This window comes from Mytilus edulis, chromosome 12 (genome assembly GCF_963676685.1).
Source record: "Mytilus edulis chromosome 12, xbMytEdul2.2, whole genome shotgun sequence".
NCBI lineage: Eukaryota > Metazoa > Mollusca > Bivalvia > Mytilida > Mytilidae > Mytilus > Mytilus edulis.
The window spans coordinates 75531115-75675293 of NC_092355.1; the positions used below are offsets into that span (position 1 = coordinate 75531115).

The following is a 144179-nucleotide window of genomic DNA, read 5'->3' on the forward strand; positions in this document are numbered from 1 at the left end:
AATTTCATGCGTTTGAAGCACTTTTCTAGATTAAACTTCATCAGGAATGCTCAAAGCAAAATATTTGAAATAATTCTTTAAATTTTGTAACTTATTTTCTACTTGAATCATTCTAAGGTGTCACTAGTAACCCGAATTTAACTTGATCGGACAAAAACGCATTAACGCTGTTTAAATGAGATTAATCGTCATTTGATAAAGATTGACAAAAATTAAAAATTATTTTTAATTTATTTCAATGCATATCAAATCATTTTAATGCCAGTCAAATAGATTCGCTTGCAGTCGTTCAATTTAATTCAAGTTGGCGGTAAGTTACGTCAAACAAATAGGCCACGCCCCCGTTAAACTATTTCAAACTGGTATTAATTCGTTTTTAACCGTGTTGAGACCCGAGCTTTTGACAGGTAAATCACTGAAGCAAAACAACATCGATGTATCTTTCGTTTATTTGTTTCAAACTTTATCGACTTATATATATATATATATATAAATGCGTGTATTCTTATTAAAGTCATATACTTATCACAATTTAAACAAACGCATGATCAATACACGTAACATATAAGGAATTTAAATAAAAAAATAAAATATTGATGCACGGTTTAAAAAATTTAAAACTTGTGAATCTGTTAAAAATAAAATAGTTAGATGTTTAACATTTTTTTAATTTGCCCAAATGCAGTAGATCTTTATCTCACATATTCGTTTCAAAACTTGCTGAGTGCTATGAAAACTTGTGACATGTCAGTAATGTATGGTCCATTGCAATGACTTACGAAACTTTAGGTATTCCTGTATATTTCCGTTTCTCTTTTTCTGTCTTACTATAGTGTACTCGTAAATTAAATATAGACACGGAAATTAAAGTTACTTACAAAAATTATTTATTTTTCACATAGTTTAAATCGATGTATCTTATATTTTCGGTCAACAACAAATATTCCCTAGCTGTATATTGATATATGAAATAGCTTGTAATAAAAGCAATGTTGTGTTAAATAATAAAATTAATGAAGATAATGTTGACATTTGTTGAATTTAATAAACAGTTAAGTCTTGCACAACTTTGTAAATGAAAGAACAGCTCAATAAATTTTTAAAACTGTGTTTCAAATTGTAATATCGGTCACTGACGCGAAACGGGCGTTCATTGTGGAAAAGCAGCACAATACGAAAATTGTGAATTGTGGTTCCGATTCTGTAAAGGGATTATTGTGCTGTCATGCACCGTGACGTACAAAATGTCTTGCTATAAATGAACATATATTCTGTTTATATGAGATAAATTTTAGTCTGCGATAACGATGGGTTGGTTGATTTAAGTTTTACGACCTTGACTTGCTCTAAGTCGACATTATCTTACGTCTAATGCATTTAAAAAAAACCGTATACTTACGTTTATGGCATTTAATATAAGTCTACCTACCAAATTAAAATCAACATAAACATTATAAAAATAAACAAGAATGAAAAAGAAACAATTATGCATTTGTCACAGTGTAATTTTGCTTAAAAATTCTTATTTGAATTTTTATTAAGAAAAGCCTTATTTTAATATTTGAATTTTATATTGCAATAATTTTATTTTTAATGAAAAACATTTTGAAGTTTTGTTACAAATAGACGCTTCATTCATTCTTTGTTAAATTTAGCTTAACTTTATTTATTCTTTGTCGCATTTAGAAATTCTTAAGGACATAAGAAACAGGTGTTTAATTAAGTATTAACTTTTCTCTTTGTCAAATCTTAAGTGACAGATTTTATTATATAAGATCCTCTTACACTCTTTTGTTCAAAAAGATGTAAATTCTTTGTCTACATTAGTTTCAATTAAGCTCTTACGTAAAGCTTCTCCGAGCGATATAGGGGATAATCCTAACACGTGGTAACTTTAATTTTTGTGTTACCATGGATTAATATGTAGAAACGAATTCTGATTGGTTGAACCTGCAAAATTGTCCAAATCTGTGAATTGTCTTTATTCACTCAATAGCGTCACTTTTCAAATTGAACGCATTGAATAAAGACCAATTCTCAGAAAACAGATTTGACTATTTTCAGGTAAGTGAAAACTAAGTTTTATTTTTATTTTAAAAATCTATTTCTTTTATAGATTCAAAGTATTTATTTCATTTTTACAATGTATATTTAAAAGTTCTAAAAGCTCATTCTAATGAGTTAAGCCAATTTAGCATTTTTAAGAGAAATTATCATTTTCAATAGTTAGAGAAAGACGCCAAACCAGTTGGTCAATTTTCAATATGTATATATCTTTTTCAAGTTAATATTTTGAAAGTTTTTATTAATTTCAAACATATTAATATAAGTATTTTTGTAAATAAACACTAGTTGCCAAAACTAGACTAAAATGAACACGCTTCATCAGAAGTAATTTTTATATGGGAGACAACTCCAGTTTTACCGCGACAATTTCATGAGCAAGTAATATGTCTCAATTTACAGTTTACCCATTATTTGTAAACAATGGTAGGTGTAAGAACATAATTATTCAAAGCTTTTTGCATTAGTTCTCATGGTCGTTAGGTAACAGAAAGCTCTTAGAAGCTAGTAAACTGATGTTCTCTATTTTTCCCATTGCAAAGCCCAATGTTGCATTTGTTTTCTTATTTCATAAGATTCCCAGTTTGTTACATAGTTTTCTGGTTCAAAGTAAATGCGTTTATTGAACTTCATTTATTGTGTTATATGCTATATGTATAAAGTCCCCCATGTTATTATTTTTAGTATGTGAGCTAGTCCCAGTTCCAAGTTTTAACTTTCAGTTATCTCCCCCTTTTAATATGCAAATTTGTTTACAACTGTTTGCTTGTCTGTAAATAATAGCCTTCAGCTATGTCATACTGTAAATACATATTTTTAATAGTAAAAGTTTCTGAGAATAAGTCGAAATTATTATTATAGAGATATTTGGTTGTTAAAATAGTACAAATGTCAGAGAAGTTTATAATTTGTTTAATTGTTTACTGCAAATCCCATGCATGTCAGGCTGCACAATTAAGAAACCAGTCAAACACTCTAGAGTTCACACCGTTCAAGGTGAAATAGTAAGAAACTTCACAGTTCCATCTTCAGTATTGATATTCATGATTTGTTATTGTATTGCATATACTGACCGCATTAATATTGTTATACTTTATATTTTATTATGTAATACTGTTATTATATATACATTTTTCAAATTGAACGCATTGAATAAAGACCAATTCTCAGAAAACAGATTTGACTATTTTCAGGCCTGTCAAAAGACTCCCGTCATCAAGATCATTATATCTTGTCACAGCTGAAAATCATACAGTCATATCACCCTGCATCTGCCTGTCACACTTGCTTCAAAAAGCTCTACCACAAAGAAAGAACAAACACACCCAAAAACTAAGTTTGACAATTGGTGGAGGACCCGGGCAAATTGATGAAGGCTCCATTTTTCTTCATGAAATCAACACCAAGAATGAGAGAATGATGAAGTTGATCAAGTACATGAACAGTTTGAGTAAACTGTTTATTGCCTACATGAAGGGTAATTGAAAGCTTGCCTAGAACTTGTACATGATTGCCATTGGCTGCAATAACTTGTTTCATTGCCCCAGGTTGCAGTGGAACTTTAGCATAAGAGGTCCTATCTAAAAGATTTCTATTTATGACAGAAATATTTGCACCTGTATCTATCAAAGCTTTGGTTCTGGTTGTACCTATGGTGACGTAAGTTGTGCATTTGTCTGAGTCTAAAGAAATAATAGTGCAAACCTCATTGTTTGTACCAGTTTTGTCATTTTTATGACAATGATTTGTATCATCCTTGTGCCTACCCCTAGACTGCTGCCTAAAGGAAGGCTCGAATCCCTATGCCCTATTACCTTGTGACACATGTTGGTTTCCCTTGCTTAAACAAACATAGCTGAAATGACCTTGTTTGCCACACTTATGACATGACTTTTTGTAAGCGGGGCAGATTGACCTTGATTTACATGACTTACCACAGCCAATACAGGATCCAGAAGGACCGTTACTCATTACTGGTCTTTGTCTTTGAACTGGCATCATTGGCTGGCGGTCATTGTAAGTAGGCACCTGAAAAGATTGTGAATTTTCATAATTATTAGCATGATTATTCCTATAAGGCACATAATCAGAATGTTGTTTGTTGGAATTTGAGCTTATCGCTGCTATAGAGTCTAATCTTTGTGAAATTTTGTCCATAATTTTGTCTTCAATAGATGAAACAGCTTTTATAATAGAATTTTCAACACTCGATTGTTGAGGTTGTACCATATTTACGGTCATTTCAGCTGTAATCGACTTGCTGAGTAAGTCGGACATTGATACAGGATTTTGAGGTACCACTATTTGTTGAATTTGTGGTTTCAAACCTCTATAAGCAAGTTTTACTAAAAATTGTTCTGAAACACTGTTCGTTTTATTGTAATTTAAGGCTCTGTGTAGATATTGATCAACCGGTTCATTTTCTTGTTGGCGGAGATAAGTAAGACCAATGTCTTCTTGTTTGTGTTGTTTAAAACGGTTGAGAAAGGATAGTTTTATGTTAGCCAACGAGGCTTTTGTGGTTGAATCAATCATTTCAAACCATTGTTCGGCAATGCCACATAAATAACAGGGTAGTACAAGAATTGCCTCCCATTCTGCCATTCGCTGAAGGGTAATGTAGGCAAGAAAACTTGCCCACCATTGAACCGCATCAGTGTCACCATTGTAATGCTTTAAGTTTACCATGATCTTTGAGTTTGAAAAACCTGGGGGCGCGGGTCTATTGCTACCCTGCCCTGAAGCTGAGGCCTGAACTGGTGGTGGCTGCACTGGAACCAGTGGTGGTTGGTCCTGCAATACTAGTGGCTGAATCTCAACAGGTGGAGGTGGTGGTGGCTGATTTTCAACAGGTGGAGGTGGTTGGTTCTCTGGCTGAACATGTACTTCTTCGATGATGGGTTGGTTCATTATAACTGCATTTTGAGGTTGCATGTTAGCAGATCTTAACCAGCAGCTCATCAACTGTTTGTCCTGAAGTTGCGGTCTGCTGTCTTTTCTTGCTGGGAACTTTGGGTCCGCCGCCAATTGTCAAACTTAGTTTTTGGGTGTGTTTGTTCTTTCTTTGTGGTAGAGCTTTTTGAAGCAAGTGTGACAGGCAGATGCAGGGTGATATGACTGTATGATTTTCAGCTGTGACAAGATATAATGATCTTGATGACGGGAGTCTTTTGACAGGCCTGAAAATAGTCAAATCTGTTTTCTGAGAATTGGTCTTTATTCAATGCGTTCAATTTGAAAAGTGACGCTATTGAGTGAATAAAGACAATTCACAGATTTGGACAATTTTGCAGGTTCAACCAATCAGAATTCGTTTCTACATATTAATCCATGGTAACACAAAAATTAAAGTTACCACGTGTTAGGATTATCCCCTATATCGCTCGGAGAAGCTTTACGTAAGAGCTTAATTGAAACTAATGTAGACAAAGAATTTACATCTTTTTGAACAAAAGAGTGTAAGAGGATCTTATATAATAAAATCTGTCACTTAAGATTTGACAAAGAGAAAAGTTAATACTTAATTAAACACCTGTTTCTTATGTCCTTAAGAATTTCTAAATGCGACAAAGAATAAATAAAGTTAAGCTAAATTTAACAAAGAATGAATGAAGCGTCTATTTGTAACAAAACTTCAAAATGTTTTTCATTAAAAATAAAATTATTGCAATATAAAAATTCAAATATTAAAATAAGGCTTTTCTTAATAAAAATTCAAATAAGAATTTTTAAGCAAAATTACACTGTGACACATTGTTGCTCTGATATAATTTTTGTTAACTATATTTGAGCGGTAATGTCTTAATAAAAACTGATTGTCGTATACATAAAATATTTCATCTAGGTGCTTTCGTTGAAGTTCGCGTTACATTTCAAAATGAATTTCATTGGTTGAAACGTTTGCAAACTTTCAATCCAGGTGTTCTCATCGAGGTCCGCGTTCATGTTTCAATTCAATACACAATAGTTCATCTAGGTGCTTTCGTTGAAGTTCGCGTTACATAGTAAAATGAATTTCATTGGTCGAAATATTTGCAAACTTTCAATCCAGGTGTTCTCATCGAGGTCCGCGTTCGTGTTTCAATTCAATGCACAATATGAAGTCCAATATGGTAAAAAAAAAGAATTTTAAACTCTACGATGTCCGAGTAAATAAATATAATTTAGAAAATAAAACACTTTTACGATTCTTCCAACACAATAAACTTCCAACACAACAAATATACTATCCTTTTCGCCGATGAATAATTATTACTATAATATAAGAACTAGGATTTGTATACTATTCAATCTGGGAACAGTATACCTAACAATATATATGTTCCTGATTTGATTTATTCCTCGAGAAGATAAATTTCATTTATTCACTTAAATCAATAATTGATCAACTTGAACTTTGAAAAAGTTACATTAATATATATATTAAAAAGATATCGCATCCTTTAATTTAAGGTAATTAAATCCGAAAAACTAAATAAAATTAATTGTATTATTCAATTTAGATTCTTTATTTCTTATAAAACCAAGTGAACGGTAAAAAGAAAGATATTTTTACATATAATATTAACATACAGATTTTGCGTATGACCAGTTTGCACAGAGCGAGCAACAAGAATGAGCGATTGGTGATCAGCCTGGAGAACATACTTTTATGTATATATAATTCAAATTAATTGACACAAATTTTTCAAAACACAATATTTTTTTAAATAAATAAAGTGCCCAATTTCGAAACATTTACTCGGCTTACATAGTTAGGTTTAAGGAAAGGTCTCCTACTTTCTGTTAGAGTTGTGCAGTTTAGAATATAGTGAAATACATCAACCCATCTCTTGAGAGTTACAAAGTACACAGTACCTTTCCTGTCTCATAATTCTACGCCATCTACCGGTTGCTATAGGTAACCGATGATTTCCAGTTCTAAACATATACAACGTTATCTTATCTTTATAACGTAATAAGTCTAAATATTCTGTAAATTCAAAGATTTCTTTAAACAGTTTTTAACATAATACTTTTGGAGAATATTCCATTTCTGATTTCCAAGTCTGCTGAAATTGGTAAAAAAAATCTCTGTTTAATGCTCAACTTTAACCCTTTTGGATTAAAACTATAGTTACTTTGATTTAACCAAATATTTTAAAATACATATTTATTCAAGATATTTTTTATACAAATCAACCAATCGAAAGTAAATCCACCATCTACGTTGAGTTTATAAATATATCTATATAATTTACTATCGGAACTGTTTACAATGTTAGACCAAAAAGATACCATACGGTATTCCACATATACTGACATAGGATAAGCGTCTAGCTCTCCATAAACCATAAAGCTTGGGGTTGATTTTTTTCAAGTTGAAGAAAAGTTTACAAAACTTGAAATGCACTTTCTATTGCATCAATAAAACTAAATCTCCAAATTTCACAGCCATATAGCTATATAGGCCTTACAATCTTATCAAAAAAATCGTACTGACATTTAATTACTAGTAGATTAACTAAAATAATTGACTCGATATGTTTATTAATCAATTGATAAATTGAAGAACTGAATGGAATAAAAACATAAATAAAGAAAATATTTGTTTAACGTCATTATCTTTGACTATCCTACAGGTATACTAGCCAGGAGACTGTACAGTGGCGGATGCGGGTTTTGTTCCGTAGATAAGACCTCCCGTTTGTTTGACGAAATTATTTTTCAATTGGGACATATGGTTTGAAAACCCTCTTTTCTGTGACCAGTGGTTGTCGTTGTTGTTTATATTTTTCTATAAGTGTTGTACATCAATCAGGCCGATAGTTTTCTTGTTTGAATTATTTTAATTCATATTTGTAATTTTGGGAAATTTTATAAATGTTTAAGCGGTTAGGTTTTCGCTCGTTGTTGAAGGATGTACGGTGATCTAATTCATTGGCAAGTACACCACATCTTCTTACATTTCTTCGTTAAATCATGCAGATCTTCATTAAGTCTAAATAAATAAATGATTTTGAAAATGTACTTATTGATAACTATACAACTTTTAATTCCAAATGATTATGTTTATCTAACATAGAATTATTATCAGCGGAGACATATACACACAAAGTCTAAACTGGTTTAAAAAATTATTGTCACATGTATATGTAATAGTGTGTTTTTATGTAAAAAAAAATCTGTGAATATCTATCACTACTGTTACCGGCTTAAGAGATCAGCGTTTCCCGCGAGCTTTGAATAAACAAATCCAAACCAAAACAAGTACATAAAATGCATATTTTTAATCACAATATAGAAACACTTAAATTGTAAAACATATTTTTATGAATAATTCAATTTTATTAAATCTTTGTCAATCAGGCATGTACAGCAGCATCAAGGGATTGTAAATATACAATTCCTTATTTACAATTCCTTGGCAGCATGTATTCTTCTATATTGTGACCTTATTTGAACTAAAAGAAAAAGAAGAAGAAGAAGAAGAAGAAGAAGAAGAAGAAGAAGAAGAAGAAGAAGAAGAAGAAGAAGAAGAAGAAGAAGAAGAAGTCTGGAATTATCGCTATCTGTTCGACGGTCTAAAGATTACAGTGTGTTATCGATCTAGGTGTTCTCGCTGAGGTCCGCGTTCTAAATCTTAAGCATTTCATTGGTCAGTAGATTTGAAATCTTTCAATCCAAGGTGTTCTCAATGGAGTCCGCGTTCATGTTTCAATAGGATAAACTATATTGTTAGTTTTCTATCCAAGTTAACAAAGTAGATTTTTTTTATCCGAAAAGACGGATTTTTCTAAATGTTCTACAATACATTTGTACAACGATTGAATATTGTTTAATGCATAAATGTCCAGGTCTAGATCGAACTTGCTTTGCTTCGACGAAAGTACGAATATAGAAAAATCACAGATTTATATTAAAACTAAAACGTTCAAGAACAGTTAAAGAAATCATCACAATTTTTTTATTGTTAGTTATTTTGTACAAATATAACTATAATGCGAACCCGAGGTTGTGAAATAGCACGTGAAATCGCAACTGAGCGTGAATTTTTTGGAAAAGCGACGGTTCTATGAATACCTATTGTCAATTTCAAGTTCTGTTTCGACATCATTGTAATATATGTCACTGGACGTTAAAACTCAATCCTTAATTTCTTCTTCGTCAAATAGTGCTGTTGGTTTCTTTTTATTGTTATTACATACTAGTATACATGAATACACCACAAGTTATTCCTATGTAATGTCATTTACTAGATATTTAGTGCAAAGTAAATTTTAAAGATGAAAGTCGTATTAGTTCGAAAATGCTTCAAACTAAATATAAAATGAGAATACATGTATAACTGCCATATTCCGAATCCCCGACATTCATTTGTGTAAATGAAGAAAAGATAACAATGATCGGTATCTGTGTGAATCTACGTCTCAATCAAGTTCTCATACAGATGTTACAGAATATTCAAGATTCTTTTCTTGAATAGGATTGCCAATGGAATAAACCATGCAGGAGATTTCAAACTAGCCCAATTAATTTGTGTGTGAACTATAACAACTGAAATCGTAATTCTGTTGTAGTGTATATTGGTCGTTTCTGTAACATGAAGGCGTATGGCAACCATACTACCATACTTAGTTCAAAAGTACACCACAACCCTTTTCTTTGTGCATAATACGCTCAGGAACATACATCTTACTATTTTGCATGGATTGGTAGTAAATGTAGCTTTTTAACTATAGTCCATTTGACATCAAAGTATCATATGGAGGCTAGGATTTATAATTCGGCTAGTCTGGATGACTTCGTACAATACCCCCGCTCCGCATTCATTATAGTTTAAACATACATAATTTAAAGTTTAGATCCTTTAGTTTGCATATATATGGATATGACATTTAAATTTCGTATTGCTTAGTTCAACCTGCAACACATTTTATTTGATGTCACCAATGGTAAACATGTAAAATGAAACAATAACTTACTATAATACCAATATAAACTTTTGATGTATGATTATACAAACCGAAATCACTACTAGACTAGGTGTTGACACGCTCAAATTAACAAAATTGTGTTTCAAAGAACCAATGCACCAAATTGATTTCATAGGATTTAGTTTAACATTTAAACCAGTTCAAGGAATGTATTACTTGACAAGAACAATTAAAATGTAGGACAAATTCGGCTTTCAACACGAACTTTGTTCAAAGAAAAGTACCAAACATGTGATAAAAAGACGGGTATGTAACAGAGGTATCGCAATCACTGATGGATTGGTGGATAGTTACTGTTTGTTCAACGTTCAGTGACAAGTATCTCATGTGCATATTGCAATACCAAATTAAACTACTTTTGAGCAGACGACAAAAGCGAAATTGTGACAAATTTTATTTCCTAGTGTTATTTAGAAAGTCAAATATGTATATGGAAAGTAAATTTTACTATTATTTATTGAACAAGATAAGAGGATCAGTCACTATTATTTATTGAACAAAACAAGACTGAGTTCAAAACCGCTAAAAGAAGTTAAACCCGGTGAATGACACTCCTTATTGCTGAATTTGGGTTTGGCTGACCATAATTTCTATTACGTTTTAAAACAATTATTCAAATTAAATATACAATCATTTTACTGGTTTTTTTTAGGGGGGGGGGGGGAGTCATTTACCCTAAAAAAAAACAATACAGGCCTATAGTATTTTGAAGTATTCAAATATTATGACTTATATTTTTTACAAATACAAGGAACAAGCAAGTCTGTCCAAAAATGATTGATATTTCAGAAAATTGTATAGTGTGTTCATTGTTACGTAAACCAGAATGCATATAGTTGTTTCTACTTATAACAGTCACAAATCATTTCTAGAAATAAAAATCAGCGATTTACCATTCATGCAATAATATTTTGTCGAAAGTGATCGAGATAACCTTATCAGGTAATTCAAGTTATCCGACACTTAATTTTTTCCAGAACATGTTATAATAGTTAATATCCGAGCCATAAAATACATGTATTATATCTGGCATAGTCCCAGATTATATTCTTTGTTAATATGCATCCTTCATTTAAAGTCTTGTTTTTCTTATAACACTTTACATCGTATATCAGGGGCACTGCCGAAAATAATCTTTCAAAAAGCAAATCTAAGATGTAACCTTTAGAACTTGTATGTCTGATAATTCGCTCACATGACAAGAAATTTTACAATAAACATTGGTCACGCACGAATTATTCTGATGTATGACACGTACCGTTACAATAGCCAGTTTACACGCATCAGCGCACACATGTTTGTCGAATAGGCCAGTTGATTGGAGGAAAGTTACCGAAAACCACGCCTACCTTTAACTAATACCCAATCAAACGCCTTTGACATAAACATAAATAATACATGGGTAAGATTACAGAGATTTTGTTGCGTATTCAATATTTGAAAAAGTTTAAGACTCTTGATTCAAACTTAAAATTATAGAATATGCTCGTAATGCATTTTCGCAATTTCGTTAAATTTAATTTTATACATAATTTCACCTACCTGGTGAGGATAAAATACAAAGGAGTAGGTTCAGTAAGACCCCTTTTTTGCCCCAAAATATAGCAGTTTAACAAAGTTGTGATAATGTAATCGTTAAGCTATTTATTGGAAAGTAGAATGATTCTGCTACATAAATATGGGCTGTTTTTGACAATACAATGCACATATATCGGGTACTAGCATCATAAAGTCATGCTAAATTACTGAAATCTTCACAATTTTAGCATTTTAGTTAAATTTTAGATGGTTTCTGTCTAAAATGAAAGTGGCCGCATTCGTGTTCATTCATAATATTGAAACGTAAGTTGTATTTGATGATAATACATAATATATTTAAAGGTTGAGGATGAACACGGATGCGGCCACTTTCATTTTTGACAAAAACCATCTGAAAAGTGACGATTTTTGGCAAATTTGATAGATTTTTCATATTCAAGCTTGAATCGGAGCGTTTTTAATGACTAAATCAGTTAAAATCTTTCACAAAAACTAATTGAATCAATTGAAATAGACACTTAAGTGTTTTAAAAGTGTCTAAAATATTTCGTCAGATGAACTTGAAAATTGAGGCCAAAATCGGCCCTTACTGGACCTACTCCTTTAAAAAAATTGCAAATTACAACTATTTCGAATTAAATGGTTGTGATAAATGGGTATCAAAATGTATTAAACAAAAAAAAAAACCAAAGACCAGTTTCAACAAGAATGCTTTGTTTTTATTGCAGAATCGCATAAAAAAATTCATGTTATCGTATTTAAACAATTAACAATTTGAAAACTGCTTTTCATTTTTACCTTACTAAATTCATATATTACGCAAATACGCATATGTGGTAGTCGCCACTTGCCGCTCAGTGAGTCTAGAAGGTGGTAGGATTTACAGAGAAGACAGAATATGTCGTCTCTGTGATACAAACAACATTGATGACGAGTTCCATTTCATTATGAATTGTAGAACATTTAAACTATAGAAAGAAGGAAATGTTTACGGAACTACTGTTAGTCAAACCCTAATATATCTTTAAAGTTGATCAACATTTTAACTCTTCAAATATTGTAATATAAGAAAAACTATGTAAAAAATATAAATGTGAAAGTCAGCTCTCCATGTTAATTTAATTGTATCGTTTACACATGCATGTAATAATTTTACCTTATAGTTATGTTTATGTATGTTCTTGATAACTAGTAATTGAAGTTTTATGAGAAATAAAGTATTCGTATTCCTTTAAACCATAAATTACAGTACACGAAGACAGCCTAAGGGTAAAGTACAAGTGAATATATCATAAAGATTATATTTAATCCTCATCCGTACGCGTCCTTGTAAATGCAAAACTCTGGATTTTACTTGGTTCAATGTTCAGTGGTATGCGCAGGTCCTGAGACAGAAAATCGAATTATTCATTCACTTATGGTCTTCAAAAATAACGATTGCGGGATGATGGACAGGAAGACTTCAAGCGTAAGAGTGTGAACTAGCTGTCAGTAACTTAAGTACTCTCAGATCTTTTCTTGCTAGTGTCTTTTTGTTGTTCTGGTACACAAGTGAATCTTTCATTGTTGAAGACCCTTTAACGACTATAAAAGATGAACAGGAATAAAAACGCTGACCATTGATAATTTGTATTTTTGTTAAGCAGTGACTTTGTGTGCGATTAGTGTCCCGTGTATGTTTACTCCATATTCCTTTATTTTCTATAAAAGCGTTTGTCTTGACAGTAAGTTGACACGACTTATGACGTTACGCCACGAGTTATCGTTCCTGACGTTATCGAATAACGTTCACACAAACAAGTCAACGCAGCCGGTTCTGCAATCACAAAGTGATTAAATAAAAAAAAATATTTTTGGAAACTAATTGACATTTTTTCTAGATGCAGAGTGTCGAAAGTTTGTATGCAATACGTAACGGTAAACGTTTTGACATAGGTTGCTTTATCGTGTTCCAGCAATTCTTCTGCTCATTTCTAACCTTTAAAATTTTCATTAATTACTATATACTTTTAATTTATATTCTCCTTTTTTTAATATTTAAGCATCTGCACGATTTATCTATATGTTCTTATAAAAAATAGACTGAGTTTTATCACTTTATTTCATTCTTAGTTTATTTTGCAATAAATACTTTTCATGATTCACGCTGTATCCTCATGAAATTTTGTTTTGAAAATAAAAATCTTACATGTATCTTTAGAAACTTAGGATGATGTGTAAAAAAACGGGAATTCGTACAACTATCAAATCGTCTTAAAATGGTCGTCAAAATCACCGCTCGGACAAAATGGAAAAAGGAAATTGATTTGGATGAGAATACGGATAGAATAAGTCGAAAAAGTACAATACAAGCAGACTTTGAAACTCAAACAGAAAATAGTTTGTTAGTATGGAAATTCAATGTAAAAAAAAGTGGTTTAACTTGGTTATTTTGCCGAATAACATTCTATGTGTTCCAAATGTAAACAGTCTCATAAAACCGTTATAGTTTCGGAAACATTTCAAAAATAAAGTGCTAGCTAGACCAAGTTTACACAGGACATACAGTAACATCGGAATCAGGCCTGAGAAGGTTACCGTAGGCTGAGAAATATATGTAGAAACTTGATTCGGAAAAAAAAAAATAAAAAAAAATCAGGTCCCGTTAGAGTCTAATTAAAACCAGTCCATAGTATCCACTTGCGTCTATAAACGCAAGCTAATAGTTGGGACTGGCTTTAGTTACTAAGTAAGACTGGTTTCGATATAAAAAAAATTCTCGAAATTTACAAGCAAACGACTGACTTATTAGTATTCAAATAGCAGAAAGAGACTGAAATAGCTAGATCTTGAAATCATTTAGATTTTCTATTCGTGTTAATTTCCGCTTGCATGGGTACTCGCTGGTAGTGTAGTTTTTTTGGGTGTGATTTGAGTTGGAAAAGATGTACATGTATAAGTTCGGAGACAAAACGACTAAAAGAGAATTAACATAGTTGCCTTGTTAGGCCATGGGGGGCAAATTGCTCATAATATACCCTCATTGTTCAGTGTCAGTCCAAATTGTTCTCAAACATTTTCCCGGATCGGCTCTATTACAAAACCTACCTAGTATTGTATTCAAGTTAGTGTTAACTTGTTCTCGTCCTGAACATGCATGAAATATTTGCCACTGGACGTTAAGCAACCAACAATCAATCCTACAATTTACACCCGTTACTTGAAACTTCAGTTGTTAAAATTTAAATCATTGCCTATAATTTTTTCAAAGAAATCGACAAAATTTACAAACATTTAGGCAAAAAGAAATATATACGTTACGCTTGATAATTATGGAAGTGGGGTAACATGAGACTTTATTTATAAAAAGTACAAGTACAAATAAAATAAAAAAATATATATGTAACATATTGTTTGTACACCAGTTTGCTGTTAGAACGATTAATAGAGATATGGGATATGCAATTTATAAGATAGCTACAGTTGGACATTTAACTACATCAAAACCAAATACACCAAGCAAATTAATTGTGACTAATGCCAATTGGACGAGTATCTTTTTATTTCTTATTTGTAGTCAGTTGACTAAACGACGGTTCCCTAAATAGGAAAGTTTTGATAAGTATGATTATCACAGTAACATTTCATTCTCCTAGTACATATTTGTTTAAGTCCTAAAACTTTTGTTCTTCTGGAGAAAATTCCAACCATAATGAAATAAGGAGGTGCGGTAAAATTGTCAATTAATCAACTTTCTACCAAATACAAAATGACGGAAATGTTAGCTTGCTTACCTGTCCTCACGGTCATAAAACTTTCGAGCATGATTTGTGTACTCAGACTCGAAAATCAACCAATAAAATTACTGGATTTCATGTTTCGAACGTGATTTTTGTGCTCCGAGCACTGAGCAAAGTTTTATGCCTTCAAGGCCTGGTGTTAACAAAAATGTACTCATATTAAAGGTGCGCATTTCGTCTTGGTTTCCTTTATTTTTTTTCATGACAGGTTGCTGGATTAGACGTTTTGATAAAATATAAAAGGCACGCAGACTCCGGCTAACATCTCCTACATGTGGAATTTCAAGCTGAACCTTTTATATTTCGCATTTGCAGTTTGTTTTACTTAAAGAATGCATGTATGATCTCAAGATTTGTTTCGTAAATAATTTTCCACAAATGACACTGTTAAACTTTGTGAAATTTTGCATACAATTTGCACTGTTTGTCCGACTTACCGAGCTTGTATCGTATTGTCCCGAACATGCATGAACTATTTGCCACTGAACGTAAAACAACCATCAAAAACCGAGCAATTATAAAACTGTTTACTGAATCATATTTTTAAAGTACTATATTTCTGCATGGATGAAGCAACGACACCACCATTGCCTTAAATGATGGAGTAAAAAAACTCAGTAATTCAAATGAATCACACTTGAAATTTTTCATGTTATTTTCACGTGAACTTTGCAAAAATATGAAGGTATTTTTCATGATTTTAATTAAATTTTAGAAAAAAAGATATTATTTTAATAATGTTATTTTTAAAAATAACGTGCATTTAACGTGTACCAAATTCCGGTGATTTATGCACGAACCATTATCATGAGTTTCACGTGTAACCAACCAGTATAAGCAAGTTTCAAGTATTTCAAATGAAAATTTACACTTAGACTATAGCAACAAAGTAGGACAGTAAATGAACAAAAGACAAGTAAATCAGAAACATGCATGGATCACGCAAAAACATGCAGGAGCGACACCGGAGTAATGGGAGTTTGCCTCTTGCAAGACATTCGCCGTGAAAACAATTTGATATTAAGACAAGCCTTTGTTTCAACTTTGTTTTAAAATTTCCAACATAAGGCTGTTACGGCCCAGGTCAATATTCTTAAGCATCACATATTTTTCTTTCATTTTGTTGTTAGTTTTCTTAAATAAATATTCACATATTATAGACTATATTTTTTATAATTTCTTTTTTGTTCAATTTCAGTTAAACACTATTTCTGATTTCTTTTTTATAAATTTTAAATGTCTTTTTCTTTTTCTTCATCTTTTTGAAACCCTGGTTTTGTATTACCACTGACCAGTTCAGTAAAGAAACAGCTGCTTCATGTTTGCATACATGTGTTTGTAACCAATCTAGAGCTAACATGCTATTATTTCCATATTTTTTTATTCCGTGTCTATAGATAGTCTCGATCGGGGAGACAAGATTTATTTTGTCTGTAGGTTGCTTGGCTAGCGTAAACTAATCGATTTACCTCATACTTTGAAGTTAGATGGGGATTGTTTTTAAATAAATGCTTTAATTTTAGTACTCTCTGATGTATTTATGATGGCTTGGTTTGAAGCTAGAACAGACGAAATATGCGGACTAGTCCTTAAATTAAAGGATGCGAAAAGATATATTAATGTAACTTTTTCAAAGTTCAAGTTGATCAATTATTGATTTAAGTGAATAAATCAAATTTATTTTCTCGAAGAATAAATCAAATCAGGAACATATATATTGTTAGGTATACTGTTCCCAAATTGAATAGTATACAAATCCTAGTTCTTATATTATAGTAATAATTATTCATCGGCGAAAGGGATATTATCTTTATTGTGTTGGAACAATCGTAAAAGTGTTTTATTTTCTAAATTCTATTTATTTACTCGGACATCGTAGAGTTTAAAATTCTTTTTTTTTACCATTTTGGACTTCATATTGTGTATTGAATTGAAACACGAACGCGGACCTCGATGAGAACACATTGATTGAAAGTTTGCAAACGTTCCAACCAATGAAATTCATTTTGATATGTAACGCGAACTTCAACGAAAGCATCTAGATGAAATATTTTATGTATACGACAATTAGTTTTTATTAAGACATTACCGCTCAAATATAGTTAATAAAAATTATATCAGAGCAACAATGCATAATTGTTTCTTTTCCATTCTTGTTTATTTTAATAATGTTTATGTTGATTTTAATTTGGTAGGTATGCCCTAATGTAAATATACGTTTTTTTTTTTAAATGCATTAGACGTAAGATAATGTCGACTTAGAGCAAGTCAAGGTTGTAAAACTTAAATCAACCAACCCATCGTTATCGCAGACTAAAATTTATCTCATATAAACATAATATATGTTCATAGCAAGACTTTGTGTACGTCACGGTACATGACAGCACACTAATCCCTGTACAAAATCGGAACCACAATTCACAATTTCGTATTGTGCTACTTTTCCACAATTTACGCCCGTTTCGCGTCAGTGACCGATATTACAATTTGACACAGTTTTAAAAGTTTATTGAGCTGTTCCTTCATTTACAATGGTGTGCAAGACTTAACTGTTTATTAAATTCAACAAATGTCAGCAGTATCTTCATTAATTTTATTATTTAACACAACATTGTTTTTATTACAAGCTATTTCATATATCAATATCACGGCCGACACTCGGCTAACCGAGAGATAGGTCGGTTAATCTATATTGAGTATGCGGCTATATCGGCAGTGGGTCTGTTAATCGGGTTGGCTAAAGTCTGTTAAGAGTAAAACGCACAATTTAAATGTTAAATTCTATTAAATATACAGATTTTTGGTATATTACAAGAACCAAATCACAAACGAAAAGTGTCTGACAAAATGATATATATCATAGAACATTTACCACTTGTAAAAACATTTCATAGTCTGCGCAGTTTTCAGTAAAACCAAAAGGCGTCGCGCAAGTATGTAGTATTTATGCTTATACGCATAGCATTTTTTGTAATAAAAGGTGAAACAAACAATTTTAGATATCATTTAAAGGACACAAATCTTTCTTTGGTTCTAAAATATAAATTGACAATGGTAAATATTTTATAATTGTAATATAACGTGAGAAATGCCACGTTTTAGTGAAAATTATAGGAATAAAGTCTGTTAATGGGTTGGACAATTGGAATTGTGTCAGTTAAGAGTTATTTAGCCACGACAATAGTTTTGCTACCTTTATATTTTCCCATTGAAAAAGTTAAGTATGAGATATTCTTGAGTAAAAAAAAAATACAATACGCTGCAACAGTATCCTTCTAGTAAGTGCATTTTTATTTTGACTTTCTTTGCATTTTATTAAAGGGTGTGTCACTTCAATATAGCGTGATATGGATTGCTTGCTGAAATATGCATGGATTTATTGTTAACGTTTTCAATCAGCCTTAATTTTTATGTCTGTTCAAAATAGCACATTCTCAAATCCGACCGAAAGTGTCTTTCTAATACAACACAGAATACCTATAAGGTGTTGTCGTTCACATATGCACATGATATTTGTCACTGGACGTTCAACTCCATGTCGTCAGCATCATCAACTTGGTTCTTTTCTTCTATTACTTAATCATCTGTTGTTTTCAGATCATTATAAAGAAGTAAATAGAAAGGAGCGAATGTAGTTACATTTGGTTATATAAGGCTTTTATTCATTTTATTCCGTTTAGTTCCTTTCTACATAAGTGCAGAGGGGAACTGCAGTCGTCCCCATTTAAACTTCTAGCATTTGTCACCAATATGAGTACATAACAATCCGTAACTGTTTCAACCCCATGGGTGTTTCATGTCTTTATTCTTAAACAATTATTATTTTTTTCTATCTTTTTAGCAATGCATCACTCTCTACTGTCCTCATCTATAATTCTATATTCTATGTCTACATCCAGATTCTCGTGTATACCATGAGGGTCCAGATTTGGGGTGTTGTTTATGTCTATATTCTTCAAATTGTTATGTTATTTTTCTCTACATCTTATTGATCTTAAGCTGGGGTCACACATTCACGATTTTTACTGCCGTCCTTGACAGGACCATTCCCGATTAAAATTTATCAAAAGTCTGATCAAGATCCTATGAATCGTGGATGTAAATTCAAACTTTAAAAATTTAATCACGACAACAATCAGATATTGTTCAGGAAGCGTCGATATTCAACCGTTTCCAAGCGAATTTATCCCGATAATCCCGTTCTAAATCCGCTTCTAATCCGATTTTTATCTTTCGCCAGGTAAAATTCGACCGAGTCTGTCACGACTGCGTCCCGATTCTACCGAATGTAATCCGACAGAGATCAGATAGTGACAAGACAGTGAACCGACGCTGACGGAAGTTATCCGTTCGAACAAATTTCTCCAGATCATTCCAGTTCCACAGGACACCGTCCCGAATACACAAAACATTGTTAGGAATTCGATCCGATACAGCAGAATCTGTCACGACATAGGCACGATTGTAATACGACTAGACAAAATCGGCTGAGTTTCCCCTAATGTTACGGGACGCACCTAACTGTCGGTGTGCTTTGCCGAACTATTCGGACCCTTCCCGACCAGTAGGAATCTGTTACGAACTAAAATGACTGCGTTCAGACAATAATAGGACATTCCAGATAATTGAGGATACTAATCCGACTTTTTCACTTTTCGTGTCGTATCGCTGTCTGATCTCAAACGGGAGTAATAATCGGCAATGTGTGAACCCCGCATTACTCATTATTCTTTATTTTTAGCATCCCAATATATTTTACTTACTGATGTTTAGTTACATTACGACGTTTATTCTTGATTTATAAACTGGTTACCAATGTAGATGACAAATTGGTGTCATTCGTGACATTAAACAGAATCCACATGATGTAAGCGACCATTCTTGAATGAAATAAATATGTATAGCTTATAACATGCCCTTTTCCATAGTGGTCCTAATGTCATCCCGAAACTCCTATATCGGCCACGAGGCTTTAGCCGAGGGCCGATATGGGCCGAGGGATGATACCAGAGCAAAAATGGAAAAGATGTGTTATAAAATGGAGAAAGGAAATTGAGAATGTGTCAAAACGACAACAACCCGACCATAGAGCAGCATGAGCCGAAGGCCACCAATGGGTCTTCAATGTAACGAGAAACTCCCGCACCCGGAGGCGTCCTTCAGCTAAATAATTAAACAAATATATAAACAAATAAGTATTATTACCTGTATTTTACGTGAGTTTCCCTGAGTTTACCTGTCAAAAATATGCGTGCAAATGTAATCAAAAGCTGCGCGCAAATGTAATGCACCGCTTCAGCTGTCCCCTTAAAAAATATGCATACTAGTACAGTGATAATTGACATCATACTTAACTCCGAATTATACTCAATAAACTAAAATTAGAAAATCGCATAAGACTAACAAAGGCCAGAGGTTCCTGTCTTAGGGCAGACGCAACATTGCGGCGGGGTAAAACATGTTTTTGAGATCTCAACCCTCCCCTTATATCTATAGGGGTAGATTCAGTAAATAAATATACGTCATCACGGACCGCCCATTTGGAGGAGAGCTTTCTGTCTAAAAGTGAAGTCGTGTGCTCTTCTGATTGGTAGATATTTTTTGTAATAAATATTTTTTGGTAGATGGATCAAAACTAGAGTTGAAAAAAAAAATGCTGAATTTAATAATTTTTTTCCCTACAGGGTTGAAAAGTAATGGGGTCAGTATAGGAATTCAGTGCGAATCTACATTGTTTGTAAACAAGGCCATGTGAATGCCCAAAAATGCCGCATGACCCTATGCTTTTATTGTTGCAAAGAATAGGGCTACATTTGTACTTTCATGAATGATATATGAAAGTTTTTAATTTCTAAAGGTAAATCAGGTATAAATTTATTTCCACACATAGATTAGCATTAAAGTCAATGGGAGATTTTTTACTGAATTTACCCCTCTAGCCAATGTAGAAAAGTAAACGCATAACAATACGCACATTACAATTCAGTTCAAGAGAAGTCCGAGTCCGATGTCAGAAGATGTGACAAAAGAAAATAAATAAAATGACAATAATACATAAATAACAACAGACTACTAGCAGCTAGCCGACATGCCAACTCCAGACCTCAATTGAACTGATTGAAAGATTATCATTTACTGCACAGAAATGTATTGACACATTTCCACTTATTTCGGAATATGGCATTTGCTAAAAAAAGTATGCCCTATCGCCTTCCTCCACTGTGATGAAACGAACACCGTCATTGTTCGCCATTGACGTTAAGGACACAATGACGTCACGTCATTACGAATAAGGGCACAATATACTCTTTTTTGCCCCGGGCAATTTTGAGGTTATTGCAAAACCCAAAGTATTCGTAACAAATATTTGATAATACTATAATATTACACTTTTTTTTTATCAATTTTCAATATTCATTGCCTAAATTGTTCATTGTTCATGTCAGTGTTTCCGTATAAATCAGGGGAGGTACAGTCATTTTAAAAAGGAGGTCCCAACCCAGGACAAATGGGGGGGGGGGGGTTCCAACTATATCTCCCCATTCAAATGCATTGATCGGCCAAAAAAAGGGGTTTCAACCCCCTGAAACACCCCCCCCCCCCCTTGGATCAGCCACTGTATATTATGTTTCATTGTTTATGTGTTGTTTCCGTATTTTTTAGCCACTCGTCTTGAGCTTACCCATTTGATCCGATTACACCCCATATAGCAATAAAGTTATACTTTTATTGCCATTCATAACTCTTAACATACCAATTAACAGACCGGGTTTTATACATCCGACCCATTAACAGACCAGGTTTTAAATAAAAATTGATTTATTTCACGAAAATACAGATTTTTGTGTAGATTTTTCACACATAGATATCAATTTGGTTAAAAAACATAATGCCTGTCTTTTTTCGATGTTCAAAATATTGCATGCAAGTAAAATCAACCAACGTGTCATTTTGTGTACATTTTGTGTGTGTAAAATGTGTATAAATTTATTGACGAGTAAAACGCCTTTTCATTTTATAGATCGTACATCGAAGCCAGAAAAATAATAATTACACCACTGGATCCAGTACATTGAATTGTTTTGTTAGACATGAATATTTTTTAGGATAAACATATATTTAAAAAGTTATACAATGAAACATGCTGAATTTTCAATGATTTTCTCGATAACACCTGATTAACAGACTTTAGCCAACCCGATTTACAGACCCACCGCCGATATATACACATACTCAATATAGATTAACCGACCAATCTCTCGGTTAGCCGAGTGTCGGCCGTGAATATACAGCTAGGGAATATTTGTTGTTGACCGAAAATATAAGATACATCGATTTAAACTATGTGAAAAATAAATAATTTTTGTAGGTTACTTTAATTTCCGTGTCTATATTTAATTTACGAGTACAATATAGTAAGACAGAAAAAGAGAAACGGAAATATACAGGAATACCTAAAGTTTCGTAAGTCATTGCAATGGACCATACAATACTTACATGTCACAAGTTTTCATAGCACTCAGCAAGTTTTGAAACGAATATGTGAGATAAACATCTACTGCATTTGGGCAAATTAAAAATATGATAAACATCTAACTATTTTATTTTTAACAGATTCACAAGTTTTGAATTTTTTAAACCGTGCATCAATATTTTATTGTTTTTATTTAAATTCCTTATATGTTACGTGTATTGATCATTTATTTGTTTAAATTGTGAAGTATATGACTTTAATAAGAATACACGCATTTATATATATAAGTCGATAAAGTTTGAAACAAATAAACGAAAGATACATCGATGTTGTTTTGCTTGAGTGATTTACCTGTTAAAAGCTCGGGTCTCAACACGGTTTAAAACGAATTAATACCAGTTTGAAATAGTTTAACGGGGGCGTGGCCTATTTGTTTGACGTAACTTACCGCCAACTTGAATTAAATTGAACGACTGCAAGCGAATCTATTTGACTGGCATTAAAATGATTTGATATGCATTGAAATAAATTAAAAATGATTTTTAATTTTTGTCAATCTTTATCAAATGACGATTAATCTCATTCAAACAGCGTTAATGCGTTTTTGTCCGATCAAGTTAAATTTTGGTTACTAGTGTGTAAACATGTGTACTTCAACACCATATCTATCACTATATATGTACCTTTAAGTATTCCATCACTTCTTTATACTGCCTCAATTTCCTTTTTGCTGCTAGATCGTATGGAGTTTCACCCTGAAATACAGATACATATATATATATTCCCTTCATCTGACAGAGAAGGCTTCTGTAACGTATATCTTACAATAAGTGAGACCAGTAGCAGTGTTTTATTTTATTTTTACAGATGCTAACCGTTTTATTTTCATTCTTACCATTCAGATTATTTTAAATGAGGACTTTAAATGGGCTCTTTACTTTTCTTTATAAAGCATATGAATAAAAATTCCATCTGTCACCATTTGGTCTTCGTAATTTTCTTTACAGTTTGAAGACTGGCAAATGCATCGTTTATAATGTCTACATGAGGGGTGTTGGATTCTGGGGGTCTTCATTTTTAATTATAAATCTGTATATCCAATCAACACCCACCTATATCTGTATACCCAATCCATACCCTCCTAAATCTGTATACCCCAGTCACACCCTCCTATACCTGTATACCCCATCAACATCCTTCTATATCTGTATACCTTATTCCCACCCTTCTAGATTTGTTCACCTCATCCACTCTCCTACAAATGTATACTTCATCCAAACCCTCCTATATCTGCATAACCAATCCATACCCTCCTATATATGCATAACTTATTCACACCCTCCTATATCTGTATACCCCCTCCACACCCTGACAAATTTCAGGTTTTAGCAGTTGGGAAAAAGACATATAACAAAAATCCATGTATATGTATACAAAGTGCTGATCTTTCGTGTGAGTCAACTGTCAAACTACTCGGCATTGAAAGAGATTAGCAGCCAAAATTTGATAATCATATTGGTAAAATATGCAGGAAGGCATCTCAGCAACTAAATATTTTGAAACGTTTGGGAACTTATTTGAACAAGCTAAGTAAGCTTACTATTTTCCATACATTTATTTTGTCAAATTTCAATTTCTGCCCTTTTCTGTTGTACCGAGAAAACTTTCAAAAAATTTAAGAAAGTACAAGAAAGAGCACTAGAGTTTGTGTATGAAGATCATTCAAGCTCATATCAACAGTTGCTTAAAAAGGCTAAGATGCCTTCACTGCATATTAAAAGACAAAGATAAATGTCAATTAAAACTTTTAATATAGTTAATAAATTAGCACCTGTCTGTTTACATGATCTATTTGATGTAAAAGATTGTAAATATTCTTTCAGATATATACTGGATATTCCACATGTAAAACTACACAGTTTGGTAAGAAAAGATTTAAATTTGCAGCTGTAACTCTGTGGAACAACCTAACTGATCATTTCAGGACTGAACATAGTTTCTCTCAATTTAAAAGACTTATACAGTCCTGGAATGGTTCAAAATGCTGTTGTTCTGGATGTAGGTAAGCTTTTTCATACTTTAGTAATTGCTCTAAATGTTTGCATTATGCTTTAAATTTTGCATGTGTGCTATATTTTTATTTGTGCTTAATTTTAGTTGTGCTTGATTTTTAGTTGTGCTTGAATTTTAGTTGTGCTTCAATTTTCAATTATGCTTCAGTTCTGGCATGTTTAGATGAGTTGTTTAGTACAATGTAATGCTTTGCATGTATTTTAATATGCCTGTGCTTTCTCTATGCATTTGAAATAATATAAAACTGTATAACCCATCCACAGCCTACTATATCTTTATACCCTCTCCACACCCTCCTATATCTATATACCCCGTACACAACTTCCTATATCTGTATCCCCCATCTATACACTCCTATATCTGTATACCCCTCCACAAACTCCTTTACTGTGTAACCAATCCACAACCTCCGATATCTCTATGACCCCTCAACACCCTCTTATATCTGTAAACCTCATCCTTACCCTCCTAAATCTGTATACCCCATCTACACCCTCCTATATCTGTATACCCCATCTACACCCTCCTATATCTGTATACCCCATCCACAACCTCCTGTATCTGTATACCCCATCCACACCCTCCTATATCTGTTTACCCCATCCACACCCTCCTATATCTGTATACCCCATCCATACTCTCCTGTATCTGTATACCCCATCCACACCCTCCTGTATCTGTATACCCCATCCACACCCTCCTGTATTTGTATACCCCACCCAGAGCCACCTTTATCTGTATACCAAATCCACACCCTCTTATATCTGGGACAATATCCCTAATGCGCCTCTGATTGAGGAACACAAAAGTTGTTTGTAAACAAAAAATCTCTGTGAAGTGATATTGGACATGTTTCAATTTTTAACAAGTGACTGAGCTTAACCATTTGTGTTGATCTGGAAAGAATATGACCTTAGAATAAATGTGTAAAAACTATGGAGTTATTATATGTATTCAAAGTATAAAATTTTCAAAGAAATTATTGTGTGAAAAAAGGGATTTTTTACCATGAGGAGCCGCATCACGAAAGGATTTTCGGGGTATGCTAATTTACCGAAAAATGAATCACACTTTGTACCTCGAAAATTTAACCACAGATGTGAAAATGTCTCAGCTTCGAAACAAGCCATCATACATATACAAGTTTATGATATGGGCTGAGCAACAGAAGAAAACGTTACCATTACGGCCTATGGAAAAACAATTGCACATATTTCCCCATTTTGAGAGATGGATCTGAGAAGTTGTCAGACTGATGTATCCATAATTTCATCTTGTATACCAGAGAAAATTGTGAAAATGGAAGGTAAATTGTCTTTTATAATCTGCAAATTATCACTGCTGCTTCTAGATTAAGATTATTTATAAAGATCTGCATCAATTTTTGCTTTTGAAATGTATTACTGGCACGGGGCTGATGCATTTCTTTTAGGGAGTCTCACTAATTAGCGACAACAAGAATTTTAGCGACACGAAGCGTCAAAAAACGTGAGCTGTAAAACATTTAAAAAAAACTTTTTTTAAATAGATTTATGTAAAAGGACAAGTTTTGAAAATTTGCACTTCATTGCACTTTAATTATATGATGAATATGACATTCACAACAGTTTAAGGGGTTTCTATAGTTGAAAATGCCTGATTTCTACTGTTAAAAAAAATCAGTATTTTAGTGAGAGTATACCCTCTCCACAACCTCCTATATCTGTATACCCAATCCCTGCACGCCTACATCTGTATACCCCCTCCACAACCTCCTATATCTATTTAACCAATCAACATCCTACATATGTACACCCCCTCCACAACCTCCTATATCTATTTAACCAATCAACACCCTCCTATATCTGTATAACCAATCCACATATTGCCCCATCTGTATAACCAATCCACCCCCTCCTATACCTTTATACCCCTCCACAACTTCCTATATCTGGATACCCCCTCAACAACATCCTATATCTGATAATCTGCATACCCCCTCCACAACATCCTATATCTGCATACCCCCTCCACATACTCCTATATCGGTATACCCCCCACACCCTCTTATATCTGTTTAACCCCTCCACACCATCCTATATTTGTATACCCCCTCTACAACCTCCTATGTCTGTATACCCCTTCACACCCTCCTATATCTGTATAACCAATCCACCCCCTCTACAACCACCTATATCTGTTTAACAAATCATAACCCTCCTATATCTGTATACCCCATCCACAACCTTCCTATATCTGTATATTCCCTCCAAACCCTCCCATATCTGTAAACCCACTCCCCAACCATCCTATATCTGTTTAACCCCTCCACACCCTCCTATATCTGTTTAACCCCTCCACAACCTCCTAAATCTGTATAGTCCCTCCACAACCTCCTATATCTGTATATCTCATCCAAACCCTCCTAGATCTGTATAATCCCTCCAAAACATCCTATATCTGTATAACCAATCCCCCCTTCAATATCTGTATACCCCCTCAACAACCTCCTATATCTGTTTTACCCCTCCTCATCCTCCTATATCTGTATACCCCCTCCACAACCTCCTATATCTGTATAAGCAATCCACCCCCTCCTATATCTGTATACCCTCTCCATAACCTCCTATTTCTGTATACCCCTCCACAACCTCCTATATATGTATACCCCATCCACATCCTTCTATATCTGCATATCCCATCAACAACCTCCTATACCTATTTAAGAATCAACACCCTCTTACAACTGTATACCCTCTCCACAACATCCTATATCTGTATACCCAATCCCTGCACGCCTATATCTGTATACCCCCTCCACAACCTCCTACATGTATATCTTTTTAACCAATCCACACCCTCCTATATCTGTATACCCCCTCCACAATCTCCTATATCTCTATACCCCCTCCACACCCTACTATATATGTGTACCCCATCCACAACCTCCTATATTTGTATGCATAATTTCTACCCTCCTATATCTTTATATTGTTATTTTACAGCATTTTATAGTTTTTAGTGTTATCACTGATATTGTTAAAATTAAAGAACCTTAGTGAGCACGCTCACATACCCCACGTCCCCACATTGTCATTGGAGAAATTAAATAAGTGTAAGGAAAAAAATTGTACAAGAAAAAATATTGAATAATAATTTCCTGTCAATATGCACATCTACATGCATAGTATGTCCTTATTATCTACAAAATTTCATGAAATTCTGTTGTGTGGTTTCAGAGGAGTTGAGATGACAAACTGTTGCAGTAGTACATTGAAGCAAATAAGTTCAAAGTGGGCGTAACTCCTAGAAAAAAAATTGAATCGCAATTTCCCGTCGATATGCACAACTACATAGTATTTCCTTATTATCTGAAAAGGTTTCGTGAAATTCTGTTGTGTGGTTTGAGAGGAGTTGCGATGACAAACTGTTGCAGTAGTACATTAAAGTAAATAAGTTCAAAGGGGCGTAACTCCTAGAAAAAAATTTGAATCGCAATTTCCCGTCGATTTGCACAACTACATAGTATGTCCTTATTATCTGAAAAGGTTTTGTGAAATTCTGTTGTGTGGTTTGAGAGGAGTTGCAATGACAAACTGTTGCAGTAGTACATTAAAGTAAATAAGTTCAAAGGGCGTAACTCCATATCCAACTAAGTTAGACACCGCGTGACTTTTGTGACGTATAATAGCCGCCATTTTGTATTATATTTCCCCATATAAAATGCATATATGCTGCAATAAATTTTAATTTTCTCATAAACCTGATCCGTTTTCTTACTTTTGCAAATCAATCCTTGATATTCAAACATATTTCTATCAAACAATGTTGGTCCTAACAGTTTAGTTTTTGATTAAATTCGGTCAAATCGACATCGTAAAACATGCACTTTTTCTCGTCATTTCTCCGTTGCCTCAATGCTTAATTACCGATACCCATGTCTACTTTTACAACAAGTAAAGGAATTCTGTAAATAAAACACAAACTTTGCAAATCGATCAAGTATATTCAAACATATAGCTGGCGAAAAATACTACTTAAAAGAGGGACGAAAGACACCAAAGGGACAGTCAAACTCGTAAATCTAAAACAAACTGACAACGCCATGGCTAAAAATGAAAAAGACAAACAGAAAAACAATAGTACACATGACACAACATAGAAAACTAAAGAATAAACAACACGAACCCCACCAAAAACTAGGGGTGATCTCAGGTGCTCCGGAAGGGTAAGCAGATCCTGCTCCACATGCGGCACCCGTCGTGTTGCTTATGTGATTACAAATCCGGTAAATAGTCTAATTCGGTAGGTCAAATTCATGAAAGGGAAGGGGATTGTAGTTACGACGTAAGGAACATATCCGATATCATTTGTGAAACGGTTATTCCATAACGGTCAACCAACTCGTGATGGCGTCCGTAAAATTTACGAAGGGATGATTTCAACTTCACCATTTGGAACTCTTGGTTTAATAGCTTCCTTGTGAGCAGTAACCCTCTATCAAGAAAATCATGATAGGAAATGCAAGCACGGGAATATCGTATCAATTGGGAGATATATACCCCGTATGCAGGTGTTGCTGGAATGTTGCTACTTAGAAATGGAAAGTTCACAATTGGAAAGCTGAAATCATCTCTTTTGTCGTAAAGTTTTGTCTTCAACCGACCCTCATTGTCAATTTCTAGATGTAAGTCAAGATATGAAGCCGACTTAACTGTATCTGTAGTATCCTTTATCTCCAATTCGATGGGATAGATGCGATCCACATAGTCACCAAATTTTGAATTGTTTAGTGAAAGAACGTCATCTATATAGCGGAAAGTAGAGTTAAAGGATATTGCTAACTTCTTATCTTTCTTCCTAAAACAGTTTAATTTCAGGGCAAATTCGGTCAAACATCGATTTAAAAAATGGAGTTTTCCGAGATTTTTCAAAATGGCGGCTGATGTATCATATGGAAATGTTGCATCAAATCAATGATTTCTATAGTAAGACTTTCCTATTATATCTATTTTTTTTCATAAAGAATCTCTGATGTTTCTGTTATTTTCCTTTAGTGATATTTCGATATCATTGATTTCAAAATTTCTCAATATTTTTTTTTATTTTAAGTGTGACACAGGAACATTCATTTTGACAGATATTCATCCAGGAGATACTATTACCAGAAAATAGTTTACAATATCTATAATAAAAAAAGATCTCTTCTTTTTTTTTAAATGTTTTTTAAGTTTTCTGTATATTTTCTTTTTCTTTAGAAATATATTATACATTCCTTTTAGAACAAACAAAAACTATTTTCATCCTAAGAGAAAGAAAAAAACGATGTCCAATTATAAAAGATAAATATTCTATACCTTTACATTCCTTGACCGAACAGGTGAAATCTGACTGGGGTTAAATGTTACATCATAATATATTGTCAGGTAGACGTGCAAACCAAGAGAAACCAGGTGACATTCAACATCCTGTCAGTGTGTATACATGTATTACCAGAGTTTAAATTTTGTGATATACAAAAGTTTTCATAAATGTACAAATAAATATCTTCTCCTTCCCTTGTCAAATCAGAAGAAGTATGGTTCAATATAAACTTTAAGAGAATATTAATATTATGAAAATTTCTTTAAAAAAATATTTTTTGCTTGAAAGGCATTTAAATATTTATATGTTTCTATAATCATTTCAAAGAAATATTCTGATTCAAATTTTAATTTAAATGAATTTCGATCATTGAATATGGTTTTATTGTTTTTTGTTTTTTAATTCAATATTTAAAGCTAAATCCAGGCAAAGAATCGATATAAAGTCTAAATTGTGTAAAAAAAAAGAAGAGTTATTGTAAACATTCTAGCAGAGACGTATGATACGATTGATCTGGTTTTAACAATATTGTATACCCTATAATATCTATCGACAGAGTTATCGGTCTTGAATAGGACTGATATAGTTGGGTATGCTAGAAAAAAATTGAATCGCAATTTCCCGTCGAAATGCACAACTACATAGTATGTCCTTATTATCTGAAAAGGTTTCATGAAATTCTATTGAGTGGTTTGAGAGGAGTTGCGATGACAAACTGTTGCAGTAGTACATTAAAGTAAATAAGTTCAAAGGGGCGCAACTCCTAGAAAAAAAATTGAATCACAATTTCCCGTCGATATGCACAACTACATAGTATGTCCTTATTATCTGAAAAGGTTTCGTGAAATTCTGTTGTGTGGTTTGAGAGGAGTTGGGATGACAAACTGTTGCAGTAGTACATTAAAGTAAATAAGTTCAAAGGGGCGCAACTCCTAGAAAAAAAATTGAATCGCAATTTCCCGTCGATATGCACAACTACATAGTATGTCCTTATTATCTGAAAAGGTTTCGTGAAATTCTGTTGTGTGGTTTGAGAGGAGTTGCGATGACAAACTGTTGCAGTAGTACATTAAAGTAAATAAGTTCAAAGGGGCGTAACTCCTAGAAAAAAATTGAATCGCAATTTCCCGTCGATATGCACAACTACAAAGTATGTCCTTATTATCTGAAAAGGTTTCGTGAAATTCTGTTGTGTGTTTTGAGAGGAGTTGCGATGACAAACTCTTGCAGTAGTACATTAAAGTAAATAAGTTCAAAGGGGCGTAACTCCTAGAAAAAAAATTGAATCGCAATTTCCCGTCGATATGCACAACTACATAGTATTTCCTAATGATCTGAAAAGGTTTCGTGAAATTCTGTTGTGTGGTTTGAAAGGAGTTGCGATGACAAGAAACGGGACTGACAGAATGACGGACGGACAGACGGACGGACGGGTCAAAAACATTATACCCTCCGCAACTCGTTGCGTGGGGTATAATTATATATAAATATACTAAATAAATAAATGATTTGGAAAAGACATTGAAGGTATGAAATATATTTTATAACATTAAACATTTTAGCATCGACGGTAAAGGAAGCTATAAGGTATTTATCTTGTCATTTTAATTATTTTGATAAGGAAACTAGATAAAAATAAAGCATCGTATAGATTTTTAAAACAAACCGAAGTATACAGTAGGCTACAGCAGGAACATATATATGTTAGATATACTGTTCCCAGGCTACATCGAACATCCTTTTATTTAAATCAGTCGTTTTGTTTTCTTTTTTTTTCCTTTACTCATCCCTTATTTATGTAAATATGTCTAGACAGTGGCGGATCAAGAACTTTTCCTAAGGGGGGCCCGCTCCAGTCATGCTTCAATGATTCCCTATATAATCAACTAAATTTTCCCAACGAAAGGGGGGAGGGGGGAGGGGGGGGCTCTAGATCCGCCTATGCTAGAAGTTTTAAAACCACCCAATTAGGACATGTTGTTTATATGGCTAACGATATGTGCATCTAGCCACTTGACCAGTTGACGACTTGCATACATATTTGATTGCACATTTATTATCAAGTTCGATTGAATTTTATTTAATGGCTTTTTAATAATGTCAGATTTGAAAGAAATACATGTGAAGTATATGTAACAAATCTTTTTGTTCAAAACAGAATTTTAAAAGACATATAAAGGAAAGTGATGATCAATAAGTTGGTAAGCTTTATTTAGTTGGAAAAAAAGTTATAAAATATAATAAAATGTTTAATTATGTACATTAAATTTGTCAAATTTGATACTCATTCAGTCATTGTGAAGGGCATGCATATAATCATTCTGCAAAAAATAAAGAAATCAAATTTAAGATGGAATATTTTTATACTAAAATTATGTGAACATGTGTTAATGACAGTGCTAGTGGGATGTGTATCACCAGCACAATAGTCTGAACTTCTGTGTTGGCGCCATGATTTAGGGGCATAAAGGGTTACACTAGTCCGTCTGTCCCGAACGTCCCATAAAAACGGGTTTAGCTCTCCTAACTTTAGTTTGCCGCAACCAAATACTACAAATCTTATACACAATATATAAAAGAAGCTGGTGCATTAGTGCCAATGAGAACTCTCCACAAGAGACTAACTGACACAGAAATTAATAATTATACAATGTAGCCTTGGTCACCACACGGTCTTCGTCAATGAGCAAGGTTCATACCGCAAAGTCAGCCAATAAAGGCACCGACATGACAATGTAAAACTATTCAAACGATAAAACAAACGGTCTAATTTATGTACAAAAAGTAAACGAAAAACAAGATAGGTACGTGCATATAAAATAAGGAGGGGTTAAACATGTTAGCGGGATCCCAACCCTCCCCCTTATGTGGCATGAGTGCCAATGAGAACTCTCCACAAAAGACCAGATGACACAAACACTAACAACTATAGGTCATATACAGCTTTCAACAATGAGCAAAGTCAATACCGCATATAGTCAGCAATAAAAGGCACTGAAATGACATTGTTAAACAATATTCAAACGAGAAAATAAACGAACAAATTTATGTACAAACAAGAATGTGTCCATAGTACACGGATGCCCCACTCGCACTATCATTTTCTATGTTCAGTGGACAGTGAAATTGGGTAAAAACTTTAATTTGGAATAAAAATTAGAAATATCATATCATAGGGAACATGTGTACTAAGTTTCAAGTTGATGTAACTTTAACCTCATCAAAAACTACCTTGACCAAAAACTTTAACCTGAATTTCGCACTATCATTTTCTATGTTCAGTGGACCATGAAATTGGGGTCAAAACTATAATTTGGCATTAAAATTAGAAAGATCATATCATGGGGAACATGTGTACTAAGTTTGAAGTTGATTGGACTTCAACTTCATCAAAAACTACCTTGACCAAAAACTTTAACCTGAAGCGAACAGACGCACAGACGGAAGCACAGACGGACGAACGAACGAACGGATGCACAGACCAGAAAACATAATGCCCTCTACTATCGTAGGTGGGCCATAAAAATGAACGAAAAACAAGTATGTAACACATAAAAAATGACATTCATTGAACACAGGCTCCTGACTTACCACAGGCACATACATACCGAATAAGGCGGGGTTGAACATGTAAGCGGGATCCCCACCTCAACACAAAATCAAATTTGAAATTTTTAAGTGTCACTTTTACTGTTCAAGAGTTATGTCCCTTTAAAAAGAAGTGCTGACTCTTTCGTTTCCTTTCTCTTAAATAAGTCTGAATCAATCAAATGTTAGCAACCTTATACGCGATTCACATTACCCCATAACACAGATCTATTAAGTTCGATATTGGGTCCCAATGGCGTCACTGTTCATGAGTTTTTAGATGTAAAAAGTTGTGATAAGAGTACCAATGATACAAATGTCAACCCGGAGCCTTGAGATAGGAAAACTGCTAAATCTATTGTTTACGTTCTTTAACTTACATTTGCCTCAACCAAATGTTTTTAAACTTATTCACAATGCTTATGGTCACAAAATGGTCAAAATTACGCGAATCCTGCATCTATATGTGGAAGTTTACTCATTTTTTTCACAAGCAGGGGCATCTGTGGTTAATAGACATATTCTACATTTATTTCAGTAATCAGCTTATTTACTTCCATTGAATTCTGCTTTAAAAAGACTTAACTTGCACATTTTTTTTCAGGATCTCGGTGCAGTTTGGTAACAGACAGTGATATTTCAAGTTAAATGTGACCAACTTAACAAAGTGTTTCACTAGATTGAGCTCTCTGTCTAAGTGTACTTTAAAGGTTCTTAGCATTGAGTTCAGTTTATTGATATGCGTATAACTTCTGTGTGAATTTTTATGAAGTAAAAGCAGACTATCCATACCTACATGTCTATGAAATGAAATCTAAGGTAAAATGATTGAAACTGAAGCAGTAAATTTTCTTACTTGATATTCACGGAAATTAAAGGATTTAGTTTCATCTGAACCAAACATTCTTAAAAATTGAGAATGGAAATGTGGAATGTGTAAAAGAGACCGTAACCATGTCAAAAGAGCAGAAAGCAGTCAAAGGCCACTAATGGGTCTTCATAGCTGACTATGCGGTATGGGCTTTACTCATTGTTGAAGGCCGTACGGTGACCTATAGTTGTTAATGTCTGTGTCATTTTGGTCTTTTGTGGATAGTTGTCTCATTGGCAATCATACCACATCTTCTTTTTTATATCTTCAACAAAGCGAGAAAATCCCTCACCCAGAGGCGGGCTTCAGATGGCCCTTAACAAAATGTGTACCAGTTCAAACTCCAAATCATAAAATAAACTTACAATTAAAAACATACAAGACTAACAAAAACCAGAGACTCCTGACTTGACGTCAAGGTAATCATACCAAGAGACACACCCAACGTGCAAAGGTCAAGAGTCAAAAAGTCATAGTCTGGTCAAGAGTTCCATGTCAAAAATACACAGCAGTCCTGCACGAAAGTTCATCATGTTATGGTACACGTAACAATGTATTATGTCATGATGCACTACACATGCCAAATACAGAAAACCTAGGTCAGAGACAGAAACACAAGACATATAACTAAACTCAAATGAACGGTATTTGTATTGCAGGTCACTACAATTGCCTTCAACAGAGAACATAAAACTCTCGCAACACTGCAAAGTTAAAACCGTCTTTCACAAAAGTTTGAGCAGTATTCTTTGCAACGGTTATCTTACTACAGTATAATTGTTAATTGAGAATCGAGTCCTGCAGTTATGTCAATAAATTAAAATGGTAAGATTAGACATTAAAACACTTAACACTAGGGTTTACCATTAATTTCTAACCTAAGCATGTGAGAGTACTATGGTAAACTGTTAGAAACACATGATACAGTCATGAAATTGAATATTTGCAATAGTACGACCAGAACAATACAAGACAGAGTTGTAAACAAATGAAAGTAATGATACATACAAATTTTTAATCGCAATGCACAAATAAGGAACCGTAGTTTTCATTCAATTTATTCATCTAAAATGTACGCTTGCGTTAAACATTGGAAATTAACACTGTATATTTATATAAACGATCAATCTTGTAAGGAAATAAATAAACGATGACAAAGATGATAGGTATCTCTGCCACTACACAATTTAAATACAGGAATTTGAAAAAAATTATAGTCTTTATAGGATCATCTCTTTCAAATTATTTTCAAAGTGCCAACTCAATATAAAATTATCAAACAATTTTTATTTCCTCCGTATTGAACATACAAATATTGTCTAGTAATTAGTCTTTGTTATAACTGTCATGACAACGGATTGGTGTAAGTTTTGTTTGACAATTTGTTTGTTTACACTGACTTTAATTACAGCCAGTATGATAGTCTATTTGTTTTATAGAAAAATTTAGCCATTCAAGGCTATATAACTTTTTCATATTTTAAGTCCAATTTAAATAATCATATGACTTTTAACTATCGCCTTTAAATAGAATCCAACCATATCTTATACATCATTTTAGTGATTCATTACTTAATAGTTGAACACAGGGCAAATACTATAAAATATAACCTGATGTGTTGTAACCAAGAGACTGGCGCCTCCTTGTTCTACCAGACATCTTGTGATCTGTAGATGTCCCTCCTCAGCAGCATAATGTAAAGCTGTTCTTCCATCTATCTATAATATAACCAATTAACATGTAAATATTAAGGACAATACTTTGTTATCAATAATATACAACATATCCTACAACTGACATTAAAACTTGTCTGATAAACTGGACAATGTTGTGTAATATAAATATCAACAAAATATATATCACATGAACCAGTGGTCAAAACTGAATAAAATGACCAGTCACACTTGTATTCATATTGTATATAAACAATAAATAAACATGTTTGTTGTGAAATGTCAAAACTTCAATTAAACCTGATATCTTAAAAAAGTATTTTTTTCAAGAAAAGTGTGAAATAATTATATTAATGGATTCAGTAGAACAAAACAAACAAAATGAGACCCCACTTTATATGATTCTTACAAATATTTGTCCAATTAACAACATTATTTAGTGTAGATTAATAGTAATGTGATCAGACTAAGTAGATAACATACATTTGTGTTGTCGATCTTACATCCTGTATCAATGAGGAGTCTACAGATCTTCAGGCGTTCAAACCTGGCAGCCTCCATTAATGCTGTCTGTCCTAACTCCTGGAATAATACAACTGACATCAAAACTTGTCTGATAAACTGGACAATGTTGTGTAATAAATATAAACAAAATATATATCACATGAATTAGTGGTCAAAACTGAATAAAATGACCAGTCACACTTGTATTTACATTGTATATAAACAATAAATAAACATGTTCTGTTGTGAAATGTCAAAACTTCCATTAAACCTGATATCTTAAAAAAAATATTTTTTCAAGAAATGTGTAAAATAATTATATCAATGGATTCAGTAGAACAAAACAAACAAAATGAGACCCCACTTTATATGATTCTTTAACATATTTGTTTATTAAACCTGTCTAATTAACAACTGGAATTAGTGTAGATTCAGTATAATCATTCATTTTAATAATATTTTTTTTTTTTAAGAAACATGAAAAGGAGTAATATTTTCTAATTAAGAACAATAATAGAGTAAAATGAGACCCCACTTGATATAATTATTACAGATATTTGTTCATTAAACCTGTCTAATTGACAACAGAATTTAGTGTAGATTAATAGTAATGTGATCAGACTAAGTAGATAACATACTGGATCTGTGATGTCGATCTTACATCCTCTATCAATGAGGAGTCTACAGACCTCCAGGTGTCCTCCCCTGACAGCCGACATTAATGCTGTCCGTCCATCCTCCTGGAATAATACAACTGACATCAAAACTTGTCTGATAAACTGGACAATGTTGTGTAATAAATATAAACTAAATACATATCACATGAATCAGTGGTCAAAACTGAATAAAATGACCAGTCACACTTGTATTTATATTGTATATAAACAAATAAATAAACATGTTTTGTTGAGAAATGTCAAAACTTCCATTAAACCTGATATCTTAAAAAAATATTTTTTTCAAGAAATGTGTAAAATAATTATATCAATGGATTCAGTAGAACAAAACAAGTAAAATGAGACCCCACTTTATATGATTCTTACAAATATTTGTTCATTAAAACTGTCTAATTAACAACATGATTTAGTGTAGATTCAGTATAATTATTCATTTTATTAAAACAAAAATTTTAAGAAACATGAAAAGGAGTAATATTTTCTGATTCAGAACAATAATACAGTAAAATTAGACCCCACTTTATATAATTATTACAAATATTTGTTCATTAAACCTGTCGAATTAACAACATGATTTAGTGTAGATTAATAGTAATGTGATCAGACTAAGTAGATAACATACTGCTGTGATGTCGATCTTACATCCTCTATCAATGAGGAGTCTACAGATCTCCATGTGTCCCCACACGACAGCCCTCATTAATGCTGTCTCTCCACCATACTTCTGGAATAATACAACTGACATCAAAACTTGTCTGATAAACTGGACAATGTTGTGTAATAAATATAAACTAAATATATATCACATGAATCAGTGGTCAAAACTGAATAAAATGACCAGTCACACTTGTATTTATATTGTACATAAGCAACAAATAAACGTGTTTTGTTGTGAAATGTCAGAACTTCCTTTAAACCTGATATCTTAAAAAAATATTTTTTTCAAGAAATGTGTAAAATAATTATATCAATGGATTCAGTAGAACAAAACAAGTAAAATGAGACCCAACTTTATATGATTCTTACACATATTTGTTCATTAAACTTGTCTAATTAACAACATGATTTAGTGTAGATTAATAGTAATGTGATCAGACTAAGTAGATAACATACTGATGTGATGTCGATCTTACATCCTCTATCAATGAGATGTCTACAGACCTCCAGGTCTCCATCCTGGGCAGCCCACATTAATGCTGTAGCTCCACTATCCTGGAATAATACAACTGACATCAAAACTTGTCTGATAAACTGGACAATGTTGTGTAATAAATATGAACTAAATATATATCACATGAATCAGTGGTCAAAACTGAATACAATGACCAGTCACACTTGTAGTTATATTGTACATAAACAATAAATAAACAACAAGTTTTTTTGTGAGATGTCAAAACTTCCATCAGAACTGTCATGTTAATTTTTTTTTTTTTTTTTTAAGAAATGAACAAAATATTTATATCAATGGATTCATTACAATTCTCTGAGTAAAATGACATCTCACTTTATATAATCCTATTAAGTATTTGTTGATATAATGATTAAATCTGTCTGATTAACATGATTCAGAATAATGATCAATTTTTTAAAAAGTAACTTTTTCAAAGAAATATGAAAAATAGTTACATTTCCTGATTTAGCACGAGGAGACAAACAAAATGAGATCCCACTTTATATGATTCTTACAAATATTTGTTGTCCATTCAACCTGTCTAATTAACAACATAATTTTGTAAATATTAAGGAATGTGGTCAAAGTGAAGCAATAACATACATGTGTGATATTTGTTTTACACCCGCTGTAAAACCTTGGTGTAAAAAAAGTTCTTGTATAAATATTCAAAGTAAGAACTTTATCAACTATAATTCAAAACAAACAAAAACAATTAATGAGAGAAAAAAAATACCTTCACATACTTTTTTTCCCTCATTTAAACTGTTAAATTAAAAACAGATTTTGATTTAATATCGAATTCATTCTAATGATATAAATATCAGTTTCCATAAAGATATATTATTATATTATGTTCTGAGGTAACTTGTAGTTATGTGTTTCATACTGCTACTGTACAATCTGTTATGTTCTGAGGTAACTTGTAGTTGTATATTTTATACTGCTTGTGTACAATCTGTTATGTTCTGAGGTAACTTGTATTTGTATGTTTATACTGCTTGTGTACAATCTGTTATGTTCTGAAGTAACTTGTAGTTATGTGTTTTATACTGCTAATGTACAATCTGTTATGTTTTGAGGTAACTTGTAGTTATGTGTTTTATACTGCTAATGTACAATATGTTATGTTCTGAGGTAACTTGTAGTTGTATATTTTATACTGCTTGTGTACAATCTGTTATGTTCTGAGGTAACTTGTAGTTGTATATTTTATACTGCTTGTGTACAATCTGGTGTGTTCTGAAGTAATTTGTTGTTGTGTGTTTTATATTTCTTATGAACAATTTGTTCTGTTCTGAAGTAACTTGTAGTTGTGTGTTTTATACTGCTGGTGTACAATCTGTTGTGTTCTGAAGTAATTTGTTGTTGTGTGTTTTATATTTCTTATGAACAATTTGTTCTGTTCTGAAGTAACTTGTAGTTTTGTGTTTTATACTGCTGGTGTACAATCTGTTATGTTCTGAAATAATTTGTTGTTGTGTGTTTTATATTTCTTAAGTACAATTTGTTCTGTTCTGAAGTAACTTGTAGTTGTGTGTTTTATACTGCTGGTGTATAATCTGTTATGTTCTGAAGTAATTTGTTGTTGTGTGTTTTATATTTCTTATGTACAATTTGTTCTGTTCTGAAGTAACTTGTAGTTGTGTGTTTTTTTACTGCTTATGTACAATTTATTCTGTTCTGAAGTAACTTGTAGTTGTGTGTTTTATACTGCTGGTGTACAATTTGTTATGTTCTGAAGTAATTTGTTGTTGTGTGCTTTATATTTCTTAATATGTACAATTTGTTCTGTTCTGAAGTAACTTGTAGTTGTATATTTTATACTGCTTGTGTACAATCTGTTATGTTCTGAAGTAATTTGTTGTTGTGTGCTTTATATTTCTTAATATGTAAAATTTGTTCTGTTCTGAAGTAACTTGTAGTTATGTGTTTTATACTGCTTGTGTACAATCTGTTATGTTCTGAAGTAATTTGTAGTTGTGTGTTTTATACTGCTAGTGTAAAATCTGTTATGTTCTGAAGTAACTTGCAGTTGTGTTTTATACTGCAGGTGTGCAACCTGTTATGTTCTGAAGGAATTTGTTGTTGTGTGTTTTATATTTCTTATGTACAATTTGTTATGTTCTGAAGTAATTTGTAGTTGTGTGTTTTATATTTCTTATGTACAATTTGTTCTGTTCTGAAGTAACTTGTGTGTTTTATACTGCAGGTGTTCAATCTGTTATGTTCTGAAGTAATTTGTAGTTGTGTGTTTTATATTTCTTATGTACAATTTGTTCTGTTCTGAAGTAACTTGTAGTTGTGTGTTTTTTTACTGCTTATGTACAATTTGTTCTGTTCTGAAGTAACTTGTAGTTGTGTGTTTTTTTACTGCTTATGTACAATTTGTTCTGTTCTGAAGTTATTTGTAGAACTTTGTTTGTTTAATACTGCTTATGTACAATCTGTTATGTTCTGAAGCAACTTGTTTTTTATTTTTTATACTTCTGTTATTATAGTTCTAAAGTAAATTGTTGTCGTGTGTTTATGTACAATATTTAACATTTTGAAGTTACTTGTAGTTTTCACTGTTTCAATGTGCTTTAATCTTAAGTAACATGTAGTTTTGTGTCTTTTTTTGTTCATGTACCATAAAAGGCTGTATCTTCAAATGATTTTTCTATGAATTATTAAAATAAGGTAGTTTTGAATGTGACTATTTTACTTACATCTTGATAATCAATGTCTGCACCATTCTGTAGGCTTAATTTTAAGGCTTCTGTATCTCCCTTCCAAGCAGCTGTAGTAAGTTTCTGTAAGTATAACATAGAAATTACATTTAATCTTGATAATCAATGTCTGCACCATTCTGTAGACATAATTTTAAGGCTTCTATATCTCTATCCCCAGCAGCTGTAGTAAGTTTCTGTAAGTAAACCGTAATAAAAATATATTGTAATGAATGTCCTTACTGTTAAATTAGGTAATAATTATGTTTTCTTCTGTTTAGCAATGACTACATAAATCAGTAGTATCCTTCCTTCAAATAACAGACAGAGAGGAATTTTTTTAATAGCATAAAATTGTAGGGATTTATGCATTTTATATTATCAAGAAAAACACCAAGAGTGCACACACTGAAATGTCTCGCCTTCTTTACTAATCATTGATATTATGTTGATAGTCCTAAATAAAAAGCTTTATCACAACTGTCACATAAACTTAACATTAACCAAGAAAACTAAACATTGACCAATGAACCATGAAAATGAGATCAAGGCATGTACAGCTAACAATTCTTCCAAACAACAGATATAGTTGACCTATTGGTTATAGTCTATGAAAACCAGACCAAAACACAAAAACTTAACACTGAGCAATGAACTGTGAAAATGAGGTCAAGGTCAAATAAAACCTGTGCGATTGACATATACATCATGAAATATTTCCATACAACAAATATAGTTGACATATTGCATAAAGTATTAAATAAAAAGACCAAAACTCAAAAACTGAACTTTGACCACTGAAGCATGAAAATGCGGTCATGTAAAAAAAAAATCCCCCTTTTTTTACAAGATACTCAATAACTCAAAAATGAAATTTTGAATTATCACCAAAAAGTGTACAGATCTTTAGATTAATATAACAAAGACATATGTAAAGTTTTAAGCAATAATCATAAATCGTTTTTGAGATATGGTGCGACATGTAAAAAACCCTCCCACTTTTTTACAAAATACTCAATAACTCAAAAATAAAATTTTGAATCATCACCAAAAGGTATACAGATATTAAGATTAATATAACTAAGAAGTGTTTAAAGTTTTAAGCCATAATCAAGAATCGTTTTTGAGATACGGTGCGACATGTGAAAAAAACACACCCCTGTTTTAGTTACAAAGTGCCGTAACTCAAAAAGTTTTCATCTTATTTTCAACAAAAAGTATACAGATCATTTGACCATCATAAGAAACAACTATATTAAGTTTCATGAAATTTGGATAAGTCGTTCTCAAGTTACAGTGCGACAGGTTTACGCCGGACAGACAGACAGACGGACAGACAGACGGACGGACGAACGGACAGACGGACGGACAGACGGATGGACACCGGACATTTGTATACCATAATACGTCCCGTCAAAATTTTGACGGGCGTATAAAAACAGACCAAAACACAAAAACCTTACTGTAACCACTGAACCATGAAAATGAGTTCAAGGTCAGATGACACCTGCCAGTTGGACATATACACTTTACAGTCCTTCCATACACTGAATATACTAGATCTATTGCTTATAGTATCTGAGATATGGACCTGACCACCAAAACTTAACCTTGTTCACTGATTCATGAAATGAGGTCGAGGTCAAGTGAAAACTGTCTAACGGGCATGAAGACCTTGCAAGGTACACACATACCAAATATAGTAATCCTATTACTTATAATAAGAGAGAATTTAACATTACAAAAAATATTTTTTTCAAGTAGTCACTGAACCATGGAAATGAGGTCAAGGACATTGGACATGTGACTGACGGAAACTTCATAACATGAGGCATCTGTAGCAAAGTATGAAGCATCCAGATCTTCAACCTTCTAAAATATGAAGCTTTTAAGACGTTAGCCGCCATCGGATCACTATCCCTATGTCGAGCTAGGCTCGACAAAATTGTTAACCTTCAAAAAAAATTTTTTTTTATAAAAATCATGGACTAGATTTGGCATATCCTTGAATTTTCTTTCTTGTAGTATTTTCTGGACTTTGACCTTTGTCCTTTTAAAGACATGTTATACACTTAGTCCTTTAGTTGTCCCTACTTTTGTCCCTTTTAAGACATGTAGTTGTGTTTTTCATTCACTAAGTCCTTTAATTGCCTTTTGAAGACATGTAGTTGTGTTTCATTCACTTAGTCCTTTAATTGCCCCTAGGTACTTTCTCATCCTTTTTCATATTAGCTAGTAGAAAGCTCTCTATTAACTTACTTAAAGAGATACATATATAAATGTATGTAGACTAAATAAATGTAGATGTGGGATATAATAAAGCAATGAGAATGTAACCTAACAAGAAAAAAGTGTGTTGTATCAGTCGGCTCTTTATACCATCAAATAGATTGGTCTTATTCAACTCACATGAACTTAACCATGGCAAGGGGAGATAACTTCTGTAATTTTTTTTTATGTAGAAAAATTGTCCCAATATTTTATTTCAAATAACTCTACAGACCTACTTAGAGTTACAAATAAACAAGAATTCTGAAGGTGCTACATAAATAATACACTATCTCCCACCAACTTAGTTTTAGAAAAAAAAATTTCACCTTGCACCTTGCTTTGTCCCAGTTTTGTATTTTTTTGTTTTTGGAATAAGAAGTTTGGTAGTTCACTTAGAATTCTACTAGTTTTTATCTCAAGTTATCACATACTTGTATCTAATTGTACATTAATGGAGAACAAAACTACAAATGACAAGAAGACTATTAAGTAAATCTTACCTCATTCCAACTTTCCATTATAGCCTAAAAATAGAAAAGAAAAGTTATATTTAATATATACTGTTGAGTTTTAATTGAGGTATTTGTGTTATTGCCAATTAAAAAAAACATGATCACTATGGGTGGTAAAATACTGACCTAATATTTTCATCTTCTTATTTCATTCAAATAATATATAATAGCATTGAAACAGTAATTTATCTCAACTTTTCTGCACTATTTAAAGTTTAATAATGAACTGAACTCAAAACCTTAAAAATCTAATCACATACCAAAATGAGGTACAAATGTATTCTACAAGCAGGGTGTGACTGAATGAGGTACAAATGTATTCTACAAGCAGGGTGTGACTTTTTCCATCGAACACCAGAACATCTATTGCACTTTCCCAGACCTAAGAATTTTAAAAGTTCTATTTACCAGCATTAAGACACACATAAAGAACAATATTAAATATCATATTGCAGCTTCTCCAAACACTGTCCATAACCAACTAGAACAGTCACATTATATTCAATCATTTTTTATTCTGTATGTGCCTGTCGAAAGACAGGACCTATAACGTAGTGGATGAAGTTAGAAGCTGTGTACCATCCTTGTTTTTCCTTCATTGTTGTATTTGGCTGTTGATTTTTTTCTTTTAAATTGTTTAACATTATATCATACCAAGGCTATTTATAGATGACTATATGGAATGGGTTTTGCTTATTGTTGAAGGTTATTGGACGACCTGTAATTGTCTAACTGTGTCCTATGGTCTAGGAATAATAATATCATTGTTAATCATACCACACCTCCTTAAGGTAACTTTGAACTAGACAAATAGACTTGTGTCGCTGCATGAAATTGATAGGACATTTCTGGAATCATGTTTTTCACCAGAAAATATCATCAATTTCGCACGCCTTTGTGACGTCATTTACCAGATAAAAGGCGCGCCTATATCCCTGCTTTATTAAAGTTTTAAGCACTTTCAGAATCGTCATTCTGCAGGGTAGTTTAGAAATAATTTATGTTCCGTTAGTACGTAATCTTAATTCCAATACCACTTAAGGGAGGGTCACCAACTTAATAAATTTAAATTTTCCAAATATTTTGTGCAATATACGATCAAACTTTTTCACCCGTTCACTCAACATGTGTTGGAAGTGACGATGCCTACATTTTAGTTATGTGGTGATGGAAGTCATATGACAGATTCAACTAACTACCGTGTCCCGGAACTGGCCTATTGAAGTAACATATTCACTGAGGTAGAAATGATCATTCCCTAAAATCATTAAAGCCAAGAAAATTTTCATGAAAATTTTCTTTGTACAATGCACATCAGAAACTACAAGAAGGTGTCCATAGTACATGGATGCCCCACTAGCACTATCATTTTCTATTTACAGTGGACCGTGAAATTAGGGTCAAAACTCTTAAAATTAGAAAGATCATATCATAGGGAACATGTGTACAAAGTTTCAAGTTGATTGGACTTCAACTTCATCAACCAGATGCTCGGCAGGGCGTAGCTTTATACGACCGCAGAGGTTGAACCCTGAACGGTTCGGGCAAGTATGGACACAACATTCAAGCTGGATTCAGCTCTAAATTTGGATTGTGATTAAATAGTTGACACAGCATAGGTTTCTGACACAGAATGAATGTGTTCTAATGAACTTAAAGTTTTTGTTTACTCTTAGAGCAATTCACTATGCTGTTGAATATTAATCCTCTCAAAAAAATGTTTGAAGAAATTTTCTTTTTATTTATGAAATTTCAAATGAGAAAAATTCAACCCAATTTTTTAATCACATTCCCCTTTCCCTTATTCCAAAACTAATCTCAATTAAAATATTCTAATGGAGTTTGCAACAATAACTACTCATTTAAATACATCATAAAATATTAAGATGTAAAAAAACTGCTTGTTATCACTGAATGGTAAAGATCATTTAAAATTATCAGTTGGTAGTAAAAAGTGAATATACATTGTATATTGTATATAACAAAGATTTAAGTTGATTCTGGACAAAGAAAGATAACTCCAGTTAAAAAAAAATCTTGCAATAAGATATTTCTTGCTTACTATTCTGGACAAAGAAAGATAACTCTAATTTAAAAAAAAATTTGCTATTTCACAATATTGTGAAATTAGATATTTCTTGCCATTGCACAATACTGTGCAATTGAAAAGACTTGCTATTGCACAATACTTAATATAATAATTTTAGATCCTGATTTGGACCAACTTGAAAACTGGGCCCATAATCAAAAATTTAAGTACATGTTTAGATTCAGCATATCAAAGAGGCCCAAGAATTTAATTTTTGTTAAAATCAAACTTAGTTTAATTATGGACCCTTTGGACCTTAATGTAGGCCAATTTGAAAACGGGACCAAAAATGAAGAATCTACATACACAGTTAGATTTGGCATATCAACGAACCCCATTTATTCAATTTTTGATGAAATCAAATAAAGTTTAATTTTGGACCCAGATTTGGACCAACTTGAAAACTGGGCCAATAATCAAGAATCTAAGTACATTTTTAGATTCAACATATCAAAGAACCCAACCGATTCATTTTTTGTCAATCAAACTAAGTTTAATTTTGGACCCTTTGGACCTTAATGTAGACCAATGTGAAAACATGACTAAAAGTTAAGAATCTACATACACAGTTAGATTCGGCATATCAAAGAACCCCCAATTATTCAATTTTGATGAAATCAAACAAAGTTTAATTTTGGACCCTTTGGGCCCCTTTTTACTTAAATGTTGGGACCAAAACTCCCAAAATCAATACCAACCTTCCTTTTATGGTCATTAACCTTGTGTTTAAATTTCATAGATTTCTATTTACTTATACTAACGTTATGGTGCGAAAACCAAGAAAAATGCTTATTTGGGTCCCTTTTTGGCCCCTAATTCCTAAACTGTTGGGACCTAAACTCTCAAAATCAATACCAACCTTCCTTTTGTGGTCATAAACCTTGTGTCAAAATTTCATAGATTTCAATTAACTTAAACTAAAGTTATAGTGCGAAAACCAAGAAAATGCTTATTTGGGCTCTTTTTGGCCCCTAATTCCTAAAATGTTGGGACCAAAACTCCCAAAATCAATACCAACCTTCCTTTTATGGTCATATACCTTGTGTTAAAATTTCATAGATTTCTATTCACTTTTACTAAAGTTAGAGTGCGAAAACTAAAAGTATTCGGACGCCGACGACGACGACGACGACAACGACAACGACGACGACGACGACGACGACGACGCAGACGACGACGACGATGACGCAGACGACGACGCCAACGTGATAGCAATATACGATGAAATTTTTTTCAAAATTTGCGGTCGTATAAAAACTATCTTGACCAAAAGCTTTAACCTAAAGTGGGACAACCGCATTTTCTATGTTCAGTGGACCGTGAAATTGGGGTCAAAACTCTTAAAATTAGAAAGATCATATCATAGGGAACATGTGTACTAAGTTGCAAGTTGATTTGACTTCAACTTCATCAATTTGACAAAAACTACCTTGACCAAAAACTTTAACCTGAAGTGGGACAGACACATTTTCTATGTTCAGCGCAGTGGCAGATCCAGAACTTTTCCTATGGGGGGGGCCCGCTGACTGACCTAAAGGGGGGGCAGCGGACCGTGAAATTGAGGTAAAAACTCTAATTTGGCATTAAAATTAGAAAGATCATATCATAGGGAACATGTAAACTAAGTGTCAAGTTGATTGGACGTCAACAAAAAAAAAAACTACCTTGACCAAAAACTTCAACCGGAAGTGGGACAGACGGACATCGAACGAACGGACGCACAGACCGAAAAATGGTAATACCCCTAGGTTGGGCATAAAAACTGCTAACAAACTACAAATCAACATTATCAAGCTGTTCATCAAATATAAAATCATTCCCTGCCATAGAAGTCAAAAAAAGGAATTTTCATTGTACAATAAATGTTGTATAATTTCAAACTATTGGTAAACAGGAAGTGGATGTACGGCAGAGGAAAACTGCTTACAGTCTGTATTGTTTAAACCCACCATCTCCCACACTAAAGGTGAACACAATACCACAACACCCTGAAAGATTAACGAGGCGGTTTTAATGAATTGATTTTTTTTTGTAATCTTATAAAAAAACATATATTATACGATACATACTAATTAGATAAATACTGCTGAATGTACCTCTGAGGTCAGCCTATTTTATAAGTAAGGTTGTGTCGTCATCTAAAGTATCTGTGAAAAATAACTATAAATCATATTTACTTGTTCAAGCCTGATATATGTAAAATATATATATCATTTAAAAATACTTCATTGGTACTTCTTTTTATAATTAACTATTATGAATGTTCCTTATAAACATATCAATGTTTGTGTGTTATCTCCCTGATTGTTATAAACATATCAATGTTTGTGTGTTATCTCCCTGTATAAACATATTGTTTGTGGGTTATCTCCCTGTATAAACATATCAATGTTTGTGGGTTATCTCCCTGTATAAACATATCAATGTTTGTGGGTTATCTCCCTGTTTCTTAAAAACATATCAATGTTTGTGGGTTATCTCCCTGTTTCTTATAAACATATCAATGTTTGAGTGTTATCTCCTGTTTCTTATAAACATATCAATGTTTGTGGGTTATCTCCCTGTATAAACATATCAATGTTTGTGTGTTATCTCCCTGTTTAACCATATCAATGTTTGTGTGTTATCTCCCTGTATAAACATATCAACGTTTGTGTGTTATCTCCCTGTATAAACATATTGTTTGTGGGCTATCTCCCTGTTTCCTATAAACATATCAATGTTTCTTCCTGTTTCAATTAAATAAACTTACAAGAAAGGTACAGATAGTGGACAAAAGTGAGTTCCCAATAAAAACACGTCCTATCATTTCATCTAAAATCGATATTTGTCAAAAAAAAAATTACTTTATGAGCGATTTTTATAAAATAAATACCTTAAGATGTGGGAATAGTCTGAATTTTTTTGTTTATCTGACCATGATTTTCGTTAGGGTCGTTTTCATTTTCTGATAGGTGAAACACAAATGCAAATTTTTATGATTTTCATTTGGTTAGAATACATAGCAAAGTTTTCCACAAATATTTTTTTTGTGTTCACCTCATCAGAAAATTAAAATGAGCTTGAATAATATCAAATTTCAAAAGTAAATGATCCTATATAGTTCACATATAATGTACACTTACCTATAATAACTTGACTGGACAAGGATTACATTGAATGGACAATGATCACATTGACTGGACAATGATCACATTAACTGGACAAGGATCACATTGACTGGACATGCTGGACAAGGATCTACAAAATATAAATAGATGTTTCAAACTAAAGACAATGCTAAAAAGAAAACACCAACAAACAACAGTACACAAAACACAAAATAAACAAGCATTCTGACATTATTGCATGGCAATGCATAGTCCCCTACCTTTTAAAAAATCATTGTACTGGAACAAACTTGATCTATAACTTGTCATGGTGAAAACTATATAACAAAAATCAAGTCAATATCTTCAAGCATGAAGACAAAAAGTGTGGAAAACTGATTATTTAAGTAAATTTTCAAAGTCAAAGGACCATAACTCAAAATCATCAGACCGGAACAAGATTTGAGTTTGATCTGTAACTTGTCATGATAAAACTATATACCAATTATCAAATCAATATCTTTAAGCATGACGAAAGAAAGTGAGGAAAACTGATTATTTGAGTGAATTTTCAAAGTCCAAGGACCATAACTCTGCACAAAATCATCAGACCGAAACAAAATTCGAACTTGATCTGTAACTTGTCATGATAAAACTATATACCAATTATCAAATACAAATCTTAAAGCATGACGAAAGAAAGTGAGGAAAACTGATTATTTGAGTGAATTTTCAAAGTCCAAGGACCACAACTCTGTACAAAATCATCAGACTGGAACAAAATTCGAACTTGATCTGTAACTTGTCATTATGAAGCAATACACCAAATATTAAATCAATATCTTCAAGCACAAAGAAAACAAGCATTCTGTGGCAATACATAGTCCCCTACCGGTTAAAAATTCATTGTAATGGAAAGAAATTCTAACTTGATCTATAACTTGTCAAGGTGTAAACTACATAAAATGACCAGATGCTCCGCAGGGCGCAGCTTTATACGACCGCAGAGGTTGAACCCTGAATGGTTGGGGCAAGTATGGACCATACCTGTCAACTGACCCGGATTCTGCGGGTGTGACCCGAGATTTTCACAATTCTGAGTGATCACCCGGATCACCCGCTGGGTCATTGAAATAACCCGGAAATTACGAAAATGACCCGATTTCACCCGTATTTCTTAGCCTTGAGACTGACATAAGCAATTATCCTTTGAAATACCGGCAAATTCGTAATTCTTCCATGAACATGCAGTTCATCTAGCTATGTAAACTGTCAAATTAAGTGACCCATTAAGTGCATGGCTTCACTTGACAGCTTTGGTGTCAAACACACTGTTGATTAACACCAATTACCTTAGGTTTAGGTCGTAAATAAATTGCCCTGTTGTTTTACAAAGATATTTTAACTAAGAGTTACTTCCCCTTATTTGTCACCATTCAAAATTATTCCTTATATTTACGTTTAATGGGTGAAAAAGATTAAATCATTATAATATAAAATTCAAATACATATTGAAAAATAACTTTTCATTATTTTTATACCTTTATACAATTTTTAAAAAAAAGTTGAAAATTATTTTTTACATTTATACTTCCTTTAACTGTATCATTGTGTGTATTACTATATTTTATCATAGTCTAATTTCCTTTTCATTTGAGAAACGAATGTTCATTCATGTAATACCTCTACATGGTATGTTTAAAGGCTAGTAGACTCATTTTAAAAATACATTTGAAAATAAATTTTAGATGATGACAAAAATAAAGGACATAAGACTGTGATACACAAGTTAATAAACATCTTTAAAAGTGTAATGAAATAATAATAAATAAGATTTAAAATGACTTATATATAATAACCAAGTGAACATGCATTGATGTTTTGGTATCTTTGATATACATTATAAGAAAATGTACCATAAATACTGAAATTCAGCTCGAAAAAGTTCGTACGCGTTATGACCTGAGATTTGATTCTTCAATGCAGGTCATGACCTGCATTTTCATCGTCACAGGTTGACAGGTATGGTATGGACACAACATTCAAGCTGGATTCAGCTCTAAATTTGGATTGTGATTAAATAGTTGACACAGCATAGGTTTCTGACACAGAATGAATGTGGTCTAATGAACTTAAAATATTTTGTTTGCCTTTGAGCAATTCACTATGCTGTTGAATATAAATCCTCTCAAAAAAATGTTTGAAGAAATTTTCTTTTTATTTATGAAATCTGAAATGAGAAAAATTTAATCCCCCCCCCCCCCATTTTTTTTTCACATCCCCCTTTCCCTTTTTCCAAAACTGATCTCAATTCAAATTTCTAATGGAGTTTGCAACAATAACTACTCATTTAAATACATCATAAGATATTAAAATGTAACAAAAGGTGCTTGTTATCACTGAATGGTAAAGATTGTTTTAATTTATAAGTTGGTAGTAAAAGTGAATATACATTGTTTATTGTATAAAACAATGATTTACGTTGATTCAACTACTATTCTGGACAAAGAAAGATAACTTCAATCAATTGAAAATTTCTTGCTATTGCACAATATTGTGCAATTAGATATTTCTTGCTATTGCGCCATACTGTGCAATTGAAAATATTTGCTATTGCACAATACTGTGCAATTGAAGATTTCTTGCTATTGCACAATACTGTGCAATTGAAAATTTCTTGCTATTGCACAATACTGTGCAATTGAAGATTTCTTGCTATTACTGAATACTGTGCAATTGAAAATTTCTTGCTATTGCACAATACTTAATATAATAATTTTGGATCCTGATTTGAACCAACTTGAAAACTGGCCCCCATAATTAAAAATCTAAGTACATGTTAAGATTCAGCATATCAACATGATCAAAAAAGCCCAAGAATTCAATTTTTTGTTAAAATCAAACTTAGTTTAATTTTGGACCCTTTGGACTTTAATGTAGACCAATTTGAAAACAGGACTAAAAATTAAGAATCTACATACAAAGTTAGATTTGGTATATATCAAAGAACCCCAATTATTCAATTTTTGATGAAATCAAACAAAGTTTAATTTTGAACCCCGATTTGGACCAACTTGAAAACTGGGCCAATAATAAAAAATCTAAGTAATTTTTTAGATTCAGCATATCAAAGAACCCCAAGGATTCAATTTTTGTTAAAATCAAACTAAGTTTAATTTTGGACCCTTTGGACCTTAATGTAGACCATTTGAAAACGGGACCAAAATTTAAGCATCTACATACACAGTTAGATTCGGCATATCAAAGAACCCCAATTATTCAATTTTTGATGAAATCAAACAAAGTTCAATTTTGGACCCTTTTGACCCCTTATTCCTAAACTGTTGGGACCAAAACTCCCAAAATCAAACCCAACCTTCCTTTGGTGATCATAAACCTTGTGTTTAAATTTCATAGATTTCTATTTACTTATACTAAAGTTATGGTGCGAAAACCAAGAATAATGCTTACTTGGGCCCCTTTTTGGCCCTTAATTCCTAAACTGTTCAGACCTCAACTCCAAAATCAATCCCAACCTTCCTTTTTTGGTCATAAACCTTGCGTTTAAATTTCATTGATTTCTATTTACTTATACTAAAGTTATTGTGCGAAAACCAAAGAATAATGCTTATTTGGGCCCTTTTTTGGCCCCTAATTCCTAAACTGTTTAAACTAAAACTCCCAAAATCAATCCCAACCTTCCTTGTGTGTTCATAAACCGTGTGTCAAAATTTCATAGATTTCTATTTACTTAAACTAAAGTTATAGTGCGAAAACCAAGAAAATGCTTATTTGGGCCCTTTTTGGCCCCTAATTCCTAAAATGTTGGGACCAAAACTCCCAAAATCAATCCCAACCTTCCTTTTGTGGTCATAAACCTTGTGTTAAAATTTCATAGATTATTCACTTTTACTAAAGTTAGAGTGCAAAAACTAAAAGTATTTGGCCGCCTACGACGACGACGACGCAGACGATGACGCCAACGTGATATCAATATACGACCAAAAAAATTTTAATTTTTCATTCGTATAACAAAATAAACTGTTATCACAGAGATATGTCTCGCTTTGTTGTAATTTCGATAATGCAAATATTGAAATTAAAATAGCAACACTTTAACATGTAAGTTTTGCAAATATTCAAAGTCAATATGGCTAAACAATCTCCATGGAAATGAGATGTGCCAATGCTAATACAACTGCATACCAAATACCATTGACTTATCATAAGTAGTTCCCTTTAAACAGATCTTAACACAAACTAATACATGTAAACTAAGCAAAATTTCAAAGTCAATAATCCATAACTGAGGGGGCGGGTTCAAATAATCTCTATGGTAATGAGATGTGCCAATGTTAATACAACTGAATACCTAATATCATTGACCTACCACTAGTTGTTCCCCATAAATCGACCTGTTCACAAACTAATACATGAAAACTAAGCAAAAATTTCAAAGTCAATAGACCATGACTGAGGGGGCGGGGCCAAATATTCTCCATGGAAATAAGATATATGCCAATGCTTATACAACTGCATACCAATTATCATTAACTTACCACTAGTGGTTCCCCATAAACTGACCTAAGGCCAATTAAAATTAATTGATAGATTTTCATCCCCGCCCGCCCCTCAGAAATCGTCCCGCCCCGATTTTTTTTATTTTAACGAATTTACTATTTCCAGGTTTTGTTTATTTCCATCACCGATACCCGTCGATAATTTTGTTTCATTCAAAACTTCCTGTTTCAAATTTTGATTTTCGTATTTTCTTCAAGTAATCTAAGCAAAATGAATAAGTAGACATACTGCTCAATGATGACAACACCATCTACCGAGATTGATTACGAGAATGGCATGAACCATAAATTTCGGGTAACGAGTTATACGCTGTGTCAAAGAAATGCAAATCGCGGATAGAAATTCAGTGATAGGCAAACTGTGGACTTTTCTTTTCTATTTGTACAAAGACTAATGACATTGTGTCAGGAAATATCTTTGAATGATATCCAAACACAATAACCGTGGAACACATTGGTACAGCAAATTTCTGGATTAAAGAAATTGACACAAGCACAAACTTGTTAGATTTATTGCTGTATATTCAGTTCAAAAAGTTGACAAACAAGCGCATTTAATTATAGCATTTAAGCTCTTAGATTTACCCATGGCTGACAAACAGCATACACCATCTGCCATAATACCCCCAATAGAGTTATTAACCAACTTCTTCTTTTTTGTTAATATAAAAAAGAAGGTATGGTATGATTGTCAATGAGACAACTCTCCACAAGATACCAAAATGACACAGAAATTAACAATTATAGGTCACTGTATGGCCTTGTAATTAGCCGTTTCAGAATCTAATGCATTCTGGGTAATATATTGAAAAAAAGCGTACACCAAATCATTTTGTTTGGTTAGAAACGTTCTAAACAATTGAAATTCAACCAATGACGTAACATAATTTTCATTTTGGTGTACGAACAATGGAATTTCCCTCTAGTTTCTGAAAAGGTGAATTATATGTACACCTTGCATAAGTTAATAAAGCACCAACCCTATTATTTTCAAAACTGTTTTTCAGTTTACATTTTATTCTGTACTCATAACACTTGTTTTGCATACAAATGCATTTGCTGCATTTTATGGGGACTACAAACCATCGCTTAGATAGCAAAATAAATTTGGTGTAGGTAGCCCAACTGCTTTTTTTTAATATATAAAATAGGTTCTAAAGGGGCAATTACATGAAGAACCGTGGTTGCCAATCAATGATATATATTTTTTTTAATTTTAAAAATTATGTACCATTCCTTTTACATGTATAAACATGATATAAGTTTATTATTACACTTGCAGATATGAAAAACACGTCACAAGAAGGTTTTAAATGAAATAAAATTTAAAAAATAAAATCCTCCCACCCACCCAATTTTTTTCAAAAATTTAGATCAAAATCTACTGATTAATTTTAGTTGGCCTAATCACAAACTAATACATGAAAATTAAGCAAAAATGTCAGTCAATAGACCAGCACTGAGTGGGCAGGGCTAAATAATCTCCATGGAAATGAGATATGCTAAGGCTTAAACAACTGCATACCAATTATTATTAACTTACCACTAGTGGTTCCCCATAAACTGATCTAATCACAAACTAATACATGAAAACAAAGCAAAAGTTTCAAAGTCAATAGACCATTACTGAGGGGGCGGGGCCAAATAATATCCATGGTAATGAGATGTGCCAATACTAATACAACTGCATACCAAATATCTTTGACTTACTACTAGTGGTTCACCATAAACTAAACCTAAGGTAGCAATAAACAGTTAGGAAAAAATACTAAAATTTGCCCTTATGAATTTTTCATTGCTTTCTTGCAATATCAAGCTTACTGTTTGTGTCATATATATATATATATGGGCATATGTATGTAATCAGAATCTTCCATAGATTTTTATCCAGTATATAAAATGGTAAAATATAATTTCTTTTTGGTGTATCCATGGCAACAATCTGCATTTATTTGTTATAAAATATTGCAAAAAGGGGGGGAAAGATGTCACATTTTCCCGCAAAATTTGGCTAACAGTAGAATTTCAATCGCTTGAAGTAATACCTTTTCTGAAACTGTGTACATATATAATTCAGCAAATCCAATGAAAATCATATGTCTTTCGTCTCATTTTTTTGTAAAATTGCGTCAAAAACTTCGTGTAGAAAAAGAGTGTTTGTAAACAGTACATTGATTTCTGGACCGATGGCCGGTCTAGCTATGAAAATACAGATTGTCAAACAGAAAACAGCCCATAAAACATGTTAAACATAATCTTGATGCTCTTATAAACCATCTTTGAAGGCTAAATTAGCACTCATCTGTCTAAAAATGAATTTTATTACACAATAACTTTCCTATTTGAAAAATCCACAGGGGCCAAAATGCGAAACTAAACTCATAACTGTGTATTGCTACCTAATCACAAACTAATACATTGTTGACGCCGACGCCGGAAACAGCATACCTATGTCTTGCTTTTTGACTCCGTCAAGCGAGACAAAAACCTACCACTTAATTCTTCAAACAATTTACTAAAGAAAAGGAAAAATACAAAATGTCTTTTATCTCAATACAATATGTCTTTTAAAAAATGAGTTATTTCCCTTTGAACAGAAATTTAGTATAAAATAATAAGTATTTCATCAAAAATTTAATTCTAGGAAAAGGGCTATACCTGAACATGGAGAAAAGCTAAAATTGTGAAAATTGAACTTGACCTGTAACTTGTCATGATAAAACAATACACCAAATATCAAATCAATATCTTCAAGCATGAAGAAAAAAAGTCTGGAAAACTGATTTGCCGGACTGACAGATGGACAGACTGCAAACCTAAAGTCCCCTTCGACTTCGTCGGTAGGGAACTAATAAACAGCTGCGCCACGAGCTCATGATACGCCTGTTGTCTTGTGAAAAAAACATCAAATTTTTTTGGGGGAATAACAAGGGGGTTGTTCAGGAATGCTAAGTATATCCTGACTCATCCTTATTCCTGCTCAATAGGAAGTTTATATAAGAGACAGAAAAAAAATTGCTCACAATATGTTTTATATGTTTTTTACCAAAAAGCTCAATAAAAATTCAATAACTCAAAAATAAAATAAAGAATCATCACGAAAAAGTATACAGACCTTCAGATTAATTTAACTAACAAGTGTATGAAGTTTTATGCAATAATCATAAATAGTTCCTGAGATCTATACGGTGCGACATGTAACCCCCCCCCCCCACCCCCAATGGACCGTCATAATTGTGAAGGGCGCATAAAAACTGGAAACCTGATTTGCTGGACTGATGGATGGACAGACAGACTGACGGAGTGCAAACCTAAAGTCCCCTTCGACTTTGTCGGTAGAGAAATAAAGACCTTAAGACTGAGCAACACAAACCCCACCAAAAGATGGGGGTGATCTCAGGTGCTCCGGAACGGTAAGCAGATCCTTCTCCACATGTGGCACTTGTGTTGACATGAATGTTAGTACAAACACACTGATAGGTCTATAATTTAAAAATGCTTGTCAATGGTTGAATACAATTTTGACCTCTTTCATTGAATGGTAGCTGTCTCATTGACATAAATATCCCAAGTTGACTTCATAGTCAAAAACTCTTATTTTTTTAAGCAATTTACATTGTAATGATTGCAATGTTTTGTTAGACATGTTAGTTTAGTAATCATGTAGTTATGTCACATATTTTTTTGATTCCCATATATACATGAATATCTTTTGTTAAACAAAAGTAGATGAGTGCAAAATGTTAATCCTGTTAGCTCTTTATTATCTCCCTTTTAAGCATTTTAACATTGTAATGAAACGTCTTGAAAAATTGGTCTACTTATACAATTATACATTTTAACATTGTGACTTTTGTCAATTGAATTTCATTTGATAAAATAAATAACAACGATTCAATACAATTTGACTATAACATTCACTTACCTTTACGAAACGTGTATTAAATCGATGGACTTGAATCAAATGAAAACGAACAGTAGATCTTTAAACTGAAAATATAAAATACAATTACAGTTTCAGATGAATATCAGTTGAACCATTTCTGAATATATTATGTATACTTTTTTAGCTTGTAACAAGTAACTTGTCATGAATGAAAGAGATATGACCTTCTGTATATAGTACCATACATAGCTCGGTGTAGGAGTTTTTAGGACAAATTCATAATAGCATGAAGGCCTATTATTAGCAAGGCTGTCTAATGGGAGTTATTTTTGTGTCAAGTCACTGTATTATTAGACAGGCTGTCTAATTGGAGTTATTTTTGTGTCATGTCACTGTATTATTAGCAAGGCTGTCTAATGGGAGTTATTTTTGTGTCATTTCACTGTATTATTAGCAAGGCTGTCTAATGTTGTGTAGTACACTGCCACTGCTTCGAAATTTTGTGTGCTAGCTTAACATTTTATACGTTTGTTTTGTTGAGCTAATCAGTAATGACACTTTTTTATAAACTAGAATTCATTCAGTAAACGTATAGTGCATGGAAACAAAATCACCGACAAACAAAAGAGAAGATATTTTGAATAGTTGATACAAGGCAATTTAAAGTTTCTGACTGATGTTTTTTTAATAGTTAGTATAAACAAAACAACAATGCGACATCATTTTCTTTTATTTTCCAAATATAAAGAATTTCAAACATGCACCAAGCTATCAGGTGCTCTCTCTTGCTTAAAGCGCACGTTAAATAAACTGAGAAATTCTTTTTAGAAAAATTTTTATGACTTCAAAGAAGAAAATTCTAGATTTTTTTTTTATAGTACGGATAAAGTAGTTTTGATGATGACATAGTATTTACCTACCAAAACGTAGGAACCAATCATATCATATATTACAAAAAAGTCTGGTGCTGTACGTCCCATTGGTTGCTTGAATCATGTGATATAGCTACTGCTGCAGAGCATCTTTGTCGGCCATTGTTGCTTCACAAAGGGGTCACAACAATTCTATAGTTGATTTTATTTAATTATTAGAATATTTTTAGCAGGATTATGAGTAATTTAGTGAAAGTAAGTTAGCTTGCCAACTGAATGCAGCAAAAAGTGCTTTAACAGTGTGTCTTGCGGGTTTTCAACTTCATAACATCGACCCTCCCCCTTTAAAAAAAACATCGAGGCCCAACCGAAGATGTGCGTACAATACTCGTCAATAGCTAGTCATACCTATTACAAAAGTAATTACTAATTATTAACCTTTGGAGGTTTCATATATACCCAGGTTTAATAAGGTCCCACGCTCCGCACGTGCATTCATATATGACAAACTAAAGTTACAAAAAAGTCGTTCTGGGCATAAACGAAAGCATACACTGGCATGACCTGATAACTTTAATCTTAGTCTTGAGTTGTGTACTTGACAAGAACTTGGGAACACTACATTAAAAAAACAACAAACAATGGAAATTTATTACAAATTAGGATTTTTTTTTTGGGGGGGGGGATTACTGAAAAAAGAGAATAACCTAGATTCGGTAAGAGCTAAAAATTAATGAGCTTTCACAGTACAAGATGAATAATCTGCTACAACATGCAGTAAACAATTGTGGAAAATGTTTAAACATATTAAACTGAATATGATTTTTCAATTTGCAAAGAAATCCAGAATTTATCCTTCTAGCTAGTCCAGATTAAAAAATTCTTTCATACATTGGCAAAATACAACTTGGCAACTTGTTACACTGACCGCTAACTTCACAAACTATTGGTTCAAACATCTTCAGGAATAATATTCTGCAGAATAGTCTAGAAATAACTAATGTTCTGTAAGTACCAATTCTCGATACATTAGAATGGTTTAATGGTTGTATTTATTTACATGTATAAACAAGGCCATTGCCGCCAATGTGTGTTTTTTTAGACCCAACTTTAATATCATATATGTTTTATGCAAGCATGACAGGTGACAAAAAGTTTGTTTTTTTTAGTTTGTAAATAATTTATGAAAAAACATTTTTTTATTATTAGGCCAAAAAATATATATATTATGTCTGTTAAGGTTACATGCTTTAAAAAAAATTTAGGGTAGGTAAGTCGGTATTTCCATATTATTTTATATTTTCATTTTATTTTTTGTGACATGATTTTGAGTGTGCTGTTTTGTCTTGTCGTGGTTCGAGTTGGTCCTGGGCCGAGTTAACCCGTAATTTTGATGATTTGGATTATTTCCCTTTGTTATTGGATGTAAAAAAAAAATGAGGAAAATGTTTACTCGGCAAGGCAGGGAAATACCTCCTTAGCAGTTGTCACACAAATGCTTTTAAAAGAAATAAATAGATATAGATAGGTGTAAGAAGATATGGTATGAGTGCCAATGAGACAACTTTCCATCAAAGTCACAATTTGTAAAAGTAAACAATTACAGATTAAAGGTAAAGGTTTCGACACAGAGACCTGGCTAACACTGAACAGCAAGCTATAAAGACATTCAAACTTGGAAACCTAATTATAAAAAACCAGAATCACTACTAAACCACATCAACAGACGACAACCAACCAACTAACATCAGGTTCCTGATTTGGAAAATAGAGTTTAAAAAAACATGACATGACCCTCCACTTCTCCCTATGGTGTATATAAAAAAGAAGATGTGTTATGATGGCCATAAATGAGACACCTTCCACAATAGTCCTATAACATATGACCTAGGGGGCATTATTTACTATTTCTATTTACTGTTCTGATATTTTTTTTTACTATCAATATGCCACCCGAGCTCAAAAAAAATAAAAATGAAAATATCAGTATAAAAACGTTAAAAATTGAATAAGAATGCGAAGTCATATGTTATAGGACTACTTCCACAAGAGACATAGAAATTAACAACTATAGGTCCTTGTATGGCTTTCAACAATGAGCAAGCCCATATCGTATATTCAGCTATAAAAGGATCAGAAATGACAAATGTAAAACAATTTAGACGAGAAAACAAACAGTCTAATTTATGTTTTAAAAAATGTTGAATGAAAAGAAAATATGTAACCCATTAACAAACGACAATCACTGAATTACAGGCTCCTGCCTTGGTACTGGCACATACATAGTTACATACATACATTGTAACATACATTTTGTCTCTATTTTTGGCTTTTATTCTGAAGTGCGGTTATCCTCTCGAAGTTATTGTCTTATATTTTATTAAACTAATACACAATGCTTACACATCTATGTTGGGCATCACATATGTACTAAATACTACTATCGACATATTGTCATTTTTTTTTTAAAGTCTACATATTTTTACTGAAATTTTCTGAAGAAATCATAACATTCATTGACATTGAAATTTTATAAAATATTTTATCAATATTATTTTTTATATATATACTGCAGCTGTGCTATTTGAGCAGTCAAATTGCATTGACCGTATATTCATATGTGATATACAGTCAGTGCCTTTTTTATGACGGTGACAATGCGTTTCCGTAAAGTTTTATTTATGACGTCAATAAAACATACAGGTTCGGGGAAATTTGATGTCTTCTGCTCAAAATAAAGAAATGATGGTTTTTACCCTTATTTCTTCATTTAGAACAGTCATAAGAGTTGCAGTATAAAGAATAACCTTACATTGTCTCTAAATATAAAAAGTTATTTGTATTGGCTCGAAACAGCTAGAAATGCTCGGCACAGCCTCGCTTTCTACCTGTTTCTAAGCCTTTTACAAATAACATTGATATTTCGAGACAATGTATGGTTATTCTATATATACATATGTATTAACTAAAGTGGGAAGTGGGAAAAGGCAACAGTCAGGATTGAATACCTGCTTCTCAGCTTCATCTAATAAGCTTAAAATGAGTGCTACATTCCCCTTCCTTTTAAGACCATTTGTTTATTTGCATACACATGATAGTTGGGAAAATAGCAAATCTGGTTGAAATATTGTTTTTTTGTTAAAATGGAGTTTTTAACAATACTAAACATATAGACATTAGAGGAATTATAACACCACCATATCTATCTTTCCGCAATCATATCTTTTAATTTATTATAATCATGATAATGAAGTTTAAATATTTTGCATCAATCTAACTGAAAAAGGGAACACTAAATTTCCAATGGGGTCCTGCCTAAATTCTAGTAATTCCTAACCCTTTGCTTAGGAGAAACAATTAACTGTGGTTTTCAAAGTTTTCTTAAAGTTTCATCAAGATCTAATGGGTTCTTTCTTGAATTCCTATCAGTTGAACAATAAAATGATGTACAGGTGCGTGTGCAGAGGAACATTTTCTGTATTTCATCTAAAAAAACTTGTGCTTCTGTTTGATTAATTTTAATTTTATCTAAAGATCAGTTACTTGCATGTGTCCATGTATAATCAGTAACATAGATGCCAACCATTACGATTTTTCCGTAGTTTTTCCGATTTTGCGATAAAAACTACGCTATTACGGTCAAAGTAGTATAGTTACGGATTCCCAATCATTGACGTTCAATTTTGTAAAACGCGGATTTTTATCATTACTTTTCCGTCCTGGTCCAGTATTTAGGAAACGCCAATGTAATGCTTCCGGTTTCTCGGGAGTTATCAACCTATTGTTGGGTAACTAACTGACTTCCGAAGAGGCAAACTTGCATTTTATTAAGTAGCTTTCCCCCTTTCTCTACTTCTCCTTGACAAAAAAAAATGTTTGAGTCGAGAACATCTGAACAATCAATGAATGGAATACATACTACAGACAACATGTTAAATGACAAATTTTAGTGTACATCACTGTGCAACCACTCGTCAGTAATTTTTATTGGTAAATGCACGTTTATGAATGATTACTGAAAACTTTTCAAAAATACGGAAAATTTGATAGTTTGTTACTGATTGTGTCAAAAGGGGGTTGGCATCTATGCAGTAATCAATTAAACCCAAGTGCCTTTCTAAAAATATTATGAGTCACACCTTACTAAGGCTTCATTCTAGTTCTTTATTTAGTAGATAGTGAAAAATGTCAGCAGCTTGGCTATGATAAGTTATTATGTGGCATATAACAAATGCTTATTACCTTTTTGGGGCGTAAGCTGAAATTATACACAGTAACATGTAGTAAGAAAATTTTCATTTTTAAATTTATTTTTTGTTTATTTGATAGGAAACTTTTGGAGTACACTCAACTAGACCAGAATTAGCATGTCCATCATCTTCAGTTTTGCAACAGTTGGAAGACAGAGGTAATTCATGAATAACATAAATTGTAGAAATATATGTCATGTATGTGCAGTATTTTTAATTGGTTTTTTTTTTATATTGATAGCATTACTATATATTTATTAAACTTGAAACAAAAAAGATAAACAATTCATTTTCTGAGTAAAATCAGCACAAAAACTTATCTAACTGACATGTCAATGTTCTACATGATATAAGGTTAACAAACATATCATCTTTCATTTATTTTAAATGGTTTTATTATTGCAAAAATCTTTACATTTTTTAAATGAAATTCATGTTGCTTCTAGGTAAAAAAATATATTGTTAAAATGAATAAGTAAACTGTATAAATCAAAATTCATTGTAGAATGGAAAGTCAGCTTAAAGAAGAATCTAGAAATTGCCTCAAGAGCTGTGTATCTAGAAGGAAAATGTTCTGAATCTTTGGCCGCTGCTGACTTCACTTCACCAGAAACACCGTTTTTATTTCAGTTAGAGAAAACCATGTTAGATCTGTCATCACCCTCCCTTACTGATGGAGAGTTTTACTGCTCCTTCTTCAAGCTTGATGATGTTTACTACTGTAGATTTTTTGAAAGTGGAGTTCTTCAGGGATATTTCTTATCTGAGGGTATGTTTCATTATTGTTCATATCTACATGTACCATGTAAATTCATACACAGTGATCTACACAATCATGACAATTGTCCTTAGTTTTTTCCCATTGAGTTTTTTTTACTTTTTTACATTGTTTTCATATTTGTAATATGTCTATGTTATAACATTATTTGAGTAAGGTGTGCAATTAATCTAAAAAAAATAAGGAATTAAACATTCCTTAAAGTATAAACTATTTATCATATGATTAATCATGGTTCTTAGCCATACAACTCATGATTATCATGTTTTTCAGGTATTTATATTTTTGAAGGAAACTCATTTATATCAGTTCTAGAGCAGTTTTCACTATCAACATTATACAATTCAATGCCTCTAAAAATGTTAACACATCATGCAGTTTTATAACAGGTCCTGTTAACATACCATGATTGTGAATAAGGAAATCTAGAAAAAAAAGTTAATAGTGAATAAAACTGATGAATATTTTTTTTTTTTTACAAATTCTGCATAGTGTTAAGATAAATTTGTCGAATCAGTAACATTTAGCATTATTTCAATTTGTGAAAAAATATATTTATTCATTGTTGTAACATTTACAGAAATAAGTTTCTTATTTTTTGTCACTAGGAATGTCTCAGCTTAAAAATTATTTTGAGGAACATCGTTTGGATATGACAAAACTGGTTTGGTTGCAAGTTTCCACTCAAGATGATATAAAGCAGTACCACAGAAGATACACCCTTAAGTTAGAAAGAAAAAGAAGTCATCATTCTTTAAGCAAGTTTACTATTTTAAAATATACACTGAATAAAGACAACTACATTGGTCATAATTCCATGTTCAGCCTCAAAATTGATAAGCTTCATAGATGGTACCAAACTATGGAGAAAGATGAAACATAGAAGACAATTTATGATAAATAAAAAAATAAAGCCATAAGCAAGTAAAACATAAATAGACATACATAATTATATATGAACAGCACATAAAAAACTTTGAGCTTTTTATAATACAAATGATATGATTTATAAGCTGCTTCCAATAATTTATTTTTTCTATTTTTAAAGAGGATTGTGATTTAAGTTATTAAGAATAGTCTGCATATGCATGCTCCAATTTGAATTTTGTAAAATGGGAGCTTCAGCAGTTTAGTGATTTAATGTGATAATTATCCTGTCAACATTGAGGTTGTAAGTTTGAACCCAGCAAGGTATGTTTAACCTGGACCTACATGTTAAAGCTAATTAGGGCGAGTCAACAACAGCAATCAATCATCTGATAAGAGATATTTCTCTAGTGTATTTTTTCTAGATAATATTCTCATTCAAAAACACTATTCTGTCCTCAACAGCAGTTACACCATAATTTTATAATGTTAGTTTCAAAGAATGAGATTATTGTTTATTATTGTAGGTAATCCTGGTTCAGATACTGGAAGACGATACGTCAACCTGCTTGAAAGAAATAAAACCAGTATTCTTAATTCACACAGAAAGTTGATGGCAAAGGCGCAAACCTCAACAGAATCCTGCCAGTTACTAGGAACAGTGGTAAATGTTATCAAACATAACTCGCACAAAGAAAACAATACTCAAAAAGCCAGGTATAATTGAGATCTTCAGAATTGAAACTTGTATCAATTAATGTTCTTAGTTTTTCTCTAAGGAATACTTGTTAAAATTAGATATAAATTTATCTTTTTATTCAGTTTGAAATTTTCAACTATGTATTTATTTATTTTATTGCAGGAGTAATTGAAGAAAAATATTATTGGTTTAAAAGTTTAGTGTGTAAATGAAAAAAAAAAATGACACTTTGAATCTATATACATGATATACTTACCATACTTTTGTTATGCCCCTGCTTTAGGGTGAAAGAAGCATTGTGTGTTACCTTTTACAGTCCATCCATCCATCCCAATTTTTATTTCTGCTCTCTCTAACTTAAGTTTTACTCATCCAATTCTTGTGATACTCATACACAATGATAAGAACCACAGCATGCAGACAATAGCAAAATATGAGAAGGTGTATTTTTGTCCTCAAACATTCTATTTTACTAATTATGTAATTTAAGCTGTTTTCTCTCCTATTGTGGAATAGCTTTTAACATTGTTTATTAATATGTTTAATTGTTCTGAAAAATATAATGCAAGTTTAAGAAAAATGAACATCAAAAAGAAATGTAAATACATTTTTAGCTCACCTGGCCCGAAGGGTTGCTGCCCCTGAATTGGTAATTTTAAGGAAATTTTGCTGTTTTTGGTTATTATCTTGAATATTATTATAGATAGAGATAAACTGTAAACAGCAATAATGTACAGCAAAGTAAGACCTAAAAAGAAGTCAACATGACCAAAATGGTCAATTGACCCCTAAGGAGTTATTGCCCTTTATATAGTCATTTTTTTTTTAACAGTTTCACAAAATTTGTAAAATTTTACTAACATTTTCCACTGTAACTACTGGGTCAAGTTCATTATAGATAGGGATAATTGTAAGCAGCAAGAATGTTCAGTTAAGTAAGATCTACAAACACATCACCATCACCAAACCACAATTTTGTCTTGAATCCATCTGTGTCCTTTGTTTAGTATTCACATAGACCAAGGTGAGCCTCTAGTTGTTTATCAGATAAGAAAAAAATATTTAATGTATTTGTTTTTGATATATATATGCTATTAAAGGAGAATCTTTGAGACCAGTTTAACATGTTAAAAAAAAGATACTTTACAGTTATATTATTTCATATATTAAATTTTATATTTGTAGAATATTATATTTTCAGTTGTCTGAAATTTTAACCTAAAACATATCTACCGTAATATGATTGAAACTAAATATTTCTTTTGTAGATTTCTCGAAGCCTCAGGAGTCTTTCATCCTATTCTCCATATATGGGAAAATACCATACATAACTACCGTTCTAAAGGAGTCCCTGTTGAGAATCCAGAATTTAAATTTATTTTTGATCCACCATCCAGCTCAAAATACACATTATATGACCAGTGCAAAATTATTTCCTGCCTACCAAATGACCACTATTGGAATGAGGGAACCCATGCTCATGTTGGCTATGGTAGAATGTTATCTATCCGCGATTCTACTGAGAAATATAAGCCTGCTTCTCTTCGTAATCTGATACTTTACCATCACAGAGAATCCAACTACTCTGCTATTTTTAGATTAGTTGACAAATTTCGTAACCCAGAGTCTTCCCCAGCAAATTCGCGCCAGAACATCAATGACGACAACATCAACATTGGGGAAAATATGCAAAATTCTACTCCGAGACAAGTAAGACCTAAACGCAAAGCTTTAAATGAAGAGGATATTTTAAGAAACCTTCGAACTGTTAATCCTCTCTTTACAACACACAACAGGGCTTCAGACAATTCCTTGTATGAAAAGTACAAAACAGCACAACCTGAAACTGGAGGTTTATTTTGGCGTGTTCACGAATCAGATATCGATGTGCTCTGTTTGAATGACGTCAACATGACCACTGGATGTTTAATGGAGTCATCTTTTGTTCACATGACAAGGAGAAATGTTGGGAATGTCAACGTATACCATTGCACATGTACACTCTTTGCAACTTTATTACAGCTCGCAACATTAGATGAACAGCCTGACACAGAAATAGATTCTATTAACATCAAATGCTGCCATATAAGGTATTTCAAAGAAATTATTGAACCTGATTATCCCATCTACTTCAGCACAGAAGTTTTTACATCACCAACAAAATCTCAGAAAAGTATAATGTTATCTTTGGCTGCTTTACAAAAGCCTGTAATTTTACTTCTGTCTTCTCTTCGAACAAAAAAATTTTCAGTTGTACCAAACAGTAGTGAAGATTGTAAGTTTGTGAATGTTTCCAGAAACCGTGTATCATGCCAGTCTGGTGAATGTAGTGCCATTTACAGTTTTTCTACTCGTAAAGTCATATACTTGTGCGAAACAAGTAATGTTTGTCCTCATCTGCAGGCAATGAAAGACCACAAAAATTTATGGATGAATGGTAATGATATTGAAGAAGACATTGAAGATGAAGATGAGGAAGCATTTATTGATAATGAGGAAGATGAGAATGATTTGGAGGATACTTTTCAACCAGAAACTACTCAAACAAAGAGGGTAAGTTACAAACTACAATCATTAAACCAAAGCAGATATATCTAATTAATAGACAAGAATAACACCGTTCACTCAAACTTTTAATCAAATTGAATTTGCCAACGTTGGAAATAACATGCAATTACCAACTAAATGCCTACAACACAAACATTTCCTTGATGGACCAAAAATCGTTTTTAAATGAACATAAATACAATAACTGATACAATTGCCCATAAAGTATGATTTTACCTGACTAAAAAGGTTAATCTAAAAAAAATATGGAAGAAATAATTCACATCATGATGTCAGTTTTTTCGTATAGTGCTACATACTTTATTTTGTCTGTTATGTTATATTTATTAAATATGTTCACATTTTGTTTTCAGACAAATTTTTTTAATCCGGCAACAGGACTTTGGGATTTCCCAAGTTTGAGTGAGCACAGACCCAAGGAGGAAGATGATCCAGCCTTACAACGAGCAATTAAAAAAAGATTAGCTGTATTTGATGGTGCAGAAGGAGTTGTTCGAGACACTAAAGGGTATTTGACCGGAAACAATCCACTTGTACTCTTTCCTCCTGTATTAGAAGATGGATGTCTTTGTGGGGTAATTTTTTTCTCTATTAAATTTCTACTACAAAATTCTGCGCTAAATGTCACAAATTATATTAGTGCAAAATATAACAAAATTGGAAAACAAAGAATGATGGGTTTTCATCCATGACCAAAAAAATCCAGTACACATAAAAAAAACGGTACTATTATTGCTGTTCTTTATCTGAAAGGACCAGTGAGGCCTTCAACACAAACAAACAAAAAAAAACAAAAAAAGATCACCTCAATGCAAGTTGAAGATGGCCCCTAGCACTGGCTTGAAAGGAATTCTTTGAAAAAATGATTAGTTGTAACACATCCTAATCAGTCCTGGTCAAAAAAGGACATACTGGAAAGTAGTACATATTTAAAACAAAATAGTTTCTACAGAGAAAGGTAAAACTTGTGTAGAATAAATTTATGTAATTAAGGTATCAGATGAAAGGTGAAGGATTGGTGATCCTTGTAGAACATACAATTTACTGATAATTTTGAATAATACAAAAATATATGAATGGTTCTAAAATTAAGGGCATGTATATTATCACTGGACTAGTATATATTTGTTTAGGGGCCAGCTGAAGGACGCCTCCGGGTGCGGGAATTTCTCGCTAAATTGAAGACCTGTTGGTGACCCTCTGCTGTTGTTTTTTATTTGGTCGGGTTGTTGTCTCTTTGACACATTCCCCATTTCCATTCTCAATTTTATAGCCTGTTTCTCAAATATAAAGTGCCTGGTTTGGTGTATCCGAAATTCTAATAACCAGTGCAGTATGCCTGATTTGTAATTGTTATAAACATTATATGGACAGACTAGATATACATTATTGTTTAAGAGTATCTTAACTAACTCAGCTTCTATGGCAAAATATTTACATGTTATTTAGATTTTAGAATGAAATATCTCGCCAAATTATTTAAAAGGTAATGAGTTGCATTGTAAAAATTAGTAAATAACAGTTATTAGATTGAACCTTTGACAGTTTTAAATAAAAAAATCTATAATGTCAGATTGCATGAATATCTCAACATTTTATATTTTTTTATTTTTCTGCTTAGTGTTTTCATGTCTAATAAAATGCTTTTAATTAAAGGCCGGCTACTCTGATGATGACCATCCAAACGGGGCATTGACCGAGGTGAAGTACAGGACAGTGGTGTATTTGACTAACGGACCAGCTAGATTTGAAGTGAGAATGTTTTTTAAGTCTTGAGCCATTTTAAATTTAAGAACTATGTGTGCTTTCATTTGTTTTTAATTATAAACAAGTTTAATGAAATTAAAAAGACTTTAAATTTTTGTAGATACTACAATTTTCAATTTAATTTTTATAATTTGCCTATCTCATTGTTTTTCTTAATATCATTCATATCATTGATGAGACAAACAATTAATAGTGCAGATCCAGTGAGGTTATTCATTTCTCAATTTTTAAATTCCAGTGTGGGCCCTATACAAAGTAATTAAAAATTGTTTATTTTGTTTTAAAGTGTTATATAAATGAATGTGTAGTGCAGGTAGTGTTCAGACCTACAAAATTTCATTTTAAAAAAACAAGTTTATCCGACAAAATGCTCCTAACAATCGATTCCAAGAAATATTTTATATGACCCTTACCTGTATAAATTCACTATTTCTTTTATGCAATTATTAGTATGAACATAGTTAAATCAAAAGTTATGATACTTTATTTTAAACAGTATATTTCCTATTCAACTGATGTAGAAATAATATACAGATACTTGAATTCCCTGATGAATCAGAAACAGATCTATATTTTGGCTTAAACTATTTAGAAAAAAAATGCAATTTGCTTTTCCTTCTTTTTCAGGTACTTGGTAGGAATTGCTTGGCAGCAAATGCAGAGTGCCAAGTTCAATATGGTGGATCTTCAGACAGCCTCCATTTTCTTTCAAAGGAAACTGCTGCAGGAGATGAGATTGGCTGGGATTTTGTATATCATGCATTGAACACTCATGTCACTTTCAGTGCATATTGCAAAATCATGAGCAAAAAATACAGGAGAAATTTTCTTAATTCAGCTAAATTTATGTCCCCTCAAACATTCATTGCTTGGTGGTTTTCATGGAGTAGTAAATTCAAGACTGATTTCAGAAAGCCTTGTTCTATCTGCAAATACAACCCAAAATTCTTAGCATGTGATGGCACTAAAATTGGTATTAGCTTTAAAAATGCAGATACAGATCCAATAGAAAAACCAACTTCAACAGAAAAAATTGACCCATGTCACAGAAGAAATGATCGTTGTTTCTTGAATTTCAATAGCGAAGAACAACCGGATGCTATAATAAGAAAATGCAGAGATCACCTTGCATACACATCAAAAAAAGCACTTGGACAATTAAATCAGACATTAGAATTTGAAGAAGAACTCATTAGAAATACACTCCTTATTGAAACAGTTTCTGGTCAGTGTTCAAACATCATGCGCAAATTTGTATGTAATGAGTATCATGAGTCCGTACAGAAAAAATTAGCAGTAATATTCAAGTTTTTGTCAACAAATCATTCTTTGTCATCATTGATTCCTTTTCGCTACACAGATCTTTTGGATTCTATTTTGTTGGAATTGAGAACATCTACACAAAACCACAGAATAAATTTGATATCTGATTTTTCTCCAGAAATTCGTGATACTTTATATGCTGCTTTACCTTATGAACAGTCATTTTCTGATGTTATTTCTTTATTTCAGTATCTTGTCCTAAGAATCCAACGTATAAGAGAAAAGAATAAAGATCCAGCTCCTGCAGTCCGTCAGCCATCTACGTACAATCCTGAAAGATATGGTGCAGCTTACTACTTTACACCCAGTGGAGAGAAGCTTAGAGACATTCCAATTTATACCATGAATGAAAATGCACATTCAAAGAATTATGATGACCCACCTACTAGGTCTGATGAGCAGTGTAATAAGATATACCCCGAGGTCTCCAGACGTGGTACTACCTACTTATTTCTTTGGTTTGACCCTAAGCACTATGGTCATTGTTATGGTTTTCATATCATTCCAGGATCTGAAGGGAGGAAAGACCCTTTCTCTTCTGCCTATTCATACTTAGAACATGCTCCAGAAGAGGTATTTTATGATTTTTCATGTCAGTTTGAGGAGTACTGTCTGAACAGGGAACCTGGTTTCTGGGAGAATACCCGATTTTGGCACGATTTATTTCATGGCTACAGTCACAAATGCCCTTTCTGCTACAAATCCCAGAGAATTTGTCCATTGCAGGGCTTGAACACGGAAATATGTGAGCAGTTCAACTCATTCATTCAGAAAATCAAATATTCTGCCAGATCTATGTCATTGGGAAAATTTTGCTTTTACCTTCAATACATGATTCATCAGTGGTGTGAAATGAAACGCTCGTCATTTGAACAGAGATGTGATATAGCAGCTGCATATTTAGCCTGAATTGACAACAACAAATATTAGATTCACCTAATCTGGTCATTTATACAAGTTTGTTTTTCTTTGAATTCAGACAATATAAAAATAATGAGAATTGGTATGATTGCCAATGAAAAAGCTATCAACCAAAGTCCAAGAGCTGTTCATGTTAGCAATTATATTCAACCATATGGCCTTCAACAATAAGAAGAAAAAAATTAAAGTACATTCTATGGTGTGAACAAAAAATATATGGTACGGTATGTGCATTTTCATTCATGGCATATTGGTTTGTAAGCAGTGAGGATAAACAAAAGGTTAAGTAGAAAAGTATATTGTCATAACAAAGAATTATTTTTAAATAAATATGAGAGAAAAAATATTAAATGGGGATGATTCTTCAAATATAATGTGACAAAGATCTGTATTGATTTTGAGAACAGTTTGTTAAATAAATGTCAATTTTTTTTTCAATATGATGCTTCCAAATAAATTCTGAATTTCAGTTTTTTTCTGACAGAAATTTGAATACAGAGAAGTATGTGGTAACAGTCAATAAGGGACACCTAACAACACCCCAAAAACTGAGAGAAAAAATAAAGTATGCTTAATCTCTTCATGATTGCATCATGGTTAACGAAGAAAATTGTTCTTGTTTTGATGTTGAGTGACTTAAATCATTTCCATTTTAAATGTATACTGGCTCTGTTGTTTGTTTGTTCTTTTTCAGGTCAGAAGAACCAGAGAACTATCAATGAATTCTTAAAGGTATATAAATTGAACTATTCATCCAAGTTTTTTTTAAATGTGTACAGATTTAGAGTATATAACTATTAATAGAAAGGCAAGAACTATTTATGAATGCTGTATTGTGAATGGCTTTCATCCATCTTGGACTTGTCAAGACCATGATGTCTTAACATTGATTTAGATTAAAGATGTACAAACTGTATACAAAATTACCTTTCAACATGAAATCCTTATTTAAGATATCTGTACTTTCCTAGAATATACATCGTTTACGTACATAATTAACTTTTACACTAATTTACCTGTTTAGTTGTACATCTATTTTATGATATATAGTATACCCATAAGCTCGTATCTATTATAAGGCATAAATGAATACAATATATAAAGTGTTGCAGATAGCCCAGCAAGCATAGTGGACAACAGAATTTATTAGATAATTACATCCATGTGTCTTAATATATATATATATAACCATATGAAAAAAGCAAAAACCACAATTACTCCTGATGACAAAAACGAAAAAATATACTATTAGGTACAACTTATCTATAAAACGTTATACACAAATGAGACACATTTATTCGATGGGTATATACCCTATAAAACGTTTATACATCAATGAGACACTTATTCAATGGGTATAAAACCCTATATAACGTACATACACCAATGAGACACAGTTATTCGATGGGTATTAACCCTATATAACGGTCATACACCAATGGGACACATTTATTCGATAGGTATCAACCCTGTATATCGTTCATACACCGATGGGACACAGTGTTTCGATGTGTTTATACCCTATAAAACATTCATACACCAATGAGACACAGTTATTCGATGGATATATACCCTATAAAACGTTTATACACAAATGAGACACTTATTCAATGGGTAAAAAACCCTATATAACGTACATACGCCAATGAGAGACAGTTATTCGATGGGTATTAACCCTACATACGCCAATGAGAGACAGTTATTCGATGGGTATTAACCCTATATAACTTACATACACCAATGAGACACATTTATTCAATGAGTATAAACTCTATATATCGTTCATACACCCAAAAGACACATTTATTCGATAGGTATCAACCCTATATATCGTTCATACACCAATGGGACACAGCGTTTCGGATGTGTTTATACCCTGTAAAACATTCATACACCAATGAGACACAGTTATTCGATGGATATATACCCTAGAAAACGTTATACACCACTGAGACACATTTATGAATGAGACACATTTATTCGATGGGTATAAACCCTAAATAAAGCAATGAGACACATTTATTTTATAGGTATAAACCCTATATATTGTTCATATATCAATGAGACACATTTATTCGATGGGTATAAACCCTATATAACGGTCATACACCACGGAGACCTATTTATTCGATGGGTATATACCCTATAAAACGTTTATACATCAATGAGACACTTATTCAATGGGTATAAAACCCTATATGACGTACATGCACCAATGAGACACAGTTATTCGATGGGTATCAACCCTATATATCGTTCATACACCAATGGGACACATTTATTCGATAGGTATCAACCCTATATATCGTTCATACACCAATGGGACACAGCGTTTCGATGTGTTTATACCCTATAAAACATTCATACACCAATGACACACAGTTATTCGATGGATATATACCCTATAAAACGTTATACACAAATGAGACACATTTATTCGATGGGTATATACCCTATAAAACGTTTATACATCAATGAGACACTTATTCAATGGGTATAAAACCCTATATAACGTACATACACCAATGAGACACAGTTATTCGATGGGTATTAACCCTATATAACGGTCATACACCAATGGGACACATTTATTCGATAGGTATCAACCCTGTATATCGTTCATACACCGATGGGACACAGTGTTTCGATGTGTTTATACCCTATAAAACATTCATACACCAATGAGACACAGTTATTCGATGGATATATACCCTATAAAACGTTTATACACAAATGAGACACTTATTCAATGGGTAAAAAACCCTATATAACGTACATACGCCAATGAGAGACAGTTATTCGATGGGTATTAACCCTACATACGCCAATGAGAGACAGTTATTCGATGGGTATTAACCCTATATAACTTACATACACCAATGAGACACATTTATTCAATGGGTATAAACTCTATATATCGTTCATACACCCAAAAGACACATTTATTCGATAGGTATCAACCCTATATATCGTTCATACACCAATGGGACACAGCGTTTCGATGTGTTTATACCCTGTAAAACATTCATACACCAATGAGACACAGTTATTCGATGGATATATACCCTAGAAAACGTTATACACCACTGAGACACATTTATGAATGAGACACATTTATTCGATGGGTATAAACCCTAAATAAAGCAATGAGACACATTTATTTTATAGGTATAAACCCTATATATTGTTCATATATCAATGAGACACATTTATTCGATGGGTATAAACCCTATATAACGGTCATACACCACGGAGACCTATTTATTCGATGGGTATATACCCTATAAAACGTTTATACATCAATGAGACACTTATTCAATGGGTATAAAACCCTATATGACGTACATGCACCAATGAGACACAGTTATTTGACGGGTATAAACCCTACATAACGTACATACACCAATGAGACACATTTACTTGATGTGTTTATACTCTATAAAACTTTCATACACCACTGAGACTGTTATTCGATGAGTATATACCCTATAAAACTTTCATACATCAAAGAGACACTGTTATTCGATGGGTATATACCCTAAGCAACGTCCATATACCAATCATACACATTTATTCGATGCGTTTAAACCCTATAAAACTTTCATACACCAATAAGACAGTTTTCGATGGATATATATCCTATAAAACGGTTATTCATCAATGAGACATGGTCATTTGATGGATATATTCCATATAAAACGTTAATACACCAATAAGACATCAACAACCCAGACCTACCGTGCACTCCACCACATACATAGCCCGTAAGAATAGAATCCCAAGAGGCAATGCAAGCAGACATCTTGGCAGAACGGCCTGATAATCCGTACTAGCCACAACATGGCAGTTGGAGTATGATGAAAGCCAAATGACACAGACCCAAATCTGTAAATAGGTATATCAGTCCGCAATATCCAGAGAGGATAGCTGGACATTAAAACACACATACCATCAAGACAGTTATTATATAGGTATAAACCATATATACCAATGAGACAGTTATTCAGTGGGTATAAAGCCTATATAAGGTTGATATACCAATGAGACACAGATACTCGGGTATAAACCCGTTATAACATTCATACACCAATGAGACAACCTTTTCTCAACTATTTCTTCGTCTGTTGAATCCTTTCAGATTTTACCCCAACACTGTTTTGTACATATGAAGGGTGATAGCATCTTTTTTGTTTTGAAAGGGAAGCAACTCCTTACTTTCCCCATAAGGTAACTAATCCTATATCTTTTAGGACAACCTATATCAAATATACCTAGTCACCATGTACCGGTAGTTTATAGGGGCAAGATAAAATGTTCATACATCAGTGAGACAGAGTTATTTGATTGGTATAAACTCTATACACCGTTTAAACACCAATGAGTTACAGATACAGTAATTTTTTTAGCCATTTATAGCTGGTTGTTCACATTGAGCCAAGGCTCCATGTTGAAGGCCATACCTTGACCTATAATGGTTTACTTTTATAAATTGTTATTTAGATGGAAAATGGTCTCATTGGCATTTACACCACATCTTCCTAAATTTATTAGAAGGGTATAAACAATTCATAGGAATAAAAAAGAGAAAACATTTTAAGCTTATGACAAAGTTCAACCTTACAATGACAGCAAACATCCTTGTTTAAAGCTTCAATTTAAATGCACATATACCATGACTTTGTCTTGTAACGGAAGTTTTCATATACTAAAATCTATATAATTGAATATGAATGAATAAGTTTATTTGCAAAAATAAATTTACATGCCATTGCAATCAAAACATATATTACATATATGACACAATAATAAATAGCAGAAAACAACATAAATGATACAATGTTAAGTAATAATTTGACATCTCGTTTTCCATGCTGAATTAAGATAATTACATAATTTCATAGTCAAGTGTTTTAACAATTATATTTTCAATTATAATATAATGAAAACATAAGTCATATATATGTTATCAATTATTGAGTTCCAAAAAAGTTTTTTTGTGATAAATTAGAGCATCATTTTTAGCTATTAAGGATTAATATTTTAATTTTATAGCCAAGAGTTTTAACAATTATATTTTCAATAATAATATAATGAAAAAATATATCAAAGATATGTTATCAATTACTGAGTTCCCAAAATGTTTTGTGAGATAAATATGAAAATCATTTTTAGGATTAATATTTGCAAATAAACTAGAGGCTCTTGAGAGCCTGTGTCGCTCACCTTGGTCTATGTGCATATAATAAACGTAGGACACAGATGAATTCATGACAAATTTGTGTTTTGGTGATGTGTTTATAGATCTTACTTTACTGAACATTTTTGCTGCTGACTATATCTATAATGAACTTGTCCCAGGAGTTAACTCATTTTGTAATAATTGACAAAATTGACAAAATTGATGAAAATTGTTAAAAATTGGCAATAACTCCTTAAGGGGTCAGTTGACCATTTTGATCATTTGACTTTTTTGTAGATCTTACTTTGCTGAAAATTATTGCTGTTTACAGATTATCTCCATCTATAATAATATTCAAGATAATAACCAAAAACGGAAAAATTTCCTTAAAATTACCAATTCGGGGGCAGCAACCCAACAAAGGGTTGTCCGCTTCATCTGAAAATTTCTTAGCAGATAGATCTTAATCTGATAAACAATTTTACCCCTTTTCAGATTTGCTCTACATGCTTTGGTTTCAGAAATACAAGCCAAAATCTACATTTTGCCCTATGTTCTATCTTTAGCGGTGGCAGCCATCTGGTTGGTTTGCCCTGTCACCGGACACATTTTTGAAACGAGATACCCCAATGATGATTGTGGCTAAGTTTGGTTAAATTTTGCCCAGTAGTTTCAGAGGAGAAGATTTTTATTAAAGTTAATGACGACAGACTACAAGTGATGAGAAAAGCTCAATTGGCCCTTTAGGCCAGGTGAGCTAAAAAGTTGATATAAGAGATTATATATCATAAAACAAATATAAATATATGGGTTGCCACTTTAAATATAGATTTAGTCAACAGGTTTTGCTACAAACATCTAGAGATAAACGTTTTTTGAAGATGAAAAAAATGAAAATGGATGTCACAATGATATGCAGTGATCAACATGGAATGATATAAAGTTGTCAACATGAGATGATTGACAGTGGTCAGTTGGTTTATGTCTCATGAGAACCAGTTCAGCCATAGGCTTGTTTACTTCTTCTTTTTAACATAGAACTTGTATATAAACCTAAAATTAATAAGAACAAAATGTTAAATCATTTGAATCAGTTTGAAAACTTTTTCACTATAATTCAATCTATATACCAATTTCACATTTCAACATGTATTCCTCTTGATCTACATGAATGATACTAGAAGTTTACAGGTCAACAGAATTTTCTTATATTGAAATTTCATATGAAATCAGTACTCTGTGGACCATGACAATGCCCTTTTAATGTGGTACATAACACAACTGGGAGATAACTCTGTTAAATCAGCTGAATGTTTAAATCACTATTTATTGATGTTAAATATTAAACTTTTGAATGATCAAATTTTATGTGTGTCAAACTGCTGTAAATCTATTGAGTTTTTTCCAATAAATTGTGTGGTTCATGTTTTTTTGATTTTTTTTTTATTTTGGTCAAAGGCTCAAAGTAAACATTTTGTCAAAATTTATAGAAATTAAACAATCCAAATCAATTTTAGCCAAGGGCTTTGGTACCACCTTAATATAATATTTCATCACCAGAAGAACTGTAAAACAAAAAGTATGGCATACTGTTCAAAGAAGAAATCATGTTTTGGCTATTTACAACAAAAACAAAATACATAATATTTGTATAACTTGTGTTTCTTCTCATTTTAGTGTTCATTTGTAGTGATCTGAGTCAGCATTATTTAATATATGTTTGTTCTTTCACTCACATCGAAATCCATATCAAGGTCTTTAACCTGCAAATTTGTGTAGTATTCAATGCTGAAATAAAAAAAATAATATTACAAGTATGCAATGTTAAATACATTATAGATCATTGTAGCTAACACAATACAAAATACTGTTCCAATAGCCTAAGACTTATCTCTAAATGGTGTACATAAAAATAAACTTACAATCAACAAAAATATAGAAAAAACTTATAGAAATATTTTGGTAAAATTTCCATAGAAATGAAGTACTAAGTATTGAAAACACAGAATTTTATATTTGGGTAAATTAGACTGGATAAAGGGAGAGTTTTTTAACGAGAGCTAGGTAGTTTCAATCTTTTCTGTTAAAACTCTCCTTTTTGCAGGCAATCACATCCACATGGTAAATCATCCTGCAAGCTAAAGGTTGCTGCAGTGACACCCATGCATGTATCATGAACCAACTGTCCACAAATGGTACATTCCACCCAGCCTGGGGTTATAACCTTGTGATGGCTGTCCAGAAAACAGCATAACTGAAGGGCAAAAAAGCACACAATCCTCAATACTGCTTCCATAAGGTCCCAATGAGCAGACATCTGGAACCTCATTGTAGATAGAGTTGATAGATGCAGAGCTGTATGAAGAAAATAATAAAAAAATATATTATAAAAGTATAACTAAATTCAAAAATAAAAACAAAAATGCATTTCAGTGTCCATAAATTTATTACATTTTACTTCAAAATGCTTTGTGATGTAAACTTAAATGTATTTATGTTGAATTCAAGTCAGATAATTTTTTTAAAAAATTCTTTAGATAATTTGCTGAACTCCTCAGAATATGAAATATTTTTTAGTCACTCCTAAGGAATACGAAAATCAGACTTTACATCAACCTTTATAATGGAATTGCCATTCCACACACTATAAATGTATGTGTTAACAATGTGAGCGATGCTTGTAAAAAAAGAAACAAATTAAAAACATAGAAAGTGTTAGCATGATATATTTTGAGTGGATATCTGCATCGTAGCGAGTACAAATAGATTTGATACTTTTCCAAAATATACAAATAAAGCAAAAAACTATGTTTGTACCTGTTATTTGTACAATAGTTAGCTGATTGCAGGATAAAGTGAGGCCTACACCTTTTATATCTTACATATGTCTTGGCTTGGTAGGCATCAAAACCAAGTGTAAAGATGATGGTCTAGCTGAGGATGTCAATGGTGGCAGGATCAGCTGCTGCACTGCTGGTATTTTTTGCAGTGCTGTTGTATTGGACATGAAAACAATGGGAAACAGCTGAAACAAAAATAACAAAGCTATAGATAATACACATAGGTAGCAAAATTAAAAACAGAATACTTGGTCTACTATTTCATGCATTGATCATCAATAAAATTTGTAAGGGTTCCACGGAACCCAGTGTCCCACCTACTTTTGCTGTTAATCACAGACTCAACAAAAATGAGGAAAAACATCAATAAAAATTTCCCTCTCGATACTGTCTTTTGATTGAAAGAAGCTTCCAAGTTTGATAAAAAATCCAGGATAGTTTATGAATCTAATAAATGTTTTATAAACTTTAACTGCAGACTGTATGTAATGTTAACTGGAAGAAAAACTAAGTCCATTTATAAGTAAAATACAGAAAAAGTGAAATTTTTTTTTACAAAATTTACTTCTGAATAATATCTTATGATCAGAAACAAGATTTTGTCAAAGTTTGGTAGAAATCCAGGATAGTTTAAGAACATTATAAAAATTTTAAAAACTTAAACCACAGAGTGAATGTTTTGTTTCTGGCAAAAAATCTAAGTCCATTTATAAGTAAAATACGGAGAAGTGGAAATTTATTTTTACAAAATTTTCTTCTTGATTCTATCTTATGATCATAAACAAGCTTCTGTCCAAGTTTGGTACAAATCAAGGATAGTTTATGAAAGTTATTAAAATTTTAAAAACTTTAACCACAGAGTGAATGTAATGTTTCCTCGCAGAAAAACTAAGTCCATTTATAAGTAAAATACGGAAAAGTGGAAATTTATTTTCACAAAATTTTCTTCTTGATACTATCTTATGATCATAAACAAGCTTCTGTCCAAGTTTGGTACAAATCAAGGATAGTTTATGAAAGTTATTTAAATTTAAAAACTTTAACCACAGAGTGAATGTTATGTTTCCTCTCAGAAAAACTAAGTCCATTTATAAGTAAAATACGGAAAAAATAGAATTTTATTTTTACAAAATTTACTTCTGGATACTTTCTTATGATCATAAACAAGCTTCTGTCCAAGTTTGGTAGAAATTCAGTATAGTTTAAGAAAGTTATTAAAATTTCAAAAACTTTAACCACAGAGTGAATATTTGTGGACGCCGCCGACGACGACGGATTGTAGGATCGCTTAGTCTCGCTTTTTCGACTGAAGTCGAAGGCTTGACAAAAGAAGTTGACCAGTAATCATATACAGAACAGAACTATAACTATTTGTTTTAAGGAAATATGTGCATTTTTAATTCATTATTTTGTACATAAATCAGGCTGTAAGTTTTCTTGTTTGAATGGTTTTAGATTTGTCATTTTGGAGCTTTTATAGCCCATTATGCAATATGGACTGTACTTAATGTTGAAGATTAGGCTGGGACCTGTAGTTGTTAAATAATGTGTGTTAAATAAATGTGTAATTTTGTCTCTTGTGGAGAGTAATCTCATTGGAAATCATACCACATTTCCTCATTTTCATATTAATATATTTTTTAAACTTTTAAATCATAAAAATTATTTTGAGAAACTTTATACTATTCGGGTCCCTGTATGGATATTGAATAGTCGAGACCAGCTCTTTTCTGCATCCATACTCTACTTCCTCTGCTGTTGAGGCTGCAATCACCTGCTGCAGGGTAGATTTAACCCACAGGTCAGTTTTCTCTTTGAATTCTTCTACAATCTTAGAGAAATATTACAATAATACCATAAGAATAAATATACCTTTCTATAGGCAAAAAAAAAAAAATTAATATTGCCAAGCATAGATAACCCCTTAATGGTAATCTGTGATTTACATAATTTTTTTATGCATATCCTTTTGGTTTACATTTGTATACTTATGTGCTACTCTTTTATCATACTACATTATAGTGAAATTGATTGAAGCACCAGATTGTGATCATATGAATGGATTGTAAATTGCAATTATAAATATTTTTAAATAAACAGGTCTTAATGTTGAATTTTATACTTGCTTTATATGATTTAACAATTTAAGAGAACTAATGTTTCCAGTCATAAGATTTATGAAGGAGCAACAAACAATTCTATTTTCTATCTGTAATAGAAGGGTATAAAATAAAGGAAAATAAAAAAAATATATATTGTATTCTTACATATTTTGGAAATGGTACCATATTATCCACCATTTTCAACACTTCAGCCAGCTTCAGTACCACAGCCGTATCTTCATTTCTATAGAGGATAATGGACACTGCATTATAAATGCAACTTTCATTTGCTGTGAACTGGTAAGCTGTTCATTCCCCTATGGAAAGTGGTATACAGTCTTTATACCTAAAAAAAAAAAAAGACATCTCTATAATATTACCCGATTTCCAAAGAATATTAACTATAAACAAAGCAAAATAAACAAGGATGTAGTTCTATCTTAATGCATGATTTAATGAAGGCTATGAAAAATTATTTTAAAATCTGCAGTTACATGCATGTTATCATCTCAAATTATATGCCTACTAGATGAAGGGATGGATGGACAGACGAACAAACGAACAGACGGATGGAAGGACGCACAGACCAGAAAACATAATGCCCCTCTACTATCGTAGGTGGGACATAAAAACATTTCAGACATATTTCCTTTAATATATTTGTAATTTATTATGTCATCCTGAACATGCATGAAATATTCACCACTGGATGTTTAGCAACAATTTTTCAATCAATCAATCATTTGTTTTGTGTTAATGGTATTTTTTTTTGCATGTACCCAACATTTATGTTTTAAATGGCCAATTTACAGCTTCTTTTTTCTGTACAGATATCTCCTGTTGCTGTAACAGTTAAAGACTTCTTTAAAAATAATTTGACAGTTCATTAGATTTTCTGTATCATGTTGTTAACCAAGCTTTAAACAATAAGTTTGCTCTGAGTAAAGTTATCAATTATTAAATAAACTTATTCTAAAAGGATAAAAATTTAACACTTAAGGAGGCTCGCGGGTACAAAAATTTATACGTGAAAAGGATATACATTATAATTTCTTATTATTGTCATTTGATGAACTTTGGTCAACCATATTCAAAATTGTATGTGAGCAAATCAGTATGTTTTAACACGTCGTGTGTCATATAGCGTAACAACAATTCAGATCAAAATTTTAAATTGTCGTTTGGTACCCACTACTTACATTTAAGATGACATTAGGAAACCAATCTGTTTAGAAATACTCCTTTATTGTGATACAATATATACCTTCTGAATAAACATTCGGCTATATGATGAGGTAACAGCTTCACAACATCATCTTAGGGTATTACCAAATTCCCTTCAAGATCATGATCTATCCGTCCATCTAACTGTAAACCCCCCAAAAAAGAAACTAAATTAAAGTATGACCAGGTTAACTTTAAAGATAATCAAGGGGTCGTCATCACGAAATTTCTATGAAATTGGGTTTGAATTATTAAACTATGATCTCATCTGAAATATTCTATAAAACCGATCACGTTTCGCTAAGAAATGTTACGACTGTATTTGGTTAAGAGAAAAAATAAACATTTGTCTTTCTCATTACAAATTTTATTTATTACACTATTAGTTATAACTTTATGATATGGTACAAAATTTAATAAAAACAAGAATGTGTCCTCAGTACACGAATGCCCCACTCGCACTATCCTTTTCCATGTCCAGTGGACCGTGAAATTGGGGTAAAAACTCTAATTTGGCATTAAAATTAGAAAGATCATATCATAGGGAACATGTGTACTAAGTTTGAAGTCGATTGGACTTCAACTTCATCAAAAACTACCTTGACCAAAAACTTTAACCTGGAGCGGGACAGACGGACGAACGGACGAACAGACAGACAGACAGACGGACGGACGAACGCACAGACCAGAAAACATAATGCCCCTCTACTATCGTAGGTGGGGCATAAAAAATTGATTAAGTTTGGCCCCAGATGACTTTTAAAATATCTATTTCATTGAAAAAGCTCCAAATAATCTCCCTTTGATGCAAAAATGCATTTTTTGGCAATAAAACTGAAATATCTTTTTTAACTCATCGGTGACCTATATTTTTTATTATTGTTTTCAAATAAGCTGTACACAAACCAAATAATTAAAAAATTTAAGCGATTTATGTAATTAAGTACTTTTTTTATTTCGATATTACCTCTATTTCTCCTATTAGTACAACAGAAAAAAAGGACAAATCCAGTGTAATTCATTGGTTGTCTTCTGATATCATATTTGTATATTGTTTTGTACAGGAATTTTATGTTGATCATTTGTCATTTCAGGGACTTGCATGGCTGGATAAGTGTAATGGGTTTTGCTCATTGTTGGAGATAGAAAAGTGAACTGTTGTTAACTACTATATCATTTGGTCTCTTTGAAATACATACAATGAATAACTTTAATTATTTATGAAAAAATAAAAGTTCCTTAACCTAGACAGACATAAAAAAACAACCTGTATTGAATTATCTTCATATCGAACATGTGTTTACCCCTCTGGTTCTTGCCCTTTCTCCTGTCCTGTCTTGAAAAATTATGCCCCCTTGTTCTTCATCCGTCTCCTGCATTTCCTTGTCCCCTTCTCATATTTTCTAAGGCTCTATTGGATCATGGTTGACAGTTTCTACACATTCTTCTTCAGTACCATTTATATACTAAAAGATATTCAATAGCAATTTGCATTACGACTGATTGATGTGACTACAAAAGTTGATGGTGTAAAAGATAAGTAAAATAATGAGTATTATTTGTAACACTGTCTATCAAAAGATTATGCCCATGGAATAGACCAATTCTAAAAGAACAATTAAACCCAAAGAGCCTTTATCTTAAAAAGAAATATGTAAATATCAGAAATATAGGCAAAACATTACAAAGGATTAAATACCAAAGGGAAAAGATATGGGTCATTATGCTGATGTTTTCTAAGCCAAAGGCTTTCAATCCTAGAATGTATATAAACTGCAACCAAGTGCAAAAAATGTCATGAAAACAGGCAAGCCAATAAGCTGCATCATATCCCCCTTTATCGAGGTTAAATAGAAAGTTATAACATCCTATCAGTAAGTCATGTAAGTTATAATGGTAAACCATTAAAAATGTGCTATTTAAAAATGTTTTCAAGTTACAAGGATATAACAATGAAAACCATACATTATTAATATTAAAAAAAAGAAAATACATAAAAATAAATTGTGTCATACTAGATAGAGAAGTGATTGGTTTAGCTGATTTGGATATCGGAGTTCTCATGATGCCAACATGCAAATCATAGACGTTAGTTTCCAGCACAGAAGAGTATGGTATTGATACAATATTATTGTCTGCAGCCTGATCTGGAGTTTTGTCTGCCTCTGAAAAACAAGCACTGTATCAGTATCATAAAACTATGGTTTAACAGCTCTAATTACAATATGCCACTTGGTTTTCCCTTCAACTAAAAAGACTCATTTCACTAACCATAAATATTAATACATTAATACATCTATTTTAAAAGGGCACAACAGGAAAAATATATTTATGTTACTTGGCGAAAAAAATAATAAAGTGGCGAAAAACATATTGTTTTGGCGAAAGAGGTGGCGAAAAAAATAATTGACCCAGGGGAAACCCTGTGACAGATATATAGCATGTACATGAATAGGTCCTTGGTCTCATGTGTAATATGCGTAATATGAGACCATGGCATGTTTTTGAGTCTAATTGGTCCAGGGTCTATCTTTATTGTGGTATAAGAGTCCATGATGTGTTAATAACATGAATTATGTCTATGGTCTCATGTGTTAATAGATGTGTTAATTATAAGTCCATGGTCTCATGGGTTATATGTATAAAAGAGATTATGGTGTGTCTAATTGATCCATGGTCTTCTGTTTCATTGTAGTTTAAGAGCCCATGATGTGTTGATAATAGCTACATAGGTCTTCTGTTTTATTATGGTCCATGATGTGTTAATAACATAAATTGTATGTATAGGTCCTTGGTGGCATGTTTAATGTGTATAAAAGAAACCATGACATGACAATTCATTGATGACTAAGTTTGTATCTGTATGCAATTACCTTACTAGGAAATAAGTTTCTCAGAATTTAATTATAAATTAAAGTGTAACAATGCAGCCAAGAATTTTATTTAATTTATATAAATTTAGCAAGTATTCTGTATTTAATTTTAATGGATATAAAATATATATATCTCGTTCATTAATGTATCATATACATATCATACATGAAAATAGGGCGAACGGACTATCACATGCTTTTATTTTGACTTAGTTACGCTATCAGCATCCCCCTTTTTAAGAAGTACAAAATAAGACGTAAAACAGTTATTATTATTTCATTGCAAATAACTCGAGTACTGCGGTATTGTAACGATAATATAGAATTACTTTAAAAGTTAAAAAGTAAAAACTTTTAAAGGGGCACTAGCTGTCAAATTCATGGTCACCGATTTGACTCAAATTCTCATATTTGATTTATAACTATGTAAAACATTTATCCAAACTATCAAAAGTCTAAAATAAACAGTTAACAGAGCATGGGGTAGATAATATTTAGATTCGTTTCGTGTGTATTTTAGTCCAGACGCCATCTAATTAACTATCGATTTGACCTGATATGACCATATAAGCGATGTAAACATAAATAAAGATATGAAAAGATTAAAACAACACCTGCAATTAGATTTTTATAGGTGTGTTTGATTTTATTTTATAGATTAAAAATAGATGGTTCTCATTGCTTTTAACCGTATATGAATGATTTTATGTGCATCGAATTAATAATCAAATGATTTACCGTAGTTTCACTTTTATTGTTGACATTCTTTTTCTTTAAATAACCAGTACACGTACAATGCATGCGTTGTCAATCTCTAGCATGGGGTTAAATTGAAGTTCACATGAATACAGATTTAAAGAGGTCGACTCATTCACTTGCAAGTGAATTACTAATTATCAATGTTTCTTAGCGTAATTTGACAAAATTTAACCTTTTTGGCTGCAAAAAGCAAATTGTTATTTCACTATTTCACTTTCATTATTGATTGAACCAAAAAAATCAAACTTTAGATTTTTTATATATCTCGTAGCTAGTGCCCCTTTAATATTTCCTGCAAAGAAATATTGTATCGTAGTTCCAAATTCATTTTGTAGTTTACAATCAAATTGAAATATCCGCATTTCCGGTTTCTATTTAAACTCGAAAGATGCATGTTGCATAGCATGGATTTGCTAGATAAAGTAATTAAAAACCTTTTCATTTGACAACGTTTGCTTTACAAATCTTTTTAACCTTTTACATAACCGGGCCCTTTTACCCGTACTACTCGTTTTGTCGTTGCTGCAAACCAGTCATACCGGTAATGGGTTCATGACTTCTGAATTTGAGTGACCGTGAAAAATAAGCTCCACATGATTTTTAACAATTACCAAAAGTAGCAAGAAAACTACATGGGGACCTTCGTGATAGCTATTGGTCATGCTCGACTAAGGTAAATGGAGGGGGCATGAGGGCTTGGCCTTTGAAGGGTTACAAACGGCAATTATTGAAAAAATATATACATGTACTTCTACAATGTATATATAGTATTCAAAATTCAAATAAATATAATTTAAATAAGCAATGAATTAGCATGTTCACCTATCCTTATATGGAGGGATGAAATACTTTCGATCGCGCTACACTGTACGGTGTAGATACATTTTATGATTGTGAAAGTTCCTCCATCGTTCAATTTTCATCCATGGAGATCTCTGTATCAGGGAGAAGAAACTCCATGCGAATGAAACTCCATGCGAATGAACCTAGGGCGAACGATCCCGATACCTGGTTGGATACCCCTCCCCCATAATATTTCATTGAATTTAGTTCCGCATTTGAAGGCCTTTGAATAATTTAAATAAAAGACATTTAAATTTAAAGACATTTGAAGGAGTATAATGACATCATGTAAGTCACCTAATTTCTAAGATGTTATTAGTGAAACAGATGACAAGAATATTCTTTCGGTAGCCATCAAAATAATTTGACGATTTTCGACCAGGACGACAGGAGTCGGTCCCCCGAAGGCTGGATCCTTCGATGCACCGCAACTTCATTTAATTTCAAGTGTTATTTGACAAAAAAGAGCATGTTTTACATGAATGTGTAAAAAGAAGTATTACCAATACCAGACAGATAGGTTGTATTGCATGCATTAACCTACAAAATAGTTTTTGTTGTTCTCTGTTACCGCCATCGGGTCGCCATAGTACACTTTCTATGCCTTCACATAGGAGATCAATGCTTCATACAGAGGCTACTCGTCATACATTTTTAAGACACACCCCCAACGAATCAAACCAACGCTTATAAAGTAAATAATAATCTGATTGGTTCCAACGTTTTGGAACATGAACACCCTCTGAACATAATTAACATTTGTAAAAATCCAGTTTTATCCGGCTTTCTAATTGGTCCCCTTTGGGTGACGTTAAACTCTGGTTCATCTTCTTCTGACCGGCCAAACCCGAATCCACGGCGTTGACGCCTGCCATTTTCCAAATCAAGCACTCTGGCACTATGACGTAATGCTTATTATTACGTAACGTAAACATTCCGTTGTCCTTTGGGCCTCAGCGTGGCACTCAACGGTAGTATTTTTGAATAGGCCGGATAGGCCCTATGGCAGAGAAAAGGTTTTAAGGGTTGACAATTTTGGATATTCACCTTTTCAACGGGACAAAATTGTTTTATTATACCGAACTAACATGTACAGTGGAAGGGCATTTTGAACACTTACACTGTAAAGTCTATATTTTTAACAAAACCATGATAACACACAGACTGACTTTTGAAAATACATTTTTGTGTTCAAAATACTCGAATTTACAACAAAAGTAGAATCTTTTTGTAAAATATTGATGGCCCTGAAAAGGACCGTTTATATTAAAGAGATATCATCGGCTTCTGGCACTCTCAGCTATATTCATGTCCCACGTCTTATTTCCTCGTCTCTCGATGGGCTTCCAGTGTAACGTGAACGCTGCCATTTTGTTTATTTACGCCTGTGACGTCATTTTCATGGTACAGTAGGTAACTCAAGTACAAATAAACAAACTGAAAAGGTTATTCACCGGTGAATAATAAGGTTATTTCCCGCTGGTGTAAGTTTTTAGGGTTATTCGTCCTTCCTTGCAATTGAATGAAAATTAAATGAATTATTCCATGTCACGTGATAACATTCCACCCAATAGAATTATTTGAAATATATGTAAGGTATAATAATACATATTATACAACATTCCGTGTTGAAGGCCTCACTTTGACTATGAAATGAACAATAAAAGCCGTGTTATTTTGCTTTGTGTGTATATCATTGTATATCATACATATTTATGAGGTCATAGATTTACAACCTTTATGTACATGTATGACATTAATGACCTCGAAATACATTTTCAAGAAACAATTTCTTTTTATCTATAGATACTGCATCATTTATAAAATACAATTCCTGTAAGGGGTCATATATGCATTTGACTATTCAGTCTAAGTTGATGATTTGTAGAACTTATTTTGATTGTTTTTACTTATTAAAATTTCAAAACTACGAAATCAACAAATTATTGACATTTCAGGGGCAATACAATGTAACTCGAAAAAATGATAAATAATTTTTCTAAAAATTCCACAGAAGATAAACCGAGACCTCCAAATTGTCAAATTTGCTTTAACTGCTTTAGTTTTTAAGATATATTAACCAAAAACTTTCAAAATTTACTAAAAATTGTCATTTCAGAGGCAAAAACTCCGAAACGTGTTGTCAAATTTTCTCAAAATTTTACAGGAGATACGAGGATTTGCTCTTTCTGCTTTAGTTTTTGAAATAAAAAATGTATAAGCCAAAAAAATGCAAATTATCCCTATGTTCTACTTTTAGCATCATCAGCCATGTTTGTTAATGGATTAAATCAACAGATACAATTTTTAAACTACAAATGTAGATGCCCTTAGGAACATTCATGTAAATTTTGATAACATTTAGCTCAGTAGTTTCAGGTGAGAAGATTTTTAATTCCTTGACGGCAGACAAGATGATGGCGGAGAAGGTCCCCAAGTGATGGCAAAATTATTGGTAAAGTTCCTTTACCTGAAATCTTCAACACACTTATGTTTGAAACATTGAATAAAATGGATTCCCTTTTCGACACAAAAACAAAATATTACATAAGGCTTAAATTAAAATATTGTTTGTTTGCCCTTTACCGGCCGACCCTATTCATGCTATTAATTCGTTCCGACTGAAAATCATTTATTTGTATTTACCAGCAATATTTTATTTTTATCTATTTTTTCTTTCCTACCGAAAATCTCATATTTGTATTTCCCGCTCAAAACTTATTTACTGGAATCCTCAGGTTTTATCTTATCATGTTATGGTAAGCATTTTGTTTTTATAAATTGAGTTTTAAATAAAAATTGGACCTTTCTTAGAATAATGGAAGACCAGTCACCTTCAAGTATCTTTGGTCAAAAGTCCTGTACCTTCCATTGCTTAAAGTAAATTTGAACCCCTGATTAATATACAACTTGAAAATTTGTATTCATAAACAATTCAATAATACAATATTGCATACATATCATTATTATACAACATTTTGTGTTGAAGGCTTTACTGCGACTTTAATATTAAGAACAACAATAAAATCACTGTTCCTTTGCTTTCTGTGTGTGATTTTTTGCTGTGCATGTACTGATTTTGTGTCATAAATGGATACCACATACATGTATCATTTGTTTTTCTTATTATTATTTATTGTTTTTCAATGGCAGCTTCAGCACATCCAGTACATTGTATGTGCTTTTGGGTGCATGTTTTACAAATTTTTGGTCAGGTGGAACAATTAAAAACAGCCAACATAAACGAGTGATGCTGCAATGTGCAGTTAAATACATAGAATTGAATACTTTTCATCTAAATATGGCACCATTGAACTATATTCTCCACCTTTGGCATTACTAAACTGTAGTATTATCATGATTATCTTGAAGAACATACATTAAAACAACAAATACTTAAAAACCATTTGAACAATACTTACAAATGTATATTTGTTGAATAAAAATAATAAAAATTTGTAAGGGTTCCCAGGGGCGGGTCCAGGTAAGGGCGTAATGGGCGTACGCCCCCCCCTTTAAAAAAAAAAAAAAAAAAAAAAAAAAAAACTATCGTTATAATCTGCTAGTATTGTATTGAATGATGGCAATTTATCATATTGTATACTAGAAATATGTATATTTCCACATTAAAGCAATACTCAGAACGAAAGAACTTTATTCTTCAGTGTTTATTTGTCTTGTATCATGTGTGTCGTTCAACGAAACCCGAACTTAATCAAAAATAGAGGGATTACTTCATAATTTGATGCTAAATTGTTGAAATTCAGGAGCTTCTGAGCTTCCCCATGGACCCTCAACCGTAATCACATCTCTCGTTCATAAAATCCTGGCCTAGGTATTGAAATGTTAAGTTACTCCTTATACCCTTGAGTTTGGAATTTCTCGTTATTGGTCTACTGCTGTTTTAAAAGATCCATACAATCATTTTAATATACCATAGACAATTAATGGAGAAAACTCGGCATAAAAAATGTCACACCCTGACACTTTAACTATAAAATATACATGCTCCAAGTCAGGAACCGTTACATTAGTGCAATTCTCTATTATTTTATGTTTTTAAGCCAAAAAAGGTCCAAAAAATTTTTCACCTCGCTTCGCTCGGCGAAATATTTTATTCTACGCCCCCCCTTTCAAATATCCTGGACACGCCCCTGGTTCCGCGGAACCCAGTGTCTTGCCTACTCTTTCTGTTAATCGCAACAAAAATGAGGAAATAAATCAATAAAATATTCCTCTTGATATTATCTTTAAATTGTAAGAAGCTTCTGTCCAAGTTCGGTAAAAATCCAGGATAGTTTATGAATCTCATACTGTTTAAAAACTTTTAACTGCAGACTAAATGTAATGTCAACTGGAAGAAAACAAAATTTCCTTCTAGATACTAGCTTTTGATCATAAACAAGCTTCTGTCCAAGTTTGGTACAAATCCAAAATAGTATTAGAAAGTTATTTAAATTTTAAAAAGTTTAACCAGAGTGAATGTGTTGTTTCCTGGCAGAAAATCTAAGTCCATTTAAAAGTAAAATACGAAAAAAATGGAATTTTATTTTTACAAAATTTCCTTCTAGAAACTAGCTTTTAACCATTAACAAGCTTCTGTCCAAGTTTGGTACAAATCCAAAATAGTATAAGAAAGTTATTTAAATTTTAAAAAGTTTAACCAGAGTGAATGTGTTGTTTCCTGGCAGAAAATCTAAGTCCATTTAAAAGTAAAATACGGAAAAAATGGAATTTTATTTTTACAAAATTTACTTCTGGATACTATCTTATGATCATAAACAAGCTTCTGTCCAAGTTTGGTAGAAATCCAGGATAGTTTAATAAAGTTATTAAAATTTTAAAAACTTTAACCAGTGAATATTTGTGGACGCATGGGGTCCACCCTCCCCCTTTTTGTGGGAAAACCTTGGTTACATAGGAAATCCCTACTGAAGCATGACTGGAAGCAGGCCCCCTCTTAGGCAGTCAGTGGATCCGCCTCCGCTTGTAAACTATGACTATTTAGTATTACATATGTATATTTTACTGTTGTTTGGACATGACTAGAACTAGGACCACCACTGCACCAGCTGGGACCAGCATTTCAACTTGCACGTCTTATTTTAACATACTTCTTTGTATATTCACAACATATTGGATATATCTTTGAGTATGTTTGACAAAAACCGTCTATTCAATTTCTTACCATTTTTTTCACAATCGTTAGGAAACATACTTTGACAGGGAGCGGGAAACTATCTACTATGCATAATATACAACTCGTTTCAGGACTTGTTTCCGGAAAAATTTTCTGATAGCATTTTTTAGTAAGTAAGACAGGTTGCAGTCGTACTGGTTGATCCAGGGGAACGTACAGGGCGTACGCTACACTTTGATCGTCATTACAGTTTCTCATTGTTCTCACGATTTATTATGATTATAAAAACGTTAAAAACACATTCCGTTCTAAATACACCTTATAAAATGAGCCTCCTCATGCAGTCATGGAGTTTTTGATTATGCGATTCATATTGCGGCAAAAAAATTGTGATTATGTGATTATTTGCACACACCCATGATGGGCCTCCCTTATCGCTTTTTGTCTGTCATTACTGGACATCACAGAGCCTTTGATTCTCTAAAAAAAATGATATCACAAAAGAAAATGTCTGACGCCACAAAGGAAAAGTGATTGTTGTATTACGTCAATAGTTCAAGTGTCGCAGATTCCTAAAGGAGTAGGTTCAGTAAGAGCCCTTTTTGGCCCCAAAATATAGCAGTTCTACAAAATTGTTAAAATGTAAACCTTTAGTTATTTATTGGACAGTAGAATGCTTCTGCTACATAAATATGGGCTGTTTTTGACAATACAATGCACATATATCCGGTACTAGCACCATTAAGTCATGCTAAATTACTGAAATCCTCTTAATTGTAGCATTTTAGTTAAATTTTAGACGGTTTTCGTGTAAAACGAAAGTGGCCGCATTCGTGTTAATCCTTAATATTGAAATGTAAGTTGTATTTTATGATAATACATAACATATATAAAGGTTGAGGATGAACACGGATGCGGCCACTTTCATTTTTACCAAAATCCATCTGAAAAGTGACATTTTTCGGCATATTAGGTAGATTTTTCATATTTGAGCTTGAATCGGATCGTTTTTAATGACTAAATCTGTTAAAATCTTTCACATAAACTAATTAATTCAAATACAATAGACACTTAAGTGTTTAAAAAGTGGTCAAAATCTTTCGTCAGATGAACCTGAAATTTGAGGCCAAAATCGGTCCTTACCGGACCTACTCCTTTAGCGAAAAGGTCTGTTTCCATTCGTCAGTAGTAGATAAGATTCCGTTTTTTTCAAATGTAACGCCCTCCCTCGTTTGAAAAATCCTGGAACTGCCCTGAGTCTTGTATATTCAGTGCCGTAGCTTGCATGTAGCCTATGCTCAGATGCTCAAGCATCCACATCATTTAAAAAAAAATAAAAAATAGCAGCAGTTTAACTCGGAAGTGTCCAAATGTAACAAGGCTGAGGATATGGGGATAACGTCCAGTCATGCCCGGTCTTTCATTTAGGATAATTTAGTTTATGTAAACAAGATAGTTGAATCGCAATATAGTGTTTTACGTTAGCTTTTGTTCGTAAAAAAAGTCATCGGCTAAAGCTGGCGGAGAGGATTGCTACGCAGACCCGTGGACATTTTTCATCTGAAATTGAACCTAGTGAAGAGAAGGCTTCTCAATTGACTATAGCAACTGACAACTAAAACACCATATCCTGATATTGTTTCTTGTGATATGGTAAACGCCTTGATAAAAAAAAAACAATTTGTAATAGATCGTGATAAGTCCTAGGCTTATGAATTCCCGTTTCTATCTGGGTTCAAATACTAATTTTATTTTCAATCTGTTTAGAACAACGATCCAATGTTCCCCGTCATGCACCGGCAATTACATGTCATATTTTATCTATCAAAGGACAAGGAACAAGATAATCCCTTTTATTCTTTATCTTTTTTTTTTCAATATCTTAAGAGAAATAAATGCATCACAGGAAATGAAATGGGATTTTCATTACAATTTATATTTCAAAGGGTAATAACTGGTTATTTGATTACGACTTATTTTCCAAATTGTCAAAGACATTGCTTATGATATGAGTTTCACTTTAATCTGACAAGAATTGTATACATGAGAGTGCTACAATGTAACAAGATCGGACGATCGGATGCCCGGTCTTTTTATGTCAACTGCAACGCGTTTAGCTCAGTAATCAAAAATCAAAAACCCAAGGTTGTAGACTCAAATTCCTGGAAAGAGAAAGCACTTCAGTTCCTATATTCCGAAGTTCCTAAATTATACAGAAGTGCCGCTGTAATGGGATCCGTTTTTGATATGTCAAATATGAGATTGGGTGGGAAACTTTAATGTTTATGAATTGAATGATGGTAGTTTCGAGGAAACAATAAAATTTGGTTAACAATAAAAATATATGAACTGGTGCCCGTGGGTATTTTGAATTTAAACAAAAATCTAGCTAGTGTCGGATTCTGGGGGAGTACATGTGCTTAAATAAAAATTAAGTCTCTGCATAAAAAGATCCAAAATATTTTTCGCCTCGCTCCGCTCGGTGAAACATCCACATCATTTCAACCCTGGCTACGCCACTGATATTGAATGCTGCAAAGTTTTTATCCCAATATCCCGTATCCCTATAATGTTCACCCCTAATATCCCAATTAATATTTTTTACAAATATCCCATATTCCTAAAACTATTTTGAAATATCCCAAAAAATCATTATAAATTCATTCCCAAGCCCATTTTTTTCCTCATCATGATCATAACGTCAACAATTTTGACTGGGAAAACAAAACTTTGTTAAAGGAATTTAACGGTGCATACCTCCAGTGATAAATAAAAATATATGTGTCCAAAAGATGAAGTGTTCCATCTTAATGCCTTGTATAACAATCTCTTTTTATGTGATCTTAAACGATAAATTTAGTGCAAGGAGTCTAATTTCAGACTTTTTTTTTAATTGTTCAAACCGTGATGCATATGACTGTTTATTTTCATTTTGATAGCATTCTGATTTCATTGATAAGAAAATCCTACACGTTAACCTATGTCGGAAAGAACAGAAGGACTCAACCCTGTCTCTTGTCCGAGATTGCTCTGACATCCAACGGCTGTTTTGCCAGACAAGCTGAGACTGTGGGACGTCAGAGCACGTCCATATCAAAAAGTGGATATTTAGCATGCAAGTTCAATAACTCAAAATTTAACACAAGAAAGCTTTCTGCTAATGTACCTTCATTACACTTTAACTGTTGCAATATTTTTACAGCAGGCAAAAGTTACACAGCCCTTACTTTGCAAAGAAATAACACAACATTTGACTCTGTGATCTTGAACTTTATGAATTACATAGATCCCAATATTTTTGTTACTTTTTTTTTACTTTTCTTCCTCACAACACCAGTAATAGAAAGAAAATGTATTAATTTACATTGATTATTTAGTAATTATTCGTTATTAACATAGTTTATACGACGAAATATCTACTTTTTGATATGGGACGTGCTCTGACATCCCTCGGCCCCAGCTTGTCTGGCAAAACAGCCGATGTACATCAAAGCAATCTGTGAAACGTGGAGACCTCTGAAGATCCTCGTCACGTAAAAAATAAGATGGTAAAACACTAGAAAATATCCTGTAATCATATAAAGCATCAAAACAAATAAAAACATTGACAACAATAAGGCTTAACTCATCAGATAGATACATCTAATAAAAATCTATGATTATTTCAAGTAAATTATCAATGCATATGAACTTATAATATAAAAAAAGATGTGGTATGATTGCCAATGAGACAACTCTTCACAAGAGACCGTGTGACACAGAAAATAACAACTATAGGTCACCGTACGACCTTCAACAATGAGCAATAAAAAAAAAACGACAATAAACTCAATTAAAATCAACAAAGCACTAAAATGACCTTTAATATTAAAACTTTTTGGGGCAATTTTATCAAGCGAGATGTAAATATTTCTGTACTCAACTTTTAAATTCCACTTATTTTTTTTCGTGTTAAAAATTAAATATCCTCATAAATGCATCAATATCCCATATCCCATTTACTTTAGGACAAATATCCCATATCCCTAAAATTAAAATGGCAAATATCCCGTATCCCAATATACCCTATACAAGCCTCAAGAACCATTACTGATGAATGGTGAAAGTGAAAATCGTCAATATCAAATTTGTCCTCCATTTTGTCATCAGTATCAACATATTAAAATTTGAAAAGCTTAGTCAAAAACGTGAATGGAAACGCCATTTTACGATCTTTCAAGAACCATAACTCCTGAACGGTAAAAGTCAAAATCGTCATTATTGAACTTGACCTCTATTTTGTCATCAGTAACAACATATTAAAATTTCAAAAGCTTTGGTTGAATGGTTCATGAGAAAATGCACGGACACGACGGGAAACACCATTTGTCAATCTTTCAAGAACCATAACTCCTGAACGGTAAAAGTCAAAATTGTCATTATTGAACTTGACCTCCATTTTTTCATCAGTAACAGCATATTAAAATGTCGGAAGCTTTGGTGGAACAGTTCATGCATAAATGCACGGACACGACTGGAAACTCCATTTTTCAATCTTTCAAGAACCATAACTCCTGTACAGTAAAAGTCAGATTCCTCATTATTGAACTTGACCTCCATTCTGTCATTAGTAACAACATATTAAATTTGGGAAGCTTTGGTAGAACAGTTCATGCGTAAATGCACGGACACGACTGGAAACTCCATTTTTCAATCTTTCAAGAACCATAACTCCTGAACGGTAAAAGTCAAAACGCCATTATTGAACTTGACCTTCATTTAGTTGTCAGTAATAACATAATAAAATTTTAAAAGCTTTGGTCGAACGGTTCATGAGTTAATGCACGGACAACATTTGATTGCCCGGCCGCCCGGCCGCCGCCGTACATCCCCAAATCAATAACCGACATTTTTGTTACAAAAATCCGGTTAAAAATGTTGCATTCCAAAACATCATTAATTTTGCTTTGCAGCATGAAGATCACATAGAAAAAAAGAAGAAAAAATCTGACATTTGGTCGTCGATCGGCAATACTTATACAAATAAATTATTAGTGACTGCTGTCGACAATAAACTAGCAATTGATAGTAATATAAATCGTAAACAAACGTTGTTTGTAGTAAATTTATGGAAGTATAACACAGAAAAACACAAAAAAAATAATTACAATTAAAAACCAATTGTTCAGAGAACAATTGAAGGTCTTTCCACTAGTAAAGATCTATTTTGATATTGAAATATGAAAAAAACAGTTTAAAATGTTATTTCCTATGGCTTTATGATGTATTTATATGAATTTAAAGCAAAGGTCAAAATCTAGAACGTCCTTTTAACCTATGACCTTGACCTCAATTTCAAGGTCACAAACCAAGGACCTTAAATCATAAGACCTTAGGTCTTTAATACTTTTAGTCAATGAGTAATACTACTTTACGCGTAATTCTAAATGTAAGATGGACAAAAACTCCCATTTATTGTATGCACACCCTTTCAACAAAAATATACAAGTAAGGACATGTCGCAACTAACAATTTAGGAAAAAATATTTGTCGATATGTCATACGGTATTTGAAGATAAGTAAAAATAGGCCAAAATCAAATTTTAGAATATGACCTTGACTTTTGACATTGACCTTATTTTCATTTTTTTGGACCAAGGATCTCAAACCAAGAGACCCTAGGTCTCTATCACTTATGGTTTAGCAGTTAGAAACGCAAATCACCTATATCAAATACATAAGGGGGAATAACTCTCATATGGAGTCTCTGGATAGCGACGGTCAAAATTAAAATTCTAATCCTGAAGATGTAACGAGCAATTTGGTAAAATAATTTTGTCGTAATCTGTTACGGTTGCGAAGGAGTAGTGGCCACAAGAAAAACAGTGATTGGGGAGATAACTCTTACAACGTAAAGTATTTGGTTACGCCATTGTCAGTATTTAAAGCGTATAAACTATATGATATCATATTCCAAATATCTAAGCGACATCTTTTGAAACATCAATATTACGCAGGAAAAAAATTAGGCGGAAGAAAAAAAAAATCATAATAAATATAAATCAATTGTTTAAAAACAATTGTTAACAGTCTTTCTCCTCTGAAACATGATTGATTTTTTATTAATTGCTTAATTAATTGATTGATAGATTGGTTGGTTGGTTGGTTGGTTGGTTGGTTGATAAATCAGTTGATTGATTGATTGATAGATAGATAGATGGATTTAAAGCCTCACAGAACACGCTGAAAACGGCATTGAGAGCGTAATTCCCGTGTTTAATCACTTGAGACCTAGCCTCTAGGAACACGTGAAACCGGCATTGAGAGCCTAGTGCCCGTGTTTAAACACTTGAGACCTAGCCTCTGTGAACACTTGAAAACGGCATTGAGAGCCTCGTGCCCGCGTTTAAACACTTGAGACCTAGCCTCTAGGAACACTTGAAACCGGCATTGAGAGCCTAGTGCCCGTGTTAAAACATTTGAGACCTAGCCTCTAGGAACACGTGAAAACGGCATTGAGAGCCTATTGCCCGTGTTTAAACACTTGAGACCTAGCCTCTGTGAACACTTGAAAACGGCATTGAGAGCGTAATTCTCGTGTTTAAACACTTGAAACCTAGCCTCAGTGAACACTTGAAAATGGCATTGAGAGCCTAGTGCCCGTGTTTAAACACGGGAGACCTAGCCTCTAGGAACACGTGAAAACAGTCATTGAGAACCTAGTGGCCGTGTTTAAACACTTGAGACCTAGCCTCTAGGAACACGTGAAAACGGCATTGAGAGCCTAGTGCCCGTGTTTAAACACGGGAGACCTAGCCTCTAGGAACACGTGAAAACGGCATTGAGAGCCTAGTGCCTGTGTTTAAACACGAGAGGCCTAGCCTCTAGGAACACGTGAAAACGGCATTGAGAGCCTAGTGCCCGTGTTTAAACACTTGCGACCTAGCCTCTGTGAACACTTGAAAACGACATTTAGAGCCTAGTGCCCGTGTTTAAACACGGGAGACCTAGCCTCTAGGAACACGTGAAAACGGCATTGAGAGCCTAGTGCCCGTGTTTAAACACTTGAGACCTAGCCTCTGTGAACACTTGAAAATGACATTGAGAGCCTAGTGCCCGTGTTTAAACACGGGAGACCTAGCCTCTAGGAACACGTGAAAACGGCATTGAGAGCCTAGTGCCCGTGTTTAAACACTTGAGACCTAGCCTCTGTGAACACTTGAAAATGGCATTGAGAGCCTAGTGCCCGTGTTTAAACATTTGAGACCTAGCCTCTGTGAACACTTGAAAATGGCATTGAGAGCCTAGTGCCCGTGTTTAAACACAGGAGACCTAGCCTCTAGGAACACGTGAAAACAGTCATTGAGAACCTAGTGCCCGTGTTTAAACATTTGAGACCTAGCCTCTAGGAACACGTGAAAACGGCATTGAGAGCCTATTGCCCGTGTTTAAACACTTGAGACCTAGCCTCTGTGAACACTTGAAAATTGAAAACGGCATAGAGAGCGTAATTCCCGTGTTTAAACACTTGAGACCTAGCCTCTGTGAACACTTGAAAATGGCATTGAAAGCCTAGTGCCCGTGTTTAAACACGGGAGACCTAGCCTCTAGGAACACGTGAAAACAGTCATTGAGAACCTAGTGCCCGGGTTTAAACACTGGAGACCTAGCCTCTAGGAACACGCGAAAACGGCATTGAGAGCCTAGTGCCTGTGTTTAAACACGGGAGACCTAGCCTCTAGGAACACGTGAAAACGGCATTGAGAGCCTAGTGCCCGTGTTTAAACACTTGAGACCTAGCCTCTGTGAACACTTGAAAACGACATTGACAGCCTAGTGCCCGTGTTTAAACACTTGAGACCTAGCCTCTAGGAACACGTGAAAACGGCATTGAGAGCCTAGTGCCCGTGTTTAAACACTTGAGACCTAGCCTCTGTGAACACTTGAAAATTGAAAACGGCATAGAGAGCGTAATTCCCGTGTTTAAACACTTGAGACCTAGCCTCTGTGAACTCTTGAAAATGGCATTGAAAGCCTAGTGCCCGTGTTTAAACACGGGAGACCTAGCCTCTAGGAACACGTGAAAACAGTCATTGAGAACCTAGTGCCCGTGTTTAAACACTGGAGACCTAGCCTCTAGGAACACGTGAAAACGGCATTGAGAGCCTAGTGCCTGTGTTTAAACACGGGAGACCTAGCCTCTAGGAAAACGTGAAAACGGCATTGAGAGCCTAGTGCCCGTGTTTAAACACTTGAGACCTAACCTCTGTGAACACTTGAAAACGACATTGACAGCCTAGTGCCCGTGTTTAAACACTTGAGACCTAGCCTCTAGGAACACGTGAAAACAGCATTGAGAGCCTAGTGCCCGTGTTTAAACACTTGAGACCTAGCCTCTGTGAACACTTGAAAACGACATTGACAGCCTAGTGCCCGTGTTTAAACATGGGAGACCTAGTCTCTGTGAACACTTAAAAACGGCATTGAGAGCCTAGTTCCCGTGTTTAAACATTTGAGACCTAGCCTCTAGGAACACGTGAAAACGGCATTGAAAGCCTATTGCCCGTGTTTAAACACTTGAGACCTAGCCTCTGTGAACACTTGAAAACGGCATTGAGAGCGTAATTCCCGTGTTTAAACACTTGAGACCTAGCCTCTGTGAACACTTGAAAATGGGATTGAGAGCCTAGTGCCCGTGTTTAAACATTTGAGACCTAGCCTCTAGGAACACGTGAAAACGGCATTGAGAGCCTATTGCCCGTGTTTAAACACTTGAGACCTAGCCTCTGTGAACACTTGAAAATGGCATTGAGAGCCTAGTGCCCGTGTTTAAACACGGGAGACCTAGCCTCTAGGAACACGTGAAAACAGTCATTGAGAACCTAGTGCCCGTGTTTAAACATTTGAGACCTAGCCTCTAGGAACACGTGAAAACGGCATTGAGAGCATATTGCCCGTGTTTAAACACTTGAGACCTAGCCTCTGTGAACACTTGAAAACGGCATTGAGAGCGTAATTCGCGTGTTTAAACATTTGAGACCTAGCCTCTGTGAACACTTGAAAATGGCATTGAGAGCCTAGTGCCCGTGTTTAAACACGGGAGACCTAGCCTCTATGAACACGTGAAAACAGTCATTGAGAACCTAGTGCCCGTGTTTAAACACTTGAGACCTAGCCTCTAGGAACACGTGAAAACGGCATTGAGAGCCTAGTGCCCGTGTTTGAACACTTGAGGCCTGGCCTCTGTGAACACTCGAAAACTGCATTGAGAGCCTAGTGCCCGTGTTTAAACACTTGAGACCTAGCCTCTGTGAACACTTGAAAACGGCATTGAGAGGGAAATACCCGTGTTTAAACATTTGAGACCTAGCCTCTAGGAACACGTGAAAACGGCATTGAGAGCCTATTGCCCGTGTTTAAACACTTGAGACCTAGCCTCTGTGAACACTTGAAAACGGCATTGAGAGCCTAGTGCCCGTGTTTAAACACTTGAGATCTAGCCTCTGTGAACACTTGAAAATTGAAAACGGCATAGAGAGCGTAATTCCCGTGTTTAAACACTTGAGACCTAGCCTCTAGGAACACGTGAAAACGGCATTGAGAGCCTAGTGCCCGTGTTTAAACACTTGAGACCTAGCCTCTAGGAATACGTGAAAACGGCATTGAGAGCCTAGTGCCCGTGTTTAAACACTTGAGACCTAGCCTCTAGGAACACGTGAAAACGGCATTGAGAGCCTAGTGCCCGTGTTTAAACACTTGAGACCTAGCCTCTGTGAACACTTGAAAATTGAAAACGGCATAGAGAGCGTAATTCCCGAGTTTAAACACTTGAGACCTAGCCTCTGTGAACTCTTGAAAATGGCATTGAAAGCATAGTGCCCGTGTTTAAACACTGGAGACCTAGCCTCTAGGAACACGTGAAAACAGTCATTGAGAACCTAGTGCCCGTGTTTAAACACTGGAGACCTAGCCTCTAGGAACACGTGAAAACGGCATTGAGAGCCTAGTGCCTGTGTTTAAACACGGGAGACCTAGCCTCTAGGAACACGTGAAAACGGCATTGAGCGCCTAGTGCCCGTGTTTAAACACTTGAGACCTAGCCTCTGTGAACACTTGAAAACGACATTGACAGCCTAGTGCCCGTGTTTTAACACTTGAGACCTAGCCTCTGTGAACACTTGAAAATGGCATTGAGAGCCTAGTGCCCGTGTTTAAACACGGGAGACCTAGCCTCTAGGAACACGTGAAAACAGTCATTGAGAACCTAGTGCCCGTGTTTAAACATTTGAGACCTAGCCTCTAGGAACACGTGAAAACGGCATTGAGAGCCTATTGCCCGTGTTTAAACACTTGAGACCTAGCCTCTGTGAACACTTGAAAACGGCATTGAGAGCGTAATTCCCGTGTTTAAACATTTGAGACCTAGCCTCTGTGAACACTTGAAAATGGCATTGAGAGCCTAGTGCCCGTGTTTAAACACGGGAGACCTAGCCTCTATGAACACGTGAAAACAGTCATTGAGAACCTAGTGCCCGTGTTTAAACACTTGAGACCTAGCCTCTAGGAACACGTGAAAACGGCATTGAGAGCCTAGTGCCCGTGTTTGAACACTTGAGGCCTGGCCTCTGTGAACACTCGAAAACTGCATTGAGAGCCTAGTGCCCGTGTTTAAACACTTGAGACCTAGCCTCTGTGAACACTTGAAAACGGCATTGAGAGGGAAATTCCCGTGTTTAAACACTTGAGACCTAGCCTCTGTGAACACTTGAAAATGGCATTGAGAGCCTAGTGCCCGTGTTTAAACACAGGAGACCTAGCCTCTAGGAACTCTTGAAAATGGCATTGAAAGCCTAGTGCCTGTGTTTAAACACGGGAGACCTAGCCTCTAGGAACACGTGAAAACGGCATTGAGAGCCTAGTGCCCGTGTTTAAACACTTGAGACCTAGCCTCTGTGAACACATGAAAACGACATTGACAGCCTAGTGCCCGTGTTTAAACACTTGAGACCTAGCCTCTGTGAACACTTGAAAATGGCATTGAGAGCCTAGTGCCCGTGTTTAAACACGGGAGACCTAGCCTCTAGGAACACGTGAAAACAGTCATTGAGAACCTAGTGCCCGTGTTTAAACACTGGAGACCTAGCCTCTAGGAACACGTGAAAACGGCATTGAGAGCCTAGTGCCTGTGTTTAAACACGGGAGACCTAGCCTCTAGGAACACGTGAAAACGGCATTGAGAGCCTAGTGCCCGTGTTTAAACACTTGAGACCTAGCCTCTGTGAACACTTGAAAACGACATTGACAGCCTAGTGCCCGTGTTTAAACACGGGAGACCTAGCCTCTAGGAACACGTGAAAACAGTCATTGAGAACCTAGTGCCCGTGTTTAAACATTTGAGACCTAGCCTCTAGGAACACGTGAAAACGGCATTGAGAGGCTATTGCCCGTGTTTAAACACTTGAGACCTAGCCTCTGTGAACACTTGAAAACGGCATTGAGAGCGTAATTCCCGTGTTTAAACATTTGAGACCTAGCCTCTGTGAACACTTGAAAATGGCATTGAGAGCCTACTGCCCGTGTTTAAACACGGGAGACCTAGCCTCTATGAACACGTGAAAACAGTCATTGAGAACCTAGTGCCCGTGTTTAAACACTTGAGACCTAGCCTCTAGGAACACGTGAAAACGGCATTGAGAGCCTAGTGCCCGTGTTTGAACACTTGAGGCCTGGTCTCTGTGAACACTCGAAAACTGCATTGAGAGCCTAGTGCCCGTGTTTAAACACTTGAGACCTAGCCTCTGTGAACACTTGAAAATTGAAAACGGCATAGAGAGCGTAATTCCCGTGTTTAAACACTTGAGACCTAGCCTCTGTGAACACTTGAAAATGGCATTGAAAGCCTAGTGCCCGTGTTTAAACACGGGAGACCTAGCCTCTAGGAACACGTGAAAACAGTCATTGAGAACCTAGTGCCCGGGTTTAAACACTGGAGACCTAGCCTCTAGGAACACGCGAAAACGGCATTGAGAGCCTAGTGCCTGTGTTTAAACACTTTAGACCTAGCCTCTAGGAACACGCGAAAACGGCATTGAGAGCCTAGTGCCTGTGTTTAAACACGGGAGACCTAGCCTCTAGGAACACGTGAAAACGGCATTGAGAGCCTAGTGCCCGTGTTTAAACACTTGAGACCTAGCCTCTGTGAACACTTGAAAACGACATTGACAGCCTAGTGCCCGTGTTTAAACACTTGAGACCTAGCCTCTGTGAACACTTGAAAATGGCATTGAGAGCCTAGTGCCCGTGTTTAAACACGGGAGACCTAGCCTCTAGGAACACGTGAAAACAGTCATTGAGAACCTAGTGCCCGTGTTTAAACACTGGAGACCTAGCCTCTAGGAACACGTGAAAACGGCATTGAGAGCCTAGTACCTGTGTTTAAACACGGGAGACCTAGCCTCTAGGAACACGTGAAAACGGCATTGAGAGCCTAGTGCCCGTGTTTAAACACTTGAGACCTAGCCTCTGTGAACACTTGAAAACGACATTGACAGCCTAGTGCCCGTGTTTAAACACTTGAGACCTAGCCTCTGTGAACACTTGAAAATGGCATTGAGAGCCTAGTGCCCGTGTTTAAACACGGGAGACCTAGCCTCTAGGAACACGTGAAAACAGTCATTGAGAACCTAGTGCCCGTGTTTAAACATTTGAGACCTAGCCTCTAGGAACACGTGAAAACGGCATTGAGAGGCTATTGCCCGTGTTTAAACACTTGAGACCTAGCCTCTGTGAACACTTGAAAACGGCATTGAGAGCGTAATTCCCGTGTTTAAACATTTGAGACCTAGCCTCTGTGAACACTTGAAAATGGCATTGAGAGCCTACTGCCCGTGTTTAAACACGGGAGACCTAGCCTCTATGAACACGTGAAAACAGTCATTGAGAACCTAGTGTCCGTGTTTAAACACTTGAGACCTAGCCTCTAGGAACACGTGAAAACGGCATTGAGAGCCTAGTGCCCGTGTTTGAACACTTGAGGCCTGGTCTCTGTGAACACTCGAAAACTGCATTGAGAGCCTAGTGCCCGTGTTTAAACACTTGAGACCTAGCCTCTGTGAACACTTGAAAATTGAAAACGGCATAGAGAGCGTAATTCCCGTGTTTAAACACTTGAGACCTAGCCTCTGTGAACACTTGAAAATGGCATTGAAAGCCTAGTGCCCGTGTTTAAACACGGGAGACCTAGCCTCTAGGAACACGTGAAACAGTCATTGAGAACCTAGTGCCCGGGTTTAAACACTGGAGACCTAGCCTCTAGGAACACGCGAAAACGGCATTGAGAGCCTAGTGCCTGTGTTTAAACACGGGAGACCTAGCCTCTAGGAACACGTGAAAACGGCATTGAGAGCCTAGTGCCCGTGTTTAAACACTTGAGACCTAGCCTCTAGGAATACGTGAAAACGGCATTGAGAGCCTAGTGCCCGTGTTTAAACACTTGAGACCTAGCCTCTAGGAACACGTGAAAACGGCATTGAGAGCCTAGTGCCCGTGTTTAAACACTTGAGACCTAGCCTCTGTGAACACTTGAAAATGGCATTGAGAGCCTAGTGCCCGTGTTTAAACACTTGAGACCTAGCCTCTGTAAACACTTGAAAACGACATTGACAGCCTAGTGCCCGTGTTTAAACACTTGAGACCTAGCCTCTGTGAACACTTGAAAATGGCATTGAGAGCCTAGTGCCCGTGTTTGAACACGGGAGACCTAGCCTCTAGGAACACGTGAAAACAGTCATTGAGAACCTAGTGCCCGTGTTTAAACATTTGAGACCTAGCCTCTAGGAACACGTGAAAACGGCATTGAGAGCCTATTGCCCGTGTTTAAACACTTGAGACCTAGCCTCTGTGAACACTTGAAAACGGCATTGAGAGCGTAATTCCCGTGTTTAAACATTTGAGACCTAGCCTCTGTGAACACTTGAAAATGGCATAGAGAGCCTAGTGCCCGTGTTTAAACACGGGAGACCTAGCCTCTATGAACACGTGAAAACAGTCATTGAGAACCTAGTGCCCGTGTTTAAACACTTGAGACCTAGCCTCTAGGAACACGTGAAAACGGCATTGAGAGCCTAGTGCCCGTGTTTAAACACTTGAGACCTAGCCTCTAGGAACATGTGAAAACGGCATTTAGAGCCTAGTGCCCGTGTTTAAACACTTGAGACCTAGCCTCTAGGAACACGTGAAAACGGCATTGAGAGCCTAGTGCCCGTGTTTAAACACTTGAGACCTAGCCTCTAGGAACACGTGAAACCGGCATTGAGAGCCTAGTGCCTTGTTTAAAAACTTGAGACCTGGTCTCTGTGAACACTTGAAAACGGCATTGAGAACCTAGTGCCCGTGTTTAAACACTTGAGACCTAGCCTCTAGGAACACGTGAAAACGGCATTGAGAGCCTAGTGCCCGTGTTTAAACACTTGAGACCTAGCCTCTGTGAACACTCGAAAACTGCATTGAGAGCCTAGTGCCCGTGTTAAAACATTTGAGACCTAGCCTCTGTGAACACTTGAAAACGGCATTGAGAGGGTAATTCCCGTGTTTAAACACTTGAGACCTAGCCTCTGTGAACACTTGAAGATGGCATTGAGAGCCTAGTGCCCGTGTTTAAACACGGGAGACCTAGCCTCTAGGAACACGTGAAAACGGCATTGAGAGCCTAGTTCCCGTGTTTAAACACTTGAGACCTAGCCTCTGTGAACACTTGAAAACGGCATTGAGAACCTAGTGCCTGTGTTTAAACACTTGAGACCTAGCCTCTGTGAACAATTGAAAATGGCATTGAGAGCCTAGTGCCCGTGTTTAAACACTTGAGACCTAGCCTCTAGGAACACGTGAAAACGGCATTGAGAGCCTAGTGCCCGTGTCTAAACACTTGAGACCTAGCCTCTGGGAACACGTGAAAACGGGTCCGTGCAACATTTTAGTTGTATTGAAATTATGATATTTGTAGGAACATGCAAGGATGGTCAAGGATATATACACGCCTATAAAAAATATTCCTTGGATCTTCCTTTATAAATGTTTTTTTTTATAGGGTTTCCCAGGATGTGTGTCTTATTTACTTATTAATCTTATTGTGTGTGCATTGTATTCAATTTTGTATTTAAAGTAAATCGAACCTGACCTGCATGGTTTGAAATGTACGTGCACATTTTAATTTTTTTCGAAAAGGGAAAAACACCTTTTTCATTTTAGTGCAGGTAGTACCGGATGCAGCGATTGTGACGTCACCAAGCTGAACAGTTTATTATAATCCTATTCGCAGTTGTCAGTTATTAAAGCGCATACACTTTACGATATCATATTCCAAGTATCTAAGCGACATCTTGTGAAACAACAATACTACGCAAGAAAGAAATTAGGCGAAATGAAAAAGAAAAAAATAATAATCAGAACAAAATCAATAGGTCTTTCCACGGAAAGGTGGAAAGACCTAATTAAAAGAAAACCAAAAATAAGGGATTTTGAAATAAGGAGGAGGGCAAAAAAAAAAATGTTCTGTCTATAAGTTCAATGACACCCCGGAAGGCGCCTCCTACTAAAAATAGTACTCTAGATAGATGCTGATTTTCTCTTAAGCATTTTATGTCATGTCAATGTTGTTTACTTTTTTAAATATTTTTTTTTTAATGAACAAATTAATGTTTAACTATACCTCAGAAAAAACGAATGATTTGTGACTTAAGTTTTAATTGTTTTTTTAGTGTAGGTGTTATCATACAGAGGAAATAAATCAATAAAAGAGAGGCGAAAGATACCAGAGGGACATTCAAACTTATCAGCCGAAAACAAACTGACGCCGACATGGCTAAAAAAGAAAAGACCAACAGACAAATAATAGCACACAAAAAACAACATAAAAAACTAAAGACTGAGCAACACGAACCCCATAAAAAAACTGAGGTTGATCTCATGTGCTCCGGAATGATTCAAAGATCCTGCACCACATTCGGCACCCGTCGTGTAGCTCATGTTAGTACAAATCCGTAATAAGTCTTCTTCGGTAGGTCACATTCTGGAAAATAATTTATGTCTAGGCCACCTGACTGGATCATTCAAATGGTATAATCAATGGTACATTTGTGTGTACAATGAATAAGGAAGTTATGTTTAATTCTTTGTTAGATGGACCTTTAAATAGATTTACCTTTGTTAGATGGACCTTTAAATAGATTTACCTTTGTTAGATGAACCTTTAAATAGATTTACCTTTGTTAGATGGACATTTAAATAGATTTACCTTTGTAAGATGGACCTTAAATAGATGTACCTTTGTTAGATGGACCTTTAAATAGATTTACCTTTGTTAGATGGACCTTTAAATAGATGTACCTTTGTTAGATGAACCTTTAAATAGATTTACCTTTGTTAGATGGACCTTTAAATAGATTTACCTTTGTTAGATGGACCTTTAAATATATTTACCTTTGTTAGATGGACCTTTAAATAGATTTACCTTTGTTAGATGGACCTTTAAATATATTTACCTTTGTTGGATGGACCTTTAAATAGATTTACCTTTGTTAGATGGACCTTTAAATAGATTTACCTTTGTTGGATGGACCTTTAAATAGATTTACCTTTGGTAGATGGACCTTTAAATAGATTTACCTTTGTTAGATGGACCTTTAAATGGATTTACCTTGTTAGATGGACCTTTAAATGGATTTACCTTTGTTAGATGGACCTTTAAATAGATTTACCTTTGTTAGATGGACCTTTAAATAGATTTACCTTTGTTATGTGGACCTTTAAATAGATTTACCTTTGTAAGATGGACCTTTAAATAGATTTACCTTTGTTAGATGGACCTTTAAATAGATTTACCTTTGTGATATGGTCCTTTCAATAGATTTACCTTTGTAAGATGGACCTTTAAATAGATTTACCTTTGTAAGATGGACCTTTAAATAGATGTACCTTTGTTAGATGGACCTTTAAATAGATTTACCTTTGTTAGGTGGACCTTTAAATAGATTTACCTTTGTTAGGTGGACCTTTAAATAGATTTACCTTTGTTATGTGGACCTTTAAATAGATTTACCTTTGTAAGATGGACCTTTAAATAGATTTACCTTTGTTAGATGGACCTTTAAATAGATTTACCTTTGTGAGATGGACCTTTAAATAGATTTACCTTTGTGAGATGGTCCTTTAAATAGATTTACCTTTGTTAGATGGACCTTTAAATAGATTTACCTTTGTTAGATGGACCTTTAAATAGATTTACCTTTGTAAGCTACCTATTGAAAGAGCACTGATAGCTATTATTTGTTAATCAAGTCATTTACAGGGCGATAAACAAAGACGATTGAAAAACATGTAAGACTTGTTTATAAGTTTATTTGAAACTAATAAATATGTGCATCTTACAAGGCTTAGCAAGTTTGTATTATGAAGTCCAGCTTTTCTATTTGGTTTACTATGAATTGAATTAAATAACTTGGTAAAGTCGTTACTTGAAAAGTTGTCTTCTTACATTTCAGAATGAGGTCCTCGAAGGGGACATATATACGTGTAACATATGATATCTTTCACCATTGGTAGATCAAGAACTTTGATAAAGGGAGGAAGATACGGAGGTGCAGATTAAAAAAGTAGGCTGTCAAAAATTTTAAAAAATACAAATTAAAAACACATTTTTCAACATAAGATGCATCCCTGATACGCCCATGTTCACGAAAATCTACAATATTATTTTCTTATCCTAAAGGTCATTTAATGTAACACAGATTTTCTATTTGCTTTGCTATAAATTGAACTATGACTTGGTAAAATAGTAGCTTACAAAGGTGTCATCTCATATTTCAGAATGAGGTATTCAAATGGCATATATACGTGTAACATAAGATATCTTTTACCATAGATTAAGGAGGATACAGAGGTGTAAATTAAAAAAGCAGGCGGTCAACATAAAAAACAAAAATAAAAGACAAACAAAAAACCCACATAAAACACAAGTTTTAACATAAGATGCATCCCTGATCAGCTCATGTTCTTATGTTATGTTCTTCTCACAATTGCCGTTTAATATAACACACACTCATGAAATATTACGATACCTAAAGCGCTGTCTGAATAAGGAAAAGTAAAATAAAAAAACAAAAATGCCGAACTCAACAAAAATATCAAATCGGAAAGTCCCTAATCAAAAGGCAAAATAAAAAACTAAAATACATAAAACAAATAGAAACCAACTTTCATATTTTATGTATATTTAAAATACATATTCAACAGAGCTAAATAAAATTACCTTTAAAAGAAGTCCTCTTGGTTAAAAAGAATTTCCATTTTCGTTTCCTTTATAAACATTGCCGATTGCCGACAAGTTTTTCTACATACGGGTATCTAGTATGTTATTCAAGCCTCACCAATGCAATACAACAATTATGTTTCTTGAACCGAAAAGATCAATTTAAAATTAAATATTGTACATAATGTAAACATGTGTGTGCTTCTAATAATAGCGTTAACTTATAATGCGAATCTTTCTGAAATAATGCAAACATTTGAGTCATCTTTTTCTAATCTAAATTTCAAAGGAAGCAGTTGTGAAAGAGAGACGAAAGATACGATAGGGACAGTCAAACTCATAAATCAAAAATAAACTGACAACGCCATTGCTAAATATGAAAAAGACAAACAGACAAACAATAGTACATGTACACATGACACAACATAAAAAACTAAAGAATAAACAACACGAACCCCACCAAAAATTAGGGGTGATCTCAGGTGCTCCGGAAGGGTAAGCAGATCCTGCTCAACATGTGGCACCCGTCGTGTTGCTTTTGTGATAACAAATCCGGTAAATAGTCTAATTCGTAATTTTTTTAATTTTTTGAAATACTAAGGCTTTTCTACCTCAGGCATAGAGTACCTTAGTTCTATTTTGCAAAACTTTTAGCAATTTTGGTCCTTAATGCTCTTCAACTTCGTACTTTATTTGGTCTTTTTAACTTTTTTGGATTCGAGCGTCACTGACGAGTCTTTTGTAGACGAAACGCGCGTCTGGCGTATATACTAAATTTAGTCCTGGTATCTATTATGAGTTTATTCACATTCACGAAAAGGAAGGGATTGTAGTTACGATGTAAGGAACATATCCGATATCATTTCTGGAACGGTTATTCCATAACGGTCAATCAACTCGTGATGGCGTCCATAAAATTTACGAAGGGATGACTTCAACTTTACCATTTGGAACTGTTGATTTAATAGCTTTCTGTAAAATGGTGACAGTTGCATGCATTTAATTTCTCTCTCTATTAATTTATTTCAAAGTGAAAGAATGGAGTGTTGATAACATATTTATACATGGCATTGTAATGACCAGAACAATAAAATAAAAAAAAATTAAAAAAAATAACTGTTAATGAGCGTCTGGATGGGGTCCTTCATTTATGCATTCTTTTATTTATTTTAATTTTCCTCTATTCTGTATATGTTGTTTTTCAATTCTTCTCTATTCTATTTAATCGCAACCAATTATACTAATGTGTCTACTTGTGTACGTGTTGATGGTTGTAATTCTCAATACACACCAATTAATTGGGCTTGATGCAGGGAGAGGTGTTATATCCCATACATTTTTCATTAAATTTCAACGATTGGGAAAGAGCTTTCATTAATAGTAATGCCATACCATATGAGATGAAAGGATTGCATTTATTTCTACTTATGTATGCTGGTGATATCGTCATTTTCTCAAAATATTTTACAGGGTTACAAAATACGCTTGATTCATTATATGAATATATACCTTTGTACCGGAAGCTAATGTATTACTAGCCAATCAAATGATTTTACGGACGATAAACAAAGACGATTGAAATACCTGTATGACTAGTTTTATAGAGAAGTTTATTAATACGAAAATATATGCGCATCTTACAAAAAAAATATATCAAAGGTGACGTTACACGATTCTTATATTAAATCAATCAATCATTAACAATCAAAACCAAGGAGTAAATAAATATCAGTCTTAAAACATGTTTTGTAGTATAATGACTGATCAATAGGCATTTGTCTGGTCAAAGAATTCAGCGCTTGTCATGATGAATGATTATATAACTTTCACGTGATCGTGTTTACGTCAGTGGTAACAAACTGCAAAACGTCTTCTAACTGGACGATAACGATACAGTTTAGACGGTATTGGCGTCACTTTGTGCAATTACCGACACAATACAAAGACACCTGACCTCTTCAACTTGAGTAAAGATAACTTAGAAAAGGATACTAATTATTCATGACAAGAGCCCAATAACGACGAATTTACAGACAATACCAATTATAACCATACATATGGATTTGTCCCATAAATAGATTTGATAAAAAAAATTATGCATATTTTTTTAACTTAATGAATAGTTATCAAAGGTACCAGGATTATAATTTAGTACGCCAGACGCGCGTCTCGTCTAAATTAGACTCATCAGTGACGCTCATATTAAAATATTTATAAAGCCAAACTAGTACAAATTTGAAAAGCATTGAGGATCCAAAGTTTCAAAAAGTCGTGCCAAATACGGCTATGGTAATCTATTCCTGGGATAAGAAAATCCTTAGTTTTTCGAAAAATTCAAAGTTTTGTTAACAGGAAATTTATAAAAATGACCACAATAAAAATAAAACTACTTTAAATCATGATTGAGAATAGAAATTTCTAATTATTGATAATCAATTTGTTGGTCTTGTTTTGTTACTTAGAGACTTTTTATAGGTACATGTATCAATTATCCAAAATCTTAGTTTTTTTCTTTTCTTTTCTTTAACAGTATTAACATGAACTTTTGCCAGCGAGACAGTCCCTCATCTAAGGGATTTCCCTGTTTTGGGGATTTTTCTCAACCTGTTTATCTACCGTGTCTTTTCCGTTGTTTTGGTACTTTTTTTTCAATTTCAACGATTTCAATGTGACAAATCGCCCCACTGGCATATCGCCCCAAACCTAAAAAATCGACCCACTCGTATTTACCAACTCGCCCCACTTATGAAAGAAAAGGCTAAAATACCATTGAAATAAGGTCTGCCAACTCGCAAACTGAAGAATGAATTATCTAAAACTAAGTCTGTGACTTATTCAAATTTAAATCAGTTATAATCAATTTACATTGAAAATTATACCACATTTTTATTTGTTTCATCGCTTTATATGTAAATACAAGTTTTCAATGATTATGATATATCGCATTATAATACAATTAACAGGGTTCTTTGCAATGGTTATGCAAATAACTAGGCTTATAAGAAAAAAATATTCTCCAATAATACGAAAATTATATTTTTATTTATAATTTCCGGAAGTCAAACATCATTTAATGTCAATAATACAAATAACATTTTGTTTGTATGCTGTGTACATAAGTTTTCATTTCAGTGGGGCGAGTTGGCATAAGTAATATAAACGAGATTTAACCTTTTTTTTAACACGTTGAACGATTACATATATATTGGGACGAGTTGGGAAACCAGTATTGGTCGATTGTTGGGGCGAGTTGGTAAAAAAAGTGGGGCGATTAGGTGTGGGGCAATTTGCCAAGGGATTTGTCCTGCTTCCAAATTTTCCGTATCACTATCGTCCTGTGCGTTTTTCTTCGTCCGGTTTATAAAAGAAATATTGAAATTTAACGATCCACCTTGTTTGTCAATGAAAACAAATCATTGAGGCGCGATTTTTTTTAGTGCGGAACCGATATTTGAAAAAAAACACCTCCGAAAAGGAAAAGATGGTCGGCTTTCAAAAGAAGATGGCTTAAATGCGAAAAAGAAAGAAAAAAATATATAACATAATATAAACGAAAGATTGCAAGCGTTAATCAGCGCCCGACCACTTTTATTAAAAAAAGTTCTTTAAACCTTTGGTCTTTTTGACACATTATCTTGCTATGTCCTATCTTGTATACAAAATATTGTTACCTCAACAGTTGATTGTTTGCAGCGGTTGTTAGGGAAGTACATGATGACTTGTTTGTGGTTGTATAACCATGATTTACAAAAGGAGATTAACATTTGTTCTAACTAATAATAAACAGCCGGATACATACACATCATATTATTGTTCAATCACACGAAATAGAGTGCGCACAGTTTTGATGTGTTGTTTCACCAAACTGCATAGAGAATAGACGATTCGAAAGACTTCCCGTGCAATAACTAACGTGAAGATCTTGCAAATACATTTTTGAATTTGAAGAACATGTAATTTTAGAGTATACATTGACGATGATGGCCTTCAAACTGAACTCTTTAAAATAGTTTTGTCAGAACATCAAAACTTTAAGAAATTTTAAATTTGAATAACTTGGCTTTTGTTATAGAAAATGACTGTAATTGTTCTATAGCATTAAAAAAAATGCATTAAAAATTGTCAAATCTGCTATATTATGTGAAAATTTAGCTTCTCAATATTTTATTTCTAATATTGGCTTTAGAACACTATCGTTTTTAATCCCCCTTATGTAAGTCTGTTTAGCAAGACGATACTATTCTATTTTCTTTAATGTTTTGATGTGTCTTTTATGTTTTGTAAAATTGATGGTGAGACAAAAATGAGCTATGTACAAATGTATGTCTTATAAGAGGTCTATTTTTATTGGTTTTTATCCCATGTTTAAACAGATTTTTTTTACATTTGAAATACTTTCTACTAACATGATTTAATATATATTAACTAAAGCATTTAGATTTTTCAGCATATTAATGGTTTGTAGGGCACATATAAAGCTAACAGGACCTTAACAACGATAATTATTTCGTTCTGAAAATTTGAAAAGTGAACATATAGAACTGTTTATTTCTGTCAATCAAGAATAAGAAAGCTACACATTTATCAAAAATATCAATAAATACCAAAGCGTAGCAAAAATGAAATAAATGTTGTGCACAACCTATACACTTAAAACCTAAGATGAAGAACTTGATCTTCCATCAATGTATTGGATACCTAAGATTTACAAATGTTCTTACACACAACGGTATATTACTGGGTCTCCCAAGTGCTCCATGAAACCTCTTCATAAATTATTAACATCTGTTTTATCAGCAATCAAAGCCGGGCTCTTAAGTTATTTTGAAACTGCTAGGGGTAGCGTGAATGAGAAGTGAATACTAAAAAAAACAAAGATCTTTTAGAGTACATACGATCTAAGCCTCTGTCACCTTGCAATACTATTACAACATAAGATTTTTCTACACTTTACACAAGTATTCAATTCCAAACTAAAATACAAATTGAAATAGTTTGTATTACTTTGTTTCATTAAAAACAATGGCGACAGTAGATACAAGTATCTTGTCTTTGGGAGGGATAAATCATACTTTGTAAAGATTCACTTTGATTCAAACAAAAACTTCTCTGAAAACTGACTTTATCAAGGTGACAACATATGTGTTACGTTTGGAGGACAGACTGTCGGAATTCAATTGTGTCCCTCTTCTTGTCTGACGTGTTTTTGTATTACTATGAAGCTGATTTCATACAGGACCTTCTTAGGAAAAATAATAAGAAGTAAGCAGTGTCCTTTATCTTAACATTCCGCTATATACTATATTTAACTCGCCATTTCTATGTAGCAACATTCCAGCAGCGCCTGCCTACAGAACATATATCTCTCAATTGATACGATATTCCCGGGATTGTGTTTCTATCATGATTTTCTTGATAATTGATTGCTGATCACAAGGAAGCTTTTAAACAAAGCGCTCCAAATGGTGAAGTTAAATTCATCCTTCGTAAATTTTATGGACGCCATCACGAGTTGGTTTACCGTAAGGTAATAACCGTTTCACATATATGATGATATTGAATATGTTCCTTATGTCGAAACTACAATACCCTTCCCTTTTCACAAATGTGACTTACCGAACACGACTATTTACCGAATTTGAAATAAAATAAGCGACACGACGGGTGCCATATGTGAAGCAGAATCCGCTCACCCTTCCGGTACACCTGAGATCACTCCAAGATTTTGGTAGGGTTCGTGTTGCTTAGTCTTTAGTGTTCTATTTTGTGTCTTTTGTACTTTAAGTTGTCTGTTCGTCTTTTATTTTAGCTATGGAGTTGTCAGTTTATTTCCAATCTTTGAGTTTGACTTTCCCTCTCGTATCTTTCGTCGTCTTTTTTTAAAAAGTAACCATTACAACAATAAACGACAAATAAGACATTAGTTTATCGATCAGATGTAATTGAAACCCTTAATGACAATAAGAAAAAAAAATACTCCTGTCTTAACATGTTTAATTTATAATCATGTTAATGAAAATATTTTTGCAATTGTGTATTTCTTAAAGTTATGTATCTATTTGTTCATTTATAAAAATTTAGGTAGTTATATGATATTTTGTTTTTGTAGTTGATCACGCCAACCGTGTCTGTAAATACCTATGGTAAGATAGTTTAATTATAGGTATGCATGACTCAGCTGATAAAAGTCGGTAACTAGAACGTTCTCCAAGGTTACATACCGTATTAATAAAATGACAAATCCTATGTAACATAATTAATAGAATTATATTGAATATCAGATTCGATTTAATAGATTACGTTGACAATCATACATTGATAAAAATAAAAGCAAATACTGAAAGATAAAACGTTCCCAAAGTTTAAGTTTTTTAATGTTGTACTATATTCTGTCATTACCACAGCCTTTACGTTATGCCGATTCGATGCAACTGACAGATATAACTTGTGTTAAAGCTTACTACGGTTTTGATGACACACTTAGTCGACGATTTACAGATGATTCTCAAACTTGTCGTTTGTTTAACATTCAACACGAACAATAATTGATATTGGTGACATTTTACATTTGATTCTGTTAGTATAACATGTATAATGTCTATTTTGTCTTTTGTACTTACAGAATAAAAAGCTTCTACATATGCAGTTTACTGAGTAATATGTTATTCTGTTTACCTTAATGATCACTTCTTCCAACAAGCTGTGATAAATATTTACTCAATAGAAATAGAAAGTCTTGTTATATATCAAATATAAGTTACAAGCATGGTCTAGAGAAACGATGATAGTCTTTCGAAAGGGGATAATAAATAGCTCTACCGTTTAAAGAGAGATCCACGTAAAATGCACCCACAAAGTGGAAAGGGATTGATATAAGTTGCAATAACTTGTTTCCCAATCGACTGTAAATTGTTTTTGTTTTTGGTAAATGAAATGGCGATCTAAGATAAATGTATCTGGTTTATTTTTTATAATAACTATTATATTCTCCATGGTGAAATTGGATACACTAACCAACAAAATTAAACTATACATTTAAAGGTATGTTTTCGCCTTTGAGCTATGCAGACTAATAATAGCTTTCAGCTTTAATTTTTCAATTGTCCAATTATGGGAGGTTACATTTTAGAATGCAGTTTATTACACAAGTCAGAAAACTCTTTCGACTGAAGCTTCTTGAAACTAGTATTATTATGATTACTTAAATAAAGTTACCCTGAGCAACAGGATATAAATCAGCAGGCTTAAGAGATTGCAAATAATTTCTACTCCCAAACATATTACAAATAATTAAAGAATATGAAGATCCCGAAATATAAAAACGTTGTTAATGCATGTACAACACATTCAGTATAGTTTGCTTTAAAACAGGAGCTCCAATCATAAGAAGATATATAATATACTGTGTACGATGTAATGTAAGTATTTTAAATTATAATTCAATGTGCTAAAGTTTGGCATATTTGTCGTTTCTTGTTGCACACATATATTTAAATTTGTTTTTGTTATACGATGCAATTAAGCTGATGACTGATCACGACATATTCATTACTTTACGTGTACCATCATTCCGTCAACACGAACAAGAGTTGTTACCCAATTCTTAAATTCTAGGAGCAGAAAAACGAGAGCAATGTCTGTGTACTCTTCTTAAGCACATTAAATCGTACCTTGTTGTCGATTGCGCTGTTACTCATCATGTCTGGTTGTAGTAAGTTTTTTGCGGTTGATTGGTATTGTTTTTTCGTCGTTTACTTCTTTGCTACATACTGTCATGATAAAGAGTACGTTTTAAATCAGATTAAACCCACGATGATTCTTGTACCAAATTACCAGATTAGGTAAATGACACCTGTTTTCTTTCCATTTTTTAAAGTTTCTATTGGTTTCCCCCTTTTTTGTAGTATAAAGGGTAGGCTTGTATTAATGTTAACATCAATAATAGTTATAAAATATACAGGAGATGGTGACATACAATTTTTTAATCTCGTTACCTGTGTCGACCTTGTACTTAAACTTATTTATCGTTTATATACAAAAATAACTTGTTTACGACATTGAAACCAGATCGTTTTCACATTTAATTGTCATTTACAGTGAGAAATACAGACTGCACGCAACAAAACACATATCGTATGGTATGGTATGTATATGATCGAATTAAAGTGCAGGTGTTTGACGAATTTTATTACAAAGTTAGTTGGGTTATCCTTTAAGTTCATATACATATAAAGCACTTTTTACCCTATTAATTTATTCCAAACTTCGAGAAATATTTTTAAATTTTTGTTGTGATTTTGACTAATTTAATATTGCATTGTTGAATGTTCAGACATTAGTTTTTTTATATAATATTTTTACTCTATAATACTGCTCCTGTTTAACATAATACTGTAAGATGTTGTTTGTCATTTATAAACGATCAAATGTGTCCTTTTTGTGTTTTTTTTAGTTTTAACGATATAACGCCTTGTACGGACCCTTCACTATTTTTTTACCAAGGTTAAACAAATGCTTTATAAACAGCTGTATGTGTTCCCCCTTTAAAAGTTCTTATTCGTTTTAAAACAACTTTGTTCCGATTATGATTATCTAATTTTGAGTTTGTTTTGATTATAAAAGTAAAAAAAGGTATCGTATCAAATTTGCATTTTGGCAATAATATTCTATTATTGAAAATCTGTAACCTAGTACAAACGTTAAATAATTATTAACAAAAAAAAAATAAGACACAAAATTATTGCAAACCGTACATAGTACCAACATTAAAGGGACACATTACTAACAGCAGAACAAGTTGGTTTCGATATAAATGTTAAACAGTAAAATAATGCAAAACATGATTCCGGTATCTTGTTTAATGAATTAAAGTTGCAATCACCTCACTTAATTGGTTGGACACACGCAAGTTGAATCTGTCGTTATCAGTTTTGTATTGGGTTTAATTTCTGTCAACTGTTTATACAATTTGTGAACGTCTTGTGTATATATGAATTGTATGTAATTTTTAATAATATTGTCCCAAGATATCGTTTTATCCTACCAGTCTTGTAGACAGATGTTTAAGTGGAGAATTTACAATGAAAACTTGTCCAAATTCTCTCTTCTTATCGCCCTTTTGTCAGTAACTCGCAATTCAAAGGTTTGAATTTAGGTTATGCTTTTTTGTAAGTGAATATAATATCTTCCGCTAATTCCACTTCTTTTATATTAAAGCGGGAGGTTTGACATGCCTCAAAACCAGGTTCAATCCACCTTTGTTTCATATAATGCCCTGTACTAAGTCAGGAAAATGGACATTGTTACATTACAGTTCGTTTCTACGTGTGTTATATTTCGGTGTTGTGTTTCTGTTGTGTCGTAGTTCTCTTATATTTGATTTGTTTTTGTTTGTAAATGTGTAATCCGGTTTTGATTTTTCTCTATCGATTTATGAATTTCGAACAGCGGTATACTACTGTTGCCTTTATCTAATGTTATAGAATTATTAATATTTGGCGTATTAATAACGACCAGGATAACAAAAAACCGTTAAAGATCATTGTCTTGTGTTCAAAGATGTTAGCTACTTTTATCAATTTACTTGTATAGACCATGTAGACGTAAAGAACAGATTTATTAAATACAATTTTGTTAAACTGATTGTGGATAAATGATAATAAAATACATCACATTATTAATATTAATCTGTTCTATATTTAAATTATCTAGTATAGTCTTTCTTCACTGTTATTACTTTTAAAACATTATTTTGATGATGTAGCTTTTTTATAACATCAAAACTTGATCATGTTAAAATTTAAATGTCATTTATAGTGAAAAAAGTAATAAGCTTATAGCAACAACAAAAATCTCGTATTTTAATTTATGTATATGACCGAATTGAAGTTCAGCTGTTTGATTTTTTTCCATTGCAAGTTGATTCGGCGAAAATATTTAGTTGGGTTTTCCATAAAGTTGAATTTTAAAGTTCTCATTAACATATGAAATACTTTGTACCCGACACATTTATCTCAAAATAAGGAGAAATACTTCATACTTCTTGGTGTGATTAAAATTTATTTGTTGGAGAATGGATTTGTTATAACAGATATCGAGTACTTATTATTATTCACACATAGGTTGTCACGTATTATTAACTTCTTAAATCATATTGCTATAATTTTAATTATAGTGTTGGATACCTTTTTTTAAATAATGCACTTGCCGAATGTGTATTGATTTTGTTTAGTTTTAATGGGAAGAATGAGCTTTCGTCTTGTACGGACGCATGTTTCATAATGTAATTATCATATACTAAGACTCAATAATATATGATTTTTTCTGTAGGATAATTACATAAAAAAACTCTATATTTTTCAAATGGTGCTTAGTGAGCTGATTCGAAAAGTGTATCACATGTTTCGATTGTTATCACATGCCTTTTCGTAACGATATCGCATGGCATTCCAGTGATACATGTACTCCCCAAATTCCGGAAAATATACCTCAATGATACATTTTCAGTGTAAAACATTACAAAACAATTATGTGAATACTAGAAAGTATATTGTGTAACATAATAAAAAGCAAAAATTTAAAAAGCCATATTTATTAAATGGATTTGTAAAAGTTTAAAACATAATTTAGAAAGATACTTTAAAATCAAGTTGACTTTTCCAAACAGTGTTCATCATGTATATTAATGAATTATATATTGTGTCGATTCGTCCGTAACTAAATAATTGTTCCTTTTCTATTGAGGCATATGATAGGAAGATTTCATATCGAAGGTTCTAAATCTTGGGTCCGAAGTCCGTAAACTTTTCAATATTTGAAACTTCTATTTTGGAACACGTAAAAGGATCAATATATGAATCTGTTATTTTTCTCCATTGTTGAAGCATATGATTAAGAGATCATAACATGTAATTTTCATATCTCATGTATTATCAGCCCTCTGTCAATATCAGCCCTCGAGCCATGCATATTTCACCTAGGGCTGATAATACATGCGATATGAAAATACCATGTAATAATCTGATATTATCACACGAAAAGGATATCATATTCATTTAGTCGGTTGGATTTATTTCCCCTTTATCGTCCGCACACGTTTTAAAACAAATCCGACCTGATACAAACTTTTGCATTTGTTAACCTCATACTAACGAATTTTAAAAATCCCAAAGAACCATCACGATTTTCAAATCGAACTACACTTGCTGATTCATCAATACTTTAAGGTGGTACCTAACACTACAGGGAGATAACTCTGTAACATCAGCAAAACGTTTTCATTACGTTGTGTTATTAAATAATATTAAGCTTCTCAATGATCAAAATAAGTGCTTGTCAAACTGCGTAATAACCAGTGTAATTTTTCTGATTAAACAGTTGGTTCAATTTTTTTAAAATTTTTTATATTTTTGTCTTATGGACAAACTAAATTAAAAAAATTAAATTAGCCAAATTAATTTAGTTCAGGTGTTGGGTACCACCTTAAGGTAAAAGTATGAAAAGAAATACACATTTTAACCCGTTCTCTCATTTTATAATTTTACAAAATCGGGACTCATAGACAAAACCGGGTCTTTCTATTGTGATATGACCACTTTGCTTTAGTTCCATGCATAACAATAAAAAAAAACGTAAGGTGCTGAAAGAGAATTGTCTTGCACATCTATTGTGTAAATCTTTGTTTCTGTAAATTTCTTTCTTTCTGTACCATTCAATGAGAATAAAAAAAAAACAAGTTCGTGATAACTTTCACCAAATTCATCATTTTGAGGAGTTTTTTTCTCAATTAATCTAGAACTGTTTGTCGGTTGTTCGTCGCCGTAGCAGGTTTAGGATACAATTAAGACGAAACCTGTTTGTCGTGGTAATCTAGACATAGCGGATCAAATATTTCAGGCTTGCATTTCCCATCTGGAATTTCTTAACAAAGAGTTGCTGCTCACAATGACGCTATGAAACAAATATTTCCTAGTCGAAATCACCCCGTCACATTTTACGAACGCAATCACCAGTTAGTTGACCGTTATGAAAGATTGGAAAATTTTGCCAAGTATTTTGAGAGGAAAAGATTTTTGAAAAAGTAAACGACGACGGACGACGACGAACGTCAAGTGATAAGAAAAACTCACTTGGTGCTTTGGACCAGGTAAGATAAAAATACGGTAGGTCACATTCGTGAAAAGGGAATAGAATTGTAGTTACGACATAAGGAACATATCCGATATCATCTCTGAGACGGTTATCCCATAACGGTAGTGAATATATTTGAATCAAATTCCTAAAAACATAATTTTTAATAAGATTTGGAATTTTAGCTTAGAATAGGTAAGCAGTTAAACTCTTTTTTATGTTATGACAGAAGAAAACAAGAAAGTATACAAAATCCTTTTGACAATGCACCAATTGTTACGTATTGACAAAAAAATCAGAAATAGATGCATGAATTCTATGTTGATACTATCAATATATAAAATGTAGATTTGAATAGAAAAAAAATCTAAACACATGTATTGCTTTTAATAATCAGATGATCACAAACCTTAAATAGAAAGAGACATAATTTGTTTTCATTTCAGTTATGTCTTCCATAGAAGGAGATTTACATTATTTTGCCCCATGTTATAAATTGTACTCCATTGGTAGATTTATAACCTGTGATTGGGATGGTTATAAAAAAAAAGCATTAATTCATACATGTCATTATAATTATACATTTTGATCTTTAAAAGTAGCTGAACTATTATTTAAAATTATTCTACTTTTTCATAAAAACAATTCTAGATGGAAACTCCCAACATTGAAAATCCCTATGTTAAAATATACACATTTTAAGCTTGATTCAGTCAGTATGAAAGCAAAATTGAAAAAAAACATCTTCAATATAATTTAGTGACTGATGCAATGCGCTGTCATCTGTCGTTCAGGTTGAAAGCGGACGTTTCAACATTGTTTGAATATTTCTGATCATCAGAAGGAGTTACCATCTGGAGAACACCTGTCAACTTAAAATTGAGAAATTTATAAATGTCCACTATACATACGTTGTGCAACATTATCGTGTTGAACTTAACTGTATTTTTTTTTGTATATAGCGTTTGATTTAAAGTAGTCGAGAAGTAACTTGTTTAATTGACAGTAGTCAAAAGTAATTTAATCACGTTTGATGAAGTACGAAATCATTGATTACACAATCATACTTTCAGTATTAATCGTTCAAATTTCTGCCAACAATATCTAAATGTAAATCCCGAAACAAGGGTCTCTAATTGAGTAATTATCGTTTGTTAGATTAATTGGTTTCTTTTTTGTTTTTTCTTAGAATTTACAATCGATTTTTCTATTTGAATTTTTCGACATTTTGAGATATTGCGAGATTTCGGAGTCCTTGTACAGCTGACAACGACTTTCAAATCCCGACTTGATACAGTCATTTTATAATGTAGAAAATGGTGGGTTTAACCTGGTTTAATTGAGCTAAAACTCTCACTTGTATGACAGTCGCATCAAATTCCATTATATTTACAACGATGCATGTACGAAAGCAGTCATTACTGTGTCACAATCTGAATTAAAACAAAAACAAACAAATATTGAACAAAGAAGCGCAAAAAGCAATTATAAAATTTAACAACAACCTTTATTGCTTACTTATATATATTAAATCAATTGTATCATTCAAAGTATTTTCAAAATTATAATTTCACATTGGAAATGGTGGGATACAGGGTTGAAAAATAAAACTTTTTGATAGAACTAATTTCAGAAAAAGACCGAGATTTCAAATTATTCAGAAGTTATTTAGAATTTTTAAGAATCCACCACTCCGCGAGTAAACAGTATCCAATCAACTCTAGTGTAGAGTCTCGTGTTTGACGTCACACAGAAAGAGACTTAACACAATGTTGTCGTTCAAATTATTTGTATTATGAATAAACTCATCATAGATATCAGGATTGCTTTTTTTTGTTTTCGCCAGATGAAGTCACATATTCTTATTTGATATAATAGTGCATCTATCCCAAATGGAAATGTTTGTATTAGTTATGATCTGATACTTTTTATTCGAATGACCTTTACATATATATATATATATAATTTTTCATTAACATCTAGATATTTACTATAGTCGATTTAAATCTTTATTTTACCACTTAAGGGATGAATTTGGTTATCGCACTGTGAACATGTCATTTTTAATAAGAACATTATATAATATTGCCTCCATATGCAGTTTATAATTTCCAGTGAGAGTAACATTCCAAAGCCTAATATAATGTTTGAGAAAAAAGAGTTGATGATCAAGTGTTTCTTATACATGTTATAGTTAAATTGAGGGAATACTATCGTTTACTTTACGTGTACCATCAGTCCATTTTTTTGTTCTTTCTTTTTGTTTGACAACACGAAATGAGAGTTGGTTACCAAATCCTATAGTCAACGAGCAGAAAAACAAGATCAATGTCTGCTTATAGTCGTCTTGAGCAGATTGAAACATACCTTGTTGTCGATCGCATTTTGACTGCTCCTGTTTACTTGTAATAAGGTGTGTGGTGTGGATTGTTATTGACTTTCGTCGTTAACCTTTTTTACTAGGTACTTTCTGTTTGTCTTCTTTGACTGATGAATGTGTTCACTATCCCCTGTGTACACTTTGCTACTTCGTATGAAAAATGTACACAACCAATGTTCTTCTCCTTGTTACTAGACTTATAATGTGGTACGCCAGACGCAAGTTTCGTCTAAATACGACTCATCAGTGACTCGTAGATCAAAATACGTAGAAAAACAAACAAGTACAAATTTGAAGAGCATTTAGGAAAAACATTTCCCAAAAAGTTGTGCCAAATACGCTAAGGATATACATGCCTTGGATAAAAAAAATTGTATTTCGAATGACCGTTTAAATGATGTTCTTGTCAACACCAAAGTGCTGACTACTGGGTTGGTGATACCCTTCGGGACGAAAATTTCACTAGCAGTGGCATCGACCCATTGGTGTAAATAGCTATCAAAGTTACCAGGCTTATAATTCAAATTAAATCCACGATTTTTTAGGAAAGTACCTCTATTTAATCAGGATTTTGTCAGTTTCAATGGACTTTCCCATTTTTTTTAATTATTTTTTTTTTTTATCAATATACTTGTAGTTAACTTGTATTAATGTTATTAACAGACAACTAGCTAAATACTTCGCCAGGCAGATGATGAAATATAACTTATCGTTATTTTGGAATGCATAATCTCTTTTTTGCATCCGGGGATGAAGTTGTACTTTAACGTATTTATCCTTTAGAAAATATAGTTTGTTTATGACCTTGAAGCTAGATCGTCATCATAATTAAATGTCATTGAGAGTGTGAAATACAGACTGGTAGCGACAAAATAAACATCGAATAAACATCGTATGCTAAGTTATGTATCTGCTCGAATTAATGTGCATATGTCCAACTTATTTTCCATAAAATTAGTAAAAATAATATAAAAATACTTTGTACCCGAATAAATTATTCGAAACCTTGAGAACTATTATTCAATGCTTGTTGTGATTTAAATTTCTATTTTTGGTCAATGACATTGCAATGTTTAATCTTCACACATCATTTTTCTTGTTTCCTTATACGTTTTTTTTATTGTACTACTCATGTTCAATATAAAAGTGGAAAATATTGTGTTTTTGTTTTTGTTTTATTTGCACACGTATCAGTTATTTTCAGTTTTAAAGATATATTGATCTAGGTTCGTCTTGTACGGACGCTTATTTCTTGTTTTTGGTTATGGGGAAATTAATGCTACATACACGCCTGGATGTCAACCCCTTTAAAATCCGTTTGTTTTTATTATAAAGATAACAATTGTATCGTTCCAGATTTGCATTTTGACAATCACATCCTAATATTTAAAAATATGATGCCTAGTACAAACATTACCTAGTTTATAAAAAGAAAATGTCTTATTAAGATGATGTAGTTTATTAATGACATCGTGATCGTGTTAAAATTTAAATGTCATTTATAGTCTGGTAGGAACACATAGATATCGAATGTTAAACTATGTATTTGACCGAATATAAGTGCAGGTGTTTGACGTTTTTCTATGGTAAAACTAGTTCAAAGAGATGTTTTGTTGGGTTTTCCATAAAGTTGAATTTTCAAAGTACTCATTAACATATAAAATATTGTGTACCCGACTATTTCATCTCATACTAAGGAGATATATTTTAATTGTTTGGTGTGATTCACATTTCAGTTGGGGAGAATAGCTTTGTAATGTCAATGATCAAGTATTTCAGGATCTGCAGACAGGAGTTGTCAAGTATTATTAACTACTTTGACTATATTGCTTTTGCTTTAAATGTAATCATAGTGCTGGTTTTTTTAAATACATGTATGCACATATGTAACGTGTATTGATTTTGTTCTGGTTTTGATCGGACTAAACATCTCGTTTCTTCTTGTACGGACGCCTATGTATTGACCTCTTTTATCACAGGAAAATGAGGTATATACACGTGTCGGTTGGATTTATTTCCACGTTAAGATCCACAAACGTTACAAAACAAATTCTGACCCGATACATTTTATCTTTTTTTCGCGTTTTATAATCGAATACCAACTTTGAAGAGTTTTTAAATCCTTAATAACCATTACTATTGTCAAACCGAACAATATGTTGATTTGATCAATCTAAGATACATGAATGAATAAAAATCCATGATTTAATCCGAACTTCTCCCCCTCTTTTCCAATTTTACGTTTGTAGACACAGAACAAAGTTACTGTATACAATATTATTAGACTGATTAAATTAGTTGTTTTTTTAAAGGTAAAGCGGTAAACAAAATGAACAGTCATGACAGTGTTAAAGGGAAACTTCACAAAAAAATCAAAAATTGATATTATGTCCATTCTGTATAAAAATGCTCAAATTTATAAATATTACAGTTTTATTCCGCTAGATAAGAGATCACCATCGATTTTAAATTTTGAGTATCAATTCTCTGCGTTCCGCCATTTTGTCATCTTCTCCGATTAAAAATTGCGATATGTCTATAAACCACAAAGGACCAAAACTACAGTAACTGATGTAGTCGTAATTGCGTGTCGATATCTTGTCAATCGTACTGTTGTTTTATCTGACTAACTAACTTGATACGAAAAATGTTCTTATTTTTTAAAATAACCATAGTCTGTTATTTTTAAACTGTTAATACTGGAATTAGTTAAAAAGTCAAAGTTCAAATCATAAATAAGTGTTACGTGAACATTGTATTCGAAAATCTAATTCGTTCATAATTCTTTAAAGTAATAAACTTTATTCAAATAAATTCGGATCTTCCCTCATCTGATCACCAGCATGGCTAAAGGTAATACTCCCCAAGGTATTGTGAGGGGTGTGAGGTGACACGTCCAGGTATTCAATCGATTTCCTGTCGGGCTTGCAAGTTCATGCATCGTTTCACTTCTGTAGGTATTGATCAGTGTACACGGCCGATAACTTAAAACTTTCCATTTTGAACTATCAGGTGTACAATATACATCTCTGTCTTGCGTGTCCGAAAGTGATATAATATACTAGTCATTACTTAACCCATACGCTTGATTATAAATAACATTTCTGGTGTAAACAATATTATTTATAAAAATATAAATAATACCAAAAAAAAAAGATTTGAAGAAATAAAAATCTATTTACATATTTTTTCCAAGGGTTTATTTGGGAAAATGTAATATATACTCGTTGTCAATAATAAAGGACAGATTGGAACATACCAGAAATATTTATTTAAAAAAATGTACGCACTTGTCGACGATTCGTTTATACGCCTGGATAGAAAGTTACGGATCTATAGCGCAATTTAAAATATATACATTTATACATTGAACATAAGAGAGAAACATACATTTTGTGTAAATTGGGGTAAAAGTTCTGTAAATAGACAAGTCCACGTATGCCAACAGTATGTAATCAACGAATTCGATAGACTATTGTATAACAAAAGAAGAAGAAGAAGAAGAAGAAGAAGAAGAAGAAGAAGAAGAAGAAGAAGAAGAAGAAGAAGAAGAAGAAGAAGAAGAGAACCAATTTGATTTAAATACAGGTCGATATATAACTTGCTTTGGTTCATCGAAGTTATGAACATAGTAAAATCACAGATTTATATATCAATTAGATTGTTCTCGAATAAAGGAAGAAATTCGTCATCATCACAATTGTTCCGTCATTCAAGTAATATATATGCAACTGGATGTACACTAATAATCCCCAAGGGATGTGAATATTTTCTAGGAAAACTAATGAGTACTAAAGTTTCAAATCAATTTCGGGATTTATTTTCTTTCTTGATATTCAATGACAGCAATTTAAAGAATAAACTGCTTGTCAGCTTTAGGGGTATTCTTGCCAGTTGAACAGACTTATAATTACATTCAAAAATAGGGAAAGATGACATTAAATTCGTTGTCTTTTGTTTTTAAACATCGATGGTCGAATAGCTATAATATTATACGTTGTGAGACGAAGACTAGTTGAATAAGGACGTTTCCGATTATGAATACATTTGGTTGACGTTTTTCACACTTGAAAAGAATATCTATTCGTAATTTTTCGATTCCATTCCAAGTAGATCCTTAAATATCTGGTAAATTTTTTAAAACATCTTTTTTTTTAAATAGCTGAAGTATTCATGCGTTGTGAGATTTAAAATATTTTGATGAGAACAATAATTCCTAAATAGGTAAATAAAGATCGCTTTGGATGGACTAAATTATATAATCGCAATTGTTAAAGGGAAATTCCGCGATTTTTTATTTATCATCTTATTATGTTCATCTCAACATAAAAAACACATTTGCAAAGTTTTAAATTAATATTCCTTCTAATAACGGAGAAAATCAAGTATTTGTAACTTTTTTGGTTGAAAATCTCGAGTGGGTCGTGACGTATTAGCCCGATTTGTTGAATTCTGGGAAAAAATAAAATCTTTTTAATTCTTATAGCTATCGACAATTTACGTAATTAAAAGCGCACATCTGACGAATGGTCGTAGTTATTAACCACAATATAAGAATGGACGAAAATGAATATGCGTATACCGTTTTGTATTTATTGAATTAAACTTCCTATATAAAACTATCTCTAGTAAATATTTTCGAATAAATTTCATTAATTATTGTTGAGTTTTTATTCATAAAATATCTATTGAACAATTTTACTTATATTGAACTGAAAATATTTCCGTTCTATTTACCGTTATTATTTTGGTAATCATTTCAATGCAACTTATGTGTGAGCAGAGTGTGTTAATTATTTTGTAACGGTCACTGTATATTTTTCGGCTTCATGTCAATTCGTTTACCTTGTAGCAATTTAGCCGCAGGTGTGAATTCAAGCGTACACAGGTATGAGTGTTGTTATTTGGGATGGATGAACAGAGAATGTGTGCCATATCTAATACATTAAGATTTAATACGCGATGACAATTAAAATGTATGAACTAATTGAAAATAAAATTCAGATTCGTATTATAAATTCGGAAAGTTTACAGAATTTAAATTGAAACAATTTTTGATAACGTTTTATGCGGCAATATTCGTAAAGATTCAAATAAACAGTCAAATAATTATAGTACTTTTAATCTTAAAAAATAATTGTTAAATTTATAATTATTAAGGAGATACCATTGCACATGTGTTTAATTTACTTTACCGAAATTATTTTATTTGTATTGAATCTGCCGATGTATAAATGCTAACAACTGCAAACAATCGCAAAACTTATTTCAAAGTTTTTATTGAAAAAATATAATAGCACAATGCCTGCTTTTTGTTTTATCTTCTTTTACATAATTTAATACAACTCACAATCACTTAGACGAATTATTTGTGAACTGAATGCCAATAATCTTTAATCTCATTAATTATAAATTATAAATGTAAGCTATTAAAATAAGTGTTTATTCCATCTTGAATTTTTTTTTACAAATGGATTAGAGAGCATAATTATACGACTAATTTCCCACAAATCCACTCTTACTCACTAATAGTTTTCTTTTGATTTATCTCTTGTATGAGGTCTTGAATTGTCGTGTTTAAACACATGAAAATGAAAGGAAATAATTTCTATATTCTAATATAATTTAATACTCTAAACTAAAGAGTAGCTGTTATTAATTCCAAATATAGTAATTGTAGTACTTCAAAGCCTAGATGAGTAATGTATTGCTGACAATGACACCAAACATAAGACCAGTTCGACACATTGAAACAATGTTTACTTGTATACTTTTCCCGAGGTATAAGCGCCATTGAGGACGAGCTCCAGAGGTTCTTTCTAATGCACAAAGCAGATTAATATCGTACCGTTCGTTTGTTTGTGTTAGGAGAGGCCAATCACTTGAAAAGAAAACAGAATCACCCTACAAGCATAGTTGTCAACACTATCATAAAAGAGTTCCAATCGCCGGATGGGGTGCATGAATGCGTCCAAGAATATACTAGTGACATGTCTGACTCTGAACAGTCAGTAAACAGTCTAAACAATAACCTACAGACAGCGACCTCTTATTCTTGATATCATAAGCTGCATGCATGTATGTCCAAGAGGGCGATTATTTGTCTTGTGTCTGACGAGAAGTTTATGCCAACAAGGTTATGCATCTTGCTATATAGTTTTATTGGTTTAGCATGGTTAGTGTGTATTCACGCAACATCGTAAGTCAAAGATAATGTGTTTGGGATGTAATTTATTCTATATACATTTGTATTTTAAAAGTGTATACCAAGGAGAAGCTCTGATTGTATATACTTCCTTTCTTTTTTTTAGTGTTTTATTACAGGAATATTCGATGAATCAGATGATGAAGTTAAAGCAGTATAAGAGTCAACTGGCAAATATTACATGAATGTCGGACAATGAATTGTCAATGTGTATGAACAAGTTTTGTCTAATTTAATTATATTGTGTGGGAATTTTGTCCTGCTATACTCGTACTAATATTACAGCCACCAGTATAAATTCATTGTAACAATTAAATAACTAAACGAGTATGAAGTTCATTAACAGATTTAATACTGTTTTCACAATCATTAACAAACTAAATAAATTTAACAAAGAAACACAGTGACACGACGATATAACAATTTAAAAAAAAATAGATTTACACATTTTTAAACATTTCGTCATATATATTTCATGACACATACTTATTTTTAACCCTGCAATGCAGCAACTTGCACATGAAGTTAGAACACAAGAATATCTATCCGGTACACGATGTGTATTTATATACTAGTAACTAAAACTACTAAAGCTAGCAATAACTTTGTCAAGCTAACATTTTTTTTCACTATGTCACTCTTTATCTTCGCTCCTTTACAATGACTATTTTACCTGGTCGACACTCATTCTCTTTTGTTCTCTATTCGATTTTTTTTCTCTACACTATCTTCTCCTTTTTAACATGACTACAAGCCCTTCCGCTGCTCATTCTTTGTTTGTTCTCTATTTGGTTATTCAACGACCTCACTTTTTTTTATTCAAACAAACATGCGATTTTGTATACAGTAGGACTTTATTTACCAAAAAATACATCATAAAATTGAAAATGGAAAATTATACTAAGATGAGGTTGAGATCATATTACAAGTAGAAAAAGCTTTAAATAGTTAATAAGGTCCAGGCAAAGTCATTTGAACTAGAAAAACCGAGATCTGTGGCTGTCGACCAAGTCCTCTTTACATGGTGTAGGGTCCTTGCTGATGTTTCTCGGCAGCGTGAGGGACTTCAGTTGATGTTACGTTTTCTTCTTGGTTCCTTCCTGTTGGTTTTTGATGGCAGAGTGCAAGATATCTGTCTTGAAGTCATATTCTTTCTTTTCGTACACTTTACGAGCGGTCCATCTACCAGTGCTTTTTGGACACCGAGTCGTGAAGGACAGCATACCATTGGAGCCAGTCTTTTGCTTCCTTCCGATATTGACATTGTTGTCTACGACAGCTAGCTGAGTTCTGGCAACCATGGATTGGTAGTCAAATTCCAGGCGTTTTGGGCAGTATTTTAACATCATAGAATGATATGTTTCTAACGATCCAGTGTGGCAAAACCGATCTAAGTGACGAATATCTCGCAGAATCAGTTTGTTGGTGATCACCTTCTCCAAGGCTTCGTAGGCGGGACTGTCTTTAGGTAACCATTTCTTTTTTCTTATAGCATCCGCGCTCAATGGGGGGTGTCCACATTTGGTTACTAGCTTTCCTGGAAATGTGTGTCTGTTTGAAATGTGGTATAACAAGCTGGTCCACGTCTCTTCTAGCTTATCTGGGTTACCTTTAGCTTCTCTGGAGCACCACCAGACATGGTTGCATATAGATGGAATCCATGGTTTCACTTCTGTTAGTAACTTCTTTGGTTTTATGGCGAGGATCTTCTTCTTTACAGACTTGGATAAGTGCCATACATCAAACTGGTGGTTTTTATCGCTGTGGTCTGTTGCCATTGCCTTCCGTATCTGCACGTGCCTGTCCGTTACAACTACATCAACTGCAAGATTTGCATCTTCAATATTACTAAGGGAGCGCTGAAAACCTATCAACTCCATCTTTGTAGACGATGTTGTCTCGTTGACCTGGACTAAACTGAAATCTGGAATGACCCCTGTTAGTGTGTCCATGAAAGTGTAGGTGCAATATTTTGCTGAGTAGCCAGGACTGTCACAACGGCCATCTCCACCAAGGACAAGCTGTTAACCCTGAAGTTGCTGAAGAACAACTTCTCGTTGCAGGCTGTAATAATGGTCTATGGCTGGGATGGCTATATCCTTCTGTATAATATAGTACTGTGTTTGTCCAATAAACTTCAAGGATAGAATGTCTGCAAAGTGGGAAATCCTTGAAAGGTTTCTCCAGACAAGATGATAGCAGTTGCGACCATTAAATTACCAGCAGGTTTACTATTGACTAACGGTTGGGACTCCCAAGATGATTGGTGACCTCTCATACACAGAAATTTGACTTTCATGGCCGTACCATTATATAAAATCGTTGACTCGTCAGAAGATATAGGCTCCCCACATTCTGTGCATACAACTCTTGAAAAAAGTGCCCTCAAGCAGCTCTCGAAAGCAATGATCTTTGGCTCTGTGGTGATATGTTGGGAGTCTGGAGAGGTTGACTGGTTGGAGTCGTGGGATTCGTCACTTGGAACATACGAACAGTCACTGTCTGTTTTGTCTGGACTGGGTGGTGGTGAAGGTGTGGATGCATCTGATGTGTCCTGGTCTTTCTTTGGTGAGCTAATAAACGCTGTATCCAATGGTTGTGCTGGGATAACAGGCATCTGGAGGTAGCTGTTGTTAGTCATAGATGTCCCAATGTCTAAGTCAGTCTGAAGTTGTGAAGGTGTTAAAGTCTGCACACTGACGTCCACCATTAACGGTTTTGACTGGAAAGGAAAGGGTTGTGAATAAAATAACAATATGCGTTTACAATGACAGACAGTTTAAATTTATACCACTATTGTAAAATTCAGTGATACAAAAACTGGTTTCAATGTAAATGGTGAAAAAATTAATACAAATCATCGACTTTAGTGAATCCTTTTATAAATTATCTTCGTGTATCAAGATTTTCTCTTAATTTGTCATACCGGTACTTTGAAAAGTAAATCTAATTTTCTATGATTAACAATCTATAAGTAAGACAACAGATTGCAGGGGCGGATCCAGCCATTTAAAAAAAGGGGGGGGGTAGGTTCCTAACCTAGGATAAAGGGGGGGTCCAATTATATGTCCCCATTCAAATGCATTGATCGTCCAAAAAAAGGGAGGTTCCAACCCCCGGAAACACCCTCTGGATCCGCACCTGGATTGTATCATACAAGAAGGGGGCTGTTCCAGTCATGCCTATGTGATTCCCTATATACCCAAATAACTATTTCTTTCCCACACAAATAGGGGGGTGGGTACAGACCCCCCAGGATCGTCCATGTTTCTGCAGCAGTCTCCTCCCATAACAAAATATTGACCTCGTAGAATTTAGCAATAAGAATAAAACAAATGATACTTACAGGTCTTCCAATATTTTCCTGTTCAGCTTTCTCCCCTTGTCTTATTTTCTTCTTTGGAATGTTGTTTTCTAAAGAAAAAAAGTCATGGTTTAGTTACATAGTTGTTTATGAGACAACAACAAACATTTGTCAAGTTAGTTTTCGCGTGATATAATTTATAAACCTGAAAAAAGAACACCTCAGCTCAACATCTCAGAAGAATAATGCCTTTCAACATTTACTACTTAGAAACTTAATAAAATGAAGGTTGGTTTAAGTCGGTTGGTTTATGTCATAACTTTTACAGTATGCAGGTGGAATCGCACGAAAGTGTTACATGTACTTGCAAAATCCAAAGATGTAAACCATTTCAAGACAACAAGCCTTGCTTTCGGTTGTGTTCTCATCGACTGGGCAAAGTCAATTTTATGTTACACATTAAAAAACTTTTAAATTACTGGAATATTAAAACCATCTTTTTATCAATAGTTACTGTAGGTTTTTCTCTCGTGTCTGCAATAAGAAAATAGTGTATGCAATTCAATAGTTATGAAAACATTTTACCGGTGAAGTCTAAGTAACAATTATTTGTAAAAGTTACTTTAAGAATGGAGTATCCTGGTTATAACATCATTGGTACATGTATAACTATTCTGATCTATGTTGTTGCTAAAAGTGTCGGATTAGCCAGTTTAATAATAAGGATATATATATGCTTACCTTTGCATTCAGTCAAAGCTGAGTTCCACTTGTCCTCCTTGGCCACATTGTCTAATGGTACTGGAATCTGAAAGAGTTGAAACATTATTAGGAGTGTACTAAAATAAAAAAGTTTCTACAAATGCTCCATTTGTTCTACTCTGCAGTGCTTTTCTATGTTTCGCTGAAGAAATATGGTAAAACAAATTATTTTGCTTGCCAATCTCGAAGATTAGAAAATGTGTCATCAGTAAACCATCAACAGTTTCCATCTTCAGTAAACGTCTGATTGGGACCAATGCCCAATTTCGGCATGCACATTATAGTCTTTAGGAGAACCATGCTACATGTATAAGGTATATCTGTTCGAAGTTTCAGGCTTATATGACTCATAATTTACAACAGATTATTTTTATCATTTTATAAATAGATTTGAGAAGGTGGACGGACAGGAGAACACATTGACCATAAAAAATAGTACCACAGGCCTGTAATATTGTAAGCTGGACATTATTATCAATTGCCTTTATCCGCCTTTTTTAAGTTCATGTTAGATGTATAGTTAAACAAATCTATATCCTTCAATACTGAGAAAAAATAACATAGATTGTCCAAAACATTCTTTTGATTGTATTTAATCACTTCTAACTTTTATTGTTAAGTACCTGTCTTTGTAAAAATCATGCAGAAGGTGATTCATGACATGTCACAGAAGTAATTTTTTTGCCCTATATCATAAGAACTTTGGTAGATGAGTAAAATTCTGTCTTTATTTTCCCTGTATTATGCCCGTTGCCATGGTAACCATCAAATCAACATTTTGCTTGAATATGTGAAAAAAGACCCTTTTTGAAAATATAAAATAACGGAATTTAAAGTCCCATAGAAATATTGTTAATCAATACAAACAATATGTATATTTACAGTATTGACAAACAAAACCCCAAACTATACAAAAACATTAAAATTGTGAATTTACTAAATAGTTTGTTTCCAAAGCAACCATTTAAAAATGTGTTAAATTTCGAAAATGAAAAATTTCAAAAACTCCTAAATTTTAAATCTGTTTATCTCCCAAGACCAACAATACCAGGAAATGTCATTGACAAATTTTGAAAGACCACATTCTATATATTCATAAAATAAAAAGAAAGTCGTGCGTTTTTTTTTCTTAAAAAAAAAAATTTTAGTCAAAAATTGTCAATTTTCACCAAAATTCAGATTAACAATCAGATGAATAATCAAACATTTAGTAACTTAAAAAGCTAAAATATTCCATTTATATGTGCAATTCTGACACGCATTTGTTAATTTTAAACAAAAATATATAGTAAATGAAGACAGACTTGTACAAAATGAAAAATCATCACTCTGGGTATGGTCCACCCCCCTTTTTTCGATTTTTTTTTTTTTTTTTCAAAATTATAAAATTTGTTGAAAAAAAACGTGGTATCTCATTTAGTTTACTTGTGAACTAAGTATTTTAAGAATTTAAGCATAACACAACTTCTAAAGTTGAGGGCATCATATGTACCACCCTCCCTTTAATCTTATATGTAAGATTTCTCAGAAGTTTAAAAAAAAAATGGTAATACGCATAACCCGTTGTAGTATCTAAGACTGATGCTGTCAGTGAAAAAGAATAATGTTGAATCCAAAACTTAGTTACTAGTAAGTCTATGTATAAAAATAAGACGATGTGTTGTAATTGTCAATGAGACAATTAACTCTCCACCAGAGAGCAAAGACATAGAAATAAACAACCACAGGTCACCGTATATCCTTCAACAATGAGCATAACATGATTATCTAGAAAAACAAATCTTAATGAACATTTAAAAAAAAAATAGCTCAGGATACTTTGTCCTTCAAAATGGCTATAAAAAAATTACAGGAACAATTTAATGCAACTCATTGTTGGTTTTTGAAACAGATTAATGCTTTAAAAACTTTAAACCTAGACTAAGAATTTGTCAATGTTTCTATTGTATATGGTGGAAAAGGACAGCTTGTCTATTATTATTATTTTTAAAAACCTAACTGATTATTATTTGTATACGGCAGAATAATCGATTTTTTTTATGGTTCTCAAAACATATTTTCCTTGTGGCCTTGAGGACAATTTGCTGGTCCTAACTATTATATACTGTTTTGATTCTCAAACCTTTATGACAACCATGTGCAATGACCATTCATTGAATTTTGCCTAATTTAATCAATTGTTATATTTACACATTTTTATGCCCCCGCAGTGGCGGAGGGGGCATTAAGGTTTACCCTTGTCCGTCCTTCAGTACGTCCCAAAGTTGGTTTCTGTTCTCTATCTTTAGTTTGCCTCAACCAAATGTTATGAAACTTAATCACATTGCTTATTACCATAAAACACAGACTTAGTTTGAATTTTGGTGGTGTCACTTAAACCTCCAAGAGTTATGCCCCTTTACAGATAGACAAATTGCTGAATTTTCCGTTTATGTTCTCTAACTTTAGTTTGTCTTTACCAGATGTTATTAAAATTATACACAATGCTTAAAACCACCATATACAGATCAACTTTGAATTTTGGTGGTGTCACTTTCACTGTTCTATGCAATGCCTCTTTATAGAGGAAAAAAGTTGCTGAATTTTTTGTTTTGTATTTCTTTCTTTAGTTTGCCTCAACAAAATGTTATGAAACTTTTACACAATACTTATCACCATAAAAGTTAGTACACAATTGGTAAGTGTCACTTTTACTGTTCTTCGGTTATGTCCGTTTATAACTTTTATGATATGCAAGCGGGAGCATCATCTGTGTCCAATGGACACATTCCGCATGTATTTCAAATCTTTTACATAAGTTAGATTAATTTATTATATATTAGAATAGAAAGAAAGGTTCTGTAGTTCTTCTTCAATTTCAATTTTAACCCAGTTAAATTGACATAGTGACAAATAAGTGTTTGCATAAAGGTTTTGATGTACATGTCGATTTACATTGGAGGTAAATAGTAACAGCCATTATGTGTACATAATCTGACTCTGCGCAATAGTATACTAGTCCACAAAAGAAACGATACAAGGCAATGTATTTTCCATAGATAATGAAATTGGATACACTGTACCAAGCTTAAAACTGTCCATTGGTCTAATCTTTACAGAGTGTTATTTTCTTATCAAAAAAACACTGTTTTAAGACAAAAAAAATAAAATATTTTTTTATTTTTGTTTTATCAAAAATAGTATTTTTATAAATAAAAAATTCGAAATTAAGTTCTATAATGATGGACAATGGACTTTTTTTAAAGAGTTATGACCCTTAAAAATATTAAAATTTATGGAAAGTGGCTTCGTTAGCGCTCTCGATGGTACAAGTTTTTAATTTTTTATTTTCAGTTTATTTCTAATAGGACGGACGTAGTTTTTTTTAGCTCACCGTTTCAAAGGAACTGTGAAATTTGCCATCACTTGGCGTCCGTCGTCGTCTGTTCGGTGTTAAATATTTGAAACATTTCCACTGAAATTACTGAACCAATTCCAGTAAAACTTAAACTGAATGATCCTTAGGATATCTAGAATAAAGTTTGTGTTTTATTTTCAATTTTGTAAAAAAAACATGGCCGCCATGGGTAAAAATAGAACATAGGGGTAACATGCGGTGTGTAGCTTATATCTCAAACACTAAAGCCTTGAGAGCGAATTTTCAGATAAATCTAACAACCCATTGTTGGGTTGCGGCCACTAAATTGTTAATTGTACGGAAATTTTGCAGTTTTTGGTTATTATCTTGAATATTATTAATGACAAAGATAAACTGTAAACAGCACAACTTTCAGCAAAGTAAGATCTACAAATAAGTTTATATGACCAAAATTGTCAATTGAATCATGTGGAGTTATAGCCCTTTAAAGAATTTTTTTCACAATTTGTTCATCTAGTTTGCTTACTTTAAAAAAAGTCTTCTTCTGAATATGCTAAATCGATTTCGGCCCAACTTGGGAGTATCTTGTATAAACTTTGTATTTTATTTCCTTGTACTTCAAGAAACTTAGCCACTATGGCTAAAATGGAACATAGGGGTAAAATGCAAAGAACATTTAAATGGAATTTTTAAGCCACTCATTGATATATATTGAAAGACACAAATAATCATAGATGCAAAATTTATGAAACTAGGACAGAGTCAATTTTAAAGACCATGAAATAGCACTTAAAGATTTTAAATTTCAATTTGCACAAAACAAGTGTAATTAGGGACGCAGCTATCCTTCATTCAGTTTTCAGCCTTTCGGCTATTTTCTGTTGATTGCTTTGGTTGTTGTCTCTTTGACACATTCCCCATATCTAAAAAAAGATCTTAATATATAACCAGGTGCTCCGCAGGGCGCAGCTTTATACGACCCCAGTGGTTGAACCCTGAACAGTTAGGGCAAATTTGGTCACAATATTCAAGCTTGATTCTGTCTGAATTTGGATTGTGATCAAATTTTTGAAATAATATAGGTTTTTCTCACAAAATTAATGTGGTCAAAGATCTAACAAATCTATTGCACAATACTGTGCAATTGAAGATTTCTTCTTGAAACTTTTCAAAATTCGAAATTTGAAAAATTTTGAAAAAAAAGGAAGCCCTTCAAAATTCGTTAACAAAAAATCCCCCCCCCCCCCAATTTTTTTAAACCCCCTTGGAGCAATAACCCTTAAACTCAATCCCATGCTTTCCATTGCAGTATTGAACATTGTAGTACAATTTCAGAGAGATCCATACAATTACACATAAGTTATTGTCTTGAAACTAGAAAAATGCTTGTTTTGACCCCTTTTTGGCCCTTAATTCCTAAACTTTGGCCCCATTACCCCTTAAATGAATCCAAACCTTCTACTTGTGGTTTTAAACATTGCGATATGATTTCAGAGCAATTGAAATACTGTTACACAAGTTATTATCCTGAAACTAAAAAAATGCTTGTTTTTGGCCCCTTTGGGCCCCTAATTCCTAATCGGTTGCGACCATCATCCCCAAAATCAATCCCAACCTTCCTTTTGTGGTATTGAACCTTCTGAAAAAGTTTCATGAAGATCTATTCACTTAAACTAAAGTTATTATCCGAAAACCAATGGGTCTTCGGGCGACGACGACGCAGACGACGTAGACGACGCAGACGACGACATCATACCATTATACGATCCCAAAATTTTTTTGGGGTCGTATAAAAATGGTGTAGGGGGTTTCTATTATTGCGCCCACCCTTTGAAGAAATTTCATGTTTTAATGCTCAAAATGTTCACAATTGAATTCCATCTTTTAAATTTTTAATAATTTTTTGAATTTTGAAAAAAAGGGGGGGGGGATGTGGCACCATGCCCAGAGAGAAAAAAATTCCTTCTCTACCAAAATATCTTTATCAATCATATATTCGCATTTATAATTATCAAATTTGTTTCAGAAATGCACGTATAAATGGAATGTTTTAGCTTTTTCAGTTCAAAATGTTTCAGTATTCATCTGTTTGGTAATCTGAATTTTGGTGAAAATTGACAATTTTTGACTAAAATTATTTTTTTAAAGAAAAAAAAAACACACGACTTTCTTTTTATTTTATCAATATATAGAATGTGGTCTTTCAAAATTTGTCAATGACATTTCATGGTATTGTTGGTCTTGGGAGATAAACAGATTTAAAATTAAAGATTTTTTGAAATTTTTCATTTTCGAATTTTAACACATTTTTTAAGTTGCTATGGAAACAAACTATTTAGTAAATTCAAAATTTTAACGTTTTTGTATAGTTAGGGGTTTTGTTTGTCAATACTGCAAATATACATAATTTTTGTATTGATTAACTTTATTTCTATGGGACTTTAAAACCCCTTATATTTCAATTTTCAAAGGCTACTTATGAACGTATTTAGGCAACATTTTGTAAGGATGGTTTCCATGGCAACCAAGGTTCAAAAGAAAAAAATTAATACATGAAACTTATTTTCATACCATACCCTCCTCATAAACAAAATATAAAGACATTTGAAGATGGGTCATGAATCGCCTATCAACAGGAACCTGCATGATTCTTACAAAGACCGGTACTTAACTACATCCTATATATCCATTCTCAGTGATAAAATTGTGTTCTTATTTCAAATGTGTCAATTTAGTCAATACTCGTTTTTATTTTTTTATAACATCAAACATTGTGGAAAAAAATCATAACTGTTCAACTTTTTACCTGGTTCAATACTCTTTTTCTTGTCTGCAGGTTACTGTCCTCCCTGATGTCTTGATTACAAGCAAACACTGTTGGCACAGCGTCTGACCTTAGTCTAGGGCGTCTATTGGTAAAGCCAAGAAGCCTGCCCTGAAATATAATGATTTATTGTAAATTCCAATTTTTGGCTCCTAACTTTGTTATATACCGCATTTATTTTAGCACAAAGGGCTCCAACATTTGTGGAGTAAAACAGGTGGCAAATTTCTCTGTGAGACACAGTAAGTTGAAAAGGTGCGAACAATTGTTCAATAGAAACCAATTTTTGTAATTGACAAAACAAAATAATCGACCTAATTTCCTTTCTGTTCATTTTTAAGAGTTTCATACGAATAAAATTTATACAAACTCAAATTGGAATATACTTTTATAGCTAAAATATACTTCTAACATTTAAAAAAAATGTTATGCATACACTTCAAAAATCTGAAATGTGTAAAATAAGATGACCTTAGAATAAACATGTTAGATGTGAATTGAAACTTAGATTATACGAGTTTCTTATATACTATGTTCTTAATTTTGTCATTCTTTTTTAAAGGGAGACGGATTTATATAAGTTCTTTTTGTTTCCGAATCCCTGTATTTATATTGTATAATCATATTTCAGGCACTTTTTGAATATAATAATTGTTAAAACTAAGAAGGCGAGAAATTTAAAATGAATGATCACGCAGAAAGGCAACACCCGCACCTGCTTTTTTTTAATTGAATGTTCTTCGGAGAACCCTTCCCCAAAAAAAAACAAAAAATATAAAAAATCTGTCGTTTACTAACTACGTGTATTTATGTTGTTTTTTTTTGGGGGGGGGGGGGGGGGCATGGTCATTCAAAGGAAATCTAAAATTGTTTTCAATACATAGTTGCTCTCTGTCAGTTATAGAATCTAGAAGTACGCAAAAATGGACATCAAACATAACGGATTTACACTAGTAATTTTTGGGACCCTTTATATCTTGCTGTTCGGTATGAGCCAAGCTCCGTGTTGAAAGCCATACCTTGCTCATAATAGTTTTCATCAATAAATTGTTACTTGGAGGGAAAGTTTTCTCATTGACACTCATACCACATCTTCGTATAATTATTAGTTGTCCTAGATATGCCACTTTTTTTAATTTATATATTTTTATTTTTTTACTTTTCAACTTGAGTTAGGTCTCATGATAATTTGACCATTTTTAATGCAAAAGGTATACTATATATATGTGACATTTTATCCGTGACTTTTTCAGCATTTATAACTTGCAAGGCAAAATTTGTCTTTATGCATCAAGGCTTTAATATTTTCCACTGAACAAAATAAAACTATTACATACATTAATTTCTTGTAAAATTATAAAAAGTGCTTTGCGTAATCTAAAGCTGTGCGCAAATGTAATGACAATGCACTCACACGTATAAATGCACCGATTACAACAAACTATCGAAGTAGCTTAGGGGTTCATAGAAATATTTTCCCCTTTCAATGATTTTTAAATTTTATATTCCCATTCAACAATTTATTTATCATTATAAAGATAGGGAAATATACATATAATCTACAATTAATTAATATTAACGTGACGATAAACAGATAAGTGCTGCATTACTTTATATCTGCATTTTTTGCAAACGCCAAAAAAAGCGCCGTATTTGCGTCAAAAATTACTCCGCAATTAAGACTTATTTCTTATCCAAAAATTTACAAAGGTCATGTTTATAAATTATGGTTTTTTTTCTAATTATAAAAAAAAACCAGGTGGACTTATGATTTCAAACAACGTTTATTAATTTTTTCAGGCACAGATATATACTGACCACCGGATGTTTATAACAACTGGTAGTTTAAGTTTTATACAATGAATGTTACCTGTGCACACCTGGTACTCAATAAGGAGGCCATGCAGGGACATGTATTACATAACTGTGTATTACAAATTTTTAGTCGACAGGATGTCACTGGAATACCTAACTGAATCTGTCGTTCTGACACGACCTCCATCAAAAATTTTAACTAAGTCTGACATGCCAACATCAAGTCGCGGGGAAGCCGACAAA

The 144179-nt window shown here is 33.2% G+C and overlaps 5 protein-coding genes and 1 long non-coding RNA gene across 13 annotated transcripts; 1 reads left to right on the forward strand and 5 right to left on the reverse strand.

Moving 5' to 3' along the window:
- Nucleotides 1-36812: 36812 nt before the first annotated feature.
- On the reverse strand, nucleotides 36813-38794 carry LOC139497845 (fibronectin type 3 and ankyrin repeat domains protein 1-like). Its single transcript, XM_071286083.1, has 4 exons — nucleotides 38675-38794; nucleotides 38184-38285; nucleotides 37523-37624; nucleotides 36813-36962 (listed from the first exon to the last, which is right to left on the reverse strand). Exons 1-4 carry the CDS (start codon nucleotides 38792-38794, stop codon nucleotides 36813-36815), a joined length of 474 nt encoding a protein of 157 aa, XP_071142184.1.
- Nucleotides 38795-44398: 5604 nt separating this feature from the next.
- Nucleotides 44399-49541, reverse strand: LOC139499167 (uncharacterized). Its single transcript, XR_011658133.1, has 3 exons — nucleotides 49441-49541; nucleotides 48385-48462; nucleotides 44399-44608 (listed from the first exon to the last, which is right to left on the reverse strand). It is a non-coding gene; the product is annotated as an uncharacterized lncRNA (long non-coding RNA).
- A 9307-nt stretch (nucleotides 49542-58848) lies between these two features.
- On the forward strand, nucleotides 58849-72464 carry LOC139499126 (uncharacterized). Of its 3 annotated transcripts, none has more exons than XM_071287808.1 (9): nucleotides 58849-58997; nucleotides 63072-63150; nucleotides 63498-63761; nucleotides 64379-64528; nucleotides 65165-65354; nucleotides 66606-67890; nucleotides 68259-68480; nucleotides 69562-69657; nucleotides 70300-72464. In XM_071287808.1, the coding sequence occupies exons 1-9, from the start codon at nucleotides 58980-58982 to the stop codon at nucleotides 71902-71904; spliced, it is 3909 nt and encodes a 1302-aa protein (XP_071143909.1). In that variant the 5' UTR covers nucleotides 58849-58979; the 3' UTR covers nucleotides 71905-72464. The 3 variants fall into 3 exon arrangements, with proteins under 3 accessions (XP_071143909.1, XP_071143910.1, XP_071143911.1); XM_071287809.1 differs by lacking the exon at nucleotides 58849-58997 and adding an exon at nucleotides 62607-62732; XM_071287810.1 differs by lacking the exon at nucleotides 58849-58997 and having other exon boundaries at nucleotides 63623-63761.
- A 4172-nt stretch (nucleotides 72465-76636) lies between these two features.
- LOC139499127 (uncharacterized) lies at nucleotides 76637-85522 on the reverse strand. Of its 6 annotated transcripts, XM_071287812.1 has the most exons (9): nucleotides 85277-85522; nucleotides 84566-84727; nucleotides 83302-83405; nucleotides 82203-82383; nucleotides 81619-81766; nucleotides 79978-80120; nucleotides 79320-79450; nucleotides 78832-78883; nucleotides 76637-78148 (listed from the first exon to the last, which is right to left on the reverse strand). In XM_071287812.1, the coding sequence occupies exons 5-9, from the start codon at nucleotides 81673-81675 to the stop codon at nucleotides 78112-78114; spliced, it is 420 nt and encodes a 139-aa protein (XP_071143913.1). In that variant the 5' UTR covers nucleotides 81676-81766; nucleotides 82203-82383; nucleotides 83302-83405; nucleotides 84566-84727; nucleotides 85277-85522; the 3' UTR covers nucleotides 76637-78111. The 6 variants fall into 6 exon arrangements, with proteins under 6 accessions (XP_071143913.1, XP_071143915.1, XP_071143916.1 ...); XM_071287814.1 differs by lacking the exon at nucleotides 83302-83405; XM_071287815.1 differs by lacking the exon at nucleotides 81619-81766.
- A 46681-nt stretch (nucleotides 85523-132203) lies between these two features.
- LOC139499130 (uncharacterized) lies at nucleotides 132204-142243 on the reverse strand. Its single transcript, XM_071287819.1, has 4 exons — nucleotides 142104-142243; nucleotides 135919-135985; nucleotides 135220-135287; nucleotides 132204-134595 (listed from the first exon to the last, which is right to left on the reverse strand). Exon 4 carries the CDS (start codon nucleotides 134581-134583, stop codon nucleotides 134011-134013), a length of 573 nt encoding a protein of 190 aa, XP_071143920.1. The 5' UTR covers nucleotides 134584-134595; nucleotides 135220-135287; nucleotides 135919-135985; nucleotides 142104-142243; the 3' UTR covers nucleotides 132204-134010.
- On the reverse strand, nucleotides 132950-133825 carry LOC139499129 (uncharacterized). Its single transcript, XM_071287818.1, has one exon. The coding sequence runs from the start codon at nucleotides 133823-133825 to the stop codon at nucleotides 132950-132952; it is 876 nt and encodes a 291-aa protein (XP_071143919.1).
- Nucleotides 142244-144179: the final 1936 nt, after the last annotated feature.

What these genes read in the sequence shown, in the direction of transcription:
- LOC139497845 (XM_071286083.1), bottom strand. Translation starts at nt 38,794, where the DNA reads ATGTCAGTTGTATTATTCCAGGATAGTGGAGCTACAGCATTAATGTGG. An exon ending in GTAAGATCGACATCACAGCA is followed by an intron (nt 37,625 to 38,183) that starts GTATGTTATCTA and finishes GTATTATTCCAG; the next exon opens with GAGGATGGACGGACAGCATT. An exon ending in AGATCGACATCACAGATCCA is followed by an intron (nt 36,963 to 37,522) that starts GTATGTTATCTA and finishes GTATTATTCCAG; the next exon opens with GAGTTAGGACAGACAGCATT.
- LOC139499126 (XM_071287808.1), top strand. An exon ending in AAACTACTCAAACAAAGAGG is followed by an intron (nt 67,891 to 68,258) that starts GTAAGTTACAAA and finishes TTTTGTTTTCAG; the next exon opens with ACAAATTTTTTTAATCCGGC. An exon ending in ACGGACCAGCTAGATTTGAA is followed by an intron (nt 69,658 to 70,299) that starts GTGAGAATGTTT and finishes CTTCTTTTTCAG; the next exon opens with GTACTTGGTAGGAATTGCTT.
- LOC139499127 (XM_071287811.1), bottom strand. Translation starts at nt 84,640, where the DNA reads ATGCAGGAGACGGATGAAGAACAAGGGGGCATAATTTTTCAAGACAGG. An exon ending in AAAGGGCAAGAACCAGAGGG is followed by an intron (nt 80,121 to 84,565) that starts GTAAACACATGT and finishes TTTTTGTTTCAG; the next exon opens with CTGTTTCCCATTGTTTTCAT. An exon ending in ACCTTGATATGGATTTCGAT is followed by an intron (nt 78,149 to 78,831) that starts GTGAGTGAAAGA and finishes TATTAATTTTAG; the next exon opens with GTTTATATACAAGTTCTATG.
- LOC139499129 (XM_071287818.1), bottom strand. Translation starts at nt 133,825, where the DNA reads ATGGACACACTAACAGGGGTCATTCCAGATTTCAGTTTAGTCCAGGTC.
- LOC139499130 (XM_071287819.1), bottom strand. Translation starts at nt 134,583, where the DNA reads ATGGTGGACGTCAGTGTGCAGACTTTAACACCTTCACAACTTCAGACT.